General features: G+C 37.9%; 3 pseudogenes; 1 reads left to right on the top strand and 2 right to left on the bottom strand.

Moving 5' to 3' along the window:
• Positions 1-9,124: 9,124 nt before the first annotated feature.
• Positions 9,125-10,260, bottom strand: LOC100345482 (ADP-ribose pyrophosphatase, mitochondrial pseudogene; annotated as a pseudogene).
• An 8,075-nt stretch (positions 10,261-18,335) lies between these two features.
• LOC100345222 (charged multivesicular body protein 3 pseudogene) lies at positions 18,336-18,996 on the bottom strand (annotated as a pseudogene).
• A 24,960-nt stretch (positions 18,997-43,956) lies between these two features.
• Positions 43,957-130,613, top strand: LOC100337955 (uncharacterized; annotated as a pseudogene).
• Positions 130,614-144,179: the final 13,566 nt, after the last annotated feature.

Here is a 144,179-nt window from a genome sequence, read left to right as displayed (position 1 = left end):
TAGGGAATGGTGATATGTTTTGAAGGTTATTAAGATGTAACCTCTTATTCAACTAGAAACTTAAATGTTTCTCCTTGAGAATAATCTTTAGATCTTCAGGAAAGTTGCAAATTGCTACTTCCAACGTGCCAGACTACTGCTATTATCACGTGATTTTAATCAGAAAACTTGACTTTAAATACATTCCAATTTAGACATAGTAGTCTTGTCATCTTGTATAAATGGTTTAACCTTCATGGACATTTGTTTTTCATGTGTGATCTTTAATAATACAATTCTGACACACAAACCTAGAGTTGAGCTAAGGATTTAAGATAAAAAGTGATATAAAAATTATCATAAAATTAAATTTTATAAATACACTACATGTGAAGAAACTACACTACACTAGTTTCTCAAATATGTCTCTGGTAGGATTTTTTTTAGAATGAATTGAAAAAAAAGCATTATGAATTAATTGACATTCATCTAAAATTACATGTTCCTAAATGTCACATCTATGGCTCTTGAAATATTATTCCACCATCAGCAGACATCTTTCTGTCTTTATTAGAGTTCACATATTTATTGAGGTGGGAAAATAGAGAAAAAGGAAGCCAGAGTAAGAAAGATTGTGCCTTAAAACCAAAGTCAGTTCTCACTTCTTTACACTGGCCACACAAGACAATAGAACTATAGATCGAATCATCGTTTAATGGATTTAAAAGAAAATATAGAAAACTGCATGAATTATGGAAGTTCCCAAAGTCATCTTAAATGAATCCTCCTGAGGGGAACACATTCAAGGGCAATTCTTTTATTGTACTTTGTGTGGCTTTTATTGTCTTGGCCAAAACTGTTTTTAGGAAACAAATTAAATTCCCCATTTTCTTTTTACTTATAATAAATCAACGGATATATTCAAGACAATACTTCAATGTTTGAGTTTTTAAATTCAAAAGGGGGAAAATTATGTCTAGAAAAAAATTAAGCCCTGGTTTTAACATTAACTAGCTGTTTATTCTTATAAAGACATACCAACCAAAAGGTTTTTGATTGCTTTTTTTTCTTTTAAGGTTTATTTATTTATTGGAAACTCAGAGTTACAGAGAGGCAAGGCAGAGAGAGAGAGAGAGAGAGAGAGGGAGAGAGAGAGAGAGAGATCTCCCATTTGCTAGTTCAGTTCCCAAATGATCGCAATGGCCAGGGCTGGGCCAGGCCAAAACCAGGAGCCAGGAACTTCTTCCAGGTCTCCCAAGTGGGTACAGGAGCCCAAGGACTTAGGCCGTCTTCTACTGCTTTCCCAGGCCATATCAGAGCGGAAGATCAGAAATGGAGCAGCCAGGATTTGAACTGGCGCTCATATGGGATGCAAGTGGTGGCTTTACCTGCTACACTACTGCACCAGACCTTGATTATCTCACAATGAGGCAATTATGTCAGTATCACTGAGAGATGCATCTAAATTTCAATCTTGAAATGATTCGTATATGCATTTTAATTTAAAATATAAACAAAAAACTTGAGCACTAACAGAAAACCAGTAAAACATAGCCTTTTTGACATGAAAGACACAAAATATGCCTGGATTTATATTTTGAGTTTGTTATGTCAAATATTCATCTGAGGAAATAATATCAGGAAAAAAACAGATTAGATGAAAATTTAAATAAAATATTAACAAAATATGACATTAAAATTCAAAAGGTACTATTTACTCTACTATTACAGAAAAAATACTTATTATTTTAAGCCCAATATGAACATTAGCCTTTTAGTAGAACAAAGCTAAATTTTATTACAGTTTGAATCTATACTGACTTTTAAAATATTTTTAATGTGTGTACAAAAAAATTTAGACTCTAAATCATCTCAGTTTAGGTTTGTTGTTTAATACTGGTGAGGTGGGGTTGCAGAAATACGAAGAGTTTCAAATTGATTTTTGAGCTCCTTCTGTATTCAGAGTACCGGAGAAGGAAAAGAATTCAAAGGCAGCGTATTTGGGGCTGACATTGTGGCACAGTGAGTTAACCCACAACTTGAAATACTACCAGTTTGCCTCCTGGCTACTCCACTTCTGCTCCAGCTCCCTGCTAATGTGCATGAAAAGCAGCAGATGATGGCGTAAGTACTTGAGTTCTGTGGGAACTTATGACTTCTGTGGGAAATGCAAATAGAGTTCCTCCCTTCTGGCCTTGGTATGGCCCAGCCCCATATTATTGAAGCAATCTGGAGAGGTAAACAGTCAATAAAAGATTTCACTTTCTCTCTCTCTCAAATAAATAAAACCTTTAAAAAAAAAAAAAGTCAATGTACTCATTCAACAATACTGAATGGATTTCACAACCATGCCAGGAAGACTAATGCATAGCAGAATTATTCTGTGAATACTCTAACAGAAATATTAACCAATTACCACTAGAAGAAAATGAAATCAGATTAATTTCTGCTGTGAATGTCTGAAATGGTTTTGTAGGACAGACTTATTAGAGTAGTCATCAACAATACCTGGGCAGTCCATCAAAGTCATACACAAAGTTATACACAAAGTTACACACAGCAGTAAAGGAAGAAAATTAACAAGTTTATGGACATCACACACGCATATTTTAAAGACATTTTTCTGAGGCTGATTCCGTGGCATAGGGGACTAAGACTCTGCCTGTCATGCCAGCATTCCAAATGGGCTCCAGTTTTTGTCCCAGCTGCTCCTCTTCTGTCTCTCCCCGTCTTCGTGGAGGAACGATACAGGACCCTGCGCTGTTCTTTTGTCTGCTCGGCCCTCCCCAGGTTTGCTGCTGGTTCTTCCTGGGTTGGCTACCGTCCCTTCCACCTCCGTGGAAGGGCAGTTCCCCCTGGCCACATTCCCCACTTCCGCAGGGGAGCGGCACACCACCGGCCGGCTCTCTGGGGGCTGCACAGGTGTTCCCTTAGATGTTCCCCTTAGATGTTCCTGGTGCATGCCGTCTCTCTCCTCCTTTATAGTCCTCCTCTGCCAATCCCAACTCGGCTGCCCACACGCCGAGCACGCCGCTCTCCTCCAATCAGGAGCAAGTCCTACAGTTTATTAGCTGAACTGGAGGCAGCTGTGCAGAAGCTGTTTACTTCTCTCCCAGCGCCATATTGTGGGAGAGCAGATGCATAGAATAAGTCTTAATTCCAGTAACTCAGTCTAGTCCGGATTGCTCCCCACACTCTTCCAGTCCAGATCTCTGATATGGCCTGGGAAAGCAGTGGAAGATGGCCCAAGTGCTTGGCCCCTGCACTTACATGGGGGACCTGGGAGAAAAAGGAAGGGAGAACATCGGATCAGCTTAGCTCTGGGTGCTGTGGCCATTTAGGGAGTGAACCAGCAGGTGAAGACCTCTCTCTCTCTCTCTGTAACTTTACCTCTCAGATAAACAAATCTTAATAAAAGAAAGATATTTTTCTGTATTTAATTTCAGAATCAATGTTAATAACAAGTTTAATTCTCCAAATAAACATTATTACTAGACATTCATTTCACAGAAATTTTGTTTTAAAACAACCTCTACATTTGCTTAGGATGTGTTGTTTAAGTGAAAGCTTTTGCTGGAAAGTTTTATGGCAATGATGACAATTTTCTTATTTATAAAATTAATAAATTAATAATTGAAAATTAATAAATCATTATATTATTGAATTATTTTGGCTTTTCTTTAATTATCCACAAATTTCCAAGCTATAAGTACTAGATTTTACTAGGCTACAAGTCATTCTGTGTAAGTAAGGTGGCATATTTCACATTTATGTATACTTTTGTGATTTTATTCCTTACTATGTTAATTGAAGATTTCATACAACAAATTTGTCTATTTTGTGAAAACAATCTCAATTGCAAGATATTTTAAGACTGTAATTATAATTAGTCATTAAAAATTTTAATTCCATGAAATGATCTAATCAAATCATTATTCTTGCTCACCTTTGGTTCACTATAGTAATACAACTAAGATGATCTGCAAAAAATTGACTGATAAAATGTCATTTTTATTTTTTATCACTAAGCAGATATATTTTCATTTCTGGACTTTCTTGACGGGGTCTAACACTACCAATATATTTTAGGTAATTTTGTAAATTCAGTATTTTACTTATAAAAATTAGAATATTTAGCATTTATATTGTAACATATCACCTTTCAGCTTACTTATGTCAATTTCTTCTTTTGCATTACTGAAACAGTCTACCATGACATTTCACTACTTAAACCTTAAAATCTGTTTCTTTGATCTTAACTTCATGCTTCATATAACTCAAGTATGATAATCCTAGTTCCAAAAGTTTTTTTTTCTGAAAGAAGAAATTACTTTATATATTGATTTTAAAATTTAATTTTTTCATGACCATTTATTGAGCACTTACTGCATGCAGTATACTTCTAACATCTTTCATCTCATTGTACTTTTCAGAAAATGATAGTCACATTTCTTTTTAAGTGTTCAAATTATGTTCACTTGTTGCTTAAATGGCAGTTCATAAAGAATTAATGGAAAGTACAATGAGATGCAAAGTAAAATGATTACAAAGAGAAAAGTCATCTTTGATGCTTCCCATTTTGAAATTCGCTAGCGGCAGTCTATCACTGTGTTCAGCCATTTTTTTCCCCTAAAATGTCCCTCAGATTTGCCCTTTCTTTTCAATTCTGACTACTAAGACTGAAGCACAGCCTTTCATCTCTTCATGCTTGGAATACTACAACACGTATTTAATTGGTTACCCTTTCCCTAGTCATTTCTTCTTTAATCTGTCTTTCCATTATAATCATTTTTCGAACAGTCCAATATTGTTATGCCACTAGTCTGCTCAGGAAAATCTTACAATCTGCCTTCTGCATGCAAAACTAAATTCTCCAGCCTTACTTTGATGATCACTCATAATTTCGTGTCATTCTACTTGTGAAGCTTTATTTTCTAAGTTTTCCCAGGTTCATTCTCTCTGCCTCTGTCAAATCTGCCAGCTCATTTACTTCCTTACAGTATTATCCAGAGCTAGGAAGAGTAATAAAACATACACAGATACACACAGACACACACACACACACACACACACAATATTAATTTTGGGACTAGCACTGGATGATTACGGAATTCCAAAAGTCCCAGGATCTGTCATTGGCAAACTTGAGGCCCAAGAAAGCCCGTGAAGGAATTCAATCTGAGTTCAAAGGCCAGGGTGAGTAGTAGAAAGCCACTGTCCCACAGTCCCTGCTGTCTGTCATTTTATCAATGGCAACACAATCAAAGGCTTCCTTGAAGCTACTTGTGGCTAGGGACTGATTTCTAGCCAGCGAGGTGTTAATAAAAGTGACATTTGCTACTTCCAAGTTATTTTTCTCTTTATAGACATTTGCCCAGGGCTCTCTCTTCACCTCAGTCTCTAACTTGAGTTTGGTGAACACTTGGGGAATTCTTGGAAGTCATGTGTTGAAGGTAACAAAGCCACACTCCAGACCTAGGCTGCTTCTCTCTGAACTGCTTCATAGAAGGAAAAATCATTTCCCTTGTACTTTTGTCTTTCGTTCTCATTGAAGTTTGCCCTCCTCTAACCAAGCTCACAACCTAAAACCATACCCTTCTGCTGCCTTTCCTTAAAACAAAGTAATATTTTGGAGGCAATTCCAAGGTGTGGACAGAGCAATTAATACCTGCACTTTTGACATCACATCCCTTATAGAAAGAATAGAGTTTTCTCTCATAATTTATGAATATATATTTTCTTTTTTTTTTTTTTTTTTTTTTTTTTTTTTTTGACAGGCAGAGTGGACAGTGAGAGAGAGAGACAGAGAGAAAGGTCTTCCTTTTGCCGTTGGTTCACCCTCCAATGGCCGCCGCTGCAGCCGGCGCACCGCGCTGATCCTGGCAGGAGCCAGGAGCCAGGTGCTTTTCCTGGTCTCCCATGGGGTGCAGGGCCCAAGCACCTGGGCCATCCTCCACTGCACTCCCTGGCCATAGCAGAGAGCTGGCCTGGAAGAGGGGCGACCGGGACAGAATCCGGCGCCCCAACCGGGACTAGAACCCGGTGTGCCGGCGCCGCAAGGTGGAGGATTAGCCTATTGAGCCACGGCGCCGGCCCTATAATTTATGAATATATATTTTCTTATAATACAAGATGAATAGTTGTCCAACACAGATAACAATTACGGCTCTTACACTTTTTTTTTTTTTTTTTTTATAAATTTGGGGTAGTGAGTGCAAAATTGATTTGTAAAATGTACATTGATTATCATGATTTAAGATAGCTGAGAGGCAATCTGTTTTTGACAATGACCATCATCATTAAGGCCTTTCTGAATTGTTAAAAATATAATACATTTATTCACTAGAGTTTGATTTGCAGGCATTATATACTTTGTAAATTTTGGCAAATTGTATTTTATGTCAATTGGTGTATTAAAAATATGGTATAGGAAAATACCATAGTACCTAATTAGAAGATGATAAAAATGAAATGTCCTTAGATTTACATGTATCTGATTTTTCATCAACGTTTGGTGGAACCCTTTCCAAGGTAATTAAACCTATTATTGGAGCCGGCATTGTTGCAAAGGGGATAAAGTTGCCGCCTGCAATGCTGGCATCCCATACAGACACCAGTTTGAGTCCTCGCTGCTCCACTCCTATTCCAGCTGCCTGCTAATGCACCTGGGAAAGCAATGGAGGATGGCCGAACTGCTTGGGCCCCTGCACCCACAAGGGAGACCCAGAAGGAGCCCCTGGCTCCTGGCTTTGGTCTTGCCCAGCCCTAGTTGTTGTGGCCATTTAGGGAGTGAACCAGCAGATCGAAGCCATCTCTCTGTCCCTCCCTCACTCTCTCTCTAACTCTGCCTTTCAAATAAATAACATAAATCTTTTAAAGAAATAAAATAAAATTAATGAAAAATTATTATTGTGTTGATAATTTATTATTTCTTTATTTTTAACCCCCAATGAATGTCATCATACAAGTCCCTTTTCCCCATGGATTTTCTAAAAATCCTAATGGGCAGGGGCCAGCGCTGTGGCGCAGCGGGTTAACGTCCTGGCCTGAAGCGCCAGCATCCCATATGGGTGCTGGTTCGACACCCGGCTGCTCCACTTCTTATCTAGTTCTCTGCTATGGCCTGGGATGGCAGTGGAAGGTGGCCCAAGTCCTTGGGCCCCTGTACCCCATGGGAGACCAGAAGAAGCTCCTGGCTCCTGGCTTCAGATCAGTGCAGCTCTGGCCATTGTGGCCAATTGGGTAGTGAACCATCCAATAGAAGACCTCCCCCCTCCCCGCCTCTCCTCTCTCTGTGTAACTCTGACTTTTGAATAAATAAAGAAATAAAAAAAATTATTGGGGTGTATTTTGCTTTACATTATTTATATAGAATATTTATGTGTGGATTAGAAACAATTCACCTCTCCTTATAGAGAAGCTCAAAATATCTGGTAGCGAAGATGGTGGTATGTGAGAAGAAGAGGATTTACACACCAAAGTCTATGAAAGCTACTCAGAATTTTTATAGATTAAAAAATCCAGTGAAAATATACATTTATTGACACACAAATAGATAGAGAAAGGTAGGAGTAGAATATATATAGGTATCTACTGTTAATTAAATATATCATTAATATCACTATTATTGGTTGTGATAGGCAATGTTCATCATTTCAAATAATCCCATGACTGTTAGAAATAAAGATAGTACATGTGGCAAAATCTCATGTACCTAGTTACTTGTAGAAATAAATGCATACATATAATGCTAATTCTCAGTCAGCATATTTACTTAATCAGATCTCACTCAACAATTTTTGATCAATAAGAGCTTACTCTTTTGCTCAGTATGGGTCACCAATCTATCTTATTGATTTTTGAATTTAGAAAATGTAGAAGTATCAAGTTCCATCTTTTTCATGCATTAATGAGCAACTAACATGAACTTTGTTTTCACTGGGAAATCTAAGACCTTGAACTGTTCTTTTATTTCTGGTTTATCAGCCTCTATCTGACTTCACTTTTCTCCTTCACTTAGATGGTGATATCTGTGTAAGCTTCTTTAATTGTCTTATTAATATCAACAAATCCCTCATTCATTTGACTTTTGCTGTGTGTCTCCTAATAACCCCCAACTTAGAATTATCCTTATAGCCTTCTTTCTTCACTGCTTTGAGACAATTTTTGCATTTCTGGAGAAAGTAAACACCAGTGCCTCTAAAGATCCTACTGCCCAACACTACTCATGTTGCACTATTACTCTGTATTCTGATTTAATATTCCATTATTCTCTGAAGGAATTTCAACCCTTTACACACTAATTTATTCTATTTCTCCATTACCAGGTTGATATCCTCACTGTCCATTTAATTCTGTGTATCAATGCCACTTTAAATGATCTCAGCCATACAAAGACTTCATATATATCCAACTTCATATTCTCCCTTCTTGTCCCAAAGAAAAGAAGAAAATAGCCATAGTTCTCCAAACTCTCTATCTGAATTTTGATATTAACTCTTTCTTTCTTGAAAACATGTTCCATCAAATAATAACCAGGTTTTATAGTTTTCCATTTCTTTTCACATTTTCTCTGCCTTCAAATGTGCTAATTACATTTTCCCTTCTTAAAAAAGCTTTCCTCCCATTGCCATTCTCTCCAGTATTTTGTGTCAACCTCTTGTACTCTGGAGCTTTCACAAAAATCCCATCATTCCTTCACTTCTTGTAGACTAACTTTAACTTCTTGTGGCTTTCACTATAAATACTTGATACTAACTGTTCTGTAAACCTTTTCCCATTCTTTATTTTGATTGATTTTTTATATTTGACAACAGTAAATATCTCGTTTCTTTGTTGTTGTAGCTGTTGTTTGTTGATCTTGACCTTTACTGACCTTTATTTATTCAAAGTAACTGAAATTTTTCATAAAACTGATGACTATGGGCAAGCATATAGCAAGTTTTTGCTTTTGAAATGAATTTCAGTATAAGGTCATGCAAAGCAAAATGTGAAACAAATAATTTAAAGAAAAACCAGACTGACACTAAATTACACATTCAGTGGTGGTACTGCTCCTATAGGAGATGCTGTGATGGGAATATTTTAGGCCTCAGATCAGTGGGAGAAAGAACAAGCAAACAGGAACCACAGGGAAAGCAGCAGGTATGGCTGAAATGGAATTTATTCTGATTAGGATTCTTCACAGAATAAAGTTGTGAAAGTGCATAGGCCAAGCAGGCTACCTTGTGCAGTTCCCTGGTCTGAGTTCTGTGCTAGTGCCTTCGTCTCAGTATGTGCTCCGTGGTTGGCCTCTGGTACGCAAACAGGCCACCAGCTATGACCCATGACAGCCAGCTTCAGACTCCTCACTCCAGTGTGCATCTCGTTTCTCTGCCACAAGTTTGATGAATTGAGAGTGACTGGCATAAAGCTTCAGTTTATCACTGATGTCCACCCATTTCACTTTTCCATCATCATCTCCAGCTTCTAGGGTAATATTGTCCATTATCTCACCTGTTTCATCATGGTAGTTCACAGCTTCTGTCTCCACCCATGCGTTATCAGTGTTCGGGGATCATCTACATATCCCTTATATATCACCAGATGATCCTGGCTGAAGAGTCTGTGCAACTGTTTCTCTATTTCTCTTTTCAGCGCTGGATTTCTGTAAGGAGTTGAGAGCTTCCTCACCAAATTCTCTTTTCAGTGCAGCACTAATCTTCTCTCCTGGGTCCACCATGCCCCCTGGGATTGCCCATTCTCCACAGTCTTTCCTTTTTATTGCAACAAACTGTAAGATGTGTTTCCCAGAAACAGGATGGGTGATTTTATTTCCACTGTTATCCTTTTTCCACCTGGTTATGATGGGATCTGCAGCATGATTTGGGCCCCATCGCCCCAAAAACCCCAGCCAACCAATCCTGTCCATCCTGCAGGATTTCTAGGTCTTCCTTTTTGAATCTCCTACAGGCCATTCTTGCTCTTTCTCTCAACATGCCCATCCTTTTCATTAAACTTGGGAGAAAAGTTAGTTTCACTGATCTGAGGATCTGCCCACATGGGTCCAGCCAGGACAGAGACAGCAGTGTACTCCACAGGGTTATAGCCCTGCCACTCAACTAGCCAGCCCACTTTCTCACTGGGAACCTGGCTTCATTCAACTTTTGAACATGGGTAAGGAGATGTTCGGGCCTTGTGGGAATTTCCTTTGATGCTATTAGAACCAGACATGATGTTGCAATTAAGATGAATCCAACAGGATGAAAATGAGTTTCAGCAGGTAAAGCTTCAGCGACCAGCGCCCAGTCCCGTGACGGCCTCGGCGCGTCAATATCTCATTTCCTGAGAGCCATTTTACTCTTGCTTGAACACCATGGTTTTCATTTCTCTGACCATTCCACTCACTGTTTCTACAGAAAATAAATGGATTTGTAAGTTATTTCTGCTTTGGTTTAGATGTTTTAAAATGTACTCTAACAACCAATATCTTCACTTAGCTCCCAACAGTAACCATTTTCCGAAAGTCTATTCTTACCACCCACATTCTCTATGATTGGTGTTGCTTCTAAATGAACAGATCTCAATTCTTTATTGCAATCCCAGTACCTATGCCTTGACCTACAAACTTACACATCCACATATTTGCTCTTTGACTTTACTTTAATATTCTGATAAAGCAAACATAACCAATTGTCATCAAATATATGGTTCTTCTCTCCAAATTAACTTTCCTTTCAGACTTTTTTATTTTTATTTATTTTTCTCATAACATATTCTTTGAGTATGTGTAGCACAACTTAAAATCTAAGAATAATCCTTTATGCCCCTTTTTTCTTCATTTAAAAGAATTCCAGATTTTTGGTTTCCATTTTTGATTACATCCTTTTAACCTTTCTCCTTTTCAATTCTTACTGGCATTGTGTTAGACTTTTTTCTTATTTTCCATTACTTGAGTTGTGGCCAAGCTTCCAAATGATATCCTTGCCTTCAGCAATTCTATTCCTAACATTTTACTTAAATGTTCTTTGAACTGTCATGGAGAACAAGGTATCTTTTTTTATTTTTATTTTTATTTTTTTTTTTAGATTTAAAAGTATTTACTAGAATCAAGGAACTCCAGCCACAGTGGCGTGGAGGGGGTTTCCAAGACAGGAAAACCCAAAGAGGACCAGTGGCAGTTGGCTGTAAGTACAGTTTCCAGGAAAAAAAACTTGACCATCAGATTGTCATTCACTTACCAGGCAGGGACAAAAACCATCAAAAGACCTCATTTACAATTCTCCATCCTGTCTGGACTGCTAAGGGTGGGATAGGTAACTTGTTTTCACAATAAGCTGTGAGCTCAGGAAGAGCTCCCTGAACAAGGTATCTTTAAGACACTTAAAATTTGGCCCAAATTTGGCCAGCGCTGAGGCTCACTAGGCTAATCCTCCACCTAGCGGTGCTGTCACACCGAGTTCTAGTCCCGGTCGGGGCACCGGATTCTTTCCTGGTTGCCCCTCTTCCAGGCCAGCTCTCTGCTATGGCCTGGGAGTGCAGTGGAGGATGGCCCAAGTGCTTGGGCCCTGCACCCCATGGGAGACCAGGGTACGTACCTGGCTCCTGCCTTCGGATCAGCGCGATACGCCAGCCGCGGCGGCCATTCGAGGGTGAACCAACAGCAAAAGGAAGACTTTTCTCTCTGTTTCTCTCTCTCACTATCCACTCTGCCTGTCAAAAAAAAAAAAAAAAAAAAAAATTGGCCCAAATTTACCTTCTCACTTCATTTCCTATTATTTGTCTATACTTTAATTCCCATGTCTGTTACTCATTTCTTTGAACATAGAGCATAAGTTTTTTGTTTATTATTTTGCTTGTGCTAGATTTTCTTGCCTGAAATGCTCTCCTCCAAAATAACTTTCAAAATTCAATGCAGTATTTAGACTCTTTTTTCATATGATAGCCTTTCAATGATGCTTGTTCTCAGTGGAAAGTTTCTCTCCTCACTTTGTTGAATGCCTGTTCTAGGATTTTGTCATTACTCTGCCTTGTAATGAGGCTTGTTTTTGTAGGTCTTAACTACTGTTACTTTTCTTTGTATGCATTAACTGAACTTTTTAATCATCATATCTCTTTAAATATATGTGTGTGTGTTTGTGTTTGGGTGTGGGAATAAAAATAGGCAAAATGAATAAATCATTGAATGACAAAGAAAATACTTCAAGACTTTTGAAAAGTAGTTTGAGTAGTCCCTTGCTTCTTGGTTACATCTTGTTTGGTAACTTTTATCACGAATAATAATAAATTTGTATGCATAAATTTCATTGTATTTTTAATTGATGCATAATTTTAATTGCTTCAGTGAATTTTTCCAAAAAGATTTATAAGGCTCTAAGACTTCTGAAATGTCTCAGATTCAGTTATACTGTTTATGTGTCCTGAAGCATCTATGCTGTTTGATTCTAAAATATGTAGGGCCTTCTGGTATAATTCAGGAAGCTATACATATGCTTTCTCCTTTTTAGTATAACATTTGTGGTATTTTCCTTTTATTCATTAGGAATTCTATATTTAGCTCATTTTAAATAAAAAAGACAAATATATACAAAAAATGTGGATGATATCATTTTCATCAGCAAAATCACAAGTGTGAATAATTAAAAAATTGTTAATAACAGAATAGTATGCCACATTATTCAGCTATGGAAAAGGTGAATTCACATACCTTTATCATATGATATCACCAAGATGAGTGTAAATTATTTTAGGACAAGAATCACCAGCTATCTCTTCTTGAATCCATTTCCTGAGCCACATATTGTGGTGTAGTCTTGATCTGTTCTTTTGTCATCTTTTTTACTTAAAGAGGATATTGGCAAGGAGATTGGAATCCAATAGATATTATTGCTACCTGCACTGCTCCCTCCTCAAATAAGTCTTGAATTCTGACTTTCAATTGCATCTAACTCTTCATGAAACTATCTACTTCTATTCAGTGTTAAAGATTGATTTAAAACGATTTTCTTGGTCAGTAGATTAAATTACTCTATAAGGTCAAAGGGCTGCAGTATGGAATTAAACCTGATGTACAGAAGAAATAAATTAGCAAGAGAATGTAAAGGGAAATTTTCTCCTTTATAAATAATGAAGTACTGTTTTATTGCTGAGATTAAATAATAATATTAAATTTTTTGACAGGGTGTCTGCACCTCTACCAGGCCTCTCCATAATTCTAAAAACATGACAGCAGATATTCGTTGGCCTATGTGAATATTTGGCAAAACATTTATTATTAGGCCCCCTCTTAGCAGACATTGTTTTCTTATCTGGTACTTAATAACTTAAATGAGTGTAAGAAAAAGCTTTAAAAGCCACTCTTCAAAATGTTAAACTTCATGAAATTTGAGGCATCACAAAATAGTTGTTTACATAGAGTTTGGCTTGATGTTGGAGAAGAAAATAAGAAGCAAAAGTCAAAGAGATCTTCAAGAGCAAAAAGTTTGTTGATCGTAATGTTTCTAGCCCATGGACTAGAACACAGTAGGCATGCCTAGGAATTTACTGAATAAATTAAAATTGAACTTTTTTAATAAAAGACTTATTTTTTATTTGAAAGTAAGAATTACAGAGAGAGAGAGAAAAAAAGAGAAAGATATTCCATTTGCTGATTCCCTGCCCATATAGCTAAAATGGCCAGTGTTGAACAATGTTGAACCAGGAGCCGGGACTGTTATTCGGGTCTCCCACATGGGTGATAGGGTCCAAACACTTGGTCCACCTTCCATTGCCTTTTCCTGGCCATTAGCAGAGATTTTGATTCAAAGTGGAGCAGCCTGGAGTCAACTAGCACCCATTTGGGATGCTGGTGTCACAGGTACACAAAATGGGCCCCAGAATTAAATTTTAAATGCCAAAAATTGATATATATATGAGATATTACTGCAATGTTTCCTAAAATAATTACACATCTAAGCTCCAATAACTTTCATTTAAAAAAACTTCACATTTGTGTTACATTAAAAAGTTTACATAAGTACTTCTGTGGATTTCTGTTTTCACCAGTGAAGTCATAAAAGGAATAATTGATTGAAGGTATGAATTATGTTCTTCAGCATCACCTTTTTTAAATTTTTTATTTAGTAAATATAAATTTTCAAAGTACAGTTAATGGATTACAATGGCTTCCCCCCCCCCACAATTTCCCTCCCACTCACATCCCTCCCATCTCCCGCTCCCTCTCCCATTCCATTCACATCAAGATTCATTTTCAATTATCTTTATATATAGAATATCAATTCAATATATATTAAGTAAAGATTCCATCAGTTTGCACCCACACAGAAACACAAAGTGTAAAATACTGTTTCAGTACTGGTTATAGCATTACTTCACATTGGACAACACACTAAGGACAGATCCCACATGAGAAGTAAGTATACAGTGACTCCTGTTGTTGACTGAACAATTTGACACTCTTGTTTATGGTGTCACTAATCTCCCTAGGCTCTAGTCATGAGTTGCCAAGGCTATGGAAGCCTTTTGAGTTTGCCAACTTTGATCTTATTCCGACAGGGTCATAGTCAAAGTGGAAGTTCTCTCCTCCCTTCAGAGAAAGGTACCTCCTTCTTTGATGGCCCCGTTCTTTCCACTGGGATCTCACTTGCAGAGATCTTCCATTTAGACCTTCCTTTTTTTTTCCAGGGTGTCTTGGCTTTCCATGTCTAAAATACTCTCATTGGCTCTTCAGCCATATCCGAATGCTTTAAGGGCTGATTCTGAGGCCAGAGTGCTATTTAGGACATCTGCCATTCTATGAGTCTACTGTGTATCCCGCTTGCCATGATAGATCATTCTCTCCCTTTTTGATTCTATCAGCTAGTATTAGCAGACACTAGACTAGTTTGTGTGATCCCTTTGACTCTTAGACCTATCAGTGTGATAAATTGCAGCATCACCTTTTTAACTCTAGTCTATTTTGTAGGTGAGCAGACTAATGTCAAAGATTCTCAAATGGCAACTCCTGACTCAGGGTCCAATTGGTCTTCATAGCTCTAAGAACAGAAAATATGTCTCTGTCCCTTACCTCAGTTTTGAATCTTGATAAACTACTTTGTAAAACAAGTGTAATACACTCCATCTCACATTTCTGATTTTTCTCCTCATTACTAACTCAATGATATCAATCATCAAATTAGTCCTTGTATTTGAACCATTATCTCTATATCTGTGTATCAACATATTTATGTGTCTATCTAAATAATGTTTCTATTTTTGTTGTCTCTATCTATCTATCTATCTATCTATCTATCTATCTATCTATCTATCTATCATCTCCCTCTGGATTGCTTTATATGATGCCCTTAGCATGAGCTTAATCAAATAATTCAGCACTGACATAACCTCAGATACAACAAAATGAATGAACATATATAATTTGTTATTTGAAAAAAAGCATTTTGGTAGATTCTAAAAGAAAGAGGAGTGAGGAATTTGATAGTGAAGGGGAAATTAATTTCTGTACAACAACAAAAATTTATTTATGAAAGCAGTCTTTTAGGGTTTGTAAACATTAAATACTGATTACTAAAACTCTAAATCCTGTGTTGGCAGGAGATCTTGCAATAGCTTTGAAGAAATATATCTTTCTACTCACATGTGAAAGTATAATGACTCAAACCTATAAATTAAAATATTTAAAATTATCTATATTCATGTAAATTTTTTGATAAATTATATACTATACAAATATTTTGACTATTCAGAAAGAGGCACATTTTACTTCTTACTCATTAAATAAGCTCACACATGAAACCAATTATGAAACCATTAAAGTTCTGTGTTAAGTAAAATCTAGGTCACATACTAGTAGGGATGAAAATTAAGTCTAAATGCAAACTATTCTGAGTAAGCCTTGACTTTTATTTCTTTTCTGATGAAACAAGGTCATGTAAAGTTAAGGTGCAAATTAGTTTGAAAAATTCTTTAACTCTTTTTATAGTCAGGTAAAAATTTCATGTCCTAGGGAACAAATAGACATAAAGTCTAAGCATCCTTCAAATATAATGTAGAATGTCACATGTTTTAATTTAAATATTTCATCCTCTTCATTTTTTGGGGCCTTTTCTCTTTAAAGGTTAGTTTGTCTTTAAAGCAGTGAAGTGGACACTAGGGAAAGGAAAGTTAGCAGACACATTATCACCCCATCATTTAAAAAGCAGTACCTTAGTGTTCAATGATGAATTCTCTCACAAATGATGAAAATTAATGTGATGCAATTTCCTGAAGGAAGCATTGAGTTGCAATTACAAATCACTATGAAATATGCATATTTACATTTATTCTAATTGTGCTGTTTTGAATTTTTAAATTGATTCATATACACATACATAATGTGTATATACAATAAAGGTACAAATAATTTTTAAAGTTCTTTGGTCTAGAGATTTAGAATATCACCTGTATTAAAAAGTCCATTGTAGGGGCCTGCGCTGTAGCATAGTGGGTAAAGCAGCCACCTGCAGTGCCAGCGTTCCATATGAATGCTGGTTTGAGTCCCAACTGTTTCACTTCTGATCCAGCTCTCTGCTATGGCCTGGGAAAGCAGTAGAGGATGGACCAAATCCTTGGGCTCCTGCACCCATGTGGGAGACCTGGAAGAAGCCCCTGGCTCCTGGCTTTGGACTGTCACAGCTCCAGTCATAGCAGCCTTTTGGGGAGTGAACCAGTGGATGAAAGATATCTCTCTCTCTCTCTCTCTCTCTCTCTCTCTCTCTGCATCTCTGCCTCTCCTTCTCTCTCTGTGTAACTCTGAGTTTCAAATAAATAACTAAATCTTTAAAAAAAATCCATTGTAGAGCACTTGTAAACTCTTCATTATTTTCTAAGCCTCAGACTACCACGGAATGGGATGTAATGCCTTCTGATTGACGTTTCACTAAAGATACTTCAGAAAGAAGCTCCTGCATATGGACGATACTTAGGTAATTCAGAAAATTCTGCCTGCCAATATATGTATACATAAATATAAAACTCAAGGAGTCAGTGGTTCCCAAATGTCAACCTAAGGACCAGTTGCTTCCAAATAACCTAAGACATTTTAAAAATATTTGTTCACGGGCTCCAGTACTGTACATTCTGAAAATAATCAGTGTAGGATTCAAGAATCTTCACTTCTAAAGATATAAAGGATGGTTCATATATACGGCTACAGTCTAAAATCCATGTCATGTTTTCACACTTCTGAAGAATCAATAAATGTAGTCAAGTTAAAACAAATAAATAAGCACAGCTATTCACCACTGCTTCCTCCCACTTGTTCTCATTTCCCTGTTGGTAATCACTCCCAGGCTGACTTCTCAGAAATATCCCGCCTTGTCATCACAGAACAGCAGATGCAGAGATGCACCTGGGAGGTGTATGCAAAGGAGTCTTAGTTCCATTAACCAATTCTGCCCAGAATCTCAATATCTTGCAGTTTCCAGCAAAGGGACATTTAACCTCCTGTATCCCATTTGTGCAATTTAGTTTTGGATTGAGAATTGTTCCCGAATGGGATGAATTAATAAGAGGTGCATTTCATTGGTTGGAAACTGGCCCTGACCTGCCTGGTTGGCAACATGAGAACTTTCTCAGTGATGAGGATCCTGAGGAAGAGGGCTTGGAATAGATTGCAAATGCTTGTGGTGGACTGGTGGGAGAAGACAGAAAGAAGCGGGGGCCTACAGATGCACCGCATAGCAAGATGAGGCACGGCTAGGTTCAAGACATACTACCCCAAATATGGTACCCTGGCATTTGAGAAAACAGAATAAGCAGAAAAGCCACTCTCCCTGCCCCCTCCCCCTATTTTCCTAATCTAGGCTACGAGACCTGGGAAACTCACGGTCTGCCCTTCTCCCTCATTTTACCCCTAAAGACTCTTATGTGACAAGTGGTCTGTTGTATACCCAAAGGGAAGGAACGGCACACAAGCACCCTGAGGAGAATGCAAACATGCCTTGCTAAGTTCCCCCAAATTTATAACCATTAAATCATACATTTTCCTCTTCAATCATATTTCTGTACAACTGTCTTTTTTTTTCTTTTTTTTTCCAAGAGTCAAAGCAGAAATTTATTAAAGTCCCTCTATGTAGTGTTCTACAGACAAAACAAATGTACAGAGTCCTCCACATTCAGACTCAGAGTGCTTGATGAGCAAACGGACTGCTCTGCCTTCCCCCAGGAAGATCCTGCTGCCGTTCACTCCTGAGACGTGTTTAATGACACCACCAGGAGAAGGGCAACCCCGTGGGGATCCCAAAGCCTCTGCAGAGAGCGAGGAGATACTAGCAGAGGTGAAGTGCAAGAGAAACAAGAGGCAGCTCTTCGGAGGAGTGTGCACACCCCGTGGGGTGGCCTCAGCTGCGGAGTGTGGCCAGGAGCAACTGCATGGCTTCCAGGGCTTCCTCCTCCTCGTCGTCTTCAGATGCAGCCATTGCTCCTGGGAGCTCGGGCTCCGGCAGGGCGTCGGTCACCTTACTGGGCGCTTTGCCCAAGGCCCCTGCTGTGGTTTCAAGCAGAATTCTGTCAATTTCCATCTCTGCCGCCTCTTCCATTTCTTCCTGATCATCCATGCTTTCAAAAGTGTCCTCCAGCATTTCTTCTGTGATCCCAGCCTTCATCATCTCTTGGACAGCTCCTTCATGGTGGCCTGGATCTCTGGGATCTTCACAAGGCTCTGCATGGCCTTCATCACCTCTGTGCTCTTCTGCAGGGAACCAGCCACGCGCAGGACCGCGAGCTGTTCTTCATCCCCACGAGGACGGCGTTCATGTGGGCTTTGGACGCATACAGCTTGCTCACGGCCTTCCTGGAGCGGATCATTTCCTTGGCCAGAACCACACACACATCCTTCTGGCCCTTCTTGGCGGCATCCTTCACAGATCCTTTCACCTTTTCTTCTTCCCTTTGTATGTCTCTTATTTGCCTATCATTTCTCATTTCTTTTCTAATCTTCAGTGACCATTCATTGACCAGCTCTTTGGGCGGCTTCTCCTGGCTTTTCCCAAACAGCCCCATGGCGAACGGAACTCATCTTGCCCCTTGTATACAACTGTCTTTAAAAATACATGGATTTCCCTGTTTATGGGATTCTTCATTTCTGATGGCTCCGCTGTCTCATAGAACTTATGTTACCGCCGGCGCCGCGGCTCACTAGGCTAATCCTCCGCCTTGCGGCGCCGGCACACCGGGTTCTAGTCCCGGTCGGAGCGCCGGATTCTGTCCCGGTTGCCCCTTTTCCAGGCCAGCTCTCTGCTGTGGCCCTGAGTGCAGTGGAGGATGGCCCAAGTGCTTGGGCCCTGCACCCCATGGGAGACCAGAAGCACCTGGCTCCTGCTTTTGGATCAGCGCGATGCGCCAGCCATGGCGGCCATTGGAGGGTGAACCAACGGCAAAGGAAGACCTTTCTCTCTGTCTCTCTCTCTCACTATCCACTCTGCCTGTCAAAACAAAAACAAAAACAAAAAAAGAACTTATGTTACGTAAATTAATATGCTTTTCTATTGTGAATCTGCCTTTTGTAATTGGAGTCATTGGCATGATCTTGTGATGGGTGAGGGATCACTTTTTTAGTTTGTATTTTGTTTCAAAGGTCATTTTCTAAGTTTATTTATTTATCTTTATTTATTTGAAAGGTAGAGACAGAGACAGAGAGAGACAGAGACAGAGAGAGACAGAAACTATCCTCTGATTCACTACAAAATGTCAACAATAGCCAGGGCTAGATCAGACTGAAGCCAAGGATTCTATCTGGTACCCATGTGGGTGTCAGGACCCTAGAATTTGAGCTACTACCTGCTGCTTCTCATGATGCATTAAAAGGAAGTTGGATCAGAAGTGGATGTGCACCTGATCACCCCAATATAGGATGCAGGCATCCCAAAATGTGGGTTAACCTGCTGCATCACAATGCCCTTTCCAGGGAAAAGTTACTACATTTTATCTCCTACAAATGGAAGATTCATATTAGCTCCAATGGAATTTTGCTCTGCAACATTTCTACGGGATTTTATTTTCTCCATATCACAAATAAAGAGGTTTATGATATATACTAAATTGAAAATTCAGCTTAACAATAATTTGGATAGGCATAGTAGAAAAGCAAGCACATATTTAGGTAATTAAAATACAAGGAAGGGTATAATTTTTTAAAGCTGCAATTCTGAAGTGTGCAATTGAAGGTTTTATGTAGGAGGAAGCATTTGAGCTGAATGTGTGAAATTTTGACAGCTTGAATTTAGGAGAAGGGCAAAAAGCAGAAAAGTGGAAAAATGGAGTAAGCTCTAAGACAAAGATGGGTTGTTTTTGTATGCCAAAAATGAGTCGTGGCTTGGTAGGATCATGATGTGAAATTTAAGACAAGAAAAGGGAGAATCATATATCAAGCTAAAAATTATGCATTTCATTCTGTAGGCAGTATTGACCCATGTGAAATGCTGAGTAAGAACATGACGTGATCAGACCTGTACTTCAGGAAAATCAGTGAGAATGGGAATAAGAGAACCATTTAAAAGTTAAATGCCACAGTCTGGAGAGCAGACAACTGTGCAACTAACCAATCAGAAACCAGCCAAAATAATTACTGGACAAAGCACTGTTTGAGAATTTGAACTAATAATAAGACACAATGGATAAAAAGAACTGAAGAGTTTCAAAAGGCATTGCAGAAATAGAGAACAACGCAGTTTATAATTATCTTACTCTATATTGCTTTAACAAATAAACAGCAACAAAAAAGTCCTCATCATATTTCTTTTAACAGTTATATTGAGACAATTTACATACCATAAAGTATATCAGTCTAAAGTGTGCAATTCAATAGTTTTTATTATATATACAGTTGTTCATACATCACCATAATGTAATTTTAGAACTTTTTATACATCCTAGAAAGAAATTTTACATCCTAAGTACCCATTTAGTCACACCCTTTTCCTCTTCTTCAAACCTTAAGCGACCACTAGCTTACCCATCCTTTTTTATTTTATTTTCTGTTGAACTTTAAGTTACTCAGGGAAAGTCTCATTCTTTTAATTAAAACATACTACTTAATAGTAAACATTTGTGTCAATTATTATTTTAACTCACTTCTTTTCCTCAGTTGCTGTTACACACACACACACAGTGGTGTTTTCAGGGAACACTACTTTACCTTCTATTTTTTTTTTTTTTGCTCTTGCCTAAACCAGAAAGCCTTTGGTACTGAGGCAGAGTCTCGTAGAAGGCAGCAATCCGTACTGCAGGAACAACGTGATGCAGGAATCTTACTCTAACATTTCTCTCCTCGGAGGTTTCATCCTTAAACTTTAAAAGAAAACAGCGTCACTGACTCTGGTCAGTGCTAGTTGGGAGGACCTGGAGGCCCTAGGTCCACCCAGGACTATGAAACACACTAAAATTGAGCCTAGGTGATCCCATCCAGATGAAGCCATGCAGGGAATGCAGTAAAAGTCTGCCTTTAGGAGCATAGGAGATCTTTCATCAGACTCTGAAATTCCCAACTGAGCATCCAGAGGCCTTATGCCAATTTCTCCTCCATTTTCTAAGAAGATTTGAGCTCCCAGGGGCTTGCAGATCTCTTCAAGCTACTGATTAGTCCTAGTGGTTTTTGGAGCTCTATAAATTTGGAGATATCAGTATCCATTTTATGATTATAATGGTTGTAGAAAGAAGGACAAGTGTTATAGATAGTATTTTTAAAGATTTATTTATTTATTTGAAAGTAAAGTTACACAGAGAAGAGGAGGCAGAGAGAGAGAGAGAGGTCTTCCATACACTGGTTCACTCCCCAATTGGCTGCAACGGTTGGAGCTGTGTCAATCTGAAGCCAGGAGCCAGGAGATTCTTCTGGGTCTCCCATGTAGGTGCAAGGGCCTAAGGACTTGGGCCATCTTCTACTGATTTCCCAGGCCATAGCAGAGAGCTGGATCAGAAGTGGAACAGCCGGGACTTGAACTGGCACCCATATGGGCTGCCAACACCTCAGGCAGAGGTTTATCCCACTATGCCACAGTGCTGGCCTTCCTAGAGAGTATCTTTAAAAATGAGGAAATCTAAAAAGCCAAGTCACAAGGTACAGTCACAATAATTCTCTGCCACATTCTATGTGAACTTCTCAAGTCACTTAAACTTCTCCCAACCCTCACAGATTGCCTTTCCAAGGTTTGTTTCGGGTTAAGAGACAATGAATGGTAGTATAATTTGTAAAATACAAGGCAATGCGTAGTAGAGATATGGCATTTCTCCATGAAATAGTCCAGTTTGACTTGGATTTATTAGCATGAAGATTCATATTGAGTTCTTTGAATTTTCCTGGCATCCAGAAGGCTTTCCAATACACAGAGCACAACACATCTGATAGAGTATTGGGTGTTTATTAGCCCTAAATGATTCTTTCTGTTTATTAGCCCTAAATGATTTCTTTCTTACTCTACCAGCCAACTGTAGCATACCATCCACTATCCTTCAAGGACTGTCATGTGACAGAGCATCCAGATTCTCCACAGCTGTGAAAGCAACAGGATCCCAGTGCTATCCATCATCCCTATTCCCTGTATGTGTTCTGACTCAGCATTTAATGAGTCTCTGGTGTGAAATGTCTCCTTAGCTATGTTTCAGAACTGAAGGATTTTGAACAAGATAATTGCATATTTCTTTATTGTTGTGCTTTATTTTTATAGGTATCAGAAATAATGATTTATTATTCACATTTATTCAAGTTTTTACAATGCCTCTCTAGATGTTTAACATGATTTTAATATGGAATAAAAATATGAAAATTTTTGAATTGCTCAAGTTAAGGTCACTTCAAAGATGTTTATCCTGGGGCCAGCACTGTGGTGTAGTAGGTAAAGCTGCCACCTACAGTGCTGGTATCTCATATGAGTGCCGATTTGAGTCCTAGCTGCTTCACTTCTGATCTAGTTCTCTGCTAGGGCCTGGGAAAGCAGTAGAAGATGGCCCAAGTCCTTGGGCCCCTGCACCCACGTGGGAGACCCTGAAGAAGCCTGTGGTTCCTGACTTCATCCTGGCCAAATCTCCACCATTTCTGCCATTTGGAGAGTGAACCAGTGGATGAAAGACATAGGAAACCTGGATTGAGTTCTTGGCTTTTGACTTCAGTTTGACCTAGCCCTGGGCGTTGCAGACATTTGGGGAGGGAATCAGAGCATAAGATTTCTCTCTCGAGCAAAGCCAATTGACTCAGGAGAAAACATTGTGGATTTTAAAATGAACATGAATTGAGAGGAGGCAAGATGGCGGAATAGGAAGGGAGCACACTGATAGTCCAGGGAGAGATAGTTTAATAAAAGTGGAGATACTGCAGGTTCAAGGAAGAGTAGGGGAGGAAACAGCAGAAGAAACTCTTCCAGAATGCGTGATTCACAGAGGACCTGCATGGAGAGTGTGGGAGCCCACAGTTTGGGACACCAGCGGCAGACTCAACACACCAGCGCTGGAACGCAGGTGAGCCAAACCTCAATAGCCCGAGACACCGGCAGGCAAGCGGAGAGAGGAGACTAGAGGGAACGACCCCCCGGGGGGGGGGGGAGTTCACCAGGCTAACTGGAAGAGAGAGAGAGAGAGAGAGAGAGAGAGAAAGGTGACTGGTACGGACACGGGTTTCTCTCTCTCCGCTCACCTCTCAAGGGCGAGCAAGACAAAGAGCAGGCGCCATCTTGGACGTACGTCATAAGCAGAGCGACCTCAGGTCTGCACTGGCCCTGAGCCTAGCAGAAAAACCTGACTCTGGGCGGGGCAAATTAACAGGAGATTAGGACCTAGTAAATTTGTGGTGCTACTGAACTGAGACTGTGAAAAAAGAGACGGTGGGGGAGAGAACTCACGGAATTCACGTGAGCACTCTCCAGAGACACTACAATTCCGTAACTTTGGCAACCCAGTGGGAGACTGAAGGAGAATTTGAGCCCACTCTGAGGGCCGAACAGATTCCCTGTGTGGTCCTTGGGAAAGAGTTTCCTATCTCTGGCTCCTGTGGGTATATCATTTGCCTGCTAACTACCTCCAACTTCGTTCAGCTGTGCGGAATTACTTCCCTTTTGAAACAAAAAAAAGAAAGAGAGAGAGAGAGATTTACCACGCCTAACCTGGGAGTGTCACCTTTGGCACACCAAACAGAGCTCTCAGGCCACACCCATCTCAAGCCCTAAGGCTCCATCAAAAACAGATAGTCCACTTAATCTAGAGTCATAGTATAACAAGAAAAAGCACCACAGTGAAGAAACCAAATATCTCCAATATGCCAAATAACAAACGCAAAAACCGAGGTAATAAAAACAAGGAAGTCACCATGACGCCCTCAAATGAAAAAGACACCCCAATTCAAGATTATGAAGATGATGACATAGAAGAAATGCAAGAAGCAGATCTCCAAAAATTGATAAGAACATTAAGAAGTTCTCAAAAACAAATTCTGGAACTACAGAAATCCTTAGTGGACAAGATAGAAAATCTCTCTCGTGAAAATGAAATATTAAGGAGGAATCAAAATGAAACGAAACAACTAGTACAACAGGAAACTGGGATAGTGACTGAAGTGAAGAATTCAATAGATCAAATGAAAAACACAATAGAGAGCCTTACAAACAGAATGGGTGAAGCAGAAGAGAGAATATCGGACTTAGAAGACAGAGAACAGGAAAGGATACAGTCAGACCAAGGAAAAGAAGAGGAAATTAGAAATCTAAAACATATTGTCGGGAATCATCAGGATACTATTAAAAAACCCAACATTCGGGTTCTAGGAGTTCCTGAAGGCATGGAGAGGGAGAAAGGATTAGAAGGCCTTTTTAGTGAGATATTAGCAGAAAATTTCCCAGGTTTGGAGAAGGACAGAGAAATCCTAGTACAGGAAGCCCACAGAACCCCTAATAAACACGAACAAAAGAGATCCTCACCACGACACATTGTAATTAAACTCTCCACAGTGAAACATAAAGAAAAGATCCTAAAATGTGCAAGAGAGAAACGTCAGTTTACTCTCAGAGGATCTCCAATCAGACTCACAGCTGACTTCTCATCAGAAACTCTACAAGCTAGAAGGGAATGGCGAGATATAGCCCAGGTACTAAGAGAGAACAACTGCCAGCCCAGAATATTATATCCTGCAAAGCTATCATTTGTGAATGAAGGTGAAATAAAGACTTTTCATAGCAAACAGAAATTGAAAGAATTTGTTGCCACTCGTCCAGCCCTGCAAAAGATGCTTAAAGATGTGTTACACACAGAAACACAGAAACACGGTCATCAATATGAAAGAAGGTAAAGGAAGGAAACCAAGGAAGGAAAGCTCACAGCAAAAGATCACAGGGAATGCAAAGCATATATTAGAACTTATCTTTGGCAAATGGCAGGGCAAAGTTACCACTTATCATTAGTCACATTGAACGTGAATGGCCTGAATTGTCCAGTTAAAAGACACAGATTGGCTGATTGGGTTAAGGAACAAAACCCATCTATTTGCTGCTTACAAGAAACACATCTTTCCAACAAAGACCCATACAGACTGAAAGTGAAAGGCTGGAAAAAGATATACCATGCCAACAGAAATGAAAAAAGAGCGGGCGTAGCCATCTTAATATCGGACAACATAAACTTTACCACAAAAACTGTTAAGAGAGACAAAGAGGGGCACTATATAATCATTAAGGGATCAATACAACAAGAAGATATAACAATTATCAGTGTATATGCACCTAACTACAGGGCACCAGTTTATCTAAAAGATTTATTAACGGACTTAAAGGGAGACTTAGACCCCAATACAGTAGTACTGGGGGACTTCAATACTCCACTCTCAGAAATAGACAGATCAATAGGACAGAAGATCAACAAGGATACAGTAGATTTAAACAACACTGTAGCCCAAATGGATCTAACAGATATATACAGAACTTTCAATCCCACAGCTAAAGATTTTACATTCTTCTCAGCAGTACATGGAACCTTCTCTAGGATTGACCACATACTAGGCCATAAAGCAAGTCTCAGCAAATTCAAAAGAATTAGAATCATACCATGCAGCTTCTCAGACCATAAAGGAATGAAGTTGGAAATTAGCAACTCAGGAATCCCTAGAGCATACGCAAACACATGAGATTGAACAACATGCTCCTGAATGAACAATGGGTCATAGAAGAAATCAAAAGAGAAATCAAAAACTTTCTGGAAGTTAATGAGGATAACAGCACAACATACCAAAACTTATGGGATGCAGCAAAAGCAGTGTTAAGAGGAAAGCTTATATCAATAGGTGCCTACATCAAGAAATTGGAAAGGCACCAAATAGATGAGCTTTCAATTCCCCTCAAGGATCTAGAAAACCTACAGCAAACCAGACCCAAATCTAGTAGGAGAAGAGAAATAATAAAATCAGAGAAGAAATCAACAGGATTGAATCAAGAAAAACATTCCAAAAAATCAGCCAAACGAGGAGCTGGTTTTTTGAAAAAAATAAACAAAATTGACACCCCATTGGCCCAACTAACTAAAAAAAGAAGAGAAAAGACCCAAATCAATAAAATCAGAGATGAAAAAGGAAATGTAACAACAGACACCACAGAAATAAAAAGAATCATCAGAAATTACTACAAGGACTTGTATGCCAGCAAACAGGGAAACCTATCAGAAATGGATAGATTCCTGGACACATGCAATCTACCAAAATTGAACCAGGAAGACATCGAAAACCTAAACAGACCCATAACTGAGACAGAAATTGAAAAAGTAATAAAGACCCTCCCAACAAAGAAAAGCCCAGGAACAGATGGATTCACTGCTGAATTCCACCAGACATTTAAAGAAGAACTAACTCCAATTCTTCTCAAACTATTCAGAACAATCAAAGAAGAGGGAATCCTCCCAAATTCTTTCTATGAAGCCAGCATCACCTTAATTCCTAAGCCGGAAAAAGATGCAGCACTGAAAGAGAATTACAGACCAATATCCCTGATGAACATAGATGCAAAAATCATCAATAAAATCCTCGCCAATAGAATGCAACAACACATCAGAAAGATCATCCACCCAGACCAAGTGGGATTTATCCCTGGTATGCAGGGATGGTTTAATGTGTGCAAGACAATCAATGTGATACACCACATTAACAGACTACAGAAGAAAAACCATATGATTATCTCAATAGATGCCGAGAAAGCATTTGATAAAATACAACACCCGTTCATGATGAAAACTCTAAGCAAACTGGGTTTGGAAGGAACATTCCTCAATACAATCAAAGCAATCTATGAAAAACCCACAGCCAACATCCTATTGAATGGGGAAAAGTTGGAAGCATTTCCACTGAGATCTGGGACCAGACAGGGATGTCCACTCTCACCACTGCTATTCAATATAGTTCTGGAGGTTCTAGCCAGAGCTATTAGGCAAGAAAAAGAAATTAAAGGGATACAAATTGGGAAGGAAGAACTCAAACTATCCCTCTTTGCAGATGACATGATTCTTTATTTAGGGGACCCAAAGAACTCTACTAAGAGACTATTGGAACTCATAGAAGATTTTGGCAAAGTAGCAGGGTATAAAATCAATGCACAAAAATCAACAGCCTTTGTATACACAGACAATGCCATGGCTGAGGAAGAACTTCTAAGATCAATCCCATTCACAATAGCTACAAAAAACAATCAAATACCTTGGAATAAACTTAACCAAGGACGTTAAAGATCTCTACGATGAAAATTACAAAACCTTAAAGAAAGAAATAGAAGAGGATACCAAGAAATGGAAAAATCTTCCATGCTCATGGATTGGAAGAATCAATATCATCAAAATGTCCATTCTCCCAAAAGCAATTTATAGATTCAATGCAATACCAATCAAGATACCGAAGACCTTCTTCTCAGATCTGGAAAAATTGGTGCTGAAATTTATATGGAGGCACAAGAGACCTCGAATAGCTAAAGCAATCTTGTACAACAAAAACAAAGCCGGAGGCATCACAATACCAGATTTCAGGACATACTACAGGGCAGTTGTAATCAAAACAGCATGGTACTGGTACAGAAACAGATGGATAGACCAATGGGACAGAATTGAAACACCAGAAATCAACCCAAACATCTACAGCCAACTTATATTTGATCAAGGATCTAAAACTAATTCCTGGAGCAAGGACAGTCTATTCAATAAATGGTGCTGGGAAAATTGGATTTCCACGTGCAGAAGCATGAAGCAAGACCCATACCTTACACCTTACACAAAAATCCACTCAACATGGATTAAAGACCTAAATCTATGACCTGACACCATCAAGTTACTACAGAACATTGGAGAAACCCTTCAAGATATTGGCAAAGGCAAAGAATTTCTGGAAAAGACCCGGGAGGCACAGGCAGTCAAAGCCAAAATCAACTATTGGGATTGCATCAAATTGAGAAGTTTCTGTACTGCAAAAGAAACAGTCAGGAGAGTGAAGAGACAACCAACAGAATGGGAAAAAGTATTTGCAAACTATGCAACAGATAAAGGGTTAATAACCAGAATCTACAAAGAGATCAAGAAACTCCACAAAAACAAAACCAACAACCCACTTAAGAGATGGGCCAAGGACCTCAATAGACATTTTTCAAAAGAGGAAATCCAAATGGCCAACAGGCACATGAAAAAATGTTCAAGGTCATTAGTAATCAGGGAAATGCAAATCAAAACCACAATGAGGTTCCACCTCACCCCGGTTAGAATGGCTCACATGCCGAAATCTACCAACAACAGATGCTGGCGAGGATGTGGGGAAAAAGGGACACTAACCCACTGTTGGTGGGAATGCAAACTGGTCAAGCCACTATGGAAGTCAGTCTGGAGATTCCTCAGAAACCTGAAGATAACCCTACCGTTTGACCCAGCCATCCCACTCCTTGGAATTTACCCAAAGGAATTTAAATTGGCAAACAAAAAAGTGGTCTGCACCCTAATGTTTATTGCAGCTCAATTCACAATAGCCAAGACCTGGAACCAACCTAAATGCCCATCAACGGTAGACTGGATAAAGAAATTATGGGATATGTACTCTTTAGAATACTATACCGCAGTAAGAAACAACGAAATCCAGTCATTTGCAACAAAATGGAGGAATCTGGAACACATCATGCTGAGTGAAATAAGCCAGTCCCAAAAGGACAAATACCATATGTTCTCCCTGATTGGTGACAACTGACTGAACACAAAAAAGGAAACCTGTTGAAGTGAAATGGACACTATGGGAAACGGTGACTTGATCAGCATAGCCCTGACTGTTAATGAACAACTTAATACATTATCCCTCTTAGTAGTTTTTTTGTCTGTTCTACTTAATATGACTGGTTTAATTCTGTAATTATCACACAGTTATTCTTAAGTGTTGAAAATTAACTGAAATGTGATCCCTGTTAAACATAAGAGTGGGAATAAGAGAGGGAAGAGATGTATAATTTGGGGCATGCTCAAGCTGACTTGCCCCAATTGGTAGAGTTGGAAACATACCAGGGGATTCCAATTCAATCCCATCAAGGTGGCATGTGCCAATGCCATCTCACTAGTCCAAGTGATCAATTTCAGTTCACAATTGATCATAATGAAAGGACTAAGAGTCAAAGGGAGCACATAAACAAGTCTAGTACCTGCTAACACTAACCGATAGAATAAATAAAGGGGAGAGTGATCCAACATGGGAAGTGAGATACTCAGCAGACTCATAGAATGGCAGATGTCCTAAATAGCACTCTGGCCTCAGAATCAGCCCTAAAGGCATTCGGAGCTGGCTGAAAAGCCCATGAGAGTATTTCAGGCATGGAAAGCCAAGACACTCTGGCAAAAGATCTCTGTGAGTGAGATCCCAGTGGAAAGAACAGGTCTTCAAAGAGGGAGGTGCCTTTCTCTGAAGGGAGGAGAGAACTTCCACTTTGACTTTGACCTTGTCTAAACAAGATAAGAGTCAGAGAACTCAGAGGGCTTCCATAGCCTTGGAAACTCATGACTGGAGCATAGGGAGATTACTGATGCCATAAACAGGAGTGTCAATTGGTAAAGTCAACAACAGGAGTCACTGTGCACTTACTCCTCATGTAGGATCTCTGTCCTTAATGTGCTGTGCATTGAGATTTAATGCTATAACGAGTACTCAAACAGTATATTTCACTTTGTGTTTCTATGGGGGTGCAAACTGTTGAAATCTTTACTTAATGCATACTAAACTGATCTTCTGTAAAAAAAAAAAAGAAATTATCAATTCCCATCTTGACTCTCACTGGGATTAAACATGACAATAGGTATGATCTGATTTCATCATCATTTAAAAAAAATCATCTATTATTTTTCACTTTATGTTTCTGTGTGGGAGCAAACTGTTGAAATCCTTACTTAAGTATACTAAGCTGATCTTCTGTATATTAAGATAATCGAAAATGAATCTTGATGTGAATGGAAGGGGAGAGGGAGTGGGAAAGGGGAGGGTTGTGGGTGGGAGGGACGGTATGGGGGGGAAACCATTGTAATCCATAAGTCGTACTTTGGAAATTTATATTCATTAAATAAAAGTTAAAAAAAAAGATTTCTCTCTGTCTTCTGTATGTTTGTATGTGTGTCTGGGTTTCTCTCTTTTAAACAAGAGTGTCAAATTGTTAAGTCAACAACAGGAGTCACTGTGTACTTACTTCTTATGTGGGATCTGTCCTTAGTGTGTTGTCCAATGTGAAATAATGCTATAACTAGTACTGAAACAGTATTTTACACTTTGTGTTTCTGTGTGGGTGCAAACTGATGAAATCTTTCCTTAATATATACTAAATCGATCTTCTTTATATAAAGATAATTGAAAATGAATCCTGATGTGAATGGAATGGGAGAAGGAGCGGGAGATGGCAGGGGTGAGGGTGGGAGGGAAATTATAGGGGGGAAAGCCATTGTAATCCATAAACTGTACTTTGGAAATTTATATTTACTAAATAAAAGTTTAAAAAAAAGTAGAAAATTTAACCAATAATCAAATTGGATTTCCTTCTTCACTGTGATTTGAAGCTGTGCACCAGAGAAAATTCAATCTATTCTCAAATGGACCAACAATTCACTGAATTCCAGGTTTTTAACAAATATTCTATTTCATTTTATAAAATAGTTACTGTTTTTGTTTTCTTAAAATGCTAAACTTTATTTTTTTTTATTTGACAGCCAGAGTTAGACAGTAAGAGAGAGAGAGACAGAGAGAAAGGTCTTTCTTCTGTTGGTTCACGCCCCAGTGGCCACTACAGCTGGTGCGCCTCGCTGATCCAAAGCCAGGAGCCAGGTGCTTCTTCCCACTCTCCCATGCGGGTGCAGGGGCCCAAGCACTTGGGCCATCCTCCACTGCCTTCCCGGGTCACAGCAGAGAGCTGGACTGGAAGAGGAGCAACCGGGACTAGAACCCGGCACCCATATGAGATGCTGGTGCCACAGGCAGAAGATTAACCAAGTGAGCCATAGCGCTGGCCCCAAAATCATAAACTTTAAACTGCAACCTCTGTGACTTTCTTTCAGAGGTAGTAAAATTAAGTAATTCCTTTTATGACAATAGAACTCTTTATATATACAGGGTAAGTCATAATTAATGGCTTCTGTGTAGGTTTTGTTTGTTTGTTTGTTTGTTTGTTTTTCACAGACAGAGTGGATAGTGAGAGAGAGAGACAGAGAGAAAGGTCTTCCTTTTGCCCTTCACCCTCCAATGGCCACTGCTGCCGGTGCATCGCGCTGATCCAAAGTCAGGAGCCAGGTGCTTCTCCTGGTCTCCCATGGGGTGCAGGGCCCAAGCACTTGGGCCATCCTCCACTGCCTTCCCGGGCCACAGCAGAGAGCTGGCCTGGAAGAGGGGCAACCGGGAAAGAATCCAGAGCCCCAACCAGGAAAGAATCCAGCGCCCCAATCGGGACCAGAACCCGGTGTGCTGGCGCTGCTAGGTGGAGGATTAGCCGATTGAGCCGCGGCGCCGGCCTTTGTAAGTTTTTTAAAAGCATCTATCGTCCTGTAAATACAAGTGCTTGCCTATTTAAGGTTTCCATTAATATTAGAAGCTGAATAGTTGACTTACATCAATTAGTGTTTCCATTAAGCTTTCAAGGGGAAATAAAAGCAAATGGATGTGGTACTATAAGATTAGAGTAGCTGAGAAAAAAGAAGTAATTTTTACATTGATGTTTAAATACACATCAAATTTATGGTCATTATAAATTAATTATTAATTAATTAATTATTAATTAATTGCTATAAATCTTATTTGCTCATCATATCCTACATAGAGTTCAGCTCCCCAAAATCAATAGTTGAGCTCATACAGATTAGAGATATTGGCTGATCTACTGCATTTTCTAAAATCCCCAATACACTGATGGTCTCTCCGCACAAAAACTACAAAAGTTGTGGAGATTGATTACCATTTCCACTTGGTTTCAAAGCAGCACTTCTTCTTTAACATAAATACAGACACGTAACCAGTAAACCAAAGCTAAAATGGTTTTGGATCATTTGATTTCCTCCATGAAAGCTACTGTGTGCTAGGTCACACTCACTAGGAACAGAAATCAAGCCACCCGATGGAGACTTTTGATTGCTTCAAATTAAAGGTTCTTCCATGACTAATTCTCATCAACTTTCTCTCTAAGGTCTTCAGGAGAAAGGTGACAAGGATGGTACATTTGAATCAAGTTTACTGATAGCACAGGAGGCTCTCCCTGGGTATTAAATATTATGGATGCTGTGTTTTATTTTGGAATTCTACCAGGTTGGAAATAACGTTTTCTTTCTGCCTATTATACCATACTCACAAATGTCTGCAGAAAACATATTTCTTTAAATCCAAGTCTATTGATAATATTCTTTGTTAATTCTGTACTTTGGAAGTATACTGTTATAAACTATTGTTGTTTCTAGGTTTTGTGTGTGATTAGATTAAACCATTCCATTTTCACCATTGAATATTTACTTTGTCTTTGAAATATTTCTATAATTGCCTCTTACCTTATTGATTTTGTTTCTTGCTTCCTGCTCAATATGATTTCTTCACAAGGCAATATGTGCCCTTATTTATTTTAACAAATGAAATTATTCACTTATGCCTTTGATACTTGAAATTCCCTTTCATTTCACTTCGCTGGTAAAAATCCTCTGCTCTCTTCTAAGTTATGAAGACACGTAAGAGAAGACCCCTCTTGATTAACCATATATCAAGTTCAAACTGGTATTTTTGCTTTGTGATCTCTTTAAGAAATCAGGATTTTCAGATGTGATATCAAGAGATTTGAGCATCACTTTCTATTCATAAATCAGAGTAGAGCTGATTAATCATGTGTCTCAAAACTAAAGTGAGATAAAATAACACAGCTTTTTATACCTTGACATCTGTTAAAGAGAAACATTAAAAGATAGTTTATATTTTTCAATATTCAGAAACTATATTTTAGATAACTTTCCTTTAATAACTAACAAATAAAATTTACTAATTACTGAGGGATAAATACAAGCTCTTCATTTTGATAATAAGGAAGTACAATAAACACAAATTAAATTTTATCTTTAGTCCCATTTTATTCACAAAATGAAAATGAAAACTTAGTAGCATGTGTTTAGGAATAAACCAATCACCAGGATAATTCCCAAAAGCAAAGACAGAACTTTTCTTCCAGTGTTTCCAGGTGCAAGCAAAATTTTGCTCTCTATTCTTAGGCAATCTCCATTTATAAGAAAAGATAGAAATAATACCCAAAATAGGAAGAAACAGGAAACACTCCAATTTGCACACAGTGACTCCTTCTGAAAATGTCAAATTGGTAATGATGACTCTACAGGGATTGAGATTCCCTTTGCTAATAAAAAACAAGTCTAATTGAGAGACAAATTTCCTGAAAGTCATATTTTATACTCATCCCACCATAATTCCCAAGCAACAGGCAACAGACCACCTGCTCATAAACCACAAAATGCAATTATTTGCTGATTATTTTATTTTGCTTGCATCTCTAATGCTTTGTTGAAAAAGGAAAAGAAAACTACAACATTGTTGGGTATCTTCTGTGAATATGTTCTTGTGGCCTGTCCTCTCCCTCTGCACACAGGTTTGCATCTAAGTTATAAAATCTGTAACAATGTGAATATGTGCCTTGCTTTGAGTTTTTTCCCCAAAGCTACTAGTCATGTAATGAAATCACAACAGTTAGTTTTCTGAACAAATTATTTTTAAGAATATTATGACCTGTTTTTAGCCCTTGTTTATACTCCTATGGAACTGTTGTCTTCATACTTTTTACTTGTTGAATAATATGGTTAATGGTTAATCAAGCCTGTTGATTATAGAGTGATTTGAAATTATATCTTTGCAAAAATTGGAGGAAAAAAGAGAGGAAGGAAGGAGGGAGATTGAAGAAGTGTTAAGGGATTGGAGTGAAGAAGTATGGTTATCTTTTTTTTTTTTTTTTTTTTTGACAGGCAGAGTGGACAGTGAGAGAGACAGAGAGAAAGGTCTTCCTTTTGCCGTTGGTTCACCCTCCAATGGCCGCCACGGCTGGCGCGCTGCAGCCCATGCACAGTGCTGATCCGAAGCCAGGAGCCATGTACTTATCCTGGTCTCCCATGGGGTGCAGGGCCCAAGTACTTGGGCCATCCTCCACTGCACTCCCGGGCCACAGCAGAGAGCTGGCCTGGAAGAGAGGCAACCGGGACAGAATCCGGAGCCCTGACCGGGACTAGAACCCCGTGTGCCGGCGCCGCAAGGCGGAGGATTAGCCTAGTGAGCCGCGGCGCCAGCCTGGTTATCTTATTAGAATTGTACCTATTAAATGCATGAAATTTGCTCTCTTTATATCAATAAAAATTAAATATATATATGTTAATGTTTTTCTCAAATGCTATTTGTTTCCTGTGTTAACATTTTAAAAATAATTTAATATTAATTTCTTTAATTTCTTGTATTTTCTCAGTCTCTATTTGCAAAGCAACAAAGACTTTCCAACTGTTTAGACAACCCAATTTCTGGAAAAATGTAGTACATAGTATCAAAGAGAATAGTAGATGCCTAGATGGTCTGTCATTGACCCTTCTTGGTTGAACATCATTATTAATGGCTAATTCATAGGAGGTGATGGCAGGCTTGAGATATTTTTATTATAGTTGCCATGAATATGGAAGTTTGAAAAATCTAACAGATGATAAAATCAATATTCAATACATTCTTGGACTTAACAAAATATCAGATCTAACTAGAAAGAATATATAACAAAATAAAAATTAGGGGACCATTTCTGTGGCATAGCATGGTTAAAACTGATGTTTACAGTGTCAGCATCCCATATAGGCTTCAGTTTGAGTCCTGCCTGCTCCACTTCCCATTCAGCTTTCTGCTGTGGTCTGAGAAAGCAGTATAAATGGCCCAAGTCCTTGGGCCCCTGCACCAGTGTGGGAGACCTGAGGGAAGTTCCTGGCTCCTGGCTTCAGATCAGTGCAGCTCCAGCACTTGAGGCCATCTGGGGAGTGAATCAGCAGATGGAAGATCTCTCTCCATCTCTCTGCTTCTGCCTCTCTGTAACTGACTTTCAAATAAGTAAATAAATCTTCAAAAAAAAAAAGAAAAAATATTTGCCAAAGTTTTGGGTCTAAAATATCAATTTTGAGAAGGCAGAAGAAGACAGTCTAGACACAGTAAAGAGAATTCAATGGCATGTTTTGGCTGCATATAAGTTCAATATAAGTTAATTTTGCACTGTAGTTTTCCCAAAAAATAAACTGAGTGAGGAAAGAGAGATGAATACATCTTAGTGTACACTCTGTGCTTTCATTCTAAACATCACAGTTTAACGGTGAAATCAAGGGACTTAAAAAATTGGAGGAGTATATTGACGATGGGAAGAATAGTTGAAACACTGTATAATAATTAACAACTTGTATGATAATAAAAACTTATAATAATTAACATTGGGGAGAATAAACTAAGGAAATAAATTAATGTGGTCCAAAAATATTTGTAGGTCTGTCAATTTAGAACAGTAAGGATGAAGAAGAAGTCCCCCAAAAAACAAAGAGTTTAATTTGAAAGAGGGCAAAGAGAGGCCACATAACAGACTCATAGAATGACAAACACCCTAAACACCACTCTGGTCTCAGATTCAGCCCTTAAGGCATTCGGATATGGCTAAAAAGCCCATGAGAGCATTTCAGGCATAGAAAGCGAAGACACTGTGGCAAAAAATGACCTACATGAAAGAGTGTCAATTGTTAAATCAACAATGGGAGTCGCTGTGCACTTGCTCCCCATATAGGACCTCTTTCCTCAATTAGTTGCACTATGAGAATTAACAGTAAAATTAGTTTTCAAACAGCTAGATGTAACTACTCAAAGATTAGTGAGGGACATCCATTAAAATGATACATCATATTAGGTACAGAAGTTTCTGTCCTTGTACCCTAAACTTTACCCATATCCTCCAAGATGTGTTGAATAGCATTCAAGGGAAAACATAATTCATCATATACCCCTTTGCCCTTCCCTTCCCCCTTTAGTATTATTACTCTATGCTAATTAGATTGCAGCCTTCCTGGGTTTTCTAATGAGATGTAGATAGGTATGCCCAAGTTCTACATTTGCTGAAACGTTCATAGTTCTACCTTCAGAGTTCTCTCTGAAGTCTTCTTGTGTTAAGAAACAGTTACTGATGATACACAGGGATATGGATTGGCACCTGGACTCCTCATGAGTGAAGCTTCCTTCTAACTTCTAGATCTCCTCAAGTGCAAACCTGTATTTACCAGTAGCAGGAAAATCTGAGATGATCTCTTATGATCTCTAACTCTTGGTGCTCACTCCTTGTGTAATTCTCTCCCCCTTGAGAATCTGTGAGTTGCTTCTCATCAATAGAATGTGATAAATGTGATAGGAAGTCACTCTCATTATTATGTTGCTTTACTGTGTCCTGCAAGCTGACTTGTCCTAGAGATTCTCCTTGCTTACTTGATGAAGTACAATTGGCTGGGTGGCAGGCATTGCTGGTGCATTTGTAGAACTCAAAGAACGCTACAGCTAACACAAAATTAGGGCTGTCATTCCTATAACTGCAAGAAAATATAGTTGTCTAAAAATAGGAATATTCTGTAGTGACCTTGGTTTTCTGGACACCAGGTAGACAATCAGTCTGATATAAATGAAGTTGGAATTGGATTCTCCCACAATAAACTCCAGATGAGAAGAAATATAGGTTACACCTTGATTGCAGCCTATGAAATGCTGAGGAGGAGATCCAGCTAACCTGTGCCTAGAGGCTTGATTCAGTGAAATGTAAAATAATAAATGTGTGTTGTTTAAAACACTAAGTTTGGGGTGATTTCTTAGGTATCAAAAAATTAACTGAGTAACTTTTTTGTTGTGGCAAATTCTTAGCATCATAAATGGGTTGATCGGAACATATTCAACCCACAGCTGGAAAATCTGATGAGACAATCATTTGGTGTCCTATGGCAAAGGACTCAGTATTTACTACAGCCTAGTTTGCACAGTGTACAAGGCATGGCTGTTATCCATAACCCTGGAAGACTGGGCTGCAACTCTTGAATTTTGGCTTGTCAGAGACTTCACAGAGCATCATTACTTGTTATATATACATCTAGTACTATCAGATATACTGAGTATATCAGATATACTGGTCCAAGAGGCAAAACAGACTGTCCCACAAGGCCTCTATTTCTCCAAATCTCTGTATCTTGATAGCTTTCCAAGTTATCCAAACACTGTGTCCAATATCCAGAGTTCATCAAGAGTAGGGCTTCTTAGCGATAGAAGGTACAACATGCAAACATTTCTTCTCTATCTTGTCTTAGTCAACTAAGAGTGTCACCACCTTGGGACACTGATTTTCCATGAATCAGTTTACCGCTTCCTCTCTTTGATGCATGTACTCACATATTATTATATTTGCACTCCCTTTTATAAAGCCTAACAAAGACAGTGTTATTTAGGGAATCAGGATGATGCTGTATGTAAATTCTTTTTTTTTATTTTTTGACAGGCAGAGTGGACAGTGAAAGAGAGAGACAGAGAGAAAGGTCTTCCTTTGCCGTTGGTTCACCCTCCAATGGCCGCTGCGGCTGGCGCACCGCGCTGATCCGATGGCAGGAGCCAGGTACTTCTCCTGGTCTCCCATGTGGGTGCAGGGCCCAAGTACTTGGGCCATCCTCCACTGCACTCCCTGGCCACAGCAGAGAGCTAGCCTGGAAGAGGGGCAACTGGGACAGAATCCAGTGCCCTGACTGGGACTAGAACCCGGTGGGGCACCGCAAGGCGGAGAATTAGCCTAGTGAGCCACGGCGCAGGCTGATGCCGTATGTAATTTCAAGATAGCCAATATATATATATTGACAATTTAAATATATGTAAAAATTTTATATAAAACACATAAATACATTTCATTTATTTGTTCATTTGAGGAATAGACACACACGCATGTGCACACACACATACACACACACAGAAAGAGAGAGAGAGAGAGAGAGAATCTTTCTATTGGCTTACTACCCAGTTGCCCACAACAGCCAGAGCTGAGCAGTTCAAAGCCTGGAGCCTGGACCTGAATATGGGTCTTTCACATGGGTGGCATGGATCCAATTTCTTGACCCATCATCTGCTGCCTCCTGAGATGTGCACTAGCAAAAAACTGGAATTGAAAGCAGAGCTTGAACTTGAACCCAATCCCTCCAATAACTGGATATTGGTGTCTCAAGTGGTGGTCTAATTGCTATGTCAAATGCCCAACTCTGTAGATTATATTTTGACAAAGGATAGGGTAGGGAACTTAACCCAGTGAATGTATACTTCATCTCATTATTTGCAATCTGTTTTTGAACTTCCTTAATCTAAATTACTTCTTTCCTGGAACTGTTCTCTGAACTTGACCAGCCAATAGCTCCTTTCTTTGGGTATCTTCCTCATCCCCAGTTCCCAAGCTGCTATTTCATCCTGACCCCCAGATACATTAAATTCTTCTTTTCATTTCATATTTTTGTTTAAAATGTATTGAATTCAAAGCTCAAATCATTAATGTAAACAAAACTTGTTTTGCTCTATCTTCCTTCCTTGAGGGAACGGAAACATTAATTTTAAAACACTGTGAGGAGTTTTTCTAATGTAGTGAATAAAATAAAACAGGAAGACAAATTTCCATATTATACATATTGAACATTCATATTCTCCTATTGTTGTTTTAAATATTTTCTTTGAAAAAAGAATAATTTTACAGAACAGAAATGTTCCAAGCTTTGGACTCAGGCAGCCAAATAGTTTGCAGCTACTCTCTGAACTTCATAATAGTTAAGTTATAAAATTCCATGTTGAGTTATTGCAAGAATAAATGAGATATATACAGAATTCATATATCACATGGTAGTATTCTATACAAATATAGATGTGTTCTCATATGTATTAGAACTAATTATCAAAGTTATGATGTGTATTTCTGTAAAAGAAAATATAAAGTACTTCAAAAAGCTAATAAAAATATAAGGTGAGTTTGGTTTGGTGCAAAAACATTAAAATTCATACATAGCTTTTTCCAAGAACTTTATGAAGACCTCTTCTGCATGGATCTCAACATTTTCTCACTCCAAAACACACTTTTCTTTGAATTTCAGTTTTCACAAACATCTTGAAGTGTCATATATTTTTCTCTATGGAAAACAAATACTTATTTCATTCTCAAATCACTGTGAAACTATATAAAATTTGGTATTTTCAGTCTAATACAGAATCATAATCCACAATTCCTAGAAATGACACTAAAGAAATATGTCTAGTGAATGTGCCTCCTAGGATATTATTAAGCAGAATATATTGTCATAGTCCAGTCAAAAAAAAAAAAAAAAGACCCCCACAAACCATCTACTCTGTCTGAAACAGAAAATTTAGTGCTCAGAATTGCCTGGCAGGGTGGTGCTGAGAAGTCAGTCAAGTCACCGTACGGAGATCAAGAGCACTGCAAGACACTCTCTCCCCTCGGCTGCAGTTTCAAAGAGAGAAGGTAGAAGCAGCATTTTTCCTAGCAGTTAACTCACATGTTACGATAGACACCTGCATCGTACATCAGAGGCAGGAATGAGGGCTCAAGTAATTGGGATCAAGTCACCCATGTAGAGCCCTGGATTGTGCTCTTAGCTGCTGGTTGTCTCAGCCCAGGCTGCTGTGGGCATTTGGTGAGTGAACTAGAGGATGAGAGGTCTCTATATGTCTCTGTCTCTATTGCTGCCCCCTCCCCTTCTCCAGTAAATAGATTAAATTTAAAAACAAAAAGAAAGGAAGAAAGGCAGCGTTTACTAGAGCTCAGAGGCAGACACAGATCATCTGATGGATAGTGAAACCACAGTGGATCTTTCTGAGCCACCCTTGAGGAAGAAGAGTTGGGAGAGGGTATCCTCTCCTCTTTTTTTTTTTTTTTTTTTTTTTGAAAGACAAAGTGAACAGTGAGAGAGAGACAGAGAGAAAGGTCTTCCCTTTTGCCATTGGTTCACCCTCCAATGGCCGCTGCAGCCGGCGTGCTGCGGCCGGCGCACCACGCTGATCCGAAGCCAGGAGCCAGGTGCTTATCCTGGTCTCCCATGGGGTGCAAGGCCCGAGGACCTGGGCCATCCTCCACTGCACTCCTGGGCCACAGCAGAAAGCTGGCCTGGAAGAGGGGCAACCGGGACAGAATCCGGCGCCCCAACCGGGACTAGAACCCGGTGTGCCCGCACCGCAGGTGGAGGATTAGCCTATTGAGCCGGGGCGCTGACCTCTTTTCCTCTTCTAGCAGTTGAAATCAGATTGAAGTCAGCATAGAAGATAGTCTGGGCAATGCAGCCTGTATGAGTATAACCACAGTCCAGGTACAATCAAGGAGTTCACATTAGGTGGCCAACATGGAGACTAGGTAAGCAGTTTCACATCCTGATGATATATTTGGGAATGTTTCAGTGTGAGACAGTGAAGTTGGAGACCAAAAATCAATCAGTACATGGCTGAGAATAAATGTGGACACATAGCTGTAATCTTTTACTTTGATTTATTTATATTTAAGTAATGATTTTCTTTTCCAGAACTAAATACTAACATTATTGACATTTTACCATGACTTAAATTACAAGGGGAATTAAATCATTCATCTTAATGTTTGGAAGTTTAGTATCTAGAGAACTATTTTTGTTTAAGATTTATTTATTTATTTGAAAGTCAGAGTTACACAGATAGAGAAGGAGAGGCAGAGAGAGAAAGGTCTTCCATTTGCTGGTTCACTCCCCAACTGGCCACAAGGGCTAGAGCTGAGCCAATCCGAAGCCAGGAGCCAGGAGCTTCTTCCGGGTCTCCCACGTGGTGCAGAGGCCCAAGGACTTGGGCCATCTTCTACTGCTTTCCCAGGCCACAGCAGAGAGCTGGATCAAAAGTGGAACAGCTTCACTTGGCTAATCCTCCGCCTGTGGAGCCAGCACCCCGGGTTCTAGACCTGGTTGGGTGCCGGATTCTGTCCCCGTTGCTCCTCTTCCAGGCCAGCTCTCTGCTGTGGCCCGGGAAGGCAGTGGAGGACAGCTCAGGTGCTTGGGCCCTGGACTCGCGTGGGAGACCAGGAGGAAGCACCTGGCTCCTTGCTTCAGATAGGAGCAGTGCACTGGCTGCAGTGCACCAGCCGTGGCAGCCATTTGGGAGGTGAAGCAACAGAAGGAAGACCTTTCTCTCTGTCTCTCTCTCTCTCTCTCTCTCTCTCACTCTGCCTGTCAAAAACAAACAAAAAAAAAGTGGAACAGCCAGGACTCAAACTGGCACCCAAATGGGATGATGGCACTGCTGGCGGAGGCTGGACCCTGCTATACCACAGCGCCGGCCCCCAGAGCACTTTTATAAAAAGACTATTATTTTGCAATAGATGGTCAATAAATGCCAATGAATAAATAAAAAAAAAATAAAAAAAATAAAAAGACTATTATCTACTTAAAAAAATATTGTATGGTGGCAAGAACATCTAATATGAGATCTACTCCCTTAACATGTTTTTTAGTGCACAATACTTTAGTGCTGCTAATGGTACAATGTTATACAAAAGATCTCTAGAATCTTTTTACCTTACTTCACTAAAACCATATGCCCACTGATTAACAACTCCCCATGAAATGAAAACCCTGTGTAGGAAGTGGTTAGAACTATTGTACTGCCATGGATAGTATGGATAATTTTTCATGTACCTATGTATATCAAATACACATGTACACACACCTCAACAGCTTAGTTTAATCATCTGTATTTTAAGGGTTTTTAAACACACTCTCTAGTGTGTTTGGCGCAGTTGTTAAGCTGCTACATGGCATGCCCACATCCCATATCAGAGAGTCTAGTTTGAGCCTCAGCTGTTCTGATTCCCATCCAGCCTCTTACTAATGCATACCTGGAAAGTAGCAGAGTATGGCTCCCTGCCATTCATGCTGTGGACCCATGGATTGAGTTCCTGACTCCAGGCTTTAACCTGACTCAGTACTGTCTGTTGTAGGCATTTGGGAAGTGAACTAGCTGAAGCAAGATTTCTCTCCATCTGTTTGTTTTTCTCTATCTTTCAAACGAAATGAATATGAATAAATTAAAAATATTGAAAAAATAAATTAAAAGTCATCCCTGGAAAACACTTCTAAATTTACATAAAAATTAGATTTTATTTTGAGTACAACCTTTTTTTGCTCACTCCATGCAATTAAAAGCAAAGACAAACCCCAAAATAAAAAAGGTGGAAGACAATAACAGTAACAAACAACAAAACAATAAATAGATATTCATATTAATCTAAATGCATCATTAATCAAAATTGAATTTCAGTGGTCTGAATGCACCACAATTAAAAGAAAGACATTGATGCAGGCATTTAGCTTAGTGGTTAAGATTCTGGTTAGGATCCCTGTGACCCGCATGAGATCATCTGGATTTGATTCCTGGCTCCAGCTCCTGATCCTAGCTTTCTGCTGATGCATACTCTGGGAGATAACTGATGGCTCTGGTAATTGGTCTCCTGCATTCATGTGGGAGACCTGGATGGAGTTCCTAGCTCCCAACTTTGGTCCCAGCCACCTGAAGCCATTGTGGACATTTAAGGAGTGAATCAGTCAGTAATGGGAGAGTTTTTATCTCTCTCTCTCTTCCTCTGTGTGCATGTGTGTTTGTGTCTCAAATAGTTATATATACACACGCTTTTTTTTAAATTAACAATTCTTAAAATATGTCAGAATTGATTATAATATGAGACCCAGCTTTATGTTGTCTATAGCAAACTCACTTGAAGTATAAAGAAGGATTAACGATGTACAATAATAACAAAAGGGTGTTGGCCGGCGCTGCGGCTCTATAGGCTAATCCTCCGCCTGCGGCGCCAGCACCCCTGTTGGGGCTCCGGATTCTGTTCCGGTTGCCCCTCTTCCAGGCCAGCTCTATGTTATGGCCCGGGAGTGCAGTGGAGGATGACCCAGGTCCTTGGGCCCTGCACCCGCATGGGAGACCAGGAGAAGCACCTGGCTCCTGCCATCGGATCAGCGTGGTGCTCTGGTCGCAGCGGCCACTGGAGGGTGAACCAACAGCAAAAAGGAATACCTTTCTCTCTGTCTCTCTCTCTCTCTTACTGTCCACTCTGCCTGTCAAAAAAAAAAAAAAAAAAAAAAAAAAAAAAAAAAAAAAAAAGGTGACAGGGATAACTATATTTGTTTCCAACAGAGCATATATCAGAGCAAGGAGAGTTACCTGGGGTTTCAAAGGGCTTTACATAATAATAGAAGGCCAGTTTCCCAAGAAGTTATCACAATTTTCAGTGTACATTCCTAACAACTGATGCTGTGCTTGGGCCATTTGTGCTGCTAGTGGTAGCTCATTGCTTTCAGCTTTCTCGTAAATGCAGTTGGTGCTTGTGAACTCCGGAATGGTATGAATCACACGCTTGGTGGAGTCAAGGGAGCTGAGCCTGACCCATGACCAGTACACCTGTGGCAGTTTGAGTGACCATTGCTGCCACAGGATTTGCAGGCCATTATGTTTTGTTAACCACAAGTCATATGCCACCTCAAGCAAAACAAGTTTATTCAAGTCTACCAAAATCTGTTTTCAGTAGTGACTTTTACAGAAGTAGGTTTGAAATCAAGATGACAAAACAAGAAGTAGCATTAATTTTAGTTATAAGCTCTACTGCCAATAAAGGAAAAAATAAAAGATGGTCATTGACAAAATATGTTTTTAAATAACCCAGACAAAGGAGATCTCATTCTCTAGCAACCAAAATCGGTGAAGCTAAAGATTTGCAAGAAGGTCAAGCTGAAAAATGTAGTAAATATATGGTGACTTTTCAGTTCATATTGGCGTATTTATATAAGTACCAACTTTTAATAATAAAATGTCTTTGAGCTACAATTTAAAAAAAAGAGAGAAAATGTAAGCTTAAATTATAGTAAGTGAAAGAAGTCAAGCTTAAATCTACATACTGTATTATTCCAATTCAATGACATTTTTAAAAAGATACAACTGAGGGCTGGCATTGTGGCATAGTGGGTAGAGCTGCCATATCATATGATCCTGTATTCTAGCTGCTCTGTTGCTATCCAGACACCTGCTAATGCCTGGCAAAAGCAGCAGCAGATGACACAAGTGATACCTAGAAGAAGTTCCTGGCTCCTAGAATCAGATCAGCCCAGCTCCAGTCATTGCGGCCATCTGGGGAATGAACCAGTGGGTGAAAGATCTCTCTTTCTCTCTTTTTCCTCTCCCTTTCTGTCTCTCCCTCTCTCTCTGCAACTCTTTCAAATAAATAAATAAATCTTAAAAAAAAGACACAACTGTAGAGACAGAAATAAGATGAGGATAAATAGTTGGAGCAAAGGATTTTTAGGGCAGTGAAACCACTGTGTGATATAAAAAAGGTGGATACACGTTATTACATGTCTGTATGGATCCATAGAATGTACAACACCAAGAGTGAACCCTAGGATAAACTGTGGACTCTGGGTGCTAAGATGTGAAGATATAGGCTCATCTATTGTGACAAATGCACAACCCTAGTGGGCGATGTTGATCATGGGAAGGCTATGCATGTATGGGAGCAATGGGTATATGGAGGATCTCTGTCCTCTGCTCAATTGTTTTGTAATCTTAAAGCTGATCTAAAAATAAATTCAAATTAAAAAAGACAAAGAAGGATTTCAGAAATCACAATTTCCTACTCTGTTAGAAATGTGTTTTTGTGGGGTCTCACGCTAGATCCTGGCAAGTATCAATAGCTACAGCCTGGGGCTTGGAAGAAATATGTATGAGAAAGCACATACTGCAGTCAGACATTGATTTGCTGATTCCAGATTTCACACTGTTGATATTTCTTTACCTCTACAGAAACAGATTTACTGAGAGCAATTTTTGCTGAACTGAGTTAAGTTCCTAAAAACTAATAGCCCAATCTGTCATTTGAAAGTTAACATTATGCCTGGTTCTAATTTTTTAAAGTTCTTTGCCAGTGTCTTAGACATATCAGTATTTATCACTCAAGGGAAGATTAGAAATATATACCAATTACCTTTTTGACTGGCTTGAGCAAGTGTCAACCTCCATCCTTCTACTCCTGTTTTCCTCTCAAGAGAAAAATTACTGCCTCTCTAAAATGAACTTGTAATTTCTTCACATTCACCAATCAAAAGAAAAAGAGTAATAACATAGATTGATGCTCATTTTACTGAGTACTAAATTGTTTTTCCTGAGCTCCAAAGAATAGCTGATAATTAACTGTCTTTAAATTAACACTTGAGAAATGCTTAGGGAAAAATAAGATTTAGGATTTACAAAAAATAATATTCTGCTGCATGTTCTTGTCAGTGAACCAACTGAGACAATTTATATCTTCAACAACCTTACGTCTTTGGTCTAAAGACAAAGTTTAGACAGGAGATTGTGACCCTTTCTATTTATTTTGGTACAATCTGCCCATGGATAATAGCTACAACGTGAATTAAATACTCTGAAGGACAAACTGAAAATTGTAAATATATTATAGTATTATAAAATTATCTTGTCTTTATTATTATCTAGTTTGAAGAATAACAATTGGAATAAACTGTGCTTTTTTCCAATTCTGTAATTTTATAATAATCTAAATAAATACATTTTAATACAGATGCTTATGCTCCTTTATATTTATGATAAATACTATAAATTCTCTATATTAACTATGAATATATTAGAATTCTGATTTGTATCAATTCACTCTTTATGAAGTGATTTTTTCCTCTGATTTTGTTAGGTTTTAGGAAATAATCTGCATACATAAGTAAAAATTTATATCTGTTGATGGCATCTTATCAACAACAATATTCCCACCCATATGCATTTATTGGCAGTAGGCCAAGCAACACAGGTAGGCATTTCCCATTTAGTCAAATTCTGATCCTTTAGATGATGTCTTGAAAAAAGAAAGAGAGGTGGGCTTTTGGCGCAGCGGGTAAGTCCCTCTACTTGAGACATTTGCATCCCATATCAGGATGCTGAGTCGAGTTCTGGGTATTCTACTTCTGATTCAGCTTCTTGCTAATGCACACCTCTGAAGCTGCAGATGATGACTTAGGCATTTGTGTCTTTGCCACTCACATGGGAGACTTGGATTGAGCCCTCAGCTTCTGGCTTCAGCCTAGCCTTGCCTGGACTGTTGTGGCATTTGGAGAATGTACCAGAAGATGAATGGTCTCCCTCTGTCTCTCTTTCAAGTGAAATTAAAAAAAGAGAAAGAATCTTAACTGAAAGGAAAAAATAAGGGCAACAAGTACCGAAAGGAGGGAATTTCCTTAAAAAATAGAATATTTTATAAGTATGCGTTTTATATTTATATTTGGAATTTGTATCTTATGAGTACTTTTGTGTTTTGGATGTTTTCATTTTTATATTTTGATTATTGTTATTCTATATTTATGATGTTTATACATGTGTATACATACTGCAAAACAAATAGATTAAGCTAATCAACACATCCATCATACATATCTTCTTTTTGTGCATGCTGGGAGTATTTAAAAATCTACTCCCAGTAATATTCAATTACATACTACAATATTGTTATATATAGTCACCATGCTGTACAATGAGTCTACAGAACTTATTCTTCCTAACTCAGACTTTTTACTCTTTGACCAATCCTTCTCCCTCCCTCACCCCTCAACCCTGGGTAAGCACCATTCCACTCTACATCTATGAATTCAACTATTTCAGTTTCCAGGTATAAATAAAATCATGTAACATTTATCTGCTTCTTGCCTATCTCATTTAGAACAATATCCTCTAGGTTCATTTATGGCTATACAAATAACAGTATTTCTTTTTATTTTTTTTAGGCTGAAGAGTATTCCATTGTATGTTTTCTTCTCCTTCATCTATTGATAAATATCTAGATTGAGTCCATATCTTGTCTCTTGTAAATAATGCTACCATGAATATAGTAGTGCAGATCCCTTCAACGAAAATATTACATTTTCTTTGGATACATACCTATACCCAGAAGTGGAGTTGCTAAATACTGTTTTCTATTTTGAAACTGTTGGGAAACCTCCATACGGTCCCATATGGCTATACCAAATCATGTTCCCACCAGCAACGCAGAGGTGATGCCTTTTCCTCTGGAAATTTTTTTTTTTTAAAAGATTTGTTTATTTATTTATTTATTTTAAAGGCAGAGTTACAGACAGGCAGAGATGGTGGTAGAGAGTTCCATCCACTGGTTCACTCCCCAGATGGCCTCAACAGCCAGAGTTGTGCTGATCCAAAGCCAGGAGCCAGGAGTTTCTTCCCGGTCTCCCACACAGGTGCAGGGGCCCAAGGATTTGAGCCATCTTCCACTGCTTTCCCAGGCCATAGCAGAGAGCTGGATGGGAAGTGGAGCAGCCGGGTCTCAAACTGGTACCCATATGGGATGCCGGCACTACAAGACTGTGGCTTTACCTGCTATACCATGGTACTGACCCCAGATTTTATTTTATTTTAAAATACTCACTTATCTAGTTAACTGTTTCCCATCAACCAGTGGAAATTAAGGTGAAGAAATTATTTTACATAATCATAACAAATTATTTTATTATGATGTTGTTTCATGCACCATTAAATGATATAACTAAATATGATTTTCAAGTTGTGTTCCCCAGAAAATGATATGTTGCAAACCAGTGCCAATCATACCCTGAAAAACAAAATTCTGATCACCATAATCTCAAATGTACAAAACCCAAAAGGTCAAAATTCCAAAAGTTAAAAATCTCAAAAATCACTATCCCAAAAGACTAGAATCCCAAATGTTGTAAATTTTATGTTAAAACTTTTAGCTTTAAAATCTAGTCTTTTTTAAAAATTCTTTTAAGTATCAGTTGATAATCACTAGTGGTTTAGTGCAGAATAAACATTACATTTAAACACAGAGATTAATACTTCGTGGCTTTTCTTCCGTCTCTGTCATTTTCCATTATAATTCTTCCTCTCTGACCTCTCACTTATTCCTTACTTCTCCAACTAATTTCTATTCCTAAACAGTGTATGTGAAAATTTCTTTTTTATCCATCTCCTCTTTCCTTGATACTATCCTACACCCATGCCAACTACTTTCATGTAGCTCGTAATTCCATAGCCAAGTTCAAATATATCTTATTTTATGGATGTTATAGAAACGTGACCAATCGAATTCTTTGCAAGGACCTCTTAGAGCACTTGAAGGGGCTGGGGCAATTGAAACTCCTTGAAGTTTAATCCCCATATGCACCTCAGCAAATCTTCCTCAACTCTGAATATTAGCTAAATCTTTCTCCATAATTCCATGGTCATGTATTCAATTACTCGTTCACCAAACTTTCCTAGTGCAGTTAGTACATATAAGGTGTTATTCTAAGTATGAGGGTCACACAGATGTACAATAAAAAAAAAAATCCCTCTTCTTCCTGATCTTTTCTTTCACTGCAGAACAAGCAAATAAAGAAATAAATTAGAGTATTTTAAATAGTTATAGAAGCTACAGAGAAAATGAAATGAGAGATGATAAAGATATCTGGGTAATGAGAAACTTTAAAATAGTCTTGGAAATTGACTCAGAAGATGATATTCTGAGGCCTCACAAACATAAACCAGCTCTGTAAATGTTTAAGGAGAAATTGTTTCAAATAGAGCAAACAGAAAGTGCAAAAGTTCAAAGGCAAGATAGTGTACATGTCCACAGAATATTGGTTGTGTGTGGTTAGAGTAGGATGTAGGATGGTAGAAAATGAGAGGCAACTGTGGGATTGTACAAAGCTTTAAAGGCAAGATTTGTGAGGCTGATGGATGTCATTCTAAATGGAATAGGCCATTCCCTCCTGCATGTTCCAAAGCACAACGGCAAGAGACCTAAACCTAATTTGTCATCTTTCTTCCAAAACATATTAATAATCTTTGTTGCCCATCTCAGTTAAAAAGCCTAAAAAAAAAAAAACCCTCCAACTCTGTCCCATAATTCTTTCTAGATTTTCAGTTCTCGTTAATTACCAAATCCTATTAGTTGCTTCTTCCTCTTAAATGTCCCTCATTCCACACTCCTTTCCATATGACTGTCACTGCTCCAGCTTGCAACTTAAACATCTTTCTCTAGAATCTCATCCCACCTCCTTAAAAGACACACCGCCTCTAGTTTTATCCTCTTGACTTAGTCTTTGCATAGCAGCCATCATAACCTGTCTTAAACAAACATCTGTCATGCCATGTCTCTCGTATGTTAAAGCTCCCCAATGGTTCATTACTGTATAAAGTGTGTATCTTTAGGCACGGAATTGAAATTGTTTATGCTTGGTTCTTACCTACAACTCTGATCTCCAACCTGTCACAAAAATTAATTCTCCAACAAAACCAAACCTCTTTCAATTTCTTTTATGTTTTCACTGTTCAAAACTATTCTTAGTGCATTTAGAAAGACTCACTTCATTGTATCCCTTGTGATGAGCCTGCAAAATTCATCCTTAAACACAGAGTTCTGTGTCACTTTTTTTTATAAAGAATACTTTCCCTGAACACTCACACTCTCTTCACTCCCCCACCAGCCCCCTTCTCCAAACAAACACACGCAAACCATCACTACCAGCATCACTTGATTTACTGCCTCTGGGCCATCTCTGCTGTACTTTGCAAACAACTTCAGTGCTATTTCTTCCCCAAGCTGTTATCCTTTATAAGGATTCTATCTGCCTCAAGCAATATGTGATGAGAAGCCTCCAGAGCTTGTGCCTGAACAACATAATGATCAATCATAGTCATAAAATGTTAGACATACAAGTGATTTAAACATCATCAAGGTCATTCCTGCACATTACGAATGAGGAATTTGAAAACCTCTAAGATTATGTAGACAAGGTCACCATAGATAGCTTTCTTCAAAGAGCTTATCTTTTTTAAAAGAGATTTATTTATTTATTTTATTTATTTTTTATTTGAGTTACAAAGAGGCAGAGACTGGGTTGGGGAGAGAGAGAGAGAGAGAGAGAGAGAGAGAAGGTTTTCGATCCACTGGCTCACTCCCTAGATGGCTGCAATGGCTGGAACTGTGCCTATCTGAAGCCAGGAGTCAGGAGCTTCCTCTGGGTCTTCCACATGGGTGTAGGGGCCCAAGGACTTGGGCCATCATCTATTGCTTTCCCAGGCCATGGCAGAGAGCTGGATGAGAAGTAGAGCAGCCAAGTCTCAAATCTGCACCCATATGGGGTGCATGCACTGCAGGTGGTGGCTTTACCCACTACTCCACAGTGCTGGCCCCAGAGAGCTTATCTTTTTTTTTAGATTTATTTATTTATTTGAAAGAATTACACAGAGAGAGAAGGAGAGGCAGAGAGAGAGAGAGAGAGAGTGAGAGAGAGAGGTCTTCCATCTGCAGGCTCAGTCTCCAGTTGGCCACAACAGCCAGAGCTGTGCCAATCTGAAGCCAGGAGCCAGGAGCTTCTTCCAGGTCTCCCACATGGGTGCAGGGGCCCAAGGACCCAGGCCATAGCACAGAGCTGGATTGGAAGTGGAGAAGCCGGGTTTCCAACTGGTGCCCATATGGGATGCTGGTGCTTCAGGCCAGGGCGTTAACCCGCTGTGTCACAGAGAGCTTGTCTTTAAAACCCACCTAACAGCCTGGATTTAGCCTGGAGATTTGTGCTCCAACTGACCTTGCTTCCTTCTCCCATATTTACTCTCATGGATAGTATCTTAAACAGAGAGCTGATGGATAGATACGTATTTATTCATTTTGTTTATGCTAAACACTGAATCAGTATTTGTACAACAAATGAATGAAGGGGCTAGCACTATCTTGTAGCAGGTAAAGTCATCGCCTGTGGCACAGACATCCCATAAGGGCACTGGTTCCAGTTATGCCTGCTCCATTTCCAATCCAGCTCCCTGCTAACGTGCCTGGGAAAGCAGCAAAGGATAGCAGAGTCCTTGGTACCCTATACCCACCTGGGAGACCCAAAAAAAGTTCCTGGCTTTTAATCAGTCCAACTCTGGCCATTGAGGCCATTTGGGGAGTGAACCAGGAGATGGAAGTTCTCTCTTTCTCTCTGTCCCTCCTGCCTTTCCCCATAACTCTGCCTTTCCAATGAATATATAAATCTTAAAAAAAAAAGAATGAAACAATAGTCTTGAGCTTGCCATAACCTACTGAATACCATTAACAAGTGTGCTTCCTTATTGCTTTATTCATTAATACTTTATTCAAAAACTTATTTTACCACTTTTATATGCTTTCATACAAAACGATGTATTTTGCGACTTGCCCCAAACGGCAGAGTTAGAAACATACCAGGGGATTCCAATTCAATCCCATCAAGGTGACATGTACCAATGACATCCCACTAGTCCAAGTGATCAATTTCTGTTCACAATTGATCATAATGACAGGACTAAGAGTCAAAGGGATCACATAAACAAGACTAGTGTCTGCAAATACTAACTGATAGAATAAAAAAGGGAGAGAAAGATCCAACATGGGAAGCGAGATACACAGCAGACTCATAGAATGGCAGATGTTCTAAACAGCACTCTGGCCTCAGAATCAGCCCTGAAGGCATTTGGATCTGGCTGAAAAGCCCATGAGAGTATTTCAGGCATGGAAAGCCAAGACACTCTGGGGAAAAAAAAAATGACCTAAATGAAAGATCTCGAGTGAGATCCCAGTGGAAAGAACAGGTCTTCAAAGAAGGAGGTACATTTCTCTGAAGGGAGGAGAGAACTTCCACTTTGACTATGACCTTGTCTAAATAAGATAAGAGTCGGTGAACTCAAAAGGCTTCCATAGCCTTGGAAACTCATGACTGGAGCATAGGGAGATTACTGATGCCATAAACAGGAGTGTCAATTTGTAAAGTCAACAACAGGAGTCACTGTGCACTTACTCCTCATGTAGGACCTCTGTCCTTAATGTGCAGTACATTGTGAAGTAATGCTATAACGAGTACTCAAACAGTATTTTTCACTTTGTGTTTCTATGTGGGTGCAAGCTGTTGAAATCTTTTCTTAATGTATACTAAACTGATATTCTGTATATAAAGAGAATTGAAAATGAATCTTGATGTGAATGGAAGGGGAGAGGGAGTGGGAAAGGGGAAGGTTGCCAGTGGGAGGGAAGTCACTGGGGGGGGAAAGCCTCTGTAACCCATAAGCTGTAATTTGGAAATTTATATTCATTAAATAAAAGTTAAAAAAATGTATTTTGCATGGAGAAAAAAGAGAATGTGGTCTTTGCATTCCAGAAAATCATAGAGAAATGAAACATAACCAAAATACTAAATACAATTAAAAGAAGAATGAATATACTAAGTACATGATTTTACTAAAAAAAAGGAAACAGATTTTTAGAGAAATTTGTATTTGAGCTAATGTATTCATTCATGGCCAAGCGTCAAGTTTAATAACAATACTACAATAAAAGGAAACTACAAGATCAAGCATGAAATCATCAAGCGGTGTTGTTTATGCTCCTTTCTTGAATCAATCTCATAATTGACAGAACTATTTGTTTATTGTTCTATAAAATTAGAACCTAGATAAGTGAAATAATATTCACATGACCATACAATTTGGTATTGTTTTATTTCTTCTCTCTTTATTCTTACTTACATAGTTTCAAACATTTCAGCTTTACAGTGTAATTTAGTTTTCCTTCTGAACCCTCTGAGGTCGGGATAAGGCCAGAATTCATTTCTGATTCCCCTTCTGCTGATATGAACAACACGCTGATTTTGCTTGCCACAAGAATTACTGTGATGAGGTTCTACAAATAAATGGTTTGGCAAATTGAAATAAAATAGAAATTTCTCTTGCTCACATGATGAGACTGTATCCTATTTCACAGTTTAACAAATTCAGACAAACTTTCTTTTTCCACTTGGTTTTTCATATTTGTTCACTCGATCTGCATCCAAAGACAAATATGTATCTGCATAACCCATTCTTAGTCATAGATTTCTGGAAGTCTAGAAAGGAAAGAATTACTGGAAATCACCAGCCTAATTTCCAAATATAAAAGTTTACAGAGTCCACATAAACATCCCAAAGCTCTAGCCATGTATTTTATCTTATTTACTGTAAAGTTCCTCACATCACTTCTCAAGGTTTTCTATGGTCATTTTAAAACACTGAGTCAAATCTTTCCCTTGTTCCTAAAGGATGTGGTAAGATTTTTTATCTTTGATTTGAGTTCTATTTCATGTAATTAGAAGATATTTCTAATTCTAATAATTCATGAATAAATAAATATAGTTAGTATGGAAAAAGGAAAGAATAACCATCTAACTCATATCTATACACATAGATGTGATACAGATGTATGTGAAATTAACATCCTACTAATACTTAAATTAATGAATCATGGATTTGCTTTAATAATTTCAAAGTACTTTCAATACATACCTCACTATATCTCCACAACTTAGTTATTTAAATGAGGATGTTGAAACTAAATGACTTATCCAAGGTCACATATAAGTTTTTCACATAACTGGATTGTATTAAAATAATATTTAAGCCGTGTTGTAGATTGTTTTTACATATGCAAATTTACTCCTTATACATGATCTTTTATTTTGTGATTAAATTTCCAAAGGGCATTTTTGACATTCACATTAGCTTAGTTCAAGTGGAAATTAATTTTCTCTTGACAAGTGTTATGAATTTCAAAACAGCCCCTGTGCACATTTCTTAAAAAGGTTATTTGTATTACAAATATTCATAGCAGAGATATATAAGCTTTCATTATGCAGACATATCTTTCTATACATAGCACCATTTTAAGTTGATGAAATCAGTATTCTGTGATGTCATTGGGAAACTGGTCTCCCACTTCATGATTATATTGTTGTTTTATAGCTTACTTAAATATTATTTTAATGTTTAATTTTAATCTTGTATATTTGATAATGAAATTGATACAAATTCACCTGCCAAGAAATAAAAACTATTTATCCATAATAAATCCATGTACTAAAAGTAGCTACTCCTCGCTATTGTGATTAGTATTTGAGCACTCAAGCTCAAATGCTGCAAGTGTGGAGTTCCTCTGGACAGGAGCTGCACATTACACAGCAGCTGTAGGGGACCATACAAACACAGCAGCAGCACTTCCGTAGACTAAGTTTCTTCATTCCTGCAACCGTGAAATAAACCAAAATGCTGAAGCATCTGGCAGGATATGTGGCAGCTGGAAAATCCCCTAACCACACATTTTAAAGCCCTTAAGATGCCTGTGGTTTAACTCACATATATCATTATTCTAACATTCACTAAAATAAAATGTATTTATACATTAATGAATATTGACTTCATGTATATCAGAATGACAGTTTGCAACAATTTCCTCATAGTGCCTTAGAATTTGTGTGCTAGGTAGCAACTTAAAGAATAATTTAGCTTTCTTTCTAGTTTGAACAAACCTTAAAAAAAAGAAAATGTCTCCAAGCACTGATCCCTCTTGTTTTGTCTTCTTTCATTCAAAATATTGAAATATTCAAGGAGTATTTCATCTTCATTCATAAAATGTAATATTCATTTCCAGGGAAGTTTTAGTTTTAGAAAAATATTTTAGCAAGGTAAATTTAATGTGTAAATATTTGTATATGTATAGATGTATACAAAGGCACTTTAATAAGTATGTAGAAAATTAAATTAGAAGATAAGTTTGTTTTGGCTCAAAAAATCTTGAAATTCACCCATAGATTTTTTTCATAAAACACACTTCTCATTAACATTTGGAAGATCCCTTATGCAATTTTACATAGAATTTTCATAAGTGCTCACTCTTAGTTTTTCTTCAGTAAGTCATTTTGTTGCTACTTTTTTTTTTACAAAGAGGAATTAGATGTGAACATGCATGTGTTTTAATCTTTCCATAATTTCCATTGCTAAAAAGAGTTTTCTTCTATAAAGTTTTTTTTTCACTTAAGACAAGTCTATCTTTTGCCCACCCAGGTAAGAATTTTTCCACTGAAAAATAAGTGGAAGATTCTCAGCCGGCACAGGATAATGCCTTGTTTGACACTGGGAATTATACAAATCTGCACAAATATGTGTGGCTGTTTCCCATCAGTAAATGGTCTTTCTTATTAGGGGACCACCTGCAATTTCCTGGCTGCTGTCTCCCCCTGCCATAAACCATTCAGATAGATTATGAAGATCCATTGAGTGAGCACTGCATACTGAAAATGTCGTTCTAAAACTAAGATGGCATGTACAATGGCTCTAGACATGAACTCTTAGGACCCAAACCAGCTCTAATGAATCTGATTCTCACATTTTTTGTTCAACATTGGTGGTGTTTTTATACCAGTTGAGCCATTTAATTTTATTTTGCACTGAGTGCTTCTGGTACAACATGAAATGTGAGTGAAGCACTGTTCATTCTGTCAGATAGTTCCTTATCCCATTTTCCTTCTGGTGGCTGTATAATGTTTTCTTCTTCATTTTTATTTGAGTATCTAAGATGACAGATTTGAGACTGTCCAGGCTAAAATTAAATATATGTGAGTATATGCTTGATAGAAACCAAGTCATCTAGAAGAACACACAACAGAAAATGCAAGGTGCCGGTGCTGTTGTAAATGGGTTCTAGTTCAAGTCCTGGCTGCTCCACTTCCGATCCAGCTCTCTGCTATTGCCTGGGAAAGCAGTGGACAATGTCCCAAGTCCTTGGGTCCCTGCACTCCTATGGGAGACTCAGAAGAAGCTCCTGGCTCCTGGCTTCGGATAGGCTCAGCACCAGCCATTGCAGCCATCTTGGGAGTCAAGCAGTGGATGGAAGACCTCTCTCTCTCTCTCTCTGCCTCTGCCTCTCTGTAACTCTGCCTTTCAAATAAATAAATAAATAAATCTTTAAAAAAGAAAATACAAATAATTAGAGATTATGTTATCACCAGAAGCCACACAATTATCTCTAACTTGGAAACATTAAAAAATTAAAAATCCTTAACTTCTCAATGCTAGTAACAAGATTATTTCAATTTCACTGTAAATTCAGATATGTGATAATGTATTTTTGTAAATACATCCATCATTACAAAAATTTTAAAACATACATTTTAATATAAGGAAATCAAAACAAAAAAACCCTTGCTTTTTGAAAACTTCTCATGACTATTTGATAAATACAAATTTATGCCCTTTGTGGGGGGCAGTGGGAAACGGAGCACTGATAACTGTTGTGATCACCATCTTTTCTTCCACTGCTCCTCACCATATGTGAATTTGGTCATTTAGGAAGCTGCATTTCTTCCAGTCTTGGAATATAGGTGTTTGTTAGCACATTTGCATTCCTTGCTTACAAGACCTTAGATTTGTCTCCTCTGGAGCTCTCTGTCATTAGGACCAGAAGCTTATCACTTTGAGCTGTCTCTGTGATGGAGTTTTCTTAAAACTGCCTTGAAACCCTCATCCTAAAATACTATGCTGGGATCACTTGTTCATTTTAAATAGTCTTTAGAGCCATCTTTTATAAAAGGAAATTGAAAGCCTCTTTATCTGAGTAATTAAATGAGGTACAAGTTGTTGGATATGAGAAGAGACATTTAAACCCTACAAATAAAAGCCTTTCTGGGAAGAGTCGATTACTTTTCAGGTTGAATAAGTGCTGTAGGCTTTATTGCTATTAATGAGAATGTTATCGGTTTAGAACTTTAATTTTGATTCTAACCGTGGTTTTAGGAGAAATTATGTCTTCTATAATTTACTTGAATGAATTAGTTTTTTTGTGAATAAAAACTAAAGAGTTTATCTAATGAGCTATATTAAACAGCCGCTGGTATTTATACAGCACTTAACTATTTTGCTCAAAGTATTCAAAGAATAAAATTCAAAATTTAACAACAAATACAGAAAAATTTCATTATCGCAATATAGAAAATGTGGGCTGGATGGATAGAGATAGTTAGATGGAAAAACAACCTCGATTAATGGATGAGAGGATTGGTCTTTTTTGATAGTCAGTAAGAAGCCTGCCCAAATTTAGAATTCATGGAAAAACTTATTAGAATATCTTATATCTTTTAAATAAATGATCTATACTGGTAAGTTTGCCACAAAGAAAATGTAAATCCATATGGCTTCATCAATGCACAAATTCTTCAAATTAGTACTTGAAAGAATGTAAAAGTAAGTAATGAAAACATCAATATTCACAGATAGAGTGATCAAGAAGAGAAAATTAGAGCATTTAATTTTTACAGAATGTCCCAAACAAGAGCAATCTCATGTTCTATTACTTGATTGATGACATAGGGGACACATTGGCATAGTTGCAAAGACTAGACTTTTTAATAAATGTAATGCATGGGGCAGAGTCAACTATATATCAATATTTGGAAAAAAGAATAATGTATCATGAACTCCACATTACACACAAAGAACATAAAATCTACTTCTAGCTGGACTGCAAATCTAAGTTTGAAAGGCAAAATAATGAAAATCATAAAATAAACAAAGGAAAATATCTTCACAGTGTCGCTCCCCCTCTTCATGGAGGAACGACACTAAACCCTGCCTAGGCTTCATATCCGAGTCACGGCACCATTATGTCGCTCCCCCTCTTCATGGAGGAACGACACAGGACCCTGCGCTGTTCTTTCATCTGCTCGGCCCTCCCCGGGTTTGCTGCTGGTTCTTCCCGGGTTGGCTGCCGTCCCTTCCACCTCCGTGGAAGGGCGGTTCCCCCTGGCCACTTTCCCCACTTCCGCGGGGGAGCGGCACACCGCCGGCCGGCTCTCTCGGGGGCTGCACAGGTGTTCCTCAGGTGTTCCCCTTAGATGTTCCTCGTGCATGTTGTCTCTCTCCTCCTTTATAGTCCTCTTCCACCAATCCGTGCTCTGCTACCCACACACCGAGTACGCTGCTCTCCTTCAATCAGGAGTAGGTCCTACAGTTTATTGGTTGAACTGGAGGCAGCTGTGTAGAAGCTGTTTCTCCCTTCTCAGCGCCATATTGTGGGAGAGCAGATGCATAGAATAAGTCTTAATTCCAGTAACTTAGTCTAGTCCGAGTTGCTCCCCACATCACAGTCATGGGCTTGAGGATCTGTAAATAGATCAACAAAGTTCTGTAAATAAATAAGGCACCATTCATATTAAAAGCCACGCATGACCAGCTATAGAATTAAAAGAGGAAGAAAGGAAGAAATGAAGAGAGGGTTGAATGGAGGGAGGAAGGAGGAAAAAGGGAAGAAAGGAAGGAAAGAAGGAAGAGGGAGGGAGGGAGGGAGGGAGGGAGGGAGGGAGGGAGAGAGGAAGAAGGAAGAAGGAAGAAGGAAGAGAGAGAATAAGAAAAGAAACTGTCAAGCTGTTTGGGCATTTGGAGAGTCAGTCAGAGGATGGGAGCTCTTCTAAGCAAAATACATTATAGCAGGAAAAACTATCCCTATTTGTTTCTACCTATATATTTATATCTCTGTCTACAATTGTATATATCTTACATACATAAACATAGGACACAAAGGTCAAGGCTGTGTCAGAACTGAAACCAGGAACTGGGGACGCAGTCCTGGTCTCCCACATGGGTAACAGGAACCCAATTACTTAAGCCATAAATGCTATCTCCCAGAGTCTGCATTAACAGGAAGCCGGAGTCAGGAGCTGGAAGCTGCAGTTGGCACTCAAATCTCGGCACTCTGATGTGAGATGTGGGCAACTTAACTTGCTAGGCTACCCGCCTGCCCCAGAACAAATTAAATGTGCATCAATAGGTGAATGGCTAAACAAAATATGGTATGTATACCTATACAAGGTAATAACACTCAATAATCCATAAAGGCAAAAAAATGAGTAAATCTCAAAACAATTATGTTGGAAAAACCCAATATACACTATATATTTAAAGTAACTAGATTTAGTTTTATTTTATAATGTCAATATATTTACATAAAATTTATATAAATTCTATAAAATTCAATCAAATATATGGTGACAGAAAAAGTCCAGTAGTTCTTGGGGATGAGAACAGCGATTGGATACGTATTGATAGTAGGGGCACCAGGAAACATTTTATGGTCATATTTGCTAGTTTTATTTTCAGAAAGTTTACCAATTGCAAATTGTATTAGCTTCCTAGAACTGATGTACAATAAATTGGTTGACTTAAAATTGCAGATATGTATTGTCTCACTGTTATGGAGAATACATGTCCAAAATCATGGTGTTGGCAGGACCATTCTTCCTTCGAGCCTTGTTGGGGAGAATCCTTTCTTGCCCAATTTAGTTTCTGGTAGTTCCAGATGTTTCTTGATTTGTAGCAACTTCACATCATTCTTTGCCCATATCTTAACTTCACCTATTTTCTTCTGTGTCTGTGTCTATTCCCAAATGTCCCCATTCTTATAGGAACCCAAGTCATATTGGATTAATGACCCACCATACTCTAGTACAACCTAATCTTAACTAATTACATGTGTAGTAACCCTATCCCAAATAAGGATCCTCTTCCCTAATGAGATCCAAGGGCTCAAATTTTAATATATCTTTTTGGGGAATATATATGTTACAATTTGTCAAATCGTAATTTAACACATATACTTAATTATACCCAAAGTCAGTTTGGTAAATTTAAGCATTGAAAAAAAAAAAAAAAAACAGTTCTCTGGGGAAATAAAAAAAAAAGAAAAAAAAGCAGTTCTTATAAGCAAATTACATATTAATAGGCCAATTCTAAAGCAGATTTACAGAAAAAAAATAGGAACAAAAGTGTAGCTATATCATATGCATTGAAAAAGAAACTGAAAAATATCACATAGTGGGTGACAGGTATTTGGTCTAGCAATTAAGAAACAAGTTAAAATCCCTGAGTCCCATATCACAGTGCCTGGGTTTGAGTCCCAATTTCACCTTTCTACCAATGCACAATGTAGACTCTGTGAGGTTGGGTCCCTACCACCTTGTGGCAAATCTGGATTGAATTCCTGGCTCCTGACTTCAGCCTGGCACAGTCCTGACAGATACACATATTTGGGAAGTAAAGGGCAAATGGGAGAGCTTGTTCGTTTTCTTTCTCTCTCTCTCTCTGTCTCTCTCTCTCTCTCTCTTTCCCCCTTTGCCTGTCAAATGAAAAAAAAAAATGTTTAAAAAGCCTACAAGACACAAAAGAGGAGTGAGTCCCATGAGAGTTTCCCTCAGGAGAGAAAGAGAAGTTGTCAAAAAGATTCAGAGCTACATGATTTTGTCTGTGGGTGTCGAACATATGTGTGATGCATGACTGACTTCCTGTCTGAAAGGTATTTTGCAAAAAATGGTGGTATAAAACACCAGATTTTGAAAGAATAAAATAGCATTCTATGTGTTCAAACCTTAAAGAGTTGTTTCAATGGCTGGAAAGATATTTCAAACATCTACATAATGAAAGGAAATACTTTTACAGGAATATTTAAGTATCTTCAAATATTAACATCTATAAAACAAGAAAATAATTTAAAATAAGAAAAAATATTTAAAAATAAGTTTAGCTCACAGTGATTATTAAAATAAATTTATATGTTTAGGAATGCATTCTAGTATTTGACAGAATGAAATATAAACCAATCAAAATAATTTTCATTTAGTGCAAAAATTTTGATTTTGGGGGTAAGCAATAATGAGAATGAAATATCCTTGAATGTTTCATAATTAGAAACCACCTGGAAAGATTAAATGGGAATTTCATATCCCAAACAATAGAAAATCATAAGAAAAGCAAATTAAACATAGAGTTTCCTTCCATGTTTTAGAGTTTAGAATGAGTTCCAAATGTCACCTGAATTTAGTCTCTAAGAACTGTGTTACCCAGAGAGATTGTTTACTTCCAAAAATTACTGGATTTATTTTCCTTCTGGATAATTCTTAGCAGCATCTAAGCATTTATGATCCCCAGGCCATTTTTTCACCTACAAGACCTCTTCTTGTTTCATTTTGAGATTTTTACTAATAAAATTTTTGAGTGTCTACTGACTTAGTACACGATCTGTTAATTTATTGCAGTCAGTGTGCTTAGGATCAGACATTACTGAGTCTGCAGTTACACTTTCAGTCCAAAGTGACATCTTGTTTTTCCTGTTGTCCCAACATTTAACACAATGTGATGCCCAGAAATAGACTTTGACTAGCTCTCTCCTCTGGTTGGAGGTCTAGTGTAGTTCCAGGCTCTGCCAGTAACCAAAGAAATCCATGTCATAGCCCACTGGGGTTGAGGTTTGGCACTAATCTTTGGATGCATCCTTATGGGAAATCCTTCCATGTGTCAAACACCATTTTCACTGCTGGAAAAAATCTCTGAAGGTGGCATGAGAGTAAATGGGAGAAATATATCTTATCTTTATCAGTTTTAAGAGACTAGTTTTTTTAACTGTCATTCTTTTCTCTGTCCCTCATCCTCCTAAACTTCAGTGATCAAGAAAGTCAATTTGTTCCACTTATGCATTTAACAATGGAGAACAATCCTTGGGGGCTCTTTTAAGATTACATTATGTGTAATTATCTGGTCTCAAGTGAACAAGACCCTAATTACTTCTGAAAGAAGGTGCCTAAATGATATACATTGACCCTACTTCCAATTTGTTTTGCTCACAGCAACTGAGGAAAACATTTGGTGACAGAAATACAATGTATAGTCTAATTTGGCATGCAATGAATATTTTCAGCAAAGCTAATCTCAGTCTTCTAGAGAAAAGACTAATCTTCCATTGCCATCGACACAATAGGTCAATAACTATGTTCACATTTTTCATATGCCTCCTGCTATGTGCTCCAATAAGAAAATCATGAGTAGATATTAAACACTTATCATTTATAATGCAGTTTAGAAATGTAATATTACACTTCATTCATCTATTTCTCAAAACAAATATGTAAACTAAATAATTTTTGTCATTTCCAGTAATTAATTTAAAGCTTTAGTCACAGAGAGTTTGGGAATTCATCTAAACACAACATAAATAACAACCAGTGCTAATACTGAGTTGTGGAATACTGGTAAACTGCATTTTAATGTGAAACTGTGATAAATATTCAAGTTGCTCTCTGATACTTATAAAAGTTCTGTTGTATTATCATCCTCACTGGATTTCTAATCCTTGCTTGATAAAAAATTCAAAATGGAAAGATTAAATATTATACTTCTTTATTTTTGCTTGTTTCTTTTCTTTTTAGTTACTCTTTCTTTTATTTGATGATATAGCCACTGTATCTCTGTGTGATAGCAAATGAGTGTCTTTCCCTTGATATGAGCATTAACTTTAATGTGTTTTATTTTACCTGTGTTTTTCCCATGGGCACTGCTCTGAGTGCATACTCTGCCTCAAGTACTTTGAAGTCTACAAATTCTCTTAGAAAACTTCATGTAGTTCTTATCAGTGTGAATCTTTTCTCCAGTTTCCCAAATATAGTTTCAAAACTTCAATCAGAAGTTATAAACTGGCAGCCCTTGAGGGAAATTCTTTCAACAAATGTATTTCTATTGCAATGATTGTTGTGTGTTTTGGTTTTGGTGCTAGTATTTTCTAATTGAGTGACTTCACATTTAAAAATCAGAACATCAACATCGGCTCAACACAGATGCCAACAATTGCTATTTTTCTTACTTGACCCACTTTGTCCATGTATTACTTGCCTGTCCAAACTGCCAATGGAGAGTGCACTGCATGATTAATTTGCATCCAGAGAGCTTGTATATAGTAAATTCTAAAAGTTTTCCCTTACTCCCCACTTCACACTGAGGAATTATACCTCTCCTTTTCCTGCTAAAATTGGATTATTGTTAAATTCAAAGCTGGGGCCTTGCAAAATTTTAAAGTACATAGTAAAAGGTTACTGTTACCCTACAACTTAATTTCTATACCCATTTGAAACCTGTTTCAACTTATGTGTATATATGTTCCATATATAGGTATATGATACATTATTCACATATAAAACTCACATTGTAGTTAATGGTTTTTGTTTCTGTGTCCTAGTATTTGAATTATAAAAGAATTTTGGACCAGGAAAACACTTAACAAAAAGTATTAAATCATTACTAAACCAGAAGAAATATAGTAAGGGGCAAAATGGTGGCAGGAAAATAAATCCTCTTGGAATACACAAATTGTATTGTACAGTTGAACACCTTGCTGTGAGGTTAAATCTCTCTATGCATGAAATATTGCTTGAATAGTGTTAGAACAGCACAAAGGAAGTATAAGAGCAATTTTGTTGATCCAAAGGCTGGTACAAATGCTGGCCAAGTTGTTTCTTGAGGTCAAGGTCCTATTCAAAGGTTAAATCATTCTGGAGCATTTGGGGCCTTGAGTTTACCCTAGTTTCTGAGAAATATCCACATGGGAAGAGCTGTAGAATAAAATCATCCTGGGTGCCTGCATCATGGCTCAGTGGGCTAAACTGCTACCGGCAACACCGGCATTCCATATGGGCGCTTGATCGAGTCCTGACTGCTTTACTTCTTATCCAGCTCCCTGCCTGTACACCTAAGAAGTCAACAGATGATGGCCCAAGTGCTTGAGTCCCTGCCACCCACATGGGATACCTGGATGGAGTTCCAGGCTCCTGGTTTTGGCTTGGTCCTATTCCAGCCATTTGCAGCCATTTGGGGAGTAAACCAGGAGATGAAAGGCAAAGATTTATTTTTCTCTCTCTCTCTCTCCCTCTCTTCCTCTCTCTCTCCCTCTCTTCCTCTCTCTGTAACTATGCATTTCAAATAAACAAATAAATATTTTTAAAAAGAAAGAATAGAATCATTTTAAATTTGATTCTGAGAGAAATCCTACTAGTGTTGGTGAAGTCAGGCAATTCAGGAATTTCACACTAACAAATTCAACGATTCTGAAATCAGTTGAATTTGGGATATGCGTGAGTAAAACTTGGGCTCAATGGAGCTCTAGAAAATACAGACGTTTGAATAGCATTGTCTCAGATGAATTATTCAATCTATCTATAGCATAAGAGCTCAGCAATTGGAAAAATGGTTGGGCAGCAGAATGTGGAAGTCTGCTGATTTAGAGAATGGTGATGGGTAATGAAGCCAAGACAGAAAGGGCAAAAGAAATAAGTGGGACAAATGTTAGTGACTAGGTCAGCTATTTCTCATATCATGGGATTATGACATGGGGGTGGTGAGGAAGAACCAATGAACCAGAAGATTAAAGGACCTAAATCTATTCAAATCATTTTTTCCCTTTTCATCTTCCACTTCCTCTTCCTCCCCTTCCTCCTCTTCTGTCTCCTCCTCCTCCTTCTTCTTTTTTTCCCCCATGTTTCCCTATTGAGAACTTAGCAATTGTACAAATACAACATGAAAAGGCTCAGGTTCCAATAGTGATTTAGAATTGCAGATCTGAGCCATAAAAGCATTCGTATAAAGAAACTAAAGGTGTTGGAGGTGCTCTAGCACATAGAAGAATGAATACTAATTCTATCAGTTTGAAGAAGTGTATGTGAAGAGAATTATATGAGTTTACTTCTTTAGCCAAATTCTACAAAATACTGAAAGAATTTGCTTGAGCTCACAGCTACAATTTGATTAGTTTGTACTAAATGATATATCTGTCTGATGAACAATGAAAGTGCCCTGAGAAAATTTTCTTCATATCTATATTTTATTAAGATTCAAAGAATTTTCCCTACATACAGCTAGCTGATTATTAGTTAGGGAAGTAACTATGGATTGAACAGATCTGTAATTGCATGAAAAAATAAAATGACATTAAAGTGAGATATAAAAAATGATTTGTAAGACTCAGTCTAAATTTCCTTACCTAACTGAAACTTGCTTTTTTAAAATATAATTTACTTATTATGTAAAATCAGACTGACAGGGAGAGAGAAAGAGGGAAATCTTTTATCTGTTGATTCACTCACCAAATGCCCACAATAGCCAGAGTTCAGCCAACCGAATCTGGGAACCAGGAATTCCACTTGGGTCCCCCACATGGGTGGCAGGGGACCAAGCAATTGAGCCATCCCAACAGCTTCCAGGAAGTCCTAGTAGTAGGAAGGTGGATGGGAAGCAGAGTACTCTGATATGGGATGTGCATCCCAAACCACAGCTGAACTGGCAGCACCCAAATGCCCACTGCTGAAATATGTTTCTCTTGCTGGATGATGAAGATCCTTTAACTTTTCAGATACGCTTTGGCTTTTAATAGCCATAGGTCAAACACAACCCTCTTCTGCCTAAAATTTCTACTCTTGGCCACATGTCAGAACATATCTCTGCTGACTACAACATCATTAATTTTAACTCTGGAGATCAAATTACCTCTGAATCTCTAGAGACTGAGTTATGTTTATGTTTCTCTGTACTCTGCCTTTGAGCCATCGTTCATGGTGAATGCTGAAGTCACATGCCATGCCAAGCCCTCCAGCTTCTTACTATCTCCTTTTCACACTCTTTCTAGCTTATCCGAATGCTCATTTTCTTTATTCTGAGAGCTCCTGTTGAAATCACAGCCTTCCCAACCTCCTGTCTTCCACTGTTAATCAATTCTCAGAAGCAAAGTTTTGATATTCATTTGCTTCTCCAGAGAAGTTTTAATAGAATTCTCACATGAGTGCTAAGCAATGCTTAACCAGTGTAAAACAATTTTTTTAGATTCTGTTTGCTTCTCTTACAGCATTACTCCCTCCATCCTTCCCATTACTCCGAAGAACACCTAGTCCTCAGTGCATTCTACGTGTGCTCCAAATCCACATCCTTCTGTTTTCCAGAATGCTTCCTGTCGCTCCCCCACTCGCGGAGGAACGACACCGGACCCTGTGCTGTTCTCTTTGCCCGGTCCTTCCCGGGTTTGCTGCCGGTCCCCCCTGCCTCCGCGGAAGGACGGCACCCCCGCCACTTTCCCCGCTTCCATGGAGGAGAGGCATACTGCCAGCCGGCTCTCTCAGGGGTGGCTCAGGGGTTGTTCAGTTGTTCCTCAGATGTTCCTGGTGCATGTTGTCTCTCTCCTCCTTCATGGTCCTCTTCCACCAATCCCAACTCTCCTGGCATTCACTCCCCACGCGCTGAGCACGCTGCTCTCCTCCAATCAGGAGCAGGATCAGCTCCTGCAGCTATTGGTCGAATTGGTGAGGCAGCTGTGTAGAAGTTGTTTACTCTCTCTCAGCGCCATATGATGGGAGATCAGATGCATAGAATTAGTCTTAGTTCCAGTAATTTAGTCTAGTCTCGGTTGCTCCCCACAGTGCTGTTTAGGACATCTGCCATTCTATGAGTCTACTGTGTATCCCACTTCCCATGTTGGATCGTTCTCTCCCTTTTTGATTCTATCAGCTAGTATTAGCAGACACTAGACTTGTTTGTGTGATCCCTTTGATTCTTAGACCTATCAGTGTGATCAATTGTGAACTGAAATTGATCACTTGGACTAGTGAGATGGCATTGGTACATGCCAGCTTGATGGGATTGTATTGGGATCCCCTGGCATGATTCTAACTCCACCATTTGGGGCAACAAACTTGCTTTAAAAAAAAGATTTATTTACTTACTTATTTTTTTATCTTTTATTTAATGAATATAAATTTCCAAAGTACGACTCATGGGTTACAATGGCTTCCCCCCCCCATACCGTCCCTCCCACCCACAACCCTCCCCTTTCCCACTCCCTCTCCCCTTCCATTCACATCAAGATTCATTTTCGATTATCTTAATATACAGAAGATCAGCTTAGTATACATTAAGTAAGGATTTCAACAGTTTGCTCCCACACAGAAACATAAAGTGAAAAATAATAGATGATTTTTTTTAAATGATGATGAAATCAGATCAGACCTATTGTCATGTTTAATCCCAGTGAGAGTCAAGTTGGGAATTGATAATTTCTTTTTTTTTTTTTTTTTTTTTTTTACAGAGGATCAGTTTAGTGTACATTAAGTAAAGATTTCAATCGTTTGCACCCCCATAGAAACACAAAGTGAAATATACTGTTTGAGTACTCGTTATAGCATTAAGCCTCAGTGTACAGCACATTAAGGACAGAGATCCTACATGAGGAGTAAGTGCACAGTGACTCCTGTTGTTGACTTTACAAATTGACACTCCTGTTTATGGCATCAGTAATCTCCCTATGCACCAGTCATGAGTTTCCAAGGCTATGGAAGCCCCTTGAGTTCTCCGACTCTTATCTTGTTTAGACACGGTCATAGTCAAAGTGGAGGTTCTCTCCTCCCTTCAGAGAAAGGCACCTCCCTCTTTGAAGACCTGTTCTTTCCACTGGGATCTCACTCACAGAGATCTTTTGCCAGAGTGTCTTGGCTTTCCATGCCTGAAATACTCTCATGGGCTTTTCAGCCAGATCCGAGTGCCTTTAGGGCTGATTCTGAGGCCAGAGTGCTATTTAGGACATCCGCCATTCTATGAGTCTGCTGAGTATCTCACTTCCCATGTTGGATCACTCTCCCCTTTATTTATTCTATCGGTTAGTGTTAGCAGATACTAGACTTGTTTATGTGCTCCCTTTGACTCTTAGTCCTTTCATTATGATCAATTGTGAACTGAAATTGATCACTTGGACTAGTGAGATGGCATTGGCACATGCCACCTTGATGGGATTGAATTGGAATCCCCTGGTATGTTTCCAACTCTACCAATTGGGGCAAGTCAGCCCGAGCATGCCCCAAATTATACATCTCTTCCCTCTCTTATTCCCACTCTTATGTTTAACAGGGATCACATTTCAGTTAATTTTCAACACTTAAGAATAACTGTGTGATAATTACAGAATTAAACCAGTCATATTAAGTAGAACAGACAAAAAAAAATACTATGAGGGATAATGTATTAAGTTGTCCATTAGCAGTCAGGGCTATGTTGATCAAGTCACCATTTCTCATAGTGTCCATTTCACTTCAGGAGGTTTCCTTTTTTGTGTTCAGTCAGTTGTCACCGATCAGGGAGAACATATGGTATTTGTCCCTTTGGGACTGGCTTACTTCACTCAGCATGATGTGTTCCAGATTTCTCCATTTTGTTGCAAATGACTGGATTTCGTTGTTTCTTACTGTGGTATAGTATTCTAAAGAATACATATCCCATAATTTCTTTATCCAGTCTACCGTTGATGGGCATTTAGGTTGGTTCCAGGTCTTGGCTATTGTGAATTGTGCTGCAATAAACATTAGGGTGCAGACCGCATTTTTGTTTATCAATTTAAACTCCTTTGGGTAAATTCCAAGGAGTGAGATGGCTGGGTCGAACGGTAGGGTTATATTCAGGTTTCTGAGGAATCTCCAGACTGATTTCCATAGTGGCTTGACCAGTTTGCATTCCCACCAACAGTGGGTTAGTGTCCCTTTTTCCCCACATCCTCGCCAGCATCTGTTGTTGGTAGATTTCTGTATGTGAGCATTCTAACCGTGGTGAGGTGAAACCTCATTGTGCTTTTGATTTGCATTTCCCTGATTGCTAGTGTTTACTTACTTATTTATTTGAAATGCAGATAATCTCTCTCACACACACACACAGACAGAGAAAGAGACAGAGACAGAGAGACAGAGAGAGAAATATCCATCTGCTGGTTCACTTTCCAAATGACTGCAAAGTTAAGTTCCAAGCACTTGGGCCATCTTCCACTGTTTTCCCAGGCACATTAACAGGGAACTGGATCGGAAGTGCTGCAGCTGGAATTCCAACTACAGTCCACATGGGATGCCAGCTTTGCAGATGATGACTTAACACACAGCACCACAAAGCTGCTCTCCAAACTTTCTTTAGTATTAACTGCTGAATTAAATTTGCTATCAGATGATGGAAGCAGAAAGGGAAAAAATGTTGATAACGTTGCATCTCTGTAAAGATAGAACTTTATTTTTATTGGTTCATCCCACAATATCTGATATCTCATGAAGCTAGGGAAGTGAAATACACTTATATTTAAGGCATTTCCCTTGGTGTGTCTTTTCAATATGTGTTTTCAGGTAGAATTTGCATGTCTCTCTCTTTTCTTTTTTTTTTTTTTTTTTTGGACAGGCAGAGTTAAGACAGTGAGAGAGAGAGACAGAGAGAAAGGTCTTCCTTCTGTTGGTTCACTCCCCAAATGGCCGCCACAGCCTGTGCGCTGCGCTGACCTGAAGCCAGGAGCCAGGTGCCCCCTCCTGGTCTCCCATGGGGTGCAGGGCCCAAGCACTTGGGCCATCCTCCACTGCCCTCCCGGGCCACAGCAGAGAATTGGACCTGAAGAGGAGCAATCAGGACAGAATCTGGTGCCCCAACTGGGACTAGAACCCCAGGGTGACAGTGCCACAGGCGGAGGATTAGCCTAGTGAGCTGCAGTGCCGGCTGAACTTACATGTCTTGAAATAGATACTTCATGGTTGTCCAAACAGGATGATCAACTCAGTTTACTTAAGGGTGAATTTTAGACAATATTGTCAATATTTTTTAAAAATTATTTTTATTTAATACAATTTTACACCAGCAATAAAACTGGAATAGTCAGAGAGCTTCATTTAGCATATTTTACAAATCTAACATACCTATCCTTTAACTTAATGAGTCTTTTCTAGCACTGCATGTTAATTTTTATTTGAAAATGAAATCATTTTAATGAAATGAAAACAGAATTGTAAGCTAAGAGAAGGAGAGACTGGGGCCTGATAAAGTCTACATCAAAGGCACTAGGGGACATGGGGACTCAGTTTCAGTTCTCATGGACAGTCCAAGAAGACTGTGGAAGTGTGTTCAGCCTGGCGAGAAACTTGGCATGAAAAAGATTTACATCTGGAAAGTGCACAAATGCTGAGAGGCAGAGTCACTTGTTCTCAACAGAGAGCACACACATTGGTCGTATATTTACCAGAGGTGTAGGTTGAACTAGGAGCTAAAATCAATGGGCTAGCAGTCTGCCAAATCTCTTAAGCTATGGGTAAATATAAGAGTAACCCACTTAAAGTCACTTTTCCTTAGCAGCAGTTTTCATTCCTTTGGGAGTTCTACTTTGTGAAATTTGTGCTAATTACATGCTCAACCAATTTTTTGAGTATTTTCCCTCCACCTCTATTGAATATTTTTCTTGATGTAAATTATCCACTTAAATAAACTTATTATATTTAAAATCACTTTTAAATGTATGTCCCTTTAAATATGAAATATGAACTTCACTCAAAAAATATAAAATTTTTATACCTTTTATTGTGCATATTAAAATTTACAACATGATTTTATAGGGTCCATAAAGATAGTAAAATGGTTACTATAATTAAAACAATTTAATATATTTACAATGGTTAATTTCATAATTATTAATTGTAGAAACATGTTATATTTTCCTTGCAAATATTCCTATTATAACACTTAATTACTTAAGTACATATTTTTTGGAACACATACAGCAGATTATGATTTATAAAAATATAATTATCCCAAAGTTATTTAAAAAGATATCCTTTTATTTACAGTTTTTTTAAAAAAAATGGCACCTGGTGGCAGGTGTTCAGTGCTGTGGTTAATTTGCCATTTGAGAGCCTGCAACCAGATGCTTGATTCGAGTCCCAGGTTCTCTGCTTTCAAGTCAGATTTCTGCTAACACACACCTTGAGAGGCAGCAGGTGACAGCTCAAGTAGTTTGGATTTCTGCTACCCTCAGGGGAGACCCAGATTGAGCTCCAGGCTCCTGACTTTGGCCTGCTCCAGTCCTGGCTATTGCAGGCATCTGGGGAGTAAACTAGTAGATGGAAAATTTCTCTCTGTTTCTGTCTGTGTCTCTCTGCATTTCATTTACAATGGCAATAAAGTTTTTAAAACTGTACCTGAATATTCATATTAAGTTATTAGGGCTACTCACTACTTATGATTCTGTTTCTTCCAAACAACGCTTTTCTCTCATTAACACTCCCTTATCTTCTAATCAAAGTTTGTGCTTATTTCCAAAGACTTACTGATTAGATTCCAAGGAAAGATCAGATTCAATTGGAATTTGAGTACATTAGTCCCCTTTTTTGATATTTTGCTTTCCACTGTTTCATTACCTGTGTTCAACAGTATTAAATGGAAAATCTGGAAATAACTTATAGGTTGTAAATAACTTTTGTAACTTTATTGTTCTACTTTATTACTTTATTGTTCTACTCTATTACTAATTTATTATTGTGATTCTCCTACCAGGTCTAATTTATAAATTAAACTTTATCATATAGGTGTGTATACATAGGAAAAAACACTGTGTCTGGGGTTTGTATCTGCTTAGGGGTCCTGGAATGTTTCCCCCACAGACGAGGTGGGCTACTATGGAGGCAGTGGACTGCCTTAGAAGCAACCAGAGGTTACCAAATGTAATTTTGCAGAGTTTGGAGAGCTCATGCTTACAAAAAAGCGTGTTACCAAAAAAAAAAAAAAAAAAAAAAACCGACAAAACACCACATGACCAGCATTTAAAAAAATACTACCTCTATACTAATGATCAACCATCTTGATGTGGATCTGAGAGTAATTTCAAATGATTGCTCCATTTCAGCCTGTACAGTAAAAGTTAAGTTCTATTGCATTTAATGTATTCAACCATTCAATGGGACACATTTTGGAATTGTTGGTGTCAACTTCCCTTCCATTCCTACCCATTCACTTGCTTTCCCTACCTCAGATAAAAAGTCCTGTAGAATAATTTTTGCTGATAAGCAACTACTCCTCAGTGCTCTATATTTGATTTATACCTTTTGCTGTTACTCAGTAATAATTTAAAATACATACAGAAATATTTTCCTATCCATCCATTTATATGTCTCTGACATTTGAAATTTGCTTCATTTAAAGCGGTTAATTACATAAAAGAGCATTTAGAATCTTTTATTTTGTTTTTTCTTGATTGCTGTATGTGGACTAAATGTTCTAATTTTCTTTTATATTCTACATTATTTCAGAGACATTGACTGAAATTGAAATCTTGATTAAAAGCACATCATTTAAGTAAATGATAGGGACTAATTACCTTTGGGGTAGAATTATACACTTCAACCAGCTGAATACAATCAATACAGACAGACTATTTAGAGGACTAAATTGGAATTTTAAAAATCTGATTATTTTATTCATATACAAATTTCACTCCTATCTTTTATTCCTTGTCAAAAATTATCTGTATGCTTCAAGTTGCTTTAGGCATTCACATTAAGTCCTTGGATTTTAAACTATGACTTCAATTTTACAAATTGAGGTCTACACTGCCAGAATACAGAATACAGAGACAGAATACAGATTTTATCCTATAAGAATCGTCCAGACTTGTCAAATTCTCTCTCTCTCTCTCTCTCTCTCTCTCTCTCTCATTTAATTGCACAGAGACAGTTCCCTGCAAAGGCATCTGAAAAGGAAAAAAGTATAATTTTATTTTTAAAAAGGTACAGGTGGGGACCAGCACTATGGCACAGTGGGTTAGCACCCTGGCCTGAAGTGCTGGCATCCCATATGGGCACCGGTTCAAGACCCGGCTGCTCCACTTCCAACCCAGCTCTCTGCTGTGGCTTGGGAAAGCAGTGGAGGACGGCCCAAGTCCTTGGGCCCCTGCACCCATGTGGGAGACCCAGAAGAAGCTCCTGGCCCCTGGCTTCAGATCAGCACAGCTCCAGCCATTGCGACCATCCGGGGAGAGAACCAGTAGATGGAAGACCTCTCTCTCTCTCTCTCCTCTCTCTGTGTAACTCTTTCAAATAAATAAATAAATCTTTAAAAAAAATACAGGTGACATTTGGTGCAGCAGTTAAGATGCCACTTGGGATGCTCACATCCTGTGTCAGAGTGACTGGATTTGAGTCCCAGCTCTCTGTTTCCGATTCCAGCTTCCTGCTAATGCATCCCATAGGAGGCAGCTGGTGAGGGCTCAAGTACTTGGAGCCCTGCCACCCCTGTGGGACACCTGAATTGAGTTCCAAGCTCCTGGTTTCAACATGACCTAGCCTCGACTGTTGCAGGCATTTAGGGAGTAAACAAACAGATGGGAGATCTCTATCTCTGTTTCTCTGCCTTTCAAATAAATTAAGTAAATAAATAAAAATTAAAAAAGAGGAAATCTATTGTCACAAAATAGCAAAGCCTTGAGTTGTTACAATACCTGCAAAATATTATTGTTGAATCCATCTCATGGTAATTGCTGGACTAAATCTATATATCATTACAGACAAGACTCTTCCTATCGTATCTCATTTATTTACGAGATTTTGAGTCTACAGATAGAAATCATCTACTAGAAAACTAGACAATCTCAGTAAAGATACAAAACCACAAAGTCTTACATAATCTATCTCATAATATGGCAACCAGAATAAGCATAAGAAAAATATTTTGAAAAATGCATTTTTTAAAAAAAGATTTAAAAAAAATAAAAAGAAGATTTTTTTTTTTAATTTGGAAGACAGTGTTATATAGAGAGAGGACGAGGTGGAAAGATCTTCCATCTGCTGGTTTATTTCCCAAGTGGCAGCAACAGCTAGGGCTGGGCCAGGCTGAAGCCAGGAGCCAGGAATTCCATCCGGGTCTCCCATGCGAGTTGTCAGGGTCGGTACTAAGACCATGATCCACTGCTTTCCTAAGTGCATTAATAGTGAGCTGGATGGGAAGCAGGGTATCCAGGATTTTAACTGTCACTCTGATATGGGATGCCAGCATTGTACTTGGTAGCTTAACCTGCTGCACCATGATACCAGCCACAACAAATACGATTCTAATTCTAAACATCATCAAATGGATGTAACCTACATCTTCTGCACCTTAATTTTACTTGAGTCCTTTAGGGTAATTATTGAAGGACTTGGGTTCATGCCACTTTCTATTCCAAATGAGAACACAATACCCTTCTTTATACCAACAATGAGATTTTATCACTTAGAACCAGGAAAAGTCTTAGAAAGAATAAGCCTGTTTACTAATGCCTGTGTATTTAAATATTAGTCTTGTAAATGAGTAAAATGTTAAATTTTACTCAAGCAGAAAGATACCAAGTTTTCCAACAGGGTGCTTCATTCATTATCCTGATGATACATTTTATTTATTTCACACCATTAACTGTCTTAAGACAAAGTTCAGGGCCAGCGTTGTGGTAAGCAGGTTAAGCAACCACTTGAGACAACAGCATCCATATCAGAGTGCTGGTTCAAGCTCTGGCTACTCTGCTTCCAATCAGCTTCCCACAAATGCACCTGGGAAAGCACCAGAAGATGCGTGGGTTACCCAGGTGAGAGACTAAGATGGAGTTCCAGACTTTGGAGTGGATCTGGTTTTGAACTGGCTATTTGAGGAGTGAACCAGTAGATAGATAGATAGATAGATAGATAGATAAATTGATCTCTCTCTCTCTCTCTCTTCTGGTCTCCATTGCTCTGCCTTCTTTTTTTTTTAAAAAAAGAAGGCAATGTTCTATTAAAAATATAATATTGCACAGTAGCTATGCTTAGCCAGTAAAAGAGTTGAACAAAGTTTTCTCTCTCATATTCTGGCAATCAAATTAAATATTTGCCCAAGAATATTGTTAATCTTTGAGAAGGTTCCCAGAAGCAGTTCTACAAAAATTGGGTTATTTTAATAGAGGAAGAATCTGTCATACTCACATTTTTATCACCAACAAAGAGCCTTGAAGCTATCAGAATTCTTTATTTGACAAGTATCCGCATTTTTCAGTTTTGGGAAAGGAAAATCTAAAGGAAGTATTATCTTCTAACCAGTAAGTGAAATGCTTTGATGATACCATCTGGTTGTCTAAAGAAATACATATTGATGCATAATTCAGCATTAACACCTCAACTTGCATTTATATATATATATATATATATATATATACACAAACACTTGGAAATGTTTATTAATGCTATTCATCACATCCTATGTAGGTTCCATATTCTACTTAGAATTAATTGACAGGAAATAAACTGCCTTAATCACAAAATAATGCTTCAATATTTGAACATACTTCCTTCTTTACATTAGTTCTTACAAATTTGAAGTGAATGAGGTATTAAGCTATAATAACTGAAGGTAAAATAATGAATCCATTTATCCACTTCTTGAAAATATATTTCTCATTTTTAAAATATATTTATATATTGTTATATATTATATATTATATAATATATAATATACAGTATATATGAATATATACTTATATAATTATATATACTATATACTATATAATGTTAATTATTTTATTAATATTAATATTTATCAGATGAATAATATGCAAAAATTTTCTCTGGCTCTGAAGGTTTTCTCTTCACTCCCTTGCTGTTTCCTCTGCCATGCAAATGCTTCTTGAATTAACATCATTTCATTTGACAAGTTTGCTTGTATTATCTGTGCTTTCAAGGGTCTTACCCCCCAAAACATTGCACATACCAGTATCTTCAAGTGTTTCCTCTGTTTTCTCCTGGTGGTTTCATAGTTTCATGGGAGTGGCAGGAACCTAACTACTTGGACCATAGTCTGCTTCTTTCCCTGGTACACTAGCATGATGCTATATTGGGAGCAGAATAGCCAGGACTCAAACCAGCCCTCCAACATGGAATGCTGGTATTCCAGATGGTCCCTCAACCTGATGCACCGTGATGATGACCACCATCATGTGTTTGTGATGTACTTGTGAGAATCAGTCATCTACAGATGTGTAGGTTTCATGGGTCTATGTGTCTGTTGTTATGCCATTATGATGCTGCTCTTGCTACTATAACTGCAGCATTTCCTTAAATCAGATGTTGTGATGCCTCCAGCTTTGTGCTTTTCAGTCAAGATTTCACTGATTATTTTAGACACACCATTCATATTCCAAATGATGTCTGCACATTTGGAAGTAATTGAAATTCTCAACTGGTTGAATCAATTCTCTTACATTACTACAACTATTAAAAAAAGTAAGGTAGCTCTTTCCACACTAGTGTAGAATAAAGGAGAGAGGATGAAAGAGAGAGAGGGGGATAGAGAGAAGACTGTGCTTGTCTTTGTGTGAATAGCTAAGTAGTAAGAGAAAAGCTGAAATGAACATTTGTAGGATTGTGTTAAAAAGTTTTAGACAAAAAAGAAAAAGAAATCATGTTTGGATATTTTCTCTGGAGGGATTTCACTATTTAGCTGGTAGCCAGAGACAAATAAAAGATGAATTATTTTTCATTCTGTGCTTTTGTTATCTTTGACAATATGTGCTATATGTGACTGTGTGCTTATATGCTTATGTATATGTGTGAATTTCTTTGTGTGTATACGTGTCTGTACATGTGTGTGTGTTAACTTTAGTAGTAGTTCTGATTGTTCTTCTTGGGTGTTTTTTAGATGCTGCCAAATGAGTTTAAATTATTCTCACTCTTCTAATTTTATCTTGTTTTACAATGAAAGAAAATTTGATATATGTGCACTGAGTTATATTTATCAAAGGGTATTGAAGTATTTCCCAGAAAATAATTGATTAGGTTTTCTACAATGATAATAGAATACCTAAAATAATTTGTAAACATGACATAGAGTATATATGATGCAGCTGTTCAATTTAACTACATATGTTAGCTATGGTAATCATTTAAACTCCCTTTCTTTATTGTTGAATTGCCAAAACTTACTCTAACATTAAATATCGTAAGAGTTCAATGGTGTAAAAATGTATATAAAGTTGGTTTGTAGTTTAAAAATGAATATATGCAAATAAGAGTATTATAAAATGTGAATTTTATAGAAGGAAACTTAAATGAAGCTAAAATTTAGGATAAATCATCAACAAAACTGATACAGATTTTCCTATTTCCTAATTTGCCACTTCTACCTCTGGGCACAAACCTTCCATCAAATGATAGCTACTATTCTACCTGTATCTGTCCTGGGAAATTCTTAAGAACTGTAATAAATTAATTGCACCTTTAAGTTTCTTTCAGATCTCTACAAATGATCTCCTTCTATTCAGGAAAAGCATAATAGGTTCATTCTTTATCCAAGGGGAATACATATTTACTTAGTAATGATAGTAAAATTGAATCCCTCAGTAAGAAATCCTAGATTCTTTCTAGAACTATATTAGACTTCCAGGGAAGGTGTTTCAGATTAGGATAATCTTAAAGAATAAAGGAAGATAAATAATTACGTTAGCTGATTTGAGAGAAACTCCACTTGCATTCAAGTACTTAAGATGTGGAATTGAAGCAAATGTAGACTTTTTTTGAAGCAAAAATGTTCAATAGGAATATCAGTTCTAAATGGAAGTGACCTAGTCTGATAAAAGACTTCAGCAATATCACTATTTAAATGCAACATGACTTTTAATGTCTGTCATGAAAATTTCATTTTACTAGATATGGCACTGGAGCTCTGAGAAAGCCTCGCACTGTCTTTATAATAAAGTGAACTTGTGCTACCTACTAGGAAAAGTTTTAACATACGCTGCATATTGTTTAATTCAGAGTGTATTTTTAAGCTCTCATTGCTTCACTGTAGCTTCTGACATTTTCAAGCTTTTTCTCAGAATTACAGAACTCTGAGTTTCAGCAAGTTTATAATTGCAATGGCTACAATGTAACTTTCTTTTTATAGACAGAACAAATAATAGATCTGAGAAATGATCGAATGTGATTGATCTGGAAAATTAATAGTAGGAAATTCAAGTTTATAGTGTTCCCATTTCATGATTGGTGGTGTTTATTTACACACTGAGTTTTTGTTGGGGTAGAATGATTCTTGGAGAGGAGAAAGGCGATGTTGTGTGAGCAAAGGATGACTTAATCCACACTGGAGTCAGTCTAGAATACTTTCCAAGAAACCAAAAACAGGAACTTTAAGATTAGTACTCCACCTGCTCTGTATACTGTTATGATCTTTTATCTCCTAATTACTGCCTCTTATTTTCTTCATTCTGGTATGGATAACCCTACTGCTTTTATAATATGGGGTCAGAAAGTTAACAGAGCAGTATTTAATGTGATTCAATTTTAGATATTTGGAGACAAGGCAATTTCTATTCCTATGTTTCTAGGAGGGAATGAGAATTGCAAGTGAAAGGAAGTTCAGCAATTTCTTCTTTCATTCACATTATATAATGCTTCATTAAAAGCATGACTATCCCAGAGGACATCACTTGGTGCATGTAACAGTTGCTGATGGAAGTAATTTAGGTTGCTGATTTTTGAATTATAAATGGCTTCTTACCAGTATAATTGAATCTAATTTTCTGTTGTTTCTATTCTTTCCAATGTCTCAGATCAACTTCCGAGCAACCACTGGCAATCCATTTTCTATATATAACTTTATTTACTGTTCCTCTAGCAACCATTTTGTCTAAATGCAGAGAGGGATGTGCTAGACAAAAACAGAGGTGCTATGGTTTGAATGTGTTCACCCAAATTCATTTCTTGGAACCTTAATTTCTCAATGAGGCATTGTTAGAAGATCAGGCCTACAGGCAAGTCTTTTAGTAATAAACTTTCATTAATGGTTTAATTCCTTTCTCCCATGAGTGAACTGTCACTCTTGCAGGTCTGGACTCATTAGTCCAAGAGTGGATTGCTATAAAGAAAGTCCACCATTCACACTCTCCCTCTTCCCATGCACCCACTTGTTCTACCAGTTTCCCTCATGGGTTGAAGCAGTGTGAGGCCCTCACCAGATACAGCCTGAGAATCTTCTAATTCCCAGCATCCATCATAATGAGCAAAATTAACCTCTCTTCTTTATATATTACCCTGTGTCTAGTAATCTGTTACAGCAACAGAAAATGGTATGGTTATCTTGCTGTTGTACAGTAAGTCTTTTCTATTCATGAAAGGTATGTCCTGAATTAATAATTACCACTATTTTAGAGACAGACAATGAGTGTCAGAGAACCTAACAGATTTCCCAACATAAAGGTTCCTCCAACTGACAGGTTACATATATGTTAGGCAAACAAATATGTTATAATAAGAAACTCATATACAACCTATAGGGTAAGTTTTTAAAAATAGTTTCCCAATTTAAATCATAAACTTCAGTGTTGACTGGGTAAAAGAGGGAAGAAATTTTTAATCTTAAAATGAGAGAGTGTATTATAGATACAACGTTTTGTTTTAACTGTTTTCATTATGAAGCACTTGTTCATCTTGAATCATGACCCTTTTGAGAATCTAAGTTAGCATTGTCACATGGTCTAATATGCAGTGCACATTACCTCTAAATTATAAAGATCAATAAAAATCCCACAGCTTAGGGGTTGATATTTATATAACATTTCATAGTTTCTCAGGTGGCCATAGGTCTTTGTTCTTCCACTAAATATCAGTGTGGCCTCCAGCACAGCACTGAACTTTTATTTGTCTCCCTTTTTCTGGTCAACAAAACTATGCATCAGGTATCCTTTCAGCTCTAAACTTCTATGGGGTCATGCACATTATCATCCTGTTACTCTTCACTACCACTGCTATCATTTCAGATCTTACTAACAATTCCCCCACTGTCTACACTCGATTTATACTCAAGAATACTTACCCAGAAGCTAGTGATCAGCCACTACTCCCCAACACACACAGGTTTAGATGCAGTTAACACTTGACCTTATGTAATAAAAACATTTTAATTACTTGGCCATATAGATAAATGCATTTTTTACATTTTTCAGCAACTATAAAGCTTTGTGGGAAATGTCTTTCTTTAATTTAAACATATATTTTAAATGTTACAGATGGGCCGGTGCCGTGTCTCACTAGGCTAATCCTCTGCCTTGCGGTGCCGGCACACCGGGTTCTAGTCCCAGTCGGGGCGCCGGATTCTGTCCCGGTTGCCCCTCTTCCAGCCCAGCTCTCTGCTGTGGCCAGGGAGTGCAGTGGAGGATGGCCCAAGCGCTTGGGCCCTGCACCCCATGGGAGACCAGGAGAAGCACCTGGCTCCTGCCTTCAGATCACCGCAGTGCGCCAGCTGCAGCACACCGACCGTGGCGGCCATTGGAGGGTGAACTAATGGCAAAAAAGGAAGACCTTTCTCTCTGTCTCTCTCTCTCACTGTCCACTCTGCCTGTCAAAAAAAATAATAATAATAATGTTACAGATGAAGTGAAATATTCTTTATTTGTTGTTTCTAATTCCTGTCCACCATAGATGATAATGTAGGTCAAATAATATGTTTTAGATATGTGATATCAAATAATTCACATTTTGCATCTTGATTTTCAGTTTTCATGACTCCATGACAGCATATATATCTTCCCCATCCTTTGTAAATCCTATATAGCCTTCTGTAGTGTATTTAGCCAAAATGTATTCACCATCCTCCTATAGTGAGTCATGTAGTGCACTCTGCATCTGCCAGTCTGAAGATGGAATACATTTTTCTCTGGTCTGTGTGCTGACAGATGGAATCTTGATTCATAGAGTGTATGCATATTTCACTCTTCTAAATTGAACCAATTTTTCTTTCAAATAGATTGTTATCAATTCTTATTTTTATCCACATTTCTCCATATTCTCACTTGCAAGTAAAATAATCAAACAGTAATATTTGTTAATTTTCTAGACAAAAAAACTCCATTGCTATTTTAGCTTGCCATCTTCTGCTTTTTGTCTGATTATTAATGAGATTGTATATATCTTCCTAAGCTTTTTCAGAATATTGAGTATAATTATATAGGTTTATATTGAAATTTGCTATTTGTTTATCTATTTTCTCTATTCAATGTTTTGTTATTTATTAATTTATATATATTATCTATAATAAATCAACATACTCTAATATAGTACAGAAAAAGAGTAAAATAATAGAAAAAGAGAGTAAAAATATTTTCTTCCAGTATATTATCCCAGTATTTTATTTGTCTTAAATATATGATATCTTTTGTCATATACAAGATTATAAAGAATTGAGGAAGGCATTGTAGCATAGCAGGCTAACCTGCCACACTGTGGGCACCAGTTCAAGTCCCAGCTGTCCCACTTTTGGTTCAGCTCCTTGATAACATGTCTAGGAAAGCTGTGGAAGGTGGCCCAAGTGCTTTGGCTCCTGTAGCCATATGAGAAACCTGGATGAAGTTCCTGGCTCTTAGATTCAGCTTGGCCCAGACTGGCCATTGCAGCCATTGCAGCCATTTAGGGAGCGAACCAGCAGACGTAAGATCTCCCTCCCTTCCTCTCTCTTTCCATTCCTCTCTCTCTCTCTCTCTGCATTTCAAATAAATTAATAAATATTTATTTTTTAATATTATAAAGAATGTTAAAAAGCTAGTTAACAGTGACAGCATAATTTTTTATGCAAATTCAACATAACATATGAAAAATCCAGCAGCTTATCAAAACATTTCCTTATCCTCAAAATTGGTGATATTAAAAGTTTTAGAATATAATTGTCATAAATATAAAGGAATACATACATGCATATATTCCTCATTGTAGGAATGCAATCCTTTTAACAATTGTCTTAGGTAGTTGTTAGTATTTTCATATGAATGGAAAAGAAAATGTAATTCAAAGATTGTTAAATAGTTGGCACAGGAACACTTTTTTTTTATCTTGTCTTCTGCCTTTCCTCAAATCTGTGATTTCCCTATATGTTTCACTGAATTGTCATTGTCAGTCACATCCTGTTGTCTTCAGCTGAAAAGATACAGCTGCAGTGGAAAAGGTTTTCACTGAAAAACTTAATTTATGGTCAACATTAACAAGGAGTATAATCAGGGCTGTTGCTGTGGTGCAGCAGGTTAAGCTGCTGTCTGCAATGTCAGCATTCCATGCTAGAGTGCCAGTTCACTCTCAGCTGCCCTAATAACTCGCTTGGGAAAGCAGCAGAATTCATGCCACCCACGTGGGAGACTCAGATGGAGTTCCAGACTCCTGAGTTCAGCCTAGCCCAACCCCAGTCATCATTTAGTGAGTGAACCATCTATTGATTGGAAAATCTCTCTGTCTCTCTGATACTCCCTCTCTCTCTCTCTCACAGCTACTCTGCCTTATGACAGGGAACAAGTATCACAGGTGGACAGACAGAATGTCAGTGTGAACCTAGGGTTACAGGTTGGTAAGTAGCATCAGGCAAGTCCAAAACTACGTGGCACCTGTCTGGGAGTCCATAGTAGTGCTTGAGGCATAACAAAGGTTATCATTCCCCACAAAGGTCTGTATGGATTATAGGGTGCAGATAAACATTGTATGAACTGACAAATGGACAAGATGAGAGTGATAAGAATTTGAACTCAGATCGATTAATTGAGTAATACTCTAAAAGAGAGACTTGGCGGAGAGATGGAATTTTAAAAATCGGTCAGAAATCCTTCAAATGAAAAGTACACTAAATGAAATTATAAGTATGATGGAAGGTATCAATAGTAGAATAGACCAAATAGAAGAATCAGTGTGCTTGAAGACAAATTGCTTGAAAATACCTAGCTGAAGGAGACACAACAAAAAAGAATAAGAGGAGTGAAGAAAGTTTACAGGAACTTTGGGACAACGTGAAAAGGGCAAATTACTGGTTCTCGAGAGGAACTTGACAACACCAAAGGACTAGAAAGCCTGTTCAAAGAGATAATAGCAGAAAACTTCCCAAACCTAGAAAAGATACAACTTCCTTTATAGGAAGGTCAGGGACCATAAGTCAAATTCAACTCAACTAAGTCTACTCCAAGACATATTATAACCAAGTCCTCCAAAGTTAAAAAGAGGATTCTCAGAGCTACACAAAAAAAGAAGCAAATAACACAAAACAGGGTCCCAAAACCTCCTGACTATAGATTTCTCAGCAGAAAACTTATAGTCTAAGAGAGACTGGGAAGAGACGTTCATAGCACTGAAGGGGGAAAATATGCCAGCCAACAATACTGTATGCAGTAAAGCTATACTTTAGATGAGAGAGAGAGAGAGAGAGAGAGAGAGAGAGAGACTGACTCCCAAACAAAAGCTTGGAGGACACTGCAAATGTGATACACTGCTACAACTCCCTTCCTAAATGGAGTGGATTCCTGGATTCTTCTGATTTTTAGGGAACAGGCCAGACAGCATCAGGGTACCACACAGAGGGAGAGGCAGCATTGATCTTACTTACAAATTGGGCAATCTCCTATAGTTACTTTCTCTAGGCAAAATGTAGTGGGTTGAGTTTTGGCAAAATTTAGGAGAGGCAAGTTGTTTTTTACTTTTCTCCCTTTACCATGTTTATTGGCTATTATTTACTCTAATATCGCTGTTTTCATTCTTCCCCAACACCTAAACATTCATGTTGCCCAAAATTCATCTCTACTTTTCATTGAAAATTCTACTTCTTTCTTTCAGACTAATTGTAACTTAAAAAAAATAAACTTTTCTTGAAGTAGGAATAATTACAATACAATATCTTGTTTAAACTTCCTAGAATTACTTGCATATGACAGTGCAAGTGGATGTCCTCTTGGCTGAAATCCCAGGCAGTATGCAGTGTAACAATTTCAGCCTAGCTGGAAAAATGTTCATTGGGTCCTAGAAAGCCTTCCTACATTCTAAATTCACTCAAACTGATGATGCTTCTGAAATTGCTGGCTCCTGTGTCTGCCAGTGTTTGAACCTACAGTGAGGAGAGAAAAATCAATATTGATATTATACATTATGTATTAAATCAACTTATTATGTTTTCCAAATTCTGAATATTTCTGGCACTTGATTATCATCCCTAGTTTTGATCATTTTGCTTTTATTTATTTCTGTTAACATCAAGAGAACATATTTAATGTAGCTTATAGATACAGTTCTAAGGTACAGTTATCTAAGATGACAACCATATTTCCTTCCCTCCTTATCTCCCTCCCACAATCACCATCTTGATGAGGAGCTAAACAGGAAACAAAGCATGATACTGTAAATACTGATTCTGACACTAGCTCAAGGACACATTCAGTTCAGGAGGGTACAGTAAAACACACACACACGTATAAATATATATGCACATACACACATGTATATTTCATTTATATATTTGAGCTGCACACATTAGCTAAGGCCTCCATTTGGATAAATAAGTCAGTTTTATTTACATTTGATTCTTGGAATATTAAATCTATTCTTTTGTGACCAAAATGGCCCCAAGTTGTTTATGAAATGTTATAGCAATGCTACAATAAATTTAGATGATTTGTGTATTCAAGAGGGCTAAAATTGCTATGTAAAAATTACAATGTAACTATAAGAATGTGTTATCAATGTGTGAGGCCAAATTTTATTGACAAATCTAAAAAATGGTCACAAAAATAATGTAAATGTGTATAAAAACATTGACTTTGTGTAAGAAATAGAGAGCATGTGTGAAACATATGCATATGGGGAGTGCACAAGGTACATTAAGGGAGCTATTTTGACTACAATTATTTTAAAATATATAACTTTATGGGTTCCTGAACTCTTCTGGAGTTTCATAGGTTCACATATGCTGTTTATATTAAATTGGTCTGTTTATAATTGTTAAAGCCTACCCCTTAAGTAAACACTGTTTTTCTGTTTAGTTGGAATGAATTTTTTCATTGCCTTTCTTTGATGCTTAGAAAAATATCACTCTCCACAAGGAACCAATATAAAACATCTTGCACATTAAAAATAAACTATTATCTCATGTTAGATAGTTACATATGATATATATAGCAGGGTGCATTTTCTCAACTTACAGATATGGTAATTGATGACAAAAGAGGATTGTGTCTTGCCTGAAGTACCACTATCCGTACTAGAAGTGCATTTTTTTTTTCATTTTTTTCTTTTCTAACTGAATAAAATTTCACCAAGTTATATTGCTTTCTGGAATAGCATTTCATCACTTTTCACTATGTGTGTTGTGTGCGTGTGTGTGTGTGTGTGTGTGTTTTAGTGCTTACTCATACATGCATACATACATTTTTTTTCTTTTACTTGAGAGGTGGAGAGACAGATAGACAGACAGTCCCCACCCCCAAATGTCTGGCTGGCTGTGAATAACCAGTTCAAAGTCGGCTTGCAGGACCTCAGTACAGGTCTCCCAGGCTGGGGCAGGGAACCAACTCTTGGGTTCATCACCTGTATCACAAAACATGCACTTCAACAGAAACCTGAAATCAGGTGAAGAGCTGGACTCAGACGTAGCAAGTCTAGGATGAGATGCAGGCATTCCAAGCAGTCACTTGACCACCAGGCAAAACAGCCATCCCAACACTGCTTTAACCTCTGCCTTTTCCTAGTATTCTTTCCTATGAGTGGACAAGAGGTAAAGTAATTTAGATTTCCATTTAGTCACATCTCTTTTTCACTTCTTGTATTTCTCATGTATGCCCCTTTATACTTATTTTTTCCATAAGTAATATGTTTTTCATATAATATCTCTGCTTCACCAGGTGCCATACTTTTATTTGGCTTGTTTTCTTCTTTTGCTGTATTTTTAACATCAGCAAAATAAAATATCTTAGCTTTCATCTTATTTACATTTTAGCACAAGAAAATCAAACATTTTTGCAAGTATGGAATATTATATGACTTTGATTGTGGATGATATTTAGTTACATTTTGGAAAACAAAGATAAATGTTTGATCAGATCAAACAGGAACTTGGAAGATGCATAGAGAATGTGTGTTTAAGAGGAAATTATGATGTTGTTACAAATCACATGCATGTTAAGTAAATGGCTACTCAGAATCTCAAGATATTTAAAAAATAATATCTAAACTCTATAGTAAAATGCTTTCCATAGCAGAATAAGTTAAGACAGAGTGCATTTTATGTGTTTTATTTTCTCTGCAACAGCCACCACGGTCAAGGACAGTATCATTTCTTACCAGAATCAGTCTCCCTGATTCCATTGTTAATTTCTCCATAAAGCATCCTTTCTACTCTAATCTGGATGATCTTTCCATGTTGAAATATGATCATGTTCTCCTCCAGTGATACAACTCAATGTCAGGGTGAAGGCCAAGTTCCATTTTAAGTTGACATGATATGACCAAAATGTGTTACAACTGATCTGAGCCAACGGCTTTCTCTGAGTAGAGCACTCTCTCACTTTCAGGACCATAATCTATACATTTCCTGAAACATACGGACTGGCTTAGATGTGCCAGTAACATTCCGAATAAACTCCTATTTTATAGTTTATCTCACTGGTTAGAATGACTCGCTTATTATTGTTCTTACTTGGCTATAAGCTCCTAATGGAACACAGTGATGTATTTATAAATCTATCTTGGGTTCCTGGGCAGGCATTTAGACTAGCAGTTAAGACATTGTGTACCACATCAGAATGTCTGGGTTCAGTACCTGGCTCTGGTTCCTGACTCAAGCTTCCTGCTATTGCAGACCCCCGGAAGGCAGCACAAATGGCTCAAGTAATTGGATTCTCCATGTTGGAGATCTGGATTGAATTCCTGGCTCCTGGTTCCAACCTAGCCCCAGCCTAGTCCCAATCCTTGCAAACATTTAGAGTGAACCAATGGATGGGAAAAATGTCTGTCAAATAAATAAATAAACGTCTTAAGGTCTAGCATATAGGTGTTTGATAAACACTGCATTAGTGAATGATGTCTAATTACATTTTATCTCATTATGTTATCAACTATGAATATCTTAACAAATACAATTGCTGTCAGCATCTTAGATACTGTGACTAATGAATGTAAGCCACTTCTGTTCAGTTAAATTTGAATGTTAGTTTATTCTGAATCTGAACTTCAGATTTGTGCTATATATTTTCTATTTCCACAGTTATTTCAGCTTTGATTATGACATAAATATATCAAAACCAGAGGAAATATTTCTTGAATTAATGGTATTGCATAATAACATAAGATACCATATTTTACAATATGCATTAATGGCCTAATAATATCATTCCTGATAAACTTTCTGTCAGAACTAAAGTGGAGCTAGTATAATAATATGCTTGCCTTATATAAAAGCATTGATAAAAGATTTTTATGACTGATGATAAATTTGAACTGCCTTCCTACAAAATAATTATTCAGTTATACAATGACTTTCCCAATGAACACATTTACATGATCTTGAAGGTCTCTGCTGGAAAGTCTGTAAATAATAATCAGGTCATAAAGCCACAGAAAGGTGTTTTAGATTGCTAGATAATTTGCACTGGGAAACTGGATAATTACAAAGAGGCTGGGCCTTAGTAACCCGTCTTGGATAATTATGGAAATAATCAGGAGGGCTTCAAACAGTCTGTGTGAAAGTGTTGAGAGTGAGAGAGTAAGAACATTGAAAGTTGTTTGATGGGTCTGTTGGACAGATCTAATCAGCGAAGTTTAACCTGGTTACATAAATTGGGTCTTTGCTGATGAAAATGAAAGCTATGTTGCAAAGAACATTCAAATTCTTGTGTATGTTTCACCTGCTTGAGCAAATCGATTGGAAAATAATGATGTACCTGCCTCAAAGATTCGGCCATTCAAATTTGTTATTCAATCAGAAGAAAACTGGAAACATTTTCAAAGTGAGCAAAAAGAAAATTTCAAATGGTTAATTTTATTTTAGTAATTTTATTTTATTAATTAATTAAATTTATTTTATTAATTTTTGTAAGGCAAGACTCAATCAGAGAAACTGTTAATCAAATAGCCAGTGGAGTACTGAATTTCTGAGATTTATTTGTATATCTTCCATTAAATTATACCATGTCCTTAGGATATTTTTAACTACACAAGACTATACTACTTCCATCTTATTTTTCTACTTCAAAATAATATTTATCAGAATGGGGAAAAACAAAATCAATTTAAATTAATGTAGGAAACTTTCTCATTTTGAAATCTGTTTATCTGCTTTCGCACTAGTGGAAATTTTAGAAATGTGCTCTTGGTTTGTGAGCACAATGGCCATAAAATCAATACCAACTAGTACTTGACATAACTCAGATCTAATTCAGAAACTTGCAAAGTGAGAGCATCAAATAACCAGGAGCAGAGCCAGCTGTTAAGGGACCATTTCTGAGCAATGTAGCTATTCTGGAATCTATTGAAACAGTATTGTTTTTTAAGGTTTGTTAGCATTTATACTTAACTCAGCACATTCAGGAGTTCAGACCCATGAGAAAGACACATTTTTAAAAATCTTTAAGCGTTAAACCTTTTTACTGTAATGTAAATTTAACAGATGTTATTTTAAAAACTAAAAAAAATAAAGAAAGAAAGAAGGAGAGGGAGAGAGGGAGAGATGGGGGAAAGGAGTAAGAGCACTTATTAGAATTGTGTCTACGAACTATATTGAATATGTTAAAAACTAGTTAAAATCTTAAAAATTAAGAAGTATTATTCATGAAGCCATTCTTGCGGCTTATCGAGTTAAGCTGCCCCCTCCCATGCTGGCATCTCATATGGGCAACAGTTTGAGTAGGGATTGCTCCATTTCCGATCCAGCTCCCTTGCTAATGGCCTGGGGATGCAGCAGAAGATGGCCCAAGTACTTGGACCTTGAACCCACATGGGAGACCCAGATGAAGCTCATGACTTCCAAACCCTGGCCATTGTGGTCATTTGGGGAGTGAACGAGCAGATGGAAGACCTCTCTCTATCTTTCTGTGTCTCCCTCTCTCTCCGTAACACTGCCTTTCAAATAAACAAAACTAACCTACGCTACACATTTGCTTATAACACTTTAAGCATTCCAGTAAGTTTTGATGATATGCAGTATTTCAGATTTATTACAAATGTCAAACCTTGTGGAAAGTTTTCCATGTATCCTCAAAAACAGAACAAGGCAGTTTTCTAGATCCACCTCAGTAATTTTCAGCAAGGAATTTATTGGACATATACGAGTTGAGGTGTTTCGATGCCATTCTGACCAAGAACAACTTTTAATCCGAGAAGACATCCTTCTTTTCTTCTTTTATCTGAGAAATATAGGCAAGAAGATAATCACTTGATCCCTAACAAGCTCCATGTGTGTTTGTGTGAACATACATTTTAGTAACATCTATTGATTTTGACTTCTAGAAGTAAGTAAAAGTGGTGAAATCAACAAATGACATATCATGACCCTTTCTACAGTGGGATGTTAACAGAAGTTTATTGGTTTCAGCGACTGTTCATAGAAACACAACAACACCTCTAAGTGTATTCAGGGAAAGAAGGAGAAAAGTAGAAATTGTTTTCTGCCATCTTTCTGCAATCACTCAGTTATCAGCTTACATTTTTCAGGGATGCGTCATTTTGCAACCCCTTAACCACAACATGTTTATAGACTCCATTAAATGCATGCATTTCAAACATAGATAATTAGCTTTCAACTGATACATGATGAAGTTTCGGCTCTTTCTTCTGTAAGAATAGTATTTATTCCAGATCCATTAGTTTTGAGAATACATGACCCATAGTATTCTTATTCCATTCCTTCCCAAATTTTACCCAATGTTGAGTGTCGTCAATGTTTTATATACCGTTCTCTGCTCTTCCAGTGTTATTAAATGCCTTCAGAATACATTTAAGGACATTATTCTGCTTTGCTTCTGGGTAAGAATCACTTCAACATGGGAAAAAATTGTGGTACAGCATGTTAAACCTTCACTTGGAACCTCTGCATTCCATAGCAAAGTGCCTGGTTCGAGTCCTGGCTACTCCACACTTCAAACTCCCAACCCTTCTGCTAACGTACCTGGGAGGCAGTGAATCATGACCTAAATATTGTCTGAAATATGCTGGTTTTTACTTGGGGGACCTAGATGGAGTTCCTGGCTCTGGCTTCAACTGGTCCTAGCCCCAGCTGTTGTGAGCACTTAGGAAGTGAACCAATGAATGGAAGACCTCTCCCTCTCTGTCGCTCACTCTTCATCTTCTTATCTCCCTTTCTCTCTCTCTCTCTCTGTCAATCTGCCTTTCAAATAAGTAAATAAATCTTTAAAAAAATGAGTCATTAGGACAGAAACTACACAGAGGAACTTCAGAAGTACCATAATGTATCCTAAGACCCAAGTTATCTCCCTTTCTGTGTTGTTTTGAAGCAAAAATAAACTTCTTTAGATTTGAAATATCACCATTGTTGAGTCTTTTTCTTTAAAAAAAAGTTTTATTTTATTTACTTGAGAGGCAGAGTTACAGAGAGAGGGGGACAGACAGAGGCAGAGAGAGATCTTCTACTCACTTGTTCACTCCCCCAAATTGCTGCAACAGCCAAAACTGGGCCAGGCCAAGGCCAAGAGCCTGGAACTCCATCCAGGTCTCCCACATGTGTGGCAGGGACCAAAGTACTTGAGCCCTATTCTGCTGCTTCCCCGTGTACATTTGCAGATAGTGGGATCAGAAGCAGAGAACCTGGAACTTTCTGGCATTGCAGGAGGTGGCTTAACCCACTGCACCACAGTGCCAGCCCCTGCAGAGTCCTTTGATAAAAGGAGCTGTTATTTCTAGAATATTATTTAATATCTGTATCTGTATAGCGTCTCAACCAAGATAATTTATTCCAGTCATGGACAAGTCTACTAATTAGAAAGCTTTTTTGATATTTTGAACATAAATCTTATAGCTTTAATTTTCTTTCAGGTTTCCTATTTCTCTCTTTTCTTTTAAGTCTCCCTTCCCTGGAATCTTTAACACGTTCGATCCTTCTTGTGCCATATGATATCCTTTGTTCCACTGTCACAGTCCTAAAATTCTATTCTCTACTCATTGCCCACATTTTTCATTGACCATTCTTGTTCTTTAAATCTGAGCATTTTCCCCACCAATCTCCAAATACCACCTTCTGGATCCAGGTGGTGCTCTCCTAATCACAGCTGTTTCTTCATCTTCAACTTTCTCTAGGTCTTTCAGTCACTCAGCCTCTCCATCTGAAACATGAGCTCCATCTTCATTTCTGAGACTCTCTCTGCTTTGCCTAACATTGACCTCCTGTTCTTACTGGTTAAGAATTTTCCTGGTGCTCGTTACCTAGAGACATTTTTAGAGTTTGCCCATGGAATTCATCTGCCTTCTTGACTTTTTATTACGATAGTTTTCCGTCCTGTCCTTTCATCTGGGCCCTTTCACTATATTTTTTTTTTCACATTGTCTATGTCTTTGGTATTTCAAGGTCAGTAAATCTCAAACTGAACTCATTTTTTTCTATCCCATATTCATTTTATCTTTCACATTTCTTTCTCTCGTTTTCTCTCTAGTTCTGTTTTACAACCTCTCTTACTGAATCGATAACCTCAAAATAATTTTATTTTATTGTACTTGTCTTTCTTCATCATTTATATTTTTATTGTTAGCATTAGCATATCCCCTTGTGTTTTTTTTTCCTTAAAAACTTCCTTGGATTGAATTTTCATTTTATTACCATCCTAGCATAATATGCCAGTTCTGTCTAGTTGATCTTCACTTACTCCATACATTTTGCCCCAATAATCTAATTTAAAAGGTCACTTTATTTATAACATTTTATTTACCTCCTCTCAAAAATTCAGAAACTTTTTCTTAGATATTTAAAACTCATATTTGTCCATCGCAATCATTTTGGATATACATCCATCCCCCAAATAAGGTCACATTTGCTCTCTTTTCACAGAATCTCACATGAATTATGTATATTTTTATATCAAATATTCAGACTGTGAATGCATGCATGTGTGTGTGTATGTCTGTTAATGGATGAATCTGGAGCCACAAGATAGAAACTTGTCAAATAGGGAGGAAGAGAGAATACATGCATTTTACATATTGAAATACCCCTTTTGAAGTGAAATACAATTTTACGGTTTGATTCTTTGTCAGAAATACTGCTTTCAGACCAAATCTTACAATCATGACCAGTAAGGGAGGAGAGTCAATGATTCTGACTTGAAATACTTTTTGTTCAGACTTCTAAATATTTTAAATAGTGGTTGGTAGAATGGTGCAGCAGGTTAATGCACTGCTGCAACATCAACATCCTGTATGGGCACCAGCTCTAGCCCCAGCCACTCCACTTCAGATCCAGCTGCCTTCTAATGCACCTGAGGAAAGCAGCAGCAGATGGCCCAAATACCTGGGTATCTGCCACCATGTGAGAGACAGGGGTAGAGTTCTGGGCACCTGGCTTTGATCTAGACTAGCCCTAGCTGTTGAGGTCATTTTGGGAGTGAAACAGAAGATGGAATATCTCTCTCTCTCTCTCTCTCTCTTCTCCCCCCTCTTTCTTTTTCTCTTCTCCCTTTCCCTCAGTTCCTTCCGTATTTGTGTGTGTGTCTGTCTCCTTCTCTCTCTGTAATTCTGCCATTCAAAAAATAAATGAATCTGTTAAAATGTTTTATAACCAACAATGTTCAAATACTCTTTGAAAACACTGCTTCTGGGACCAACATTGTGGTGTAATGGACTAAGCTGCACCTCCGGCACCAGCACTATTCAAGTCCCAGCTGCTCCACCTTCTATCCAACTCCCAGTTAATGCACCTAAGAAAGCAGTGGAGGACAGCTTGAGTGTTTGGGATCCTGCATTCATGTGGGAGACCCAGAGAAGCTCCTGGCTCCTGGCTTTAGCTTGGCCTAACCCCAGCCTTTGCAGTAATTTGGGGGAGTGAACCAGCAGATAGAAAAAGTCTCTCCCTTTTTCTTTCCCTCTCTCTCTGTAATTCTGCCTTTCAAATAATAAAAATCAATTTTTAAAAATTTGTTTCTAAATATAAACCAGTTCCCTGATGAACACAGATGCAGAAATCCTCAACAAAATTGCTAGCTAATCAAATCCAAGAATACCTCAGAAAGATCATTCACCGGACCAAGTGGGATTTATCCCTGGTATGCAGAGTGGTTTAACATTTGCAAAACAACCAATGTGATATATTACATTAACAAACTGAAGAACAAAAACTATACAATTATCTCAATAGAGGCAGAGAAAGCGTTTGATAAAATACAACATCCTTTCATGATGAAAACCTTAAGCAAAATTTGATATAGAAGGAACATTCCTCAACACAATCAAGGCAATTTATGACAAAACCACAGCCAGCACAGTGTTGTATTGTGAAAAGCTGGAAGCACTTCCCCTAATATCTGGAACCAGACAAGGATGCCCAGTCTTCCAATTGCTATTTAATAGTCCTGGAAGTTCTAGACAGAGCCATTAGGCAAGAAAAGAAATCAAAAGGATACACATTGGAAAAGAGGAAGTCAAAATATCCCTACTTGCAAATGACATAATTCTATATAAAGGGGATACAAAACACTTTTCTGTGAGATTATTGGAACTGATAAAAGAGTTTGGTAAATTGTCAGGATACAAAATTAAGAGACAAAAATAAATAGCTTTTGTGGCTATTTATTTCAGCTTTGTGCCTTAAAAAGAAATTTTAAGATCAATCCCAATCCCATTCACAATAGCTACAAAAAGAATGAAATACATTGAAATAAATTTAACCAAGGATGTCAAAAATCTCAACAACGAAAATCACAAAATATTAAAGAAAGAAATAGAAAAAGACACACAAAAAATAGAAAAATCTTCCATGTTCATGGATTGGAAGAATCAACATCACCAAAATGTCCATACTATCAAAAGCAATTTACAGATTCAATGTGATCCCAATCAAAATAATAAGGATGTTCTTGGTAGATCTAGAAAAAAGGATGCTAAAATTCATATGAAAACACAAGAGACCCTGAGTAGCCAAAGCAATCTTATGCAACAAAAACAAAGCCAGAGGCATCACAATACTGGTTTAAATACAAACTACAGGGCAGTTATAATCAAAACAGCCTGGTACTGGCAACAAAAAGAGACATGCAGATCAGTGGAGCAGAATAGAAACTCCAGAAATCGTTCCGGGCATCTGCAACCAACTTATTTTTGCAAAGGAGCTAAAATCAATCCCTGGAGCAAGGACACTCTCTTCAACAAATGGTGCTGGGAAAATTAGATCTTTGCATGCATAAGTATGAAATAAGACCCCTACCTTACACCTTACACAAAGATCTACTCAGAATGGATCAAAGACCTAAATATATGGCCTGATACAATCAAATGACTAGAGAACATTGGGGGAAACTCTGCAAGACCTTGGCATAGGCAAAGATTTCTTGGAAAAGACCCTAGAAGCACAGGCAATCAAAGCCAAAATTGACAAATGGAATGTCATCAAATTGAAAAGCTTCTGTGCTGCAAAAGAAACACTCAGGAGAATGAAGAGGCAACCAACAGAATGGGAGAAATTATTTGCAAACCATGCAACTGATAAAAGATTGATAACCAGAATATAAAAAGAGCTCAAGAAGCTCAACAGCAACAAAACAAACAACCCAGTTAAGAAATGGGCAAAGGACTTGAATAGGCTTTTTTAAGGGAGGAAATTTAAATGGCCAAGAGACACTTGAAAAAATTTCAGGATCACTAGCCATAAGGGAAATGCAAATCAAAACCACAATGAGATTTCACCTCACTCCAGTCAGAATGGCTCTCATACAGAAATCAACAAATGACAAATGCTGATGACGATATGGGAAGAAAGGTACCCTAACCCACTGTTTGTGGGAGTGTAAACTGATACAGCCACTGTGGAGGACAGTGTGGAGATACCGCAGAAATTTGAATATGGACCTACGATATGATCCAGTCATCCTACCCCTTGGAATTTACTGAAAACAAAAGAAATCAGCAAATGAAAGAGCTTTCTATACCCCCAAGTTCATTGCAGTATAATTCACAATAGCTAAGATATCGAATCAACCGAGATGACCATCAACTTTTGACTGGATAAAGAAATAGTGGAATAAATACACTATGGAGTACTATACAGCAGAAAAAAGGAAATCTTATCTTTCACAACAAGATGGACACAACTGGAAACCACGATACTTAGTGAAATAAGTCAGTCCCCAAAAGACATAAATCATATGTTTTCCCTTATCTGAGGTAACTAATAGAGTATCTGAATTATAATGCATTGTAGTAAAATAGACATTGTGTATTCTGTTGAGGAACAGTGGTTTTTTCTTCATACTGTTTGTTGAACTCTTTTATTTAGTGTAGGGTTAACTTTATCATCATTAAGTTAACAAATCTTTGTAAAAATTAAGAGTGGGAATTTGAGAGGGAGGAGGAATAAGGGTTGGAGCATGGGCAGGAGGGAGGGTAGGGAGAGGAGTATCATTTTGTTCCTAAATCTCTATGTATGAAATACATGAAACTTGTGTAACTTAAATAAAATTATAAAAACATTTCTAAGCTACTAACAGAATTAACTAAAAGCAATGCCATTGTAGGGAGATTAATTGTAATCTTGATATTATTAATAAATTCTCATGAGACTGTCCAAGTTCAAAAATAAATTTAGCAAAAGTTGGCAAATTTTGTGAGTATAAATCAGTCAGGATATGTGAAAGCTTTTTTCCCCTGGGAAAAAAAGTTTAATAGGTATAATGAAAGAAGAGAAATTAATAACATGCCCTCTAGTTTCTATCTGAAAGACACATGACACAGTAGAAAGATCACAGGGCTAAGAATGACTGGGGGCAAGTCATTTAATCTTTGCTTGGTAGCCAAGGGGGTTGATTATAACTCTTTTAAGTTCTTCTGTAGCCCCAAAATTCTATGATTTTTTAATTAAGCCCCATTACTCACATTCACTTTTTAAAATTTTTGCTGCTTTGAATATTGGAAAAACTGAAAGCAAAAAGTCAGCTGTGAAAGGAAAGAGAAATGGCAATGGCAAGGCAAGGATTACACTAAGTGCATAGGTTCCTGCACTGGGAGGATGGTGCAAGCACACTCCATCCCATCTCTCCCTGTGCATGCAGCTAAAAAATGTATGTCTCTAGCTGTAAAAACCATGTGGCTGCTAATACATTGAGGAAGACAAGAATTTAAAGCACCACCAAAGTGTTAGTGAGCTTTCCATAAGGCAGCTTGGGAACAGGAAGGACAGAGCGAGTTCCAAACACGCCATCACACTTCTGGTTTGGAGAAGAAAACAGCAGGTGGTTGAAGCTCAGAGACAAATTTCCCAAATTTTCTTTTCTACTGTCTTTTGTACAAATTCCACAACTGCAGTGACAGCAGCAGCTGAGTGCATGAGCCTAGACTCCAAGGCTGAGGACCCTTCTTTAGAGAAAAGGGTGAAGCAAATTCCTCTCCCCCCACCCCCACCCCCTGCTCAGAGCAGTCACAGATGCAGGAAGTGCACAGCAGAGCAAATCCCCACCTTCTGGCCAAAGGACCAAAACTTGGAAAAGAGGAAGCCTGGCAAGGGAGATGACAGACAGTGGAGAGAGAGGCGCTGGGGAAAGCAACATTAGTGTGGTTGTGGGCAAAAATATAAATGCAAAAATTAATGGGACAGGATTAAAAAATAGCAAAGAAGTTCATGCAAGTAGAGTCAGTTAATTTTTATTTTTATAAAAGTCCAAAACAATGCAATAGAAGAAGTATAGCCGTTTTTTCTTTCCTTTTATTTTTAGTTTTATTTTCTTGAGAGGCAAAGAGACAGAAGGCACTCTCATCTACTGGCTTACTCCCTTAAAGCCATTATATTATTAAATGACTTTTAGTTTTAGAAGAAAATAATCTCTTTTTTAAAGACTTTATTTATTTAACAGGCAGAGTTACAGACAGTGAGAGGTAGAGACAGAAAAAAAGTTCTTCCATCCACTGGTTCACTCCCCAAATGGCCGAAATGGCAGGATCTGGGCCAATCCAAAGCCAGGAGCCAGGAGTTTCTTCTGGGTCTTCCATGTGAATGCAGGGGCCCAAGCACTTAGGTCATCTTCTGTAGTTTTCCCAGGCAGAGAGCTGGATAGGAAGAGGAGCAGCTGGGACTAGAACTGATGCTCATATGGGATGCCAGTGTCATAGGCGGAGGATTAACCTACTGCACCACAGTGCCAGCCCCTAAAAATAATCTCTTAATATTGCTAACCAATCTGCTAAAAATAATATATCCATATTAATTACTCAGAAAATAAGATATCAAATCCTGGGGGGAGGGGAATCTTTTACTCCTAAAATTTTCCTGTATCATATTAGTGTTTCTCTACAAAGATTTCCAAAGAGAGACAGAAAAAATTCTGCTTCATGTACAACTCTGTGTAAACTGCTCCATATAAACATCTCTGAAATGAAACCTTATTTCCAGACCCTCTGAACAATTCGGTGAATTTGGATGTGAACTCCTGACCCTTGGTCCTTCAATGTTCTTCACATGCTTCAAGCATGACTGATGGCTTGTTGAGTCCAATTATTCCTTTAATGCCTGTGGGATTCTTAAAAACCCTCACATTTGCAGGAAGTGACCTTTATCCTCTATCTTGCAACATCTGTCAGAGATGCTTCTGCTACCCACTCTGTCATGCAGAGATATGGTTTGTCTAGTAAGCCTCTGTTTTTGGAGCTGTACAGTTGTGAAGACTTCATTTTTTAAGAATCTTCTTCTGACATTGATGAAGATACTAGGTGACAATAACAAAGATAAACGTTAGTGATTTACAATGTGGGATTTACAGATAGTCCATGTCCTGCAGGAGTGGGGATAGTTGAAGGCTAAATAAATCCTACAAATCCTAACTTTTTGCCTAAGAATAAATATTGAGAGTGAAACCAGGAAACATTTAGTTGTCAATTATTTGGCATTAAACCAAAAATTCCTCACAGACTCAACTCATTTTACTAATCCGCTTACCTCAACCCTGAGCACGTAACAACCTGAAATATCATTTTGAGGCCCAAATGGAGCTAAACAGGAAATCAAAATAATCAGAGGAAATTTAAGAGTAAGTGGATTTACTGAATTGTTATTTTTGTTTTCTGCCAGCAAATGAAAGTCAGACCACTGAATTTCAGCTTAGGTTAATAAAACATAGTCTAGTAAATATATACCACTTCCATGAAAAAATTGATGCTTCTCTTTCATATTGCTGGTTTTCCACAAGCATTTGGTGTTTCCTGCCTATTAGGTGACGTTTATCACCCAGTGAGTAAAATGTGTGGTAAAGGCAACTAGCATAGCTTTTCTTGACAGTCGTATCCGTCTGCATCCTCGTAGGACATTCCCAGAATGAGGGTCTTGGCAACACTCTGTGGATGAAGAGGATGATCACAGTGGGTCTTGCCTGTGGGGGCACCAAATGCAGAGCAAGTGACCAGTGTGTTGGGAGACGATGCAGTTTCCATGTTCAAGACTTTCTGGTTAAATGGCTCTACTGCACTTCATCTTCAAGAAGGTTTTTATTCATCTTTTCCTTTTCTTTCCCTTCTTGCTTTTTGAGGAGGCTCCACGTTACCTAAAGCTCTTGGTACAACATTCACAACGTAGAACAGAGGACAATTTTCCAGACTGAATACTGGGGGCAAAAGCCTAGAGGCACAGCTTTGAGTTAGTACCAGTCTTTTTTCCATAATTCTTTTCACATGTCATATTTATGCTGTTTTATAAATTATAAATATACCCCATGTCACTTACCATATTTGCTAATGCACAGTTTCTAATAGGTATGTGATATTCTATTTATTGTCACTACTCAAATTTATTCAGTCCTGCCTCCCTTATTGGACATTTAGAATATCTTCACTTTTGTTATATTTCACACTGTAATGAATATAATTATGTAGAAATAGTTGATCATCTAAAGGTACTTCCTATAATAGAATTGTGGTTAGAAAGTGAGTGAAAATCCAGGGCACTGCATGAAACTCTCTTTTCCCCTCTTTTCTACTGCATGCTTTGTTTTGTTTTTGGTCCTTGACAATTTTAACAGTGAAAAGATAGTGCCATTTATTTAGACCTTATTTTTGTTACTTGTGCATGGAGTTTTTTTTTTTTTCTTTACACCTACAAGCCACTTAAATACAATTTGTAGATTTGCAGTTCTAGTCTGTTTTTTTCAATAGACAAATTAGCTTTTTTATATTGGTTTATATGAACTCTATGAGATAAGAATATTGACATTCTCAGTTTAGTTTATGATATTTGCTTAGTCAAATCTATTTTGCTGCTGTGCTTTTGTTTTCTGGGGCAGGCATTTGACCTAGTGGTTAAGATGCCAGTATTTCATATTGGATTTCATGCCTGGATCTGGTTTGGAATCCCAGCTTCCTGATGGGCAGATGGATGGCAGCAGGTGGTGGTCTGGTAGCTGGAGCCCTGTCACCTGTGTTGGGGGGGGGAGTATAGATTGAGTTCCCATCTCCAGGTAGTTCTCTTTCTGTTTATTTCTCTGCGTGTGAGTGCCTCTCTGCCTTTAACACAAAAATAAAAAAGATAAAGTGAACAGATGTATTAGGCTTGATATAACTGCAATATTTTCTGATATTTTAATTCATTAAAAAGATTTAATTTCATAAGCCATCCACATATTACTTCCATTTTCTATATGATGTAAAGAAAAAAGTTTGATGTGTTTCTTTTCTCTATTTATTCAATATATTTACCAATTACCTTTCAGAATTCATTACATTTTTCATTATTTTCCACCTACCTAGAATGTCATCTCTAATAAAATCTGGACAAGTACTATACACCATACCTGCAACCTACGTTAATTAATCTGTTTCTAAAATGTATCTTGTATCTGTTGATCTACCTATTCTCCCATTAATGTTGGATTTTAATCTTATAGATTTCAAACTATGTTTTACTATCTGTCTGTAAAATTCTTATTTTTACTAGACATTATTTATTTGAGAGGCACATTTACAGAGAGAAAGATCTTCCATCTGCTGGTTCATTCCCCACATGGCCGAAGCAGTCAGAGCTGGGCCTATCTGAAGCCAGGAGCTAGGAGCTTCTTCTGGGTCTCCGACGCAGGTGCAGGGGCCCAAGAATTTGGGCCATTAACAGGGAGCTGGATCCAAAGAGGAGCAGCCAGGACTCAAACCGTTGCACATAGGGGAAGCCAGTGCAGTAGGCAGGGGTTTAACCTACTATGCCACAGTTCTGACCCCAAAATTCTTATTTTTTATTTATCCTTTCCATATTTTTCTTAATAACCTTCACCTACTTTTTCCACTATAATTTTCTGATTATTTACACATAAAAATGCAATGTAGAATTAATTATAAGTATACTTTTTAATTTGAATAATTGACATGTTTAAAATATTGTCATATCATGCAGTACTCCGGTTTATCTCTCTATTTGTTCAACTCTTGTTCCCATGTTTGTTTTTAAAAGTAAGCAGTTTTCTTTACATTATTCTCATGTATTTCTTGGAAGACTTATTTGCAGGTAGTTTATAATTTTCTTATGACTCCAGAAGTAGTTTCTATTTCTCTTTATATTTTCTATTATACATTCTAAAGTTTCCCACAAATTGTAAGCCTCTGCTTAAAACATTATCATGAATTTCCATTGCTGCTAGGAAACAACTCAAACACTTTTCAAAATACTGTCCACTGCCCACTTCTTCATTCTTAAATAATTCCTGCCTCCTTCTCACCCACTGCCTACGACAGATCCCAAACCATGTTCAACTTTTTCCACTTCAGGTTTTGTGCACTAGCTGACTGACCCTTAAATCTGGCTGATTTCCCTCTAGTTCCTTTGCATATGGCTCTTTCTCACCAACAGTCTTCTTTTTTTAAGATTTAATTATTTGAAAGGCAGAGTTACAGAGAGGCAGAGGCAGAGAGGAAGAGAGGAAGAGGTCGTCTGTCTGCTGGTTCACTCCCCAATTGGCCACAATGTCTGAAGCTGAGCCAGACAGGAACCAGGAGCCAGGTGCCTCCTCTGGGTCTCCCTTATGGGTGCAGGGGCCCAAGGACTTGGGCCATCCTTGACTGCTTTCCCAGGCCATAGCAAAGAGCTGGATTGGAAGTGGAGCAGCTGGCGTTCATATGGGATGCCAGCACTGCTGGTGGCATCTTTACCCACTAAGCCACAGCGCCGGCCCCCTGATGTCTTATTTTACAAGTATCTCATTAGCAAAGTCTTCCTGACCACCTGTCAATATTAAACTCCTTCCACAACAATTCTTAATTATAGGCCACTGCTTTCTTTTTGCACAGTAATTTTTAAGGACATGTAATTATAGGTTTACTTGCATATTTTTTTCTGCTTTCATGATTCAAACTAAATGAGACCAGGATTATTTCTATCTTTTCCAATTACTGTGCAAATGACCTAGCATGCCTATTATAGGTCAACAGCTGTTGAGTTTGATTATCCTATTTTGTCACTACAAATTTTACCTAACCCTTATTATTTGAGAGTTTTAAAAATTAATTCCTTTAACTTACCTATGCATACACTCAAAAATTTCTATAAATTATCATAAATATGTACATTTTCCCAATATTTACATGATGTAGTTTGTTTCCTGTCTTTTAAAATTGAATAACAATTTTCAAAAATTTTTAAAGGTTTACTTTATTTATCCAAAGGGCAAAGATAGGGGGAGGGAGGGAGGGAGAGAGAGAGAGAGCGAGCTCTTTGATCTCTGGATCACCCCCCAAATGGCTGCAACATCCAGGACTGGGTCAGCCAGATGCCAGGAGCCTGGAACATCCAGGTCTCCCACACAGATGCAGAGGCCGAGGCACTTGGATCATCTTTTGCTGCATTTCCCAGGCACATTAGCAAAGAGCTGGATTGGAAGTGGAGGAGCCTGGACTTGAACCAGCACACATAAGGAATGACAACATTGCAAGTGATGGCTTTAACCTGCTGCATAACAACGCCAGCCCTGAAATTTTAGAATTTTTAAAAAAATTAAAGTGATGATGCAGATATATTTTCATGTCTTTGAGTTTGACTGGATTTTGTGCTGTGAATTTCTTTTCATTAAACATTTCCCTACATGATATTATAAGCAGTATTAGCTTGTAACTTATATAAACCTCTCATATATCTCTATTTCTTTTGTATGAGAATTTGAAAAACAGATCTATTTTATACACACTGCTTTACAAAAGCAAAGATATTTTTATACTTAACATACAAGGTATCTCATATACATGGATCTTTGAAGTGATTTGCTCCTAATAACAACTCAAAACTTCATAATAGGAGTGGGTAATTTGGTGTATCAGTTAAAATGCCTCTTAGGAAGTCTGCATGCCATATTGGAGTGATGGGTTCAAGTCCTGGAATGTCCTCTTCTGCTCATGTCCAGATAATATACACTCTAGCAGACAGTGGTCAATGGCTCAGGTACTCCCTGTCACCCACACAGAAAACCCAGACTGAGTTCCAGGCTGCTGTTGTAAGTATTTGGGGAGTAAACCAGTGATGGAAGAAGGATTTCTCTCTCTGTTTCTCTCTTTGTCTCTTTTAAGTAAAGTAGAAATAAATAATTTTTTGACATTTCATAATAAATTAACTTGCCTAATTACTATTTATCTGATTTAAATTTCTAGACTAGTAAACTAGATAACTTAAAATAAAAATTCTAAAAGCTAAATAAAAAATGAAACCATAAGGATAGGGAGCCATAGTTTTGAATTTGATTTTTTTATGGTTGCTATGGCATCTTCTTTAAGGAGATACTAATTCTTATTTCTACTCATAGAAATAAATGATGATGTGTTCTATAAACTAAATATATAAAACCCAAGTAATGGTATCATGAATATATGTATATGTACAAATTCAACAAATATTTAAATATGTGCAAAATTTATTCAAATTACATCTCAATAATATCATCTTTAAAAATAAAATAAAGCTCCAATTAAAAACATATAAGCTCCAATCTTATATTTGACTATAAAATTTTCCAACTTTGAAGTAAAATAAGAAAAGGGGCTTCAATAATTTGTAAGTCTATTTTTCCTTTCAGTAGTAAGAAGAAAGGCTATGGAAATTTCCTTTAGAAGGAATGACAATAAAAATGGAGTTTCTTCTTCATAGATATTTTCCTGAGGGAGTTCAGATTGGTTTGTTTAATAAATACATTAAAATTAGGTCGTAGAATCAAATAGTTCTCTTCCATCCCATGCCTCAGAAGACCTTGCTGGCACTATTGAACACTTCATTAAATAGGGGTGGTTAGCACAGAACGAAAAATACCACAGGATTGCACTTATATGTGGAAGTAAAAACAGTTGATCTCAAAGCAGTAGAGATGAGAACAGTATTATCAGAGATGGGGAGGTTTAGAAGAGGGGGTGGAAGAGGATGGTTAACAGGCACAAGGTGGGAGTTGGAGAGGAGGAATAGCTTCTAATGTTCTCTAGCACAACAAGGTAACTCTGGTTAGCAACCATTATTTATATATAGCAAAATAGCCAGTAGACAGGATTTCAAGTGTTCTCAAGACAAAGAAAAAGGTAAATGTCTCAGGTGATAGACATACATTGTACTGGCCTTTGTTAAAAAAAGAAGAGGAAGAAAGAGAAGAAGAAGAAAAAGGAGGAGGAGGAGGGAGAGGAGGAGGAGAAGGAGGAGGAGAAAGAGGAGAAGGAAAAGAAGAGATTGTTACAATATAAGTGACTACCTCTATCATACTAGTTAAATCTGATGTAATGTAAATTATCATCAATTACCATAAAGAATCTGAAACTGTTGCAGAAAAAGTCAGAGAAGATTTCTGATTTTCAAAATACATTGAGATGCTCCGTATTGCAATTCACACTATCTAAGCTATGAGTTTAAACAAAAGTAGCACAGAATGAGCTTGCGTGATTTTATGCTAAAACAATCTGTTCTTTGTTATTTTATTGGCTGGATTAACTGTTCATTTGTTCCATGGAAGCCCATGCTTCTAATACATAAATTTATTGAGAGATGCTTCATTGAATTCATTTAATCCCTGGAGACTACCAAAAAGAGATTTCTTATTTTTTCCCCAGTGGCATCTAGGTAGCAAGAAAAAATAAGAAGTAAATGCACAATTAGATTGCTGTACCTGAAAGTGCAGCCAACAGAAATGAGGAAATATAATGATGATGATAAAATAGAAAAAGAGTCTGGACACAATAAGGAAAACTCAGTGAAGTTGTTCCTAAACACTGTTTTCTTCTGTGCTTTCCCATCCCCATGGCCATGAAGAGAATCACAACAAATTAGTCCCATATGTACTCCCACATCCTTCATGAAGACAAGGGGCAACCCCACTGACTTGGCTCTTTTGCTGTAAACTACTTGTACCAGTCATATTTCCACTCCAAAAAAAAAAAAAATGTTCATTTACCACGTCATTCACAGGCTATAAGAACCGTACCTAAACAGCAAACTAAAGTACCACTGAAAATATTATTTGTTGAAGAAAAATTGGAGAAAATGAAAGGGGGGGGGGCAAGAAAGATTGGGGAAGAATAAAACAGGACTACAAGAATCTATAAAAGTAAAAAGAAATACTAACAATTTTGGTATTAGTCTCTGTTTAACTGTTCCTAATGTTTTCCATTATTTTATTGATGTTTGCATTATTGGCCTATGTTAAATTCACTCCTTTAGTTTGGGTTTCTAGTTTTTCTGTTATGCTCAGGGATTTTGTGGTTGGCAAACCTTCTTGTCTTACAAATCCCTTACATGCACAAGATGCTTGTGTATCTCCACACATAATCATGTGGAGGAAATGGAGGAAGGGCATAAGTGATGAAAACAAAGAATGAAACAATAAAAGACAAGTAGCAAAAGAAAGTAAATAAGAAGATAGATGAAGCTTATATAGAAGAAAGAGATGGCTAGAGAGAATTATATGGAGGATTTAGGGTTTAGCTCATCCTCCAGAGATTAGGAGAATTTGAACTCCAGTTTCTATCACTGAAGCCTGTGTTCTCTGAACTACTAGCTAAGTTACTCAGGCTATACATTTATATCTGTATTTTTTTATTTGTTTAATTTTTTTGTTGGACATACCCTCAAGTTCTATAATAAAGAGACAATGATGACTCATTGTGCCTTCCAAGGGTACAAACTACCATGTTATACAGGCTGAATAAAAGTGTAAGGATGGTTGATTATAATTTTACAAACAGACGGTGAGTGCTTTTTGTACACAGGCACTGTTCAGAGCAGTAGAAACACAAGACAGACAGATGATAGATACAGATTCAGCAGACAGAAGTTAGATACATGGTGATAGATGAAAAGATATAGATAAAAAGGATAAAGAGCGAGATAATAAGATGTAATCTCTGCCCTCAGATAATGTGTAGTGTGGCAGGAGAGTTTATGAATTAGAAACAAGAAGTCATGGGAGAGAACTGGGTGGTGGGGATGGTATAGCAGTGACTTTCATTAAGGGCTTTTCTGAATTGATGCAGGCAAGGTCAGTAGGGTGATAACAGCATTGCAGAGAGAAGGAGCAGAAATGGCAAAAACAGAGAAAATACAGTACACTAGGGACACTGAAAGGAATTTATTATTCCTGGAGATAGTGCCATAAATTATTTGAGAAAAGCACGCTGGAAATGAAGTCCAAGCCAAATCATAGAACTTGCCAGATACGCAAAGGACTTTGGCTTTAACCTCTAATTATTAGTGTGCCATTGAAGGTTTTGACAGTGTACTACTGTGAAGAGTTTTGAGTGAAATTTACATCAACATTATTCTGACCATGCGGGAAAGTACATATTAAAAGGCTGAGAAGATCAGTTAGAAAGACAGGAAGAAAAATAATAAATATCATCAGATGTCTAGGAGCTAGACAGAGGGTGTGAATATCTGATCTGGTCCACATGGCCTTGCTGGCTGCGAACATTCTTTGTCCTAACAGCTCGTGTGGGGTCTTTAAAGCTACAAGTACGTGTTTGTCTTGCATTCAAAACCCAGGTGATAGATCTTATCCTGCTAGCTCATTTGTCAATTCTGCTTCTCTGTTCACACCTTTGAACTGATACTTATGCATGGTTTTTCATTTTGACGTGGCCCCTATAACATTTTCTTTGAATAACCTGCAGAACTACGTGATCTCCAGCTAGTCTTTCTTTACCCTGTATCCAAGATGAGAGAGAAAGGAGACCATATAGGTAATGGCATATAGAAAGTGAAAAAGCAAAAGTGACTCTTCAAAAAGATATTATTTTGATATGGGGGATGTTAGTGAATAAAAGAGGGTGATTTTTTATAGGGATGATTGAGAAAGGTGTTATCGCCTACAATTCTACCCAGGGCAACAGGATAGGAGGTGGTATCATCTATTGATCTAGAAAATATATGAAAAGGAATAGGCACCATAACCTGAGGATAACAAGTTCATCTTTGTCTGTGTAAGGATACTGCCTTGTAGCAATATCCAAAAGGCAGTTCAGTATGTGCAGCAGTAGGAAGAGTTGGATGCCATGAACATATTAGTAGTAGATGAAACCATAGAAATTGGTGAAATCATTTAAGTTAATGCATACAATAAGAAGAGGAAAAATCACACATGGAAATCAACTTTACAAGAATGGGAAAGGAAAATGAACATTAAAAATGGTCTGGAAAAGAGTGGTTGGGCTCAGGAAAAACAGTACAGGTTGGTATCATGAAAGGTGGACGAGATGTGTGTATTCAGAAGAAACGAGTGATGACCAGCAGCAAATGTAAACAGCATATAAAAGTGTTCAGTGGAATAGGTCACTAGGAAATTATATTGCTGACCTTAGAGAGGGGATTTTCTATAAAAGCTGTCAGAGTGGACACTAGTTAAATGGGAAATGATGCAAGAAGAGATTATGAGCTATTCTGTAGATTAGATTACCTGTATTAGTAAAGTAAGAAGGTTGAGGAAAAAACATTTATAATTTTAAAAAGATCTTGTTTTTGTGTTGAATAGTATGAAGGCACTTCAAAAAGCTTATGGTAATAGAATTAAAAAATAAGTTTGTGAGTAAAATTTTCAAATCCACATGTAGTTTTCTCATAGACATATTTTCAGTAAACTTTATGAAGATAATTTTTATAATCTAGTATTGTAGTGAAGGAAAGGAAAATGCATTGATAGATTTCTAGAAACCAAGGAAGACAAAAAAAAATCATGGCCCACAGAAATAGAATTTTCATTTCTAGCATCGAATCCAGAATGCGAGCAATGCCTTGGCTTCCTGAGTGTTCACAGGCAGTCACACAATTCAGCAGTCACTGGAGTTGAGCATCGTGGCTTGCTTGGTTCCTGGGGGAAAGTGTGTGTTTTCCTGCCATACTCACATTGCAACTGCTAGCATTTCTTTTTTCCTGTTTGCCCGCTAAGAGATGGAAGGAGAGAAAAAAATGTTGCTGCATTAAGGAAATGGAAACATAAAAGCAGAGATTCTTACCATACCCCCAAAGAAATCATTGGTAGACTGAAAATAACTGACTGTGAATTAGCATGAACAACCTCAATTAAACAGAGAAACACCTCAGTGGTTATTCCAAATATACATATTACATCTAATGTCTCCATATGAATTTTAAGTAGGCTGCTCCCCAGGAAGCACTAAGGGCTGCTATTCACAATACAAAAAAATGGCCCTGAATGCCAAAAAGTGCCTTCAAAACCACAAAACTACTTGATATACGATTCACCTGAAAAAAAAAATCCCACAAGGTATCATAAATTGAATTCCTTAAACATACTTTCCATAGATTAAGCAAAATTGTGGTTTAAGCCAGAGAGAATGCTGCATTCCTTTATATAAAATTGTGTTCAAGAGGAAAAACATGGAATTAAACATGTTATATTAAAGATACTATTGTAAAGTTTAAATTGCCTTCTGTTAAATGAAAAACACATAATTTCAAAGAAAGTGTGTGAGAATTTATCTTCAAAATAACCTATATGGAACTGAATTTTTAAATTGCATAGGTCAACTGAGTTAGTCCAATATTTAAAGACTTATCTTAAAATTAAGTGCACGTTATGCATGGAAGACCTGGAAAGTTAGGGTCCCTCAACAGGAAAGAACATGGATTTATCTAATCAGCATATTGATTGAACTTGACTGGTTGATAAAGATTTTAAAATCAGTAAGAACTGAGGTTGTCTTTTTAAAATCATTCCTTTAAATGTGAATATAATTGTGAAGCTAAAGAACATGCACATATGAGTATAGTTCGGGGATTTTTCTCATTCTTCCATGGGTGCTGGGAGTGCATAAAAAAAGTTGCAGCATGGTGTGGGTTCATTACAGTAATGTTCTTTCAGAGGCAACCATATGTGGCTGTCCTGTATGGATTTCTGAAATGGCAATGAGAAGAGACTTCTACCAAACAGGATAATTCACAGGAACCTGCTGTCACTTGGATACCATCCAGAACACTATCTCAGTCCTTCCAATGATGATACCAGAGTCTCCACAAATACTTAGTGAATGCAAACTCTATCTAACTCCTCGGTCATTATGAACTTCCAAGGGTGATCAATTATTTTTTCTGAAATACAACTGAATATCAAGCCATTTCTTATCTCTAAGAAGTGGATATAAAGTGTTGGTATGCAAAAGGAACAATCTTTGAGAGATCCTAAAGCATGTTGATAGAAGCTTTGGAAAGTTAATATCCAAAGTGTAAGACTAGTAGAATATTGTGGTACAGATCAAACTGGAAGATTGCAAAGTAATTTCATGGGAAATATTTAATGCATTATTACACACTGATAACCATTATTACACACTGATAACCAAATTCACTTTCATAAAGGGTTTTATTATTTGCCATTTAGAAAATAAGCAACACATTCATATTTAGATAGCTCTCCAAGACTGAGACTATTCTGTAAGTATATTTGATGATATTTAAGATCATGGGTCTGGACATATATTGAAAGGTATGGAACAGCTCATGAAATAAAAATTTAATTTTCCAAGAACCAGATCAGAAGGGCCCTTTTTCCCCCAGTGATAACTTATTTTTTCCAATGGAAAAATTAGGTTTATTAGGGCATAAATATCTAAATGTTTAGGCGAACATTGAAAAAAAAGACTGTAAAGGCAAGATAGAGTGGACAAACGACTTGGGAACGGCTCTGTGTCATGTTTTTATTTTGGTTGATTATAATTTTGTTTTAGTTTTAAAGTAACTTCACAGTAAATAATGAAAGATAGTATAACTTAGCACAAATGGAAATAGAGTATTTAAAATAAAGTTTTGATCAGAAGCAGATTTTTCTTTTTGAATTGCAATATATACTATATATTTTTAGTATTTTGTATATGGAAAGTAATCATACTCTATCCCCTACAGGCAGGCAGGGAGAATTAATTCCTCTAATAATGATGCTTATTTATAACAAGTTTGTCAGAGCAGAAAAAGATGGAAGAAAATCATCATTCTTCTACATTACTGTGAAAAGTTAAAGGAAAAGATATTTTAATATAAAAATGTTTCCTAGTTCCATAATTTTTAAAAATTGACATAGTTGCCTTGAGCACAAAAAAACCTTAAGCTTTAAGTATAACATTAAGTTCTAAGGCAAATGAGGTGTCTAAAGATGTATAGAATAGAAGCTTTAATTCATACTTTTATGATATATTCAACTTGATTGATGATGCTTTAAATAATAGACATAAGTTAAATGAATTTGCTGAAAATGAAAAATAATTATTCATATAAAATTATCTCATTCACATAATCTCTCATTTAAAAACTGTAATGAATTAGCTTTGAGTAAAATATATCCTTTGTTCTAGAACTGCAATCCTCTTATATTACATCATCCATTACATTTCTTATAATATTTAACAAATAGAAATTAATAATGTTATTTTACAAACTGGGAAAAAAATCAACACTTGAAAAATTAGTGATAAGACTATTACTTTAGTTATTTATTCCATAAAATAATTATCAGACTACCAAGATACATGTAAAATTCCATTTTGACAAACATAATAGATTATGAGATACTAAGCATTTTTATGCCGTGATGCACCAAGCTTTATCATTTAAAAGATTTGTATTATTTTTCAGACTCTGTCCCTAATGAGCACCATAAAAATAAGCACTTCACTGCCCCACTTATTTAGCATATATTTGTATCTGGTCATGTTCAGCAACACAAATCCAGAGTCATAATTTGGATCTTCTCATCACCTACCTATGTTTTGCCTCTTAACGACTACCCTCCTTCTAACTTCCATATTCCCATTTTTTTCTCCATGAATTCACTGAGTCCTCCAACCTCTTACTTCCTTCCATCTTATCCTAAATGTTTAAGCCAGTTTTGGATGCACTAGTTTGGATGCACCTGTTTCAGGACCCGTAGTCTGTTGTCTAGTTATTTCATCCAGATATACAGCATAACCTTCAGTATTGTCAACCATTCACTTGTCTCCCCTGAAAATTCCAATCTTAGAGCCAGTATAGCATACTTAAAAATGGAGAGTTATATTATTTATTTAGAACCGAGTATACTGGCCTTATTATTTAGTAAAACATTATCTTTATTTTGCAAGATCCCAATTGGTCCTGTCACAGAAGGGTGACCATAATAAAAACATGGTAAGAGATGTTGCAGAGACTAAGGGCCCTGACTGTACATACATTCTATAGTGTCTGACACTTGATAGCTGTACTTTTCCACTTCTATTCCTTCCCAGGCTGCTGAGCACAACACATGCAAAGCACACTTGCTATGGCTAAGAGAGCTGCTACACAGGTATTGATTCAGAGCTGTGAAAGCAATGAGCATTGTACAGAACAGGATGTTTACTTGCTTAGTTACCTTTTTTCTGATTACCTTCAGATATCCTATCAAAGCTTTTCCTTCTCCAATATCTTATGCTGTCAGAATTCTGTAGCCTTAGGAGATGTTTTTGACCTTTATTTTGGAAAGATTACCAGGATAATCTTCAAAGGATCATAAGTCTCCCTCTGCCCTCAGCCTCCAGTCTCAGATTAACCATACAACCTCGGTCTGCTGATGTCTTCTGATGCTGTAGGAATTAACAATGTTAAGAATCTGTATTTAATGAAAATAGATTTTCTTTTTCAATGACTGGCATGCTACTTTTTTTCCAATCAAAATAGGTAATGTATATGTAATAGGAATTTGGACTCCAACATCTGAAGTTTAGCTGGGTCAAAATACCTACCAAAGTAGTGCTTGCTTTTCTGTTTCTCCATATACAATTGTACAGTGTTCACACAATCCAGTGAATATGAATGCAGATCAGCCATGGCGTCTCCACTTACATTCGTACAGTTTATTTTTGTGTAATTGAAAAGTTGGAACATTGTGTATTTTTTGGCCCTTAAGATATCATTGTCAAAGAAATAAGTATATTGAAATTGCAGGTATAATTCTGATTACACCTGAAATATTCTAACTTTTTAAGTTCTTTCTACGTTTAAGTGCATGCATGATTGCATACCAACTGGAAACATTATGCAGAACTGATACTGCAAACACTGCCTGGGGAATGCTTATGGTCTTCTGACATGCTACCTTCTGTCATTCTACTCAGTTCACGACTCTTGAAAGCTAGCAACTCTCTAATGTACTTTTGAGGAATTATCGATCATAATGAAAATTGCAGCCCTTATTCCCTGATGCATGGATTGATGCAAGTGTGCATAGCCAAAAGTAACAGGACTAGGAAGAAGAACACAGTGCCGTCTGGAATGTGGGCCTATTTAAACTTTATTCATGTTTTACCTATCTGAGGCTTTCTCCACCGTTGAAAGGGAAGGAATTCTAAATGATGACTTTATATGGAAAAACAGAAAAGCAAGCACTACTTCGGTCAGTATTTCGACCCAGCACCTGTTTCCTTCTTTGATTCTTGAGAAGCTCAGCATTTAACAACTTAACAAGCAGAAGCTATGTCATAACAATAATGAAGCGAACATAACCAACTAACCAACACAGACTATGTATACCTGCTGCTCTGGTTACATGCTTGGTTACTTACATCCTGCCTACGCTCAGAAAAAAAACAAGAGTACAATGGTTAAGCAAGAACATTGCTACTGGCAATATTAGGATCCAAATAAAATACCTATTTATGAGCATAAGCTATCATAAATGATGTGGTCATTATTCTTCTCAGAATCCATACAAATCTTAATAACCTAAATATCTTTATATTAACATGGAAAATAAAACATTATTTATATCATCTTTCTGATATCCTCAAGGTGAGAATATAAACAGAAAAGAAAATGATTGGAAAATAATTTATGAAACAGAGAATATTTTCCACATACAGGGACATCTGCACCAAGGTGGAGAAGAACAAAGAGCCAACATTAACTTCCAGACCCTGAGCAACTGGATCAGAGTTCAGAGAATCCAGGTGTCTTGAAGAATGTCCTACATGGAAGAATGAGTTCTAAGGGATAGGACAATGCCGTGGAAGAAGCGGAGAGCATTCCTTTTAAGAACTCAGAAGGAACTTCAGAAAGAGAGAGAATGGATTAGAATTTAAGGGGAGATTCCGCATGCACAGATCTCTAACCTCAAAATCAAGCACAGAGAGGGAAGATTATCTAGAAGTAAAAAGTGGGAAGAAGAAGAAAAACTGCCTTCAGCTTTGCACTGGCCTGAAACAACTGAGCTGAGAAATAAAAATAAAAAATTGTTAGAGGCTGTAAAATAAAGAGATCCTTTGTGAGATATGTTTGCATCCCCTCTGAGTGATCTGCTCAAACAAAGAAGGAGGCAAAAATCTGTAGAGAGAAGCGTCCTGGAAAAGCAGATCCAAAGTGAAGTGACCTATTTCCACTTCCCACCAAAATACCTACATAGTGAAAAGAAAATATTTTTAAGTGAGACAAATTGGAGCATACATACAACATATACAGTGTCAATGAGGAAAAAAAAACAGTCAATAGAAAGCTGGACAAAGGAAGAAATGAGACAAGAGATATGGAACTATTACATGGGACGATGGAAATTCTCATTCACAGATTGAGATATGTTGATTAAACGGTTGTGCCTGCTAATGTATGTGAGCCATTTGGTAAAGGACCAGAATCTGGCTATAAGACAGTGTGCAGGCCGGCGCCGCGGCTCACTAGGCTAATCCTCCGCCTAGCGGCGCCGGCACACCGGGTTCTAGTCCCGGTCGGGGCGCCGGATTCTGTCCCGGTTGCCCCTCTTCCAGGCCAGCTCTCTGCTGTGGCCCGGGAGTGCAGTGGAGGATGGCCCAGGTGCTTGGGCCCTGCACCCCATGGGAGACCAGGAAAAGCACCTGGCTCCTGGCTCCTGCCATCGGATCAGCGCGGTGCGCCGGTCGCATCGCGCTGGCCGCGGCGGCCATTGGAGGGTGAACCAACGGCAAAGGAAGACCTTTCTCTCTGTCTCTCTCTCTCACTGTCCACTCTGCCTGTCAAAAAAAAAAAAAAAAAAAAGACAGTGTGCAGGAAGTTGTAATAAAATGGGCACTCTAGTGTTACTTATTATTGTCAAGTACAGGTATAGATTGGAACTGCCTTTGGAGAACTATTTGGTTGTATCTTTTATTTAAAGATTTCACTCCTAACGGAATCTGGAGATATCATTGCAGAGATTTATTCTAAAATTTACATCTCATACAAATAATAGACACACCACCAGAAAAATGAGGGAAGGATATTAGTAGTGATATATCTAGATATCCATGATGTAAGACACAGTATTTATTTTAAAATGTAACTTTCACAAAGTGTGCATTGAATAATTCATTTACAATACATTTACTATTATTACACATAATACTTTCTATGAGTAAAAGATAACAAAATCTGTAAGAAACTACTTCCTCTGCCAGTGCCGCGGCTTACTAGGCTAATCCTCCACCTGAGGCGCCGGCACCCTGGGTTCTAGTCCCGGTTGGGGTGCTGGTTCTGTCCAGCTCTCTGCTGTGGCCTGGGAAGGCAGTGGAGGATGGCCCAAGTGCTTGGGCCCTGCACCCGCATGGGAGACCAGGAGGAAGCACCTGGCTCCTGGCTTTGGATCAGCTCAGCGCGCCGGCCGTAGTCATCACGTAGGGGGTGAACCAATGGAAGGAAGACGTTTCTATCTGTCTCTCTCTCTCATTGTCTAACTCTGCCTGTCAAAAAAAAAGCAAGCAAGCAAGCAAGCAAGCAAGGAAGGAAGGAAGAAAGAAAGAAAGAAAGAAAGAAAGAAAGAAAGAAAGAAACTACTTCCTCTGAGAACTAGGTTAAGGGTAAAGGGGATCATTACTTTTTACTTATAAGCCTTTTGTATTCTGAACAAAAAATATGTCTTACAAGTATTCAATAACCTTAGAAGAAAAAAATTTGGAAATATTTCACATTCTTAAATTTTAAGATGACATCACTAAAAGTGACTATATTTCATTTTTATAATTTTACTCTGAGGTCAACTCTCAGTTGAGAGTTCTCAGCTCAGTTGTTTTTTGAGAAAAAAAGAACATATTAATGTTTAGGTCAGTTATCTGTTCTGAAAAAATGAATGTACCTGAATTTGGCTAAATTATGTAGATAATAAAAATGATAAATTTGATAATATTTAAATGAGAACATTATTTTGTCTTGAAGAAAAATGCTGCAACAAATCAACAGATGAAATTCATTTTTTTATGATCTTTCGAATTTTGGAAACCATTTACCAGACTGTTTCCTTTTTTTCTCATTATGATAGTATTCAAATAAATAACAACAGCAACAAAAAGCAAACATAAGATACATCAGACATAGAAACTTACTTCATGATGAATGTCTACAGAATCATAAAATCTCAGTATAAACTATTCAAGAAAATAGTATTATGTAAACATTTCTGTAAAATTTTTATTATTTAAATTACTTTTGTTATCTTGAAAGGGAAAACATGTTAAACCAATTAGTTTGGTAGGACTCAGGAAATGTTGCTTTCTTCCGTTCTCAGATAGGTAGTCTTAGAAACCTCTGATCAGTAACACTTTTTCATGATTATTATAGAAATCTTAGTAATGAGGGTTTATATTGTTTGGTTTGTCGTTTGTATCTTCTACTACTGCTCACTGCTGCTCTTCTTATTTTTCTTCATTTGTTATTAATTTAATTGTACAATTTATGGGGTACAAAGATTTTTCAATATACATATTAAATGTATAGTGATCAAATTAGGCTAGTTAGCATTTCCTTCACACAATGTCATAGTTCAATAAATAATTAAAATGTGTACTTATTGAAAAAGTATAATGAATGGTTCCTTCTTGTCTTTACTTCATGTTTGGAGACTTTGAGCTTTTCTACTCTATTTGCTCATAAAATATAGAATAGATTACTGTGAACTCTCACCCCAGTATGCTGTGGCACACTAGATCATATTCCTTCTATCTCAATTCTCTTTTTTGTAAAACAACTTTATTGTGCCCAGATGTGAGACGAATCAAGAAGGAGCTATGCTGAACAAAACTCCCAGTGTTTACTGCACAAGATACAAGTAAGGATAATTCCACCTTTCTCACTGTAGTAGCCTCTGTCATATGACAGAATATATTATATTGTTCCCCCCAGGGGAAATTTAAGTCTCTGCATTTATGGAATACTAAAATTGGCAAAAACGGAATTTATAACAGGATCAGAAAAATTGCTGACATTTCAAGTCTTATTCCTATTTAATTAACATATACTTATTATTATCCTCATCAGTCTTCAAAATTACTAGTGTTCCTCAAAATGAATAAACCGAGTGTTCGAGCATGTAGGCTGATATTACACAGCTATCAGATAGTATGACAGAGTCTATCTGAACACAAGCTCATGTCTTAATCACCTGGCCACATTCGTGGAGGAGGAACATTGGTCTACAAACCTCTAAAATTCTATCTTAATTCTTGTGAAAATAAGGAACTCAAAAATGCTCATATATATTCTGATATTATATCAATCAAATTTAGTTTTTAATTTCTTCTTAAAGAATTTTCCCTTTATTTGTCGGATGAACAATTTTTATAGTTACATTATTTACTCTGTTTTAAACTTTTCATAATAGATAAAGCTTAGATACTTGCACTTTCATATGTTGTATATTTATAATGCCAAGTTTAAGAATACATTGGAAAAAATACATTAGTCACATTTCTAACTAAGCCTAGCTATTTAATTAATTCAACTTAAATTTCAAGTAAACTTTGTAACCTAAATTATATTACCATATAATTCTAGTTTAATCATGCTAGTTAATCAATACCTCAAGTTCACACTACTATTAACATTGCAGTTAATTATATCTTTCTTTAAAGATTTTTATTTATTTATTTGAGAAGTAAAATTATAGACAGAGAGAGGGAGAGACAGAAAGAAAGGTCTTCTTTCCAGTGGTTCAGTCCCCAAATGGCTGCAACAGCCAGGAACCAGGAGCTTTTTCTGGGTCTCCCACACAGGTGCAGGAGCCCAAGTGCCCACTGCTTTCGCAGGCCATACCAGAGAGCTGAATCAGAAGAGGAGCAGCCAGGACTCGCACCAGCACCCATATGAGATGCTGGCGCTGCTGGCAGAGAATTAACTTACTGCATCACAGCACAGGCCCCTGTTTTAATTATATCTAAGAAATATTTATGGGTATGAGACATTAGATAACATTCTTCTTGAAATAATCCACGTTGCATCCTTTTTAAAAGAAACTTGATAGAGTCACAGTCACAAATTACTTCTCTGTACCACAACTATTGACAGCATTATGCAAAATACAAGCAAGAGTAAAAGGTATAGTAAATGTAATTTTTCTTAGAAGTAGATATCTGAGTAAAAAAAGTGAATCTATTATTTCAAAGACTTGTCTATTTCCAGGTATCAGAATTAAATACTATGTTGAATGGAGACTTCCCCGGGCACAGACAATTGGGCTAGGGAGATTCCGGGAAGAGGCAGGAAGAACCTAAACCTTTCACAAGAGATGATACAGATAATCAGTCACACCTGTAACCTGCATTTATCACCTAAGTGTTTTATTGTACCCTTGTAATCAATAATTAAGAAGCTTATTGGGAACTTTTGTAACCTTAAGAGCCTTTTTGATATGTAAATCTTTTGTGCTCCTTCTTGTAAACAACTGGTCATGTTTAAATACTACTGGATTTATTCAATAAACGAGCCTTGATCAGGACTTGTCTTGGCTCCATTCTTTGCGTCCTTGTCCCTGCATTCCCACTCTCTGTTTCAGGAAAACCCAGTTCATTGTGCCGCAGGCCAGCACACTATGTCTTGAAAGAAAGAAAAAGAAGGAAAGAAAAGAGGGGGGGCGGAATGGATGAAGGGAATATAATTATGTTCTTAGAACTGTATCTACAAACTGTATTGAATCTGTTAAAAATTAATTAAAAATAAAATTTAAGAGAAGTAAATAAATAAATAAGCCATTAAAAAGTTTGACTTCATCTCAATGCAATCTGGCTCTCCTCTACCATATTTACCTATAAAGTTAAAAATATTTTCCAAGTGGTTTTTACTAGTAGTTCAGAGAGGGTAATGGTTCTCACCAGAGAGAGAAGCAAGCCATCTGACATGGAAATAACAATAGTCTCTGTCTCATTGGTCAACTGCAGCTCCAGCAGTAGTTGGGCTGAATGTTCTCCAAATCTTCATTAACCAAGAATTTTTCATAATGATGTCTATGAGATGCCTTTTTCCTTTTCAGTTTCACAGACCACCTTTCCAAACAAACAAGTTGATAGGAAAATTCTGATATATGTGTGTGTTTGTGTGTGCATGTATACTCTAATATGAACACCCAAATTTTATTATCAAAGAGAAAGTTTTGATAATGGTTGGCATGCATTAAATAAGCTATTTGTAATTTTATAAATGGTTTACATGATTCAAGACAGGTAGATCATGTTTGGGGGAAATATTCACATGTGCTATGAACTGTTTTGTTGTTGTTAGAGAACATACTGTATTATACCTTGTATTATTGGTATTTGTTAACAGGTTCATCTCTATTAACTCATAATCTTCTTGAATATGAAAAAAGAACTAAATATCATAGTCTCTTTTAATAAAGTAAGTGTTAATACTTTCTCTTGAACGAAGTGTAAAGTTTCTTTGTATGAATAAATTCCTTGATGCATATAGAATATGGCCAATTGAGCTAAATATATGTGACCAACATGATTTCCATATCTGTTCTTATTCCTGACTGAAATATCATTAGAGAAAATATTCAGTCTTTGAAGTGACTGTCAAATGAGCCCTGCCCTTTTAATCAATTTTTGATTATAATTTCTCAGTGGTCCCTTGGCCTGCTTTTTATCATAACTGATTTTATTAGTTGAGATGTCTCTTGACTCTAGAGAAATCTAGATATGAAAATATCATTTAACTTTAGTTCTTTCCCAGATAAATGCAACATACTTTTATCAAATGGGTTTCTTTGCTTTCAAAATACATTGTGAATATATTTTTTCTGTTTAAAACTCAAGGAACTGCATATTTAGCTTTCTTTTCTATTCATACTTTGCTATATACAACTTTAGTGCAGAAATTTCAGCTCTTCTTCCCCTCAGCTGCCTCCCTGACTACTGGGTATTTCAGCAACTATCTAATTATTGTAATTTAGCACACTCCATTTCATCTTGAATTTGTAAATTTTCATGCAATAGGGATTCCTTTATCTGGTGTCCTCATTTGAAATCACCAAATATCACTTAAAATACTGAAAGTCAAGATATGCTTTATGAGTATTCATCAAATGGTTAGAACACACTTAAAAAGTTGTATGAATTTTATGTTGTAAATTCATCTTTAACAATCACAATACATCTCTCAAATTTAGGTCTCTCTTTAAAAAGATAATACTCAAAACAAAATTTGCAGTTCATCAAAATTAATTAGTAATTGGTTTAAACTCCTCAATTTATTTTTTGAGTTCTCAGTATACAAGTCATTTGTTTCCTTCATTCAGTTTATTTTTCAGTATTTTCCTTTGTTTTTATTATAAATTGAACTGTTTTCTTAATATCTCTTTGGATTATTCATTGTTAACATATAGAAAAGCAATTGATTTTTGCACATTGACTTTGTATCCTTCAATTTTACTGAATTCATTTATTAGGTCTGACAGATATTTTGAAGAAATATTTAGAGTTTAACATATTTAGTTTCTGATATGAGGTCATTTGATTTGTGCATAAAGATAATTTTTTTATTTTCAATTTCTTTTTTCTTACCTAATTGCTCTGATTGAACTTCCAGTATTAGAACTGACAAGTGAAACGGGGCATTTTTATCTTGCTCCTTGTGACCTCAGGCAGAAAGCTTAGTCTTTCATCACTGAGTCACACCATTGAGGTGAGGCCTTCTCATACGTGGCCTTTATTATGTTGACATTTTCTTACTTTCCTAATTTGTTGAATGCTATTATAATGTAAGTATGTTGAATCTCATTGCATTTCCCTGATGGCTAGTGATCCTGAACATTTTTTTCTTCTGTCTTTTGGCCGTTTGGATTTCCTCTTTTCAAAAATGCCTGTTGACGTCCTTGGCCTATTTCTTAAGTAGGTTGTTTGTTTTGTTGTTGTGGAGTTTCTTGATCTCTTTGTAGATTCTGGTTATTAACCCTTTATCTGTTGCATAGTTTGCAAATATTTTTCCCATTCTGTCGGATGCCTTTTCACTTTCCTGTTTCTTTTGCAGTACAGAAACTTCTCAATTTGATGTAATCCTAATTGTTAATTTTGGTTTTGATTGCCTGTGCCTCTTGGGTACTTTCCAAGAACCTTTGCCTGTGCCAATATCTTGCAGGGTTTCCCCAGTGTTCTCTAATACTTTGATGGTGTTGTATTGTATTTATTTTTTCAAAAAACCAGCTCTTCATTTGGCTGATCTTTTGTAACTTTTGGATGTAATTCTGTTGATTTCTTCTCTAATTTTAATTATTTCTCTTCCGCTACTAGTTTTGGGTCTGGTTTGCCCTAGTTTCTCTAGATCCTTAAGATGCATTGAAAGCTCATCTATTTGGTGCCTTTCCAATTTCTTGATGTAGGCACCTATTGCTATAAACTTTCCTCTTGACACTGCTTTTGCCGTATCCCATAGGTTTTGATATGTTGTGTTGTTATCTTCATTTGCTTCCAGAAATTTTTTGATTTCTATTTTGATTTCTTCTATGACCCAGTGTTCATTCAGGAGCATGTTGTTCAGTCTCCATATGTTTGCATACTCTCTGGGGATTCCTGAGTTGCTAATTTCCAGCTTCTTTCCATTGTGATCTGAGAAGATGCATGGTATGATTTCAATTCTTTTAAATTTGCTGAGAATTGCTTTATGGCCTAGTATGTGGTCAATCCTAGAGAAAGTTCCATGTACTGCAGAGAAGAATGTGTATTCTGCAAGTGTAGGATGTAAAGTTTTGTAGATATCTGTTAGATCCATTGGTCTATAGTGTCAATTAAATATGCTGTTTCCTTGTTGATCTTCTGTCTGGTTGATCTGTCCATTGCTGAAAGTGGAATACTTAGGTCCCCCAATACTATTGTATTGGAGTTTATTTTTCTCATTAAGTTCCTTAACATATCTTTTAAATATCCCGGTGCCCTGTAATTAGGTGCATAAAGGTGTATAATAGTTCTATCTTCCTGTTGAATTGATCCCTTAATCATTATATTGTGCCCCTCCTTGTTTCTCTTAAAAGTTTTTCTGTTAAAATTTATTTTGTTTGATATTAAGATGGCTACACCAGCCCTTTTTGATTTCTGTTGGCATGGAATATCTATTCGCAACCTTTCACTTTCAGTCTGTATGCATCTTTGTTGGAAAGATGTGTTTCTTGTAAGCAGCAAATAGATGGGTTATGTTCCTTAATCCATTCAGCCAGTCTGTGTCTTTTAACTGGAGAGTTGAGGCCATTTACATTCAATGTGACTATTGATATGCAGTGACTTTGCCCTGTCATTTTTCCAAAGATATTTTTTTTCTTATTTTTTTAACTTTTATTTAATGAATATAAATTTCCAAAGTACAGAATATTGATTACAATGGCTTCCCCCCCCATAATGTCCCTCCAACCCGCAACCCTCCCCTTATCCACTCCCTCTCCCCTTCCATTCATATCAAGATTCATTTTCAATTCTCTTTATGTACAGAAGATCAGTTTAGCATACATTAAGTAAAGATTTCAACAGTTTGCTCCCACACAAAAACATAAAGTGAAAAATACTGTTTGAGTACTAGTTATAGCATTAAATCTCAATGTACAGCACACTAAGGACAAAGATCCTACATGAGGAGTAAGTGCACAGTGACTCCTGTTGTTGACTTAACAAATTGACACTCTTGTTTATTGCATCAGTAATTACCCTAGTCTCTTGTCATGAGCTGCCAAGGCTATGGAAGCCCCCTGAGTTCACTGACTCTGATCATTTTTAGACAAGGCCATGGTCAAAGTGGAAGTTCTCTCCTCCCTTCAGAGAAAGGTACCTCCTTCTTTGATGACCCATTCTTTCCACTGGGATCTCACTCGCGGAGATCTTTCATTTAGGTTTTTTTTTTCCCCCAGAGTGTCTTGGCTTTCCATGCCTGAAATACTCTCATGGGCATTTCAGCCGGATCCGCATGCTTTAAAGGCTGATTCTGAGGCCAGAGTGCTGTTAGGACATTTGCCATTCTATGGGTCTGCTGTGTATTTCACTTCCCATGTTGGACTATTCTCTCCCTTTTTGATTCTTTTTTTTTAACTTTTATTTAATGAATATAAATTTCCACAGTGCGGCTTATGGATTAAATGGCTTCCCCCCCATAACGTCCCTCCCACCCGCAACCCTCCCCTTTCCCATTCCCTCTCCCCTTCCATTCACATCAAGATTCATTTTCGATTCTCTTTATATACAGAAGATCAGTTTAGCATACATTAAGTAAAGATTTCAACAGTTTGCTCCCACACAGAAACATAAAGTGAAAAATAATAGATGATTTTTTAAATGATGATGAAATCAGATCAGACCTATTGTCATGTTTAATCCCAGTGAGAGTCAAGTTGGGAATTGCTAATTTCTTCTTTTTTTTAACAGAAGATCAGTTTAGTATACATTAAGTAAAGATTTCAACAGTTTGCACCCCCATAGAAACACAAAGTGAAATATACTGTTTGAATACTCATTATAGCATTAAGCCTCAATGTACAGCACATTAAGGACAGAGATCCTACGTGAGGAGTAAGTGCACAGTGACTCCTGTTGTTGACTTTACCAATTGACACTCCTGTCTATGGCATCAATAATCTCTCTATGCACCAGTCATGAGTTTCCAAGGCTATGGAAGCCCCTTGAGTTCTCCGACTCTTATCTTGTTTAGACAAGGTCATAGTCAAAGTGGAGGTTCTCTCCTCCCTTCAGAGAAAGGTATCTCCTTCTTTGAAGACCTGTTCTTTCCACTGGGATCTCACTCACAGAGATCTTTCATTTAGGTTTGTGTTTTTTTTTGTTTTTTTGTTTGTTTGTTTGTTTGTTTGTTTTTTTGCCAGAGTGTCTTGGCTTTCCATACCCCAAAGATATTTTCTAATATATGCTTTGAACTTCCCGTGATCTTTTACTGAGAGATTTTTTTACTTTACCTTCTTTCGTATTGATAGCTGTGTTTCTGTGCTTCTGTGTGTAACACATCTTTAAGCATCTTTTGCAGGGCTGGACGAGTGGCGACAAATTCTTTCAATTTCTGATTGCTATGAAAGGTCTTTATTTCACCTTCATTCGCAAATGAGAGCTTTGCAGGATACAATATTCTGGGCTGGCAGTTTTTTCTCTTAGTACTTGGGCTGTATCTCGCCATTCCCTCCTAGCCTGTAGGGTTTCTGATGAGAAGTCTGTTGTGAGCCTAATTGGAGATCCTCTGAAAATAATCTTGCGCTTCTCTCTTGCACATTTTAGACTCTTTTCTTTATGTTTCACTGTGGTGAGTTTGATTACAATGTGTCATGGTGAGAATCTCTTCTGGTCATGGTTCTCTTCCTGTAATTGAATGTCTCTGCCCTTCTCCAAACCCGGGGAAATTTTCTGCTAGTATCTCACTAAAAAGGCCTTCCAATCCTTTCTCTCTCTCCATGCCTTCAGGAACTCCCTGAACCGGAATATTGGAATTTTAATAGTATCCTTTAGATTCTCTACAATATTTTTTAGATTTCTAATTTCCTCTTCTTTTCTTTGGTTTGACCGTATACTTTCCTGTGCTCTGTCTTCTAAGTCTGATATTCTCTCTTCTGCCTCACTGATTCTGTTTTTAATGCCCTCAAATGCTTTTTTTATTCTCTCTTCTGCATCACTGATTCTTTTTTTTAAGGCTCTTAACTGCATTTTTTATTTGTTCTATTGAATTCTTCATTTCATTTTGATTTCAATATCTCAATTTCATGTTCTATTAAATTCTTGATTTCATTTTGATTCTTCCGTAAGCTTTCATTTTCACAAGAGAGATTTTCTTTCATGTCCTGCATGGATTTCAGTAGTCCATGCATTTGTTTTTGATTACTTCTAAATATTCTTATCATAAATTGAGTTCCATTTCTTGCATTTCTTCTTTCTCATCATCTTCATAATCTTATATTGAAGTGTCATGTCCTTTTGGGAGCATCGTGTTGTCTTTCTTGTTCTTGTTTCCTCAGTTTTTGCATTTGTTGTTCAGCACTGTGGAGATATTCTTTGGTTTCTTCTCTTTTTTTTCACTGTGGCAGCTTTTCTTGTTATACTATGGCTCTAGATAAGTGGACTGTCTGCTTTCAGTGAATCTCTAGAGGCTTGTGGTGGGTGTGGCCAGAGAGCTCTGTTCAGTTCTTCAGGGTCAAGGGTGTGCCTAAGGTGACACACCCAGGTTTGGCGTGGTGAATCAATCTCTCTCTCTCTCTCTCTCTCTCTCTCTCTCTTTTAAATCAGAAGGGAAGTAATTCTGCTCAGCTGAGCTCTTCTCCTTGATCGGGTTCAGTGCCTGAGTGCTAGCTCCTGTGGGTATAATATTCATCTGCTCTGTCCCAAGGACCACACAAAGGATCTGTGCAGTCCTCAGTGTAAGCTCAGATTCCCCTGCAATGTCTCTCACCAGGTAGCCAGGGCTGCTGAGCTTGTGGTGTCTCCCACCAAGACTACTTACATCTCAGGCACACCGTGTCATCTCCCACACACCCTTAGTTTTTTTTTTCTACAGTCCCAGTTCATAAGCTCCACACATTCACTAGGTCTTACTCTCCTGTTATTACTCCCCACCAGAGTCAGGTTTTTCTGCTTGGTTGATTGCCGAGTGCAGCCCCGAGCTGGCACAGCTGTTTTGTATGTCCAAAATTGTGCCAGCATCCCATATGAGCACTGGATCTAGTCCTGGCTGCTCCTCTTCTGATCCAACTCTCTGGTTTAGCCTGGGAAAGGAGTAGAGGATGGCCCAAGTTCTGGGCCTCTGCACTCATGTGGGACACCTGGAAGAAGCACCTGGCTCCAGGCTTCATATCGGCCCAACTCCAGCTGTTGTGACCATTTGGGGAATGAACCAGTGAATGGAAGACCTTTCTCTCTGTCTCTCCCTCTCACTGTCTACAACTCTGCCTCTCAAATAAATACTAAAAAAAAATCTTAAAAAGGTACATTAATATAATTAATCATACGTGTAGTAAATGGCATACCTAGAAACAAATACAAGTTATCTTTGCTTAAATCCTATTCTGTGTTAATAAAATATGTGATGTATACATTTCCAAATCTACTTTTGGAACTTTTAATGTCATATTTAACATAACAGCATAATAAGGTATGCAATTGTTTAAAAAATAAAATCAAGGCTGGTTACCTTCAAAGATAACTGAAATGAAAGAGAATTGTCAAATTATCCTGATGTGAATATCCAAGAGAAGAGGGAGCCACAGATTAGAAATGAGTTCAGAGGAATGCACTTCAAAAGAACCCTTGAAATCTCCATAATTTTGTACATGGAAGGTGAGAAAAACTAATGGGACTAAGCAAGCCTCTGTACGTTGGGCTCCATCTCTAGTGCAATTTTCTCAGCAATAATTGACTTACTCCTGTGTGAAGGCAATTTGTTATATAAGCAAATTTGTTTGCAGTATTTAATAGATAGCATTTTCTAGGATAGAATAGGTAGTTATGGATTATGTATCATTTGGACAAATCTCTAAAATACATTTTTAAAAAATCAGGCAAGCTTCCATCTATATGTGTATGTGCCAGACCTGTCACTTACATTAGCATGGTTGGCATTAATTTAATTAACACTGAAGCTTGTAAACTGAAGTGAAGACTTGCCTGTATCCTGTGAGACGTATGTTACTCACTGCTAAGAATAATTGCACTTTCTGGAAAGAACTGAAAATTGGAAACCAAGACTGCAAATTTGGCTAATTTGACAGTAGTTATGTCTATATTAATTATCTTCTTTTTAAAAACTACATAAAATATTTCATTATCTCTAATCATTTGACACATATTTTATAGCATTGGGAATATTGATCATTTTTTATTTCAAGCCCACCATATTTGATTCATGATCATATTACCCAGCAATTATATATAAAAGCAAAACTTAATCTTCTCTAATAAAATCAAATAATCATTTCATTAGGAGAAGGATTAGCAGCTTTCTCCTTCTGTATTTTTTCTTCTATATTCCTATCACTTTAATATAAAACCTCATTTAAAATGTTCTTCAATAAAAAAAAAAAAAAATCTTGGGCCAGCACCGTGGCTCACTAGGCTAATCCTCCGCCTGCGGTGCTGGCACCCCGGGTTCTAGTCCCGGTCGGAGCACCGGATTCTGTCCTGGTTGCTCCTCTTCTAGTCCAGCTCTCTGCTGTGGCCTGGGAAGGCAGTGGAGGATGGCCCAAGTGCTTGGGCCCTGCACCCACTTGGGAGACCAGGAGAAGTACCTGGCTCCTGGCTTCGGATCAGCGTGGTGCACTGGCCGCAGCGGCCATTAGGGGGTGAACCAACGGAAAAAGGATGACCTTTCTCTCTGTCTCTCTCCCTCACTGTCCACTCTGCCTGTCAAAAAAAATTTTTTTTAGTCTTATTTTTGTAAAACAGTGTTAAGTCACTCTAAAATCAGTTTTATATCTTGCTTATCAGGCAGAGAGACTTCAAATTCCTGAGTTATTAATAATTCATGACTAGTTCTTTGGGATATGCAATAAATGTATCACTGTTAACAGGTCCAATGCCACTGTGCTCCTTTGTGCCTAAAGTGAGCAACAGTACCCAAGATCTAGGGCTCTCAATCAATCCCAGAGCCTGGGATTAAACATACTGCTGGAACAAATGATCATCTGTTCAGTGATCATCTTCCCTTTTGATTCTGTTCTTTCCTTGGATACAATGTGCAATTCATGTTGCTACCATTCTCTCAGTCATCAAACTCAAGGTCAGCTTCACCACTTCACCCTTGGACTCCCCTTCATTGGCTCTGGCTTATGTCATACTGACTTCTTCCTCGGTATTCATATTGGCATTGTCCTCACCAGCCTCTGCTTGGCCTTTTGAAGTAATGGCTTAATAGAGCTCCATTCTTCGGTTCATCTCTGTGAGCAACTCTTCACACTCCTTAATGTGGGCTTTTCCTTGCTATAAATTATGTGGTTGTATTAATTTGTTTGTCTTGTTGTTCTTTTCAAAAGAATAACATATTTGCATTTTAAAAGTAATCACCAGAAGTTTAACATTAAGACTTTTGCATAGAACTGTAGATTTTTAGCTTCTCAAAATATGAAAGTTCTGGGTGTTTATAGTAAACAGAACTTCCTAGATTGGAAATCGAAGACATAGCAATAAAAGTTTCTGCATTCTAGGTTTTTTTTAAAGTCAGCTTATCTTAGAATGAAAATTAGGCATCCAACCTTTTTTAGCCCAAATTAAATTCACCCACATTTAAGACCTTACCTCATTCTCAGATACAAACTCTGAAGAGCAAAGAATGCCTGAGTAGCTTATTGCATGGAGGAAACAGAAGAGAAAAAGTTGTCTGGGCGTTAGAAAGGCTGGGACAAAGAATTAAAACAGAAAATTATTAAAATAAGATCCTATTTTCCCTGTTTTCTAAATAATTTATGTCCTTCTTACTCCATGGGGCAGAGAAAGAAGAAAAGAAGATAATAATAGCTGGAAGAATTTACTTTTGTGGACATCTCCTTATGGATACCTTTAGTTAGGAAAACAATCATTAATAATCACCTTTCTCCAGAGCCTTCTTTAACAACTATAACTAAATTTTTCTATGAACTTGCCCCATCCTTCTCCTGTAATCACTAATATTTTTGTGCTTATTTTTAAAAATTAGCATTTTTCTCCTCCCATACAATGTAAGCTCCTTGGGAGAAGAGACCATATCCGTCATTCATAGAAAAACACCTGGCCTTTTGGCCAGCACCGCAGCTCACTTGGCTAATCCTTCGCCTGCGGCGCTGGCACCCTGGGTTCTAGTCCTGGTTGGGGCGCCAGATTCTGTCATGGTTGCTCCTCTTCCAGTCCAGCTCTCTGCTGTGGCCTGGGAGGGCAGTGGAGGATGGCCCAAGTGCTTGGGCCCTGCACCTGCATGGGAGACTGGGAAGAAGCACCTGGCTCCTGGCTTCGGATCGGTGTAGCACGTGGGCCACAGCACACTGGCCACAGTGCACGGGCCGTGGCAGCCATTTGCGGGTTGAACCAACAAAAAAGGAAGACCTTTTTCTCTATCTCTCTCTGTCACTATCTAACTCTGCCTGTGAAAAGAAAAAAAGAAAAGAAAAGAAAAGAAAAGAAAAGAAAAGAAAAGAAAAGAAAAGAAAAGAAAAGAAAAGAAAAGAAAAGAAAAGAAAAATGCCTGGCCCCAAAGTGGTTTTGGAGTGGATGAACTGTATAATCTGAAGAAAAGAAATGAATGCCTTTTATTCATAAGAAAAACAAGGGCATGATATCTTCATATGGCCTGTAGTGTAACAGTAAAAGTTCTGGCCTTATTTTCAAGGTCTTGTGACCTTATATGACATCCTAAATTTACCATTTTAAGTTTTTTGCCCAATCCTTTTCTCCAAACAGTCTGTAGACCAGCCACAAGGGGATACTTTTATGCCCTGAACGTATTTCCTTGAACAGTGAAGATATTTTCACATGCTCATGCTTTCCCTTGCTTTCTCCTTACCTTTTGTTCCCCATCACTTTGCTACCTCGGATAGCACATTCTCACTGAGGTTTCTTCCATTCCCCTTCGTCACAATTAACATCCTTCCTTTAATTTTCCATGGCGTGATGCTCCTCCTGTACCTTATTGGGTGTTTTTTTTTTTTCTTGTACTCACTGCCTTATGTTGGTCTCTGTATCACTTAATTGGACAATGCAGGCAGAGATTTTCATATCTGTGTTTCTCTTTATTTGCACAAATGACTATCCTAGTGCCTTCTGCAAAGTAGCAGGACAAACATTGGTGTGGTATGCCCAGCTAAGACCCCTGCTGGACATACTAAGGCTTTAAGTCTTGCTCTCAAGAATCTTCACTGTGTTTTTCATGTATTGAAGATAGGCAGTGATAGGCACCAATGCCATGGGGCTTCCATTATTTCCTCTTCTTTTGTATCCACTTGTGCCTGGGTGGGGGCCCAAAAAGGGCACAGAGGAAGCTCAGGTCCTGATTTTGCTGTTTGAGTTTTCACAGCAACAGTCTCCTTCCTTTCTCCACTGATTACTAACCGAGGGTGCGGAGCAGGCTCCGGGACCGACACCTGGAAAGGTGTAACTTTTCATGAACACTCCTGCATCTCAGTGTCTGGGTGCTTCCCCTTCCTGAATCCTGATGAGCTTGTTGTCTGCTCTCCTTCATGCAGGAGTAAGCAACCTACTTAATACAGTGACGCCTGATCCTTTGGCATTAGGGAGGGAGCTGGGAGCTCCTCTGTGTGCGGCTTGGAAATCCCCCCAGGTGCTCTGAAGTGAGGATAAATGAGATCACAAGGTCAAATGGAGAACATGGGACAAGAGAGGAGATGAGGGACCTGCAGATTTGGAATTTTATTTCTGGAAAATAGCAAGCAAGATCTGTGTGTGTGCGTGTTTTGTTTATTTGTGTGCATCTATTTATTTGAAATGCAAGGAATAGAAAAAGAAATTCAATTGTGTAAGAATCTCCAGCTGATTCCAAGACTGCAATTAGATCAATGATTATAAATGGTACAGAAATTCCATACCATGCATCTACTTATCCAGCAAACATTTATTGAATATCTGTCTTCATTCACCTTAAGAGGCTAAAAGGTAGAAGTCCCATGCATTAAATAAATTTTTTTAAGATTTACTTATTTATTTGCAAGTCAGAGTTACACAGAGAGAGGAGAGGCAGAGAGAGAGAGAGAGGTAGAGACAGAGAGGTCTTCCATCCAATGGTCCACTCCTCACTTGGCCGCAACGGCCAGAACTGTGCTGATCCGAAACCAGGAGCCAGGAGCCTCCTTTGGGTCTCCCACGCAGGTGTAGGGGCCCAAGGACTTGGGCATTTTCCACTGCTTTTCCAGGCCACAGCAGAGAGCTGGATCAGAAGGGAGCAGCCGGGTCTCGAACCAGTGCCCATGTGGGATACCGGCGCTTCAGGCCAGGGTGTTAACCCACTGTGCCACAGCACCAGCTCCTATAAATACAATTCATGTTACAGGAAAAAAAAAAAAAAAAAAAAAACTACTTTGAGAGCATGCGCAAGAGGGCCTGATGTGTCTGCTCTGTGAGAGGAAGCCTCTGACAAAAAGTGATGATTAAGATACAACTTGAGAGCTAAGTGGCTGTAAGTTCCATAAAGGGAAGATTAAAGGAGAGAGTTACCATGTGGGAAATCTCTGCGCAAGTCAGTTTGGTCATCCAGTAGAATTTCATTACAGCTGCAACAGAAAATAAGGAAGAGTGACAGGGCCAATGCAGTTAGTAGGATCAGAGCATGGGAGCTGTTTAGAAAGGATTTGATCTGTATCCTCAGAGACCTGGGAGGCCAGTAGAGAGTGCTTAGCAGGCAATGACGGAGGCAGCAGATTTGCATTTTTAAAGTTCAGTCACTGTAGCAAGGTAAGAGGACAAAACTGAAAACTACGGTTTGGATGTTGGATGATAGTGTCTATGTGAACCTCAGTACCTTTCAAGCTGATTTATTCTACCATGTAGCAGTTTGTGTGTGTAAATATATATATAATCAGATTAACAGAGCGCTAGGTTGACTGCAATCATAGATTCAGCAAATGTGTGCTCAACCTGTATATCTAATATAAGGTATTAACGGAACTAGATATAAATTACATCCATTTTCCCCAATTTTTACCTTGTTCCCTTTCAAGATTATGATCCAACTTCCCTTATCTGATTTATTTGCTCCATCGTTCATACGAATGAGAAGTCCCTATTCACTTTTTGGGGCCTATACATTACTGATTTTTTGTAGGCTAAAGGATTCTGTCTCAGAGACTTTTGCTCAGTTCAAGGATCAGATAACAACTATGAAAGCGCTACTGCTTACAAAAACAAAAAACACATTCCTACTCAACAGAAGAAAGGTGGTGGCCCCAATTCAGTTTCACGATAAAGCTATTAAGAAAAAGAAGACCTCTTCTCCTGGGTAAAAGTTCCCTTTCTTTTCAGTAGTTTACTGTCACTAGCTAACTGCCTACTTTGTATGGCCATGTTTAATTTTGTCCAAGTATTTGAAAAAACATACTGAATGTCCTAAATAATGTAGCAGGAGATTTGATCTTCCTTTTAATAACAAGGCATATTAAAGATCAATTGTAGAAAGGAACATCATCAGTGTTATGGAACAAATTTAAGGAATTGTGTTGTGAGATAGTTCAAAAGGATTCACATATGCCTTATTTCTCTTTCGAAATGAAAATTCAACATCATGTCAGATTTTTTTAAAAAATAGAATTTTAGTGATTCTAAGTTTTATAGCATATAGAAATTTCAGAATAGGAAATGTAGACCCGTGGGATCAGAAATAAATGTTAACTGGTCTAACAGCATCTGACATTTGAATCTTCTCCAGAGTTTTCCAATCAATTGGTAGTTTATCCTGCGCTTAAACTTTTAAAGCACCAGGCATCACAGTAATTTCAGAAAAGACTCCTGGAGATGACTGCTGTCTCCTGAAATCCTTGGGGTCAAGCTGAGCACACCCCCTTGCTCTTCACTGAAGTCTCCTAACAAACTACCTGATTCTCCACCTGGCACAGATTTGACATGGTGCCTGCTCCTGTCTTCCTGGCTGTGCTCTGTTGACTGAAAACTTCATCTGTTCCCTTCAATTTCCTTATTTTGCCAGGCTTGGCTTTTAATGTTTACTGTACAAGCAATCAACAGGATTTGAAAGGTCAGTGGAAAATAGATCTTAAAGACTGTTCTCTAAATGCCAGAACCCCATGAATCCCATTTTGAAATGTGCAGAGTCGCCCTTACAGACACTTGACCCCAGTCAATGGTTTTGGGGATTGTGAGAGTCCAAACAGCATTAGCCAAACTGGCAGGAAAAAATCCTGAATTTGAATATACTTTATAAAAGTTGTTTTAGTATAAGAAGTTTAACTTGAAAATCAGGAAGATAAAAGCTCCAGCCCGATTCACTGCCTGGTCAGGAAAGGCAGTTATAACAAAGGAACACTTCTTTCCAAAGCTTTCCAAGACCTCTGTTTCCCCTGGCTCTTCTTTTTCACCCTGACTCCTAAACCAATTTTTTAAAAAATAGGTAAGCTGCTCTGGGCGTATTATTTCTCAAACAGTTAATATGGCTGTGAGAAGATAGAATATATAGTGGACGCTTTCTTATAACACAGCTCTGCAGGGACTCTTAATGTGTCCCTTGAGGCTTATAACTTCTGGCATTGATTAAAAATGCTTTTCCTATACCATAGTACCTTTAGCCTTGAGTTGTTTCAAATTACACCTATTTTCTCAATTGAAAAATCGGATGAGGTCTGTACACAATTCTTCCTCTTCTTAGCATGGTATAATGATTTAATGAGACTCACTGGGTTACAATTGGGATAAGAATATTTTTCTTTTATTTCCTTTTCCTCTCTGATAAAATGATCTCATGAAAAATGTCACTAACACATTTACTTCCTTTGGGAAGTATAATAATTACACTACCTAATTTTTCACTCTATTTGCTTTTAGCATATTCCTTAAATCCATACCTTGAAGCTACTCTAATCCAGTAAGTATCTGATACTCTCAGTTCACTCATTATTTTTGATAAGTTTAATAGAGAGAATGCCTTAATCTCAATTGTTTAGCACTTGACTATTTAATATATTTTACTACTTATGAGAGTGTAAAGACATAAGAATTAAAAAATTATTAGCTAATGAAAGATACTCATCTAATATATGATCATTCTTAGGAAGAAATGGTAGATCGATTTTTTTCTTATTTGAAAGCATTGATTTCAGATTAATTTATAAGAAAATGATTTATTTATCATTGGTGAACAAAGGAAATTGCTTTTTAAAAATAATAACACTATGATATTTTGTAAAAAATAAATAATTATGGTAGTATTTAATATACTAAGAATTTCCACAGCCACTACCCTAATTCACCCTCCCCATCCTCCCAATCTGATATTTCCCTCAAAGTTTTAAAATCAGTATGCCTGAATTGCCTTCCCAAGGGTAGCTCTTCCATCTTTTTGTAATTTCCTGAAGTTGCTGTATATACATCTAAATGCCAATAATTGCCTTGAATAGACTGAACTAAAATAAATGAGATGGCTAAAATTCATTTTTATCTCATAAATGTTACACCTTGTCAATTAAAACAAATACTCCTTTTCCGTGCCAAGAAAACATTTTCCGTTACATTCACAATCTGCTTCAACTGCCATCGGGTACAAGAAAAACCTCTAACAGATGGGAATCAGTAAATGGCAATTGCAGCTAGAACTGACTATATGAATAACAAATGCAAGACGTAGTCTGGGAGTTATCTCGGCAGGCAAACATGGGTATAAGAGTGTTTTGAGATGTTATACCATCGATTATGAGACAAAAATTAGGGATTGGCCACCAAATAAAAGAATGAATGTAAATGTCTCTCTCTCTCTCTGTCTCTCTCTCTTTCTGTGTGTGTGTGTGTGTGTGTGTGTGTGGTGTATATAGCTTTTTCACAGATTTCAACTCTGTTTCTCATATTACACAAAGTCGAAGTTGTTAAGACCTTCCTGTTGTTCTCAGGAATATTTTGGAGTAGTGAAATAAAGAAAAGAAAGGAGTGGGTATATGGTCTAGAGGTTGAGATGTCCCTATCCCATACTGCAGTACTTGAGTTTGAGTCCCAACTCTACTCCTGGTTCCAGCTTCCTGCTAATGCAGATTCTGGGAGGCAGGAGGTGATGGTCCAAGTGAATGGGTCCACGTCACCCATGTGGGAGCCTTAGATTAGGTCCCCAGCTTCTGGCTTCAGTCCATCCTAGACCAGCCTAGCCCTGGCCATGTGGGCATCTGAGGAGTGAACCAACAGATGGGAGCCCTTTCTGTCTCTGAAATAAATAAATTGCAATAAAATTTTAAAACAAAGAAAACAAGCAGTTCAGATTCAAAAAGGTATGAACATGTTCATCCAAATCTGGGAGTTTTATAGTCACCTTAGATATAAAGGTCACAATGTTCTGATGTTAACCTTTAATCACACTCTCAATGAGGTGTTGACAAAAATCTTACTTAGACTGTCCAATATGGTGATTACTCTCTTCCTAGGAACCCAAGTTGCTGAAGAACTTGGAGTCTGCAGAAATTGACCTCTACTAAGGCAAGACAAGGAAACTGTCCATCTTTGCTTTTCACTCCTCACCAAAATCCACTCCACGGTGCTCCTTGGGGATTTCTCCTCCAATCTTCCCAGTATGTGTATTAAAATGCCAATTATAAGAAGAGGTCATCCAACATTCTGAGGTCCGTAGAATAAGAGGGACCGCAGAGGAAGAAGGAAGAGACAGGTGACTGTCCTCCATGGCTTTTGTGTATCTCCATTCACTTTTTTTTAAAGATTTTATGTATTTATTTGAGAAACGGAGTTACAAGACAGAGAGGGAGAGACAGAGAGAAAAGTCTTCCATCTGCTTGTTCACTCCCCAAATGGCCAATTTGAAGCCAGGAGCCAGGAGCTTCCTCCAGGTCCCCCACATGGGTGCAGTCACCCAAGCACTTAGGCCATCTTCCACTGCTTTCCCAGGCCATAAACATAGAGCTGGATCAGAAGTGGAGGTGATGGGACTCGAACCAGTGTCCATTTGAGATGCCGGCACTGCAGGTGAAAACTTAGCCTAACTACCCCAGCCACAATCACCTTTTCTTATACAATTAAGGCAAGGCATTTGGGAACAAAGTAAGCAAGCTCTCCCTACCTGTACTGGTCACAGCCCAAATTCTTCCCTATCCTTTCAATTAGACACCTATCTGGGAGAAAAGATTTAGAAGGCTGGAGGAAGTGGGGTAGAGGACAGAAGTGCCTGTGGGCAGCTGGGGAGAAGCTCTGCCTCCTTTGTTTCCCAGCCACAATGTCTCCTTTTATCTTCCCTTTCTCTTGCCTCCTAGAGGGTCCTGCTGCAATGCAATAGCTCAAAACGTAGTCAGCTTCACTTTGCTGCCAGCACTTTTTTTGTTCCCTTTTAGAAATACAATACTCCAAACCTTATATAGTCAAGTTACCAGTGTGTCATTATTTGCGTTGATCTTTGAAACTCATTTAGTACATTCCTCTGAAGCAGCAGAATACAATTTGGGATGAAAATTTCTCTGTGTGAGATTTAAAATATCATTATAGCTGTCAAGGATTTAGAAATTAGCTTTTATGCTGATTGCTTTTCAATGGTTCAATCAGCAAAAGTGTAAACTGAGAATACACTGAGTTTCCTTAACCTCAAACTGATGAAGAATGTCAGAGATTGTTTTGTTTTTGTTTCTGCACAACACAATCTTTGAACAGATAACCATAATCATGTTATGTTTTTATTCACAATCATTATCATTAACTTCATCTTCCACTAAAAAATAATGTCTTAAAAATATTTTATCAGGGGCCGGCACTGTGGCATAGCAGGTAAAGCTGCTTTCTGCAGTGCCAGCATCCCATATGGGCACTGGTTCGAGTCCTGGCTGCTCCACTTCCGATCCAGCTCTCTGCTAAGGCCTGGGAAAACAGTGGAAGATGGCTCAAGTATTTGGGCTCCTGCACCCACGTGGAGACCCAGAAGAAGCTCCTGGCTGCTGGCTTTGGATCAGCCCAACTCCAGCTGTTGCGGCCATCTGGGGAGTGAACCAGCAGATGGAAGACTTCTGACTGTCTCTGTCGCTCTCTCTCTCTCTCTCTCTCTCTCTCTCTCTTTATTTCTCTCTGCCTCTGCCTCTCTGTAACACTGCCTTCAAATAAATAAATCTTTTTTAAAAATATTTTTTAAATTTATTTTTACTGGCAGATATGCAGATATTAGACAGTGAGAGAGAGAGACAGAGAGAAAGGTCATCCTTTTTCCGTTGGTTCACCCCATAAATGACCGCCACCGCCTGTGTGCTGTGCTGATCCGAAGCCAGGAGCCAGGTGCCTTTCCTGGTCTCCCATGTGGGTGCAGGGCCCAAGCACTTGGGCCATCCTCCACTGCACTCCCGGGTCACAGCAGAGAGCTGGACTGGAAGAGAAGCAACTAGGACAGAATCCGGCGCCCCAACCGGGACTAGAACCTGGGGTGCCGGCGCCACAGGCAAAGGATTAGCTTTTTTTGTCCATACTTGACTATGCTAAGAGTCACACAGATTAAGCAAACAGGTCCCTGATGCCCCCTTTTCTTCTCTTGTTTTTGGTGTCTTTCCTTTCACAAATCTCTTTGCTTCCTTCCTGTCTTCTGTGTGCCTCTCACCACCTCTCTGTATCTGGCTTTAAGGCTAAGTTAGTCTGTTTCTTTTTATATCATCATAAATGTTGTTTTGTTCAACAGCAGTGTACTTATGGCCCGAATGGACAGTATTAGGAACATCCTTATATTCATATGGTATTCTTGATACGATCTGCTAGACTGCACAGGTGATATTCTTTATATAGCATCCTCCCCCATCTACAACATGTGTGCACCTCCCCATACACCTAGCAAGCACAATGAATTCCAAGCTATAAGGGAAAGTTTAACAGGTGTATTATCAAGACTGTGTTGTTATCAAGATTTACATTCCTGTAAATCCAGTCTCCATTTTAAATGACCTGGCAGCATTGCTCATTGTCACCCAAATGCCAGAGAGTTGTCCTTGTCCTTAGAACCCCAACCAGAGGGCTCTGCTTTGTTGCGAGGCTGCAGCTCTCTGCTGATTGCATCTTCAGACGGTTTGTTTATCGCCTTCTGTGACTCATGCTCAACTCTGTCGTCTGTGAATGTCGTTCCCTCATTTCCCTAAATTTAGCCAGGAGCAAGCATCACCCTTCCTCTTAGTCGAGAAAAAGAATAAATGCCTAGCACCTCCATTTTTGCCTTCATTAAACTAACAGCGTGGTTTTCCTCTGTGCCTCTCAGAAACAAACAAAACCTAAAACAAACAAACTCGGCCTCCAGACTACATGGGTATTTTTTCTTCTTTATCCTTTCCTTTTCTTCTCATTTCTTTTCAGTTTGTTTTCAAGACCCAACTGGCTCTATTTCTGCTTGCAATCTGCCTGACACTTTTACCTGAAAATCGCTTATGTGTAAATTGATAAAGGCTATGTGTGATTCTGCTGTATAAAATCCTGTTATTTTAGTAAGAGTTTTTTTTTTTAAAGTATAACTTTCAACACAAGGGAGTATCATTAATGACAGAGATCTGAGATATCATTTTATACCTTTTAACCACTCTCCAGTGAGACTAGGCTAGTGCCCATCCCCTGTTTAGTATCTGGCCATCACTGCTTCTGAATCTTGATTTATAAGGTTCTCTTTAACTGGAATTTTCTTGAGCTTGTTTCTTGACTGCAGAACTCACTCTTTCTTCTCCTCTCCTCTCCTTGTTTTTTCTTGAAGGAGGCCCATGGCTCTGTAAGCTCACATTATTAATTTGGTTGTTATGGTTTAACAATTTTGTAGCCATCCTTTAAACTAATAATAAATATCAAATATACAATTATATACACACATACACAAAGAGACTTTCTTCACTAGGGAATATATATACCCCTATAAAATTTAAATAATATTTTGCGGATGATAGATGTGTTCACACTTTCAAGTCATATCGCATATGTGACTACTTTCTTTATCTGTATGTACAAATTCTTTTACTTTTTTTTCTTATTTTATTTATTTTCAAAGCTGAGTGACAGAGAGGGAGAAAGAATGCACTTCCAACCTTCCATCCTCTGGTTTACTTCCCAAGTGGCCACAACAGCTGAGGCTAGGCCAGGCCAAAAGTCAATAGCCTAGAACTCCATCCAGGTATCCCAGATGGATGGCAGGGATCCAAGCACTTGGACCATCTTCTGTTGGTTTCTCTGGCACATTCATAGGTAGCTGAATGAGAAGCAGATAAGCTGGGACTCAAATTGGTGCTCTAATAAGGGATGCCAGTATTGCAGACAGCAGCTTAACCTACTGTACCACGATGCTGGCCTCTATATGTACAAGTTCTAAACAGGAAGAACTTGTACTACACAATCAATGTAATGAGTTCTAATATAACAATGTATTTAGTAATATCTACATTCTCCATATAGTCTAGAAAAATTCACACAATAGAAATTTCAGCTGACAGTCTCCAGCATTCCACATACTGATTTTTATATATTGTCCCTTTCATAGAAACAGTAGAAATCTTGATGTCTAAAACAAAAGTAAACTGTGAAGATGGCGGAATAGTGAGGGCGCGCACCGATAGTCCGGGAAAATTTAGTTTAATAAAAGGGGAGTTACGGTAGCCTCAGAAAAAAGAACCAGGAAAATATTGCAGACAAAACTCTTCTGGATCCAGAGGGCGTGAATCGGAGGACCTACTGGGAGAACAAGGTCGCCCACCGCGCGCGAAAGCCGAGCAGCAGGACCGAGCCACGGGACTGAGCTGCGCAAGCTGCAGGGTCTGCGCGCAAGTGCTCGAAGGGGAGTGCAACAGCGGGGAGACTTGGGACGTCCAGGGCGCTGAGTCCACACATCAGCGCTGGAAGGGGAGCAGACCTGCGTGGAGAGCGTGGGAGCCCACAGTTCGGGACACCAGCGGCAGACTCAACACACCAGCGCTGGAACGCGAGGTGAGCCGAACCTCAATAACCCGAGACACCAGCAGGCAAGCGGAGAGAGGAGACTAGAGGGAACGACCCCCGGGGCGGGGGGGACTTCACCAAGCTAACTGGAAGAGAGAGAGAGGGAAAAAAAAAAAAAGGTGACTGGTACGGACACGGGTTTCTCTCTCTCCGCTCACCTCTCAAGGGCGAGCAAGACAAAGAGCAGGCGCCATCTTGGACATACGTCATAAGCAGAGCGACCTCAGGTCTGCACCGGCCCTGAGCCTAGCAGTAAAACCTGACTCTGGGTGGGGCGAATTAACAGGAGATTAGGACGTAGTAAATTTATGGTGCTACTGAACTGAGACTGTGAAAAAAGAGACGGTGGGGGAGAGAACTCACGGAATTCACGTGAGCACTCTCCAGAGACGCTACAATTCCGTAACTTTGGCAACCCAGTGGGAGACTGAAGGAGAATTTGAGCCCACTCTAAGGGCCGAACAGATTCCCTGTGTGGTCCTTGGGAAAGAGCTTCTGATCTCTGCTCCTGTGGGTATATCATTTGCCTGCTAACTACCTCCAACTTCGTTCAGCTGTGCAGAATAACTTCCCTTTTGAATCAAAAAAGAGAGAGAGAGAGAGAGAGAGGTTTACCACGCCTAACCTGGGAGTGTCACCTTTGGCACACCAAACAGAGCTCTCAGGCCACACCCATCTCAAGCCCTAAGGCTCCATCAAAAACAGATAGTCCACTTAATCTAGAGTCATAGTATAACAAGAAAAAGCACCACAGTGAAGAAACCAAATATCTCCAATATGACAAATAACAAACGCAAAAACCAAGGTAATAAAAACAAGGAAGTCACCATGAAGCCCTCAAATGAAAAAGACACCCCAATTCAAGATTATGAGGATGATGACATAGAAGAAATGCAAGAAGCAGATCTCCAAAAATTGATAAGAACATTAAGAAGTTCTCAAAAACAAATTCTTGAACTACAGAAATCCTTAATGGACAAGATAGAAAATCTCTCTCGAAAAAGGAAATATTAAGGAGGAATCAAAATGAAACGAAACAACTAGTACAACAGGAAACTGGGATAGTGACTGAAGTGAAGAATTCAATAGATCAAATGAAAAACACAATAGAGAGCCTTACAAACAGAATGGGAGAAGCAGAAGAGAGAATATCGGACTTAGAAGACAGAGAACAGGAAAGGATACAGTCAGACCAAAGAAAAGACGAGGAAATTAGAAATCTAAAACATATTGTCGGGAATCTTCAGGATACTATTAAAAAACCCAACATTCGGGTTCTAGGAGTTCCTGAAGGCATGGAGAGGGAGAAAGGATTAGAAGGCCTTTTTAGTGAGATATTAGCAGAAAATTTCCCAGGTTTGGAGAAGGACAGAGAAATCCTAGTACAGGAAGCTCACAGAACCCCTAATAAACACGACCAAAAGAGACCCTCACCACGACACGTTGTAATTAAACTCTCCACAGTGAAACATAAAGAAAAGATCCTAAGATGTGCAAGAGAGAAACGTCAGATTACTCTCAGAGGATCTCCAATCAGACTCACAGCTGACTTCTCATCAGAAACTCTACAAGCTAGGAGGGAATGGCGAGATATAGCCCAGGTACTAAGAGAGAACAACTGCCAGCCCAGAATATTATATCCTGCAAAGCTATCATTTGTGAATGAAGGTGAAATAAAGACTTTTCATAACAAACAGAAATTGAAAGAATTTGTTGCCACTCGTCCAGCCCTGCAAAAGATGCTTAAAGATGTGTTACACACAGAAACAAAGAAACACGGTCATCAATATGAAAGAAGGTAAAGGAAGGAAACCAAGGAAGGAAAGCTCACAGCAAAAGATGACAGGGAATTCAAAGCATATATTAGAACTTATCTTTGGCAAATGGCAGGGCAAAGTTACCACTTATCATTAGTCACATTGAACGTGAATGGCCTGAACTGTCCAGTTAAAAGACACCGTTTGGCTGATTGGGTTAAGGAACAAAACCCATCTATTTGCTGCTTACAAGAAACACATCTTTCCAACAAAGACCCATACAGACTGAAAGTGAAAGGCTGGAAAAAGATATACCATGCCAACAGAAATGAAAAAAGAGCAGGCGTAGCCATCTTAATATCAGACACCATAAACTTTACCACAAAAACCGTTAAGAGAGACAAAGAGGGACACTACATAATGATTAAGGGATCAATTCAACAGGAAGATATAACAATTATCAATGTATATGCACCTAACTACAGGGCACCGGTTTATCTAAAAGATTTGTTAACGGACTTAAAGGGAGACTTAGACCCCAATACAATAGTACTGGGAGACTTCAATACTCCACTCTCAGAAATAGACAGATCAATAGGACAGAAGATCAACAAGGATACAGTAGATTTAAACGACACTATAGCCCAAATGGATCTAACAGATATATACAGAACTTTCAATCCTACAGCTAAAGATTATACATTCTTCTCAGCAGTACATGGAACCTTCTCTAGGATTGACCACATACTAGGCCATAAAGCAAGTCTCAGCAAATTCAAAAGAATTAGAATCATACCATGCAGCTTCTCAGACCATAAAGGAATGAAGTTGGAAATGAACAACTCAGGAATCCCTAGAGCATACGCAAACACATGGAGATTGAACAACATGCTCCTGAATGAACAATGGGTCATAGAAGAAATCAAAAGAGAAATCAAAAACTTTCTGGAAGTAAATGAGGATAACAGCACAACATACCAAAACTTATGGGACGCAGCAAAAGCAGTGTTAAGAGGAAAGTTTATATCAATAGGTGCCTACATCAAGAAATTGGAAAGGCACCAAATAGATGAGCTTTCTATTCACCTCAAGGATCTAGAAAACCTACAGCAAACCAGACCCAAATCTAGTAGGAGAAGAGAAATAATTAAAATCAGAGAAGAAATCAACAGGATTGAATCAAGAAAAACATTACAAAAAATCAGCCAAACGAGGAGCTGGCTTTTTGAAAAAATAAACAAAATTGACACCCCATTGGCCCAACTAACTACAAAAAGAAGAGAAAAGACCCAAATCAATAAAATCAGAGATGAAAAAGGAAATGTAACAACAGACACCACAGAAATAAAAAGAATCATCAGAAATTACTACAAGGACTTGTATGCCAGCAAACAGGGAAACCTATCAGAAATGGATAGATTCCTGGACACATGCAACCTACCTAAATTGAACCAGGAAGACATCGAAAACCTAAACAGACCCATAACTGAGACAGAAATTGAAACAGTAATAAAGGCCCTCCCAACAAAGAAAAGCCCAGGACCAGATGGATTCACCGCTGAATTCTACCAGACATTTAAAGAAGAACTAACTCCAATTCTTCTCAAACTATTCAGAACAATTGAAGAAGAGGGAATCCTCCCAAATTCTTTCTATGAAGCCAGCATCACCTTAATTCCTAAGCCGGGAAAAGATGCAGCACTGAAAGAGAATTACAGACCAATATCCCTGATGAACATAGATGCAAAAATCCTCAATAAAATTCTCGCCAATAGAATGCAACAACACATCAGAAAGATCATCCACCCAGACCAAGTGGGATTTATCCCTGGTATGCAGGGATGGTTTAATGTGCGCAAGACAATCAATGTGATACACCACATTAACAGACTGCAGAAGAAAAACCATATGATTCTCTCAATAGATGCCGAGAAAGCATTTGATAAAATACAACACCCATTCATGATGAAAACTCTAAGCAAACTGGGTTTGGAAGGAACATTCCTCAATACAATCAAAGCAATCTATGAAAAACCCACAGCCAACATCCTATTGAATGGGGAAAAGTTGGAAGCATTTTCACTGAGATCTGGGACCAGACAGGGATGTCCACTCTCACCACTGCTATTCAATATAGTTCTGGAGGTTCTAGCCAGAGCTATTAGGCAAGAAAAAGAAATTAAAGGGATACAAATTGGGAAGGAAGAACTCAAACTATCCCTCTTTGCAGATGACATGATTCTTTATTTAGGGGACCCAAAGAACTCTACCAAGAGACTATTGGAACTCATAGAAGAGTTTGGCAAAGTAGCAGGGTATAAAATCAATGCACAAAAATCAACAGCCTTTGTATACACAGACAATGCCATGGCTGAGGAAGAACTTCTAAGATCAATCCCATTCACAATAGCTACAAAAACAATCAAATACCTTGGAATAAATTTAACCAAGGACGTTAAAGATCTCTACGATGAAAATTACAAAACCTTAAAGAAAGAAATAGAAGAGGATACCAAGAAATGGAAAAATCTTCCATGCTCATGGATTGGAAGAATCAATATCATCAAAATGTCCATTCTCCCAAAAGCAATTTATAGATTCAATGCAATACCAATCAAGATACCGAAGACCTTCTTCTCAGATCTGGAATAATTGGTGCTGAAATTTATATGGAGGCACAAGAGACCTCGAATAGCTAAAGCAATCTTGTACAACAAAAACAAAGCCGGAGGCATCACAATACCAGATTTCAGGACATACTACAGGGCAGTTGTAATCAAAACAGTATGGTACTGGTACAGAAACAGATGGATAGACCAATGGAACAGAATTGAAATACCAGAAATCAACCCAAACATCTACAGCCAACTTATATTTGATCAAGGATCTAAAACTAATTCCTTGAGCAAGGACAGTCTATTCAATAAATGGTGCTGGGAAAATTGGATTTCCACGAGCAGAATCATGAAGCAAGACCCCTACCTTACACCTTACACAAAAATCCACTCAACATGGATTAAAGACCTAAATCTACGACCTGACACCATCAAGTTACTAGAGAACTTGGGAGAAACCCTTCAAGATATTGGCACAGGCAAAGAGTTTCTGGAAAAGACCCGGGAGGCACAGGCAGTCAAAGCCAAAATTAACTATTGGGATTGCATCAAATTGAGAAGTTTCTGTACTGCAAAAGAAACAGTCAGGAGAGTGAAGAGACAACCGTCAGAATGGGAAAAAATATTTGCAAACTATGCAACAGATAAAGGGTTAATAACCAGAATCTACAAAGAGATCAAGAAACTCCACAAAAACAAAACCAACAACCCAATTAAGAGATGGGCCAAGGACCTCAATAGACATTTTTCAAAAGAGGAAATCCAAATGGCCAACAGGCACATGAAAAAATGTTCAAGGTCATTAGCAAACAGAGAAATGCAAATCAAAACCACAATGAGGTTCCACCTCACCCCGGTTAGAATGGCTCACATTCAGAAATCTACCAACAACAGATGCTGGCGAGGATGTGGGGAAAAAGGGACACTAACCCACTGTTGGTGGGAATGCAAACTGGTCAAGCCACTATGGAAGTCAGTCTGGAGATTCCTCAGAAACCTGAAGATAACCCTACCGTTCGACCCAGCCATCCCACTCCTTGGAATTTACCCAAAGGAATTTAAATTGGCAAACAAAAAAGCGGTCTGCAGCCTAATGTTTATTGCAGCTCAATTCACAATAGCTAAGACCTGGAACCAACCTAAATGCCCATCAACGATAGACTGGATAAAGAAATTATGGGATATGTGCTCTTTAGAATACTATACCGCAGTAAGAAACAACGAAATCCAGTCATTTGCAACAAAATGGAGGAATCTGGAACACATCATGCTGAGTGAAATAAGCCAGTCCCAAAGGGACAAATACCATATGTTCTCCCTGATCGGTGACATTGACTGAACACCAAAAAGGAAACCTGTTGAAGTGGAATGGACACTATGGGAAACGGTGACTTGATCAGCATAGCCCTGACTGTTAATGAACAACTTAATACATTATCCCTCTTAGTAGTTTTTTTGTCTGTTCTACTTAATATGACTGGTTTAATTCTGTAATTAATACACAGTTATTCTTAAGTGTTGAAATTTAACTGAAATGTGATCCCTGTTAAAC

Source organism: Oryctolagus cuniculus, chromosome 2, assembly GCF_964237555.1.
Source record: "Oryctolagus cuniculus chromosome 2, mOryCun1.1, whole genome shotgun sequence".
Classification (NCBI taxonomy): domain Eukaryota; kingdom Metazoa; phylum Chordata; class Mammalia; order Lagomorpha; family Leporidae; genus Oryctolagus; species Oryctolagus cuniculus.
Note: the sequence above shows the minus strand (reverse complement) of the source record. Positions and strands in the feature narration are given on the sequence as shown.